We start from the raw sequence: 144,179 nt of genomic DNA, 5'->3' as shown, positions 1-144,179 counted from the left end.
GCCGGCTCCTGAGCTGTTCGCCGTGGAGGACCCGTCGGTATATACTTCCCACATGCTGGGACGTGATTTTTCTTGATAAGTGCACTCGGCCAGGAAGTCTGCAAGCGCTTGCCCCTTTATCGAAGGCCTTGGTTTGTACTGAATGCCGAAACCGGATAGCACCACTGCCCATTTGATAAGTCTGCCGGATTTTTCGAATTTTTCTAAGGCTTTTTCCAATGGCTGGTCGGTTAAGACCGTCACGGGATGTGCGTCGAAGTAGGGTTTTAACTTCCTTGCGACAACGACGACGGCGAGAGCTGCTTTTTCAATCAGTGGGTAATTTCTTTCGGCGGCCAGCAGTGTATGGCTGATAAAGTAAATTGGACATTGTTGCTTATTTTCTTCCCTGACGATTACGGCACTGACCGTGGCCGAGATAACTGCTAAGTATAGATATAGCGTCTCCCCCAGCATCGGCCTGGACAGGGTCGGCAGTGTCAGAAGGTGAGCTTTCGATTGCCGAAAGTCCGTGCTCGTTGCTCCCCCAGTGAAGTTCTTATTCCCTTTCAGCACTTTAAAGAACGGTGTGCTCTTGTCGGACGACCGAGAGATGAAGCGGGCAAGAGCCGCCATCCTCCCGGTCAGCGTCATAACCTCTTTTCGATTCCTCGGCTCCGGTAGGTCCAGTATTGCTTGGACTTTCTCCGGATTGACATCAATTCCCCTGGCACTGACAAGTACGCCGAGGAACTTGCCGGCCCGGACACCGAAGTTGCATTTCTTTGGGTTGAGCTTCATTCTATATTTCCTTAGTGAACAAAATGTCTCGCTTAAATCGGCCAAGTGCTCGCTGTCTGACTTGCTTTTTACAATAGCATCGTCGACGTAAGTCTCGATGTTTCGCCCTTTTTGATTTTGGAACACTTTGTCCACCAGCCTAGTGTATGTTGCGCCAGCGTTCTTCAAACCGAACGGCATCATTTTGTACATGTATGTGCCGTGTATGGTGATGAATGTGCACTTAGGCATGTCTTCCTCGGCCATGAATACCTGATGGTTGTGGACAGCGGGCCGCCCACGGGGGCGCTTGGTGAAGGTCGGAAAAAACAAGCGTTTGCATTTTGTAAGGAGTCGCCACCAATTTTTATGGGAAATTGGAACCGTTCGAATACCTTGTGTCATGTCAAGACACAAAGTAGTGACATGAACACTAAGCAATCGTTACCCTTAGCATTCTATGTCTAGAATGACTCTCGTGGATGCCAATGAACACGGGTGCTCACGGAGATCTGGAGTAAGGGGTGAGGGTACGTATTAGGAAGCTCTTTTGATCGAACACCTAATCCCGCCCGCCTCGATAGCTGCCTCTACTAATGATTAGGGAAGTTATTCGTACTTGATATATCGTCGGCTATATGCATGCAATGCAACATCCAAGTTTTAATCCTAACATGTGAGAATTAGACTAAGTCGGTTGACACGTAATTAGCATACAATTGGGTCGAAGTTGGAATTTAATGTTGATTTACATGTGAAAACATACAAATAATAAAAGAAATACAATAATGATAAATTACAATAATGAAAATTACAATAATTACATAGGAATAGGCGATTTATGTCGAAAATACCTCTAAAACGGATAATTTGAGAAAAATAAATAAAAGAATGAAAGAAAGAATTAAATAAACTAACGAACAGGAATTAGCGTGATAATACGGATAATAGTTAATTATACGTATGCTAATTAAACTAGGTCAAAGCAACAACGGAGTTCAGGGACAGAAATCATCCTGGAACAGGCGCAGCAGAGACTGCGCCCTCTGGAAGAGGCGCAGCAATTGCTGCGTCTGTTCCAAGGATGAGTTCTGGCTGTGAAGCCGGAACTGCAAATCGTTAATGTTAATTGTTAATTTTAAGGATTGATCAGATTGTTTAACTCGGATGGAAGTGATTAATAGGTTAATTACATGCGAATGATGGTCATGAAACAGTAAAACATGAATAAGACGGAATTAAACGGATTAATTACATGAATGAATGATAAAAATATTAATGAGTCCTCTATTGAAATCAACCAACTAGGCTAAATATGACGGATATACAACGAATATGCAAATAAGCAGATGAAAATTATATCAAAGACGAATTCCAGAAACTCAATATGAACAAATTGAATCTCTAAAATCCGGGTTTGAATTTAATGACGAAAACCCGCGAATATTGATTATTAGGGATTTAAGTCGGATTTAATGAATTAAACATGTGAATGAATGATTATAATATACATGTGATTATTAAACTATCATGTGAAAGAAGAATTAACAAACAAACGAAACAATCAAAACAAGATTGACGAATTACGAGAGGATTTAAGGAAGAAGAAAAGAAGCGAGAATCTGCGGCAGCCTCACGAAGAGGCGCAGCAGAATCTGCGCTCCTTCGAAGAGGCGCAGCGATTCTTTGCGTCTTTTCTCGATCGCTGTCGATCTTAAAAATCCGTAAAAAGGGTTTTAAAGCACGGTTTTAGAAATCGGTTTTAATCGGTATTTTCGACGTGAATCTTACAATTGATACAATAATTAAAAGTACAATAAATAAATAAGGATTATACACCCTCAGACTTACATGTTGACGAAACGAGAAGGACTAAGATATCGACTAGTGATGCTCGACGCGAATGCAAAGAGAGTGCCCTCGTAAGAGGAAAACGATTGATTAATTAAGGTTGATTGAGTGTAGTTGGTCAAATTGGTCGGTCATGCAACGGAGAGGCTGGTACCCGGAAAGATCCGAGCTTACGTGGTCGGAAGTCCAAGCACGTAGGCGCCAATTAGTAAGAACGAAGTCTAGAATGCAAAGGGAGAAGAGAAGGGCGGACACTCGCGTGAGAAATATGAGGAGCGAAGGCTCCTATTTATACTAATCACGTGAAGGAATTAGGGTTTCGGAGACTCTTTGGAAGTGAATCTCGGAAAGATATGAAAAAGATACGTAAAACATGCAAAGAAGGGCCTGGGAAGAGGCGCAGCAGCCCACAAGCGTCCCTTGGAAGAGGCGCAAAGACTGCTGCGTCTATTCCCGTGAGGTTTCCTCCGCTCAAGAAAGATTTCCGCGTTTGAGTTATGGTAGGACGGAAATAATTCGATTATCTTATGAATATTACGGGATATTATTTGCCAAAAGATAGAATTTGTGAAATATGGAATAGAAATATCCGAACATTCCGAACATTCCGACTCGGGATTTAACATTATCGAGAAAAATGGAGACGGTTTTTGACCCGGACTCCGAATGTACTCTAATTACTGCCAAAACGACCGTATCAGGACGTAGATGACAACTAAGAGGTCGACATTAATATTTGAGCAATCACTTGACGATAATCTTACGAATTGTCACAAATCGTTCCGCGAATCAAACATGCGGCCCAATCATCACCGGGTGGTTTGCGGGAGGTGCAGAAATGAGGTGTCTACAATGGTACCCTGAGAAGGCGTCTAGCAGGCTCAGCATAGTGTAGCCTGCTGTGGCGTCTATTAAACTATCTATTCGAGGCAAGGGATAGCAATCTTTAGGGCACGCTTTATTAAGATTGGTAAAATCAACACACATCCTCCACGCCCCAGATGACTTCCTCACCATTACAACATTTGCTAGCCACTCAGGGTAAGTACAAGGCATGATAAAGCCCGCCTCTAATAGTTTGTCTACTTCGGCTTTGATGGCCTCATCCTTCTCGGCCGAGGAGTTCCTCATATTTTGCTTGACAGGGCGAGCGGTGGAGAGTACGTTCAGCTTGTGAACGATCACCTCCCGGCTCACGCCTGGCATCTCGGCTGCTGAGTATGCGAAGACATCTTTGTTCTTCCTCAGCAGGTCTAGGAGATCGGCTCTGAATTTTGGCTCCAGGTCGGCACCGATAGTTACGGTGCGCTCTGGGTCAATTTCCACTTCCTCGGTCTGGGCTCCCTCGACCATGCCGACATTAGTGTCCATGAGTTCGCCCTCCTGTTGTAAGGATGGGCTCTTCCCCTTCTCTGATTTCTTCGCCACTTTGAAGGATTGCATGTTGCACCCTCTGGCAGATATCTGGATATTGACTATTTCGTCTTTCTCGTCCTTTGAGACGAGCTTATGTGCTTCCCCCCGGTCCGAGACATACATCAGTGTCAGGGCCCGGATGGACATCACTGCATCGGCCTCGCTCAAAGTGACCCGGCCTATGAGAACGTTGCGGCAGATGAACCATCAATAACCACGAACTCAGATAGAACATTCTTAGCCGCATTCCCTTCGCCGAACATCACCGGCGATCCCGATTGACCCTGTGGGTACCAGTAGGCCGCCCCCGAGAAGTCGTGACGGGTTGGTGCAGGGGCTCAGGTCTCCAATCTTCAGACCGAGATTGAGATAGCATTCCCTGAACATGATGTTCGTGTAGGCGCCTGTGTCAATTAGGCACCTCTTGTGACACCCTTAAATATAGCGTTATCTAATTACTTAAATTCTACAGAAAAACTGGTAGGATATGTTTGTAATTGGTTCAACTATATAAAAACCTGTAATTTCAAAAAAAAATTTCTAAACCAATCACAACGTTTCCACATTCCCAAGACGAGGGTGCCAAAACCTGCAATGCTAACGAACAAATTTACATGCCATAGCTAATCTATATGAAAATGTAATGATACAAACCCAAAATAGAAAAGGGAGACATATGTCCCTTCAAATTATATACAAAACCAAAAGTTAGAAAGGTTTACTATAAGAATAGCTAAAACTAGGTCCAAGGTTCCTTATGCTCACTAGCTCGTCTGTGACCCCAACAAAGCATCAACAACCTGTCAATCGCATTTTATACAAACACGAAAGCCACAATTCAGTGGGGAGTACCTTCGAGTCCTCCCAGCCACGAATCGTCAAAATTAATGTAACATGTAGTAAAACATGTAAACAAGATGATAATTAATCTAATTTCCAAGTATTATAACATATGAATACTAAATTGACTAATTTAAACTATCATGTGAATCATATAACAAATTGTAATCCAAACTCTATCAACCATAGCCGGCTTGCATCTCACCTTCTATAATTCATAGAATCATCAAACAAGAAAGGGCAATATATCAAAGACAGGCATAAGTTCTTAGTACGGTCAATAGTCACTTTGTAACTCGAGTCTATACCACGAGGTAGGGAAGGTAATCGAACCGGTATCTTGGCTCAGCGGTTAATATTAATAAAACATGGCCAAGACACAACACAACCCTAGCCTAAAATCTGCGCAGATCTAGACATGCGGATACACACCACCGCACCCAAGCCCCACAATTTTTCTAAAACAAAGTGAGTACCCTAAGGAGTCCACCAAAGGGTTGGCTAGTACTTAAGCTGACCACTTACTATCAAAATAAGTAACGAGGTCATGCCCCAACTTGGATATAAATCCACTAGTCAGGAACACAAAGGCTATCAAGCAGTGAACATATACTCGTCAAAGACTATAAAGACCTATCTATGATGAAGGCCGAAATACTCACCTAGGACTTAGTCCCAGCTAGTCCCAGCTTGAATACTTTAGCCCACACCACACAAGACTCACCACACAAGTCAAGTAAGACACCCACTTAACCATAAGAGGGCAAAGAGTCCTACTTACCAACATAAATGCTAACATTCTATCATGTGAAAGGCTATATAAATGTCTATTCAGCAAACAATCCAACAATATCCTCAATACTAATTTCCAATTCTAACAATATTAACCATGTTAAAGGCTTCAGGGAATCTAGGGCCGTTTCTACAATATAAGAAGCTACTTAAATTCAACTAACTACACATGTGAAATAGAGATATAATAAATGGCCTAAAGCAAGAAAAAGGCCGATTATCTAATTCATTCAACCGAATTTTTACCCGCAACCCCAGCCCTGCGACAGTGCACGGGTTAAATTAATTGCGGCCGACCAATCACTCAATTAACTGACATCGCATCAGTCAAAGGGACTAAGGCTCAGTTTTCGGCACAATCAACAAAACATTACAATTATCGCTATATAATTCATTCTGAGCCTAATCTTTACAATTTCATTTTCTAACCTATACTAACATGTGCAACTACCAAAATAAATATAATTTTTACCTTTAACATAATTTTTATTACTAATTTGATTTAATTCAAAAGTTTACCCATACATTACTTATTCTAATGATCTCATTAATGAACCTAAAATGACGAACAATGCATGGAAAACCGCGAAACAAGCAACGGGCCGACCCGGGCCAGCCGTGGGCAAGCCGTGGCTCCCGCCTTTTTACCCCCCCTACACCTCTTTTTTTTCCATTTTTGTTCATTATAACATCGTCTGAACACTAATTAATCGTTCCCAATTCAACTTTGTTAACTTAAACTAACAATAGGCATAAATTAAGCATGCATGCATCAAATTTTAACATGTGAAAATTTCTACTCAAACCAAAAATCACAAAACATCCAAAAACAACAAAGCATGTGACGATCTTTCGTCGAGTAACTCGAAATATGTTACCTTAAGCTAGAAAAAGAGCAATTAGCACCTTAAACCCAAACCCTAACAAGCACTAGCCGCTATTCTCGACAATATACGAGTCCCCAAACTCGTCCTCCAATTCTTCACCTAATTAAACAATAAAAACACCATAATAAGTACATAAATACCGAAATTACCGAAAATTCGTCTTAAAACAACTTCAAGAAAACTGAAATTAAAACATACTAGGTTGTAGATCTCGACGAGAGGATTCCGGAAATGTAAATTATGCAAAAATCCGATAAGAAACGCAAAAGTTATGGTGAAATTGAGCTTGATTTGATATAAAATGGTGTTTTGATGAAAAAGGGAAATGTTAGAGGATGAAGAACAAAGAAAAATCAGAAAAATGAAGGGGAGGGGGTGTGGTCCGCGGGAAAGGAGAGAAAGGAAGGAAAGAGCGGGTTTGAGTCGGGATTTTTCGAGTCGGTTTTGACTCGTTTCGATAATAATTAAAACCGTAGGTCAAATGCAAATTCCGACAAGACCAAAGTTTTTAAACACGAGATTACAAGAAAATTGAATACTCATACGACCCATTTCCAAATTCGTTTACCCAATGTTCAAAAGAATTGTCATTTTCCCCCCGATACGCCCTTATTTCGAAATAAAAAGTTTTACACGGTTTAAACTATTTTTAAACATCTCGAAACTATCAAAATAAATGCTTTACCTCAAAATGTAATAAAATTATATTTCTTTGAATTATTTTTACTTTAAATACATTAATATTAAATTTTACTTGATTAATAAATTACTTTCGCAAAATAATAACGGTCCAAAATTACGGGGTGTTACACCTCTTGACCAAGTGGTTGGCTATGTCCAAGTGGACTACAAGCGGGTCGCTGTGCGGGGCAACGACTCCTTCGTAGTCCTTCTTTCCGATGGTTATATCGGGGACGGTGGAAGCGGGGATCGCTGTGGTGGGCACAAAGTTGATGGCTTGGTAAAGCTCATTTAGGTGCCGTTTGTGCCCATTAGCTGACCCACCGTTCTCGTTTCCTCCGATGACAACCTGGATCACTCCCATCCTCTGGAATACTGATTTTCTATTCGCCCCGTCGGAGCTTGTTTCTGGGCCTCCAGCTACATACTTGCTGAGGGCCCCCTTTCGGGTCAGCTCCTCGATGGCGTTCCTCAGATGCCGACAGTTGTCGGTCTTATGGCCGGCTTGGCCGTGGTACTCGCAAAACTAGCTAAGGTCGCCGTCCCCCCTCGCCTTGGGGGCCTTGCCCATTTTTGCCCTTCATTCTTGCTTAGGGCAAAGACCTCGGCAGGTGATTTGACCAGGGGGGTGAGACTGCTGTACCGCTTCTGGGTGTATGGTCCCGAACTCCCCCCGGCGCCCGCCGAGTTCTGTTTCCTATTAAATCTTTCAGGCCGTGACCTATTCATGTCACGGCGTCCTTCATCAATGTTGTCCCGACGGCTCCTCCTCTCTGGGTGCCCAACTTCACTGTGGCCTACCCAGGTCTTGTGATAGTCCTCCACCTTTATGGCTCGATCGGCCATCTTCCTGGCGGAGTCTAGGTTGAGGTCCTCGCACTTGATGAGCTCGTTTTTGAAGTCGCCCTTCGGGAAGCCTTTCATCAGTGCGAAGGCCGCCAGTTCGGTGTTCAGCTCACGGATCTGCTGAACCTTGGCGTCGTACCTCTTCACATAGCTTCGGAGAGACTCGTCCTCCCCCTGTCGGATAGTCAGGAGATCCGATGTCTCCACGGCCCTTCTCTTGTTGCAAGAATACTGGGCTAAGAAATTGTCCCTCAGGTCGGCATAACAATATACCGAACCATTTGGTAGCCCTTTGTACCAACTCTGAGCCATCCCATGCAAGGTTGTTGGGAAGACTCGGCACCACACCTCATCAGGCTGCTCCCACACCGACATGTATGACTCGAAAGCCTCGGCATGGTCGGTTGGGTCGCTATCCCCTTTGTACGATAAGGGCGGCAGCTTCAGCTTGGTCGGCACCGAGGCCTCTAGGACAAAGGCACTGAGGGGATGTCTGACCACGTGTCGATTGACACGCGGCGATCGGCTCCTCGCATCCTTAGTCCGGCTTACCTCCCTTCAGCGGGAAGGGCTTCTTGTCCGACTTTGGTGAGTCGGACTTCTTTCATTTCTTCGAGGCGGGCCTCGCTGTTGCCGCGGCGACGCTATCCTCCCGCGAGTTGGGGAAGGACTTAGGTCTGCCACTGGCAGCGTGGGCTCCGTTTTCCCGGATCCTTGTATTGCTCCGGCCAAGTTGTTCGGGGTCACTTTATGGGCCCTGGTCACCTGTGGAAGCGCTGCCGTCACCGTCGTCGTGACAGGGGTGACCGGCGTACCACCCATCAGGTCCAGGAATAGCTTCAATTTGGCCGCATCGACCACATGTCCCCATGAAAGTGACTTGGCCGGTCGGCAGCGGTGTTTCTGGCTCTCTTGGCATCCCATATTTCACCGGCTCAATGACTCGGCCGGCGGGGGACTGCCCGATCCCAGAATTAGGGAACGTGTCATCCTGGTAGAATTCAGTTTCTACACTCACAATTTCTGGCTGTTTTGACATCTTCTTAGCTCTTTGAATGTTTTTTTTTTTGGTTGTTTTTGTTTTGTAAGGTAGGTGACTAGCTTTTAGTAAGTTTTCCCACAGACGGCGCCAATTGTTCCGAGTGTAATTTCGGAGCAGTGTTGTGACCACGTAAGCTTGTAGAATGATGTCGTTGATCGTCTCTTCCTTTCACTCTTTCCTGTTTAAGATGAACAAACTGAGGGCTCGGCTTGGGGCCGAACGAACTCACTCGGACGCTCAAGTCAGTAAACTTAAAGAGATAAGTTGTGTGTTAACTTGGCAAAATGTATTGTAGAGAGATAAGGGAGTTTATACCAGATTTAGAGGTGTTTAGATGATATTTTCGATCCTTTTCTCAATGAGAGAAGTGGAGTATTTATAAACTTTCACCTTTTGTCACGTAGTGGCCAAGTGGCCAAGTGGCATAGCAGGTGGAAAGACCGTTCTACCCTCGGCCGAGAGACCCATGGCAAGCCGGCAGGCCTGGTTGACTTCATGCCGAGGGGACTGGATGTGAGTACGCGGATATGCCTCTCGGCCGGCTAGTTGTCGTGCCGAGACCCAAGGTGACAGGCCGACAGGCTGTGTCGGTTAGGCTGTTAATATGTTGACTTGCTGTCTTTTAGCTTTGACCTTCCTCAATATGTTGACTCGGTCAGCGGGTGCAGAATATGCCCCATCAAGCTTATTTGGTCAAATAAGGTACCTGAAATGAAATGCTACCTCGGGTAGCATTTGAGAAATCAGGTACCTAAAATGACTTATTTTTCATTTTGTACCCCTTTATTCTATAATATTAAATAATTTTCATATCCTTTTACGTCATTTTAACAAAATTAGCTACCTTTTCAGCTAAATTGTCAAACACATTTTTATATAATCAGTTACCTTATCAGCTCCTAATTTTCAGCTACCTTATCAGTTACCTTTTCAGGTTTCAGTTAACTTTTCAGTTTTCAGCTACCTTTTCAGGTAATTTTGTCAAACAGAGCCTAAAAACAAGTTTTGAACGTAGTAAAGTGCAAAAATGATCATTAAAGTAAATATCAAGGCGGCCATGTTTTTAGCGACCGAAAGGAATTCAAAGGATATGAGCTGAGCTGAATTGAATTAAAGTGTTTTGATTTAAAGTGAGTGAAGTTAAGATGAACTAAACCAAACAAAATAAAATTAAGGTAAACTAACATAAGTTGAAACTAAGTCAAAAATAACTTAGGTGAAGTGCGAACGGTGCAAAAGGTTACTTTTATTTTCTCTCAATTTTCCGTATTTGCCTTATTGTTCATACAACATATCCTGAGTTATTTGTTTTCAAAGTTGTCTCAAATTTTTGGTTCATGGGTTTAAGGGAGTTAATACGGAGTAGATAAATAGGTAGGTTAATGAGTACATATTATAGGAAAATTCAATGATTTAATGAGTGGATATAGAGATAAAGTTAATATAGATAACAAGTCTAGGTCTATAAGTGTTAAATCATGTACCTCCTCTCTTTTATCAATGTGAGACACCAATATGAGACACTCACATGTGGGGGTTATATATGAGATTCTTCACACTCCCCACACACATGTGAGACGGCGGAGGACTAGATAATAAGTCTAGGTCTATAAGTGTTAAATCATGTAACGGGCGTGGATCGCACCTAAATGGAGGAGAGAGAGTCTATTTTGTAAGCCCAAGAAGGTTTCACTCTGAAAGCAATTGGCAATAGAGGGAGTAGTCTCTTGCCTTATAAAGTGGTAACTCATCCCCTCTTTTATTAATGTAGGACATATATGAGATTCTTCACAATAAAAGGATGCAAAGTTAAATCATACTCCATGGAATTATGGAAATATACTCAGAACATACCAACATTTATTTAGAGAGATTTTTGTTTACATTACATTTCGGATCACCATAATTGAATTATTCAATCCGGATCACCATGCATTCGCATTTTTATACAAAAAAAAAAAAAAACACATTTTGTGGAGGTAAAATGGCATGTGGCTATGCCTTATAGATTGTGAGGCTGTCACTCCTTAAAAAGGGTGGTTAATCTGATGTACATAATTTGCAGACTATCACTTATACCCAAAAATTTACCCAATACACAGCAAAAATAGCAAAAGTGGGTTCACTCGTCATCCAAAAAAATACATCTTCTCTCCTTTTGGTTAGTGCATTCAGAACACAGCCTATTACAACTAGAATCGGCCCAAAATTGGCAAATGTGGGCATGTCACATGTCTGATCCTATTTTTCAGCTTGTAGGATTTGGGCCTACTTACAACTATTATGATGGGCTTTCATGTGTTATGTCGTCTCACCAAATGGATGTCTACGTCTCTACGACTAGTAATGAGTAATGTTTTGAAAATCGGTCTGACCTGATTCATTGTCATCCCGAATTTTGAGTTATTTTTGTTGTTGTTTGTTGTGTGTGGTTTTTAGTGAATTTATAATGGAGGTTGGCAAGAAATTACTCTACCTGTCCCTGTCGTTTGTTGTACTATTTTATTTTGAGGTGTTTTAGTCAATTGTTATCCTTTTTATTTTAAGAATGAATTTAATGAGCAATTTGATCATTCACACCCAATTTAATGTATTTCTCATTTAGTAATTGGGGTCCTTCTTTTTCCTTGGTTTTGTGCCAAAATCAAAAGATAACAATTGACCGGGACAGATGGAGTATAGTATTGTAGCTCTATTATTGTGAATTGAGGTTTGGTTAATTTCCCTTTCTACATTAAAGTAATTTAAAGTTTACAAAATATCCTAATTTTTGTTGACTAATGTATCAACATGCTTTTACTTGGTCAAAAAATAGAACGGAAAATTCACGTGGTATCCTCGAATTTTGCCATTTGTACGTGGTACCCAACTTTTTAAGATTGTGCACATAATATCCTTGATATTTGATTTTCAAGCACAACACGCCCTTTTTATCGTTCTTAAAATTTTCAATTGAGCATAAATCATAAACCAAAAATCAGAATTGACTAATTTTTTTTTTTCAAATTGATCATCTCTTCGAGATCTATAAATTGATAAAACGAAAATGTACATTCGGAAGTTTAACATCGAAAATATGGTTGATTTGAGATTTCCGTTTAAAAAAACCCCATAAAATATCAGCCGATAATTTTTTTTTTCTCAAATCGTAGATTATGACGAGATAATCATTTTAAGAAAAAATTGACCGATTCTGGATTCCGGACTCGGAGTTATGCGCAATTGATTTTTTTTCTAGCGACAAAAAGGGCATGTTGTGCATGAAAATCAAACATAGAGGGTATCATGTACACAAACTTAAAAAGTTGGGTACCACGTGCAAAACGACAAAGTTCGAGGGTACCACGTGAATTTTCCGGAGTTATGCGCAATTGATTTTTTTTCTAGCGACAAAAAGGGCATGTTGTGCATGAAAATCAAACATAGAGGGTATCATGTACACAAACTTAAAAAGTTGGGTACCACGTGCAAAACGACAAAGTTCGAGGGTACCACGTGAATTTTCCGAAACTTTCAGTTTGGCATAATTACATTTAAACTAAACTGAAAACAATCTTTGAACGTAGTAAAGTGCAAAAATGATCATTAAAGCAAATATTAGGGCGGCTATGTTTTTTTTCGACTAAAAGGATTTAAGCTGAACTGATGTGAACTGAATAGAGTTGAATTTAGCTAATAAACCGACTTAAATAGAGCTAAGCTAAACTAACATGAGTTGCATTTAAGTTAGAAAGAACAGCCGAACAGGGCCTTAGTGCTAAAGTTGCAAAAGGTTAGTATTTCGTATTGGGTCCTGGCCGTTCTGCTATACGCCGTCGACAAATTACTAAATATCGTCGACAATCAATGTAAATTTCCAAGTTTGCCCTCCATATCATAACTCCATATCCGTCTCAGCAAAATGCAATTTCCGTCTCAAAACACAAATGCCATTTCCGTCTCACTAAAACACAAGTCACCGTCTCACTAAAATATTTCAAACAAAAAAAGAAGTCGGGTTTTGTGATTAACAACATGAACGGGAACGATATTAACAACGATTCCAACGATGAAGCTAGTAACGAGGTTAGTTTACGATTTAGTTTTGTTAAAAATTTATGTTTTATTATCGTTTCAATCCCGAATTAGGATAGATGCCATGAATGTAGACGGAATTATGATAGAATTTGTGACGGATTTATTTGAAAATGCAATTGAAAAAAAAAAAAAAAAATTAAACGAACTGGGCCTGGACGAAGAACTTTTTCGTCCAGACCTGGTCTTGGACGAAAAAATCCTTCGTCCATAATGGGCCTTGGACGAAGGAAATTTTCGTCCAAAATCAGGCCTGGACGAAAAAATCCTTCGTCCAAGGCCCATTATGGACGAAGGGTTTTTTCGTCCAGGCCTGGTTTTGGACGAAAATTTCCTTCGTCCAAGGCCCAGCCCGTGTATTTTTTTTTTTTTTTGTTTCTAACTCGTTTTGTATAAAACATTTAAAATAATTAATTTCCGTCTTTTTTTGTATAAAACATTTAAAATAATTAAATACCGTCTTTGTATTATAAAACAATTGAAATAATTAATTACCGTCTTTATATTATATTTTTATCTTTAATATTTCCGACTGGTTTTGTATAAAATAACTAATTACCGTCTTTGTATTATTTTTATATTATTTTTTATTTACTCCGACTCGTTCCGTAGCTAATAATTAATTAATAACTAATTTATCGAAATGCGTGCGCAGGTGATTAACGATGGAGACGGTATTGATTACTCAGATCATTTTAAGACTAGTTTGTTCTTTGCATCCAGTATTCAAACGTTTAATTGGGCATATGAGATCGGACTCCGACTCGGGTTTGGTATAAAAAGAGCAAGCAACAAGAAAGTTGGTCGTAACACGAATTTGAGACAACATTATTTTGTTTGTCGGATGGGTGGAAAAGGTCCCATAAATAAGGATGCCGATTCTTTAATGAGGGGTAACACGGCTACCGCGTGGTGCAATTGCAAATTTTCAATGAAAGTTGTTGAATTAGAAGAGAATAAGTGGCAGCTTGTGATGAGATCCGGGTTTCATAATCATGCTTTAACGTTGTATTGTGACGGCGACAGATACTTTGCAAAGTTTGATGACGAGGAGTTGGCTTATATCGATGCCCAAGTTAGAGCTCACGTTAGACCGGCAATTATTAGTGCGGGTTTGCATCGAAATCTGAAAAGTCAAGACCTAATCGGCGACAAATCTACAATCGTTCTCAGAAAGTAAGGGCCGGGGAAAGAGAAGGGAGAAACCCGACACAACAGATGTTAGCACTTGCGGTTCAGCATAAGTACGTTCATTATTGGGTCACTGATCAGGAGACCGATGAGCTAACCCACGTGTTCATGGCTCATCCAGAAGCCGTTAAGATGTTTCGATCATACTATTATGTGGTATTGATCGATTCCACGTACAAGACAAATTTATACCGTCTTCCGCTTGTTGAGAAGGTTGGAGTTACACCCGTCGGGAAGAGCTTTGTCATCGCGTATGCTCTTGTGACGCATGAGTCCGAGGATGGATATTTGTTGGTCCTACGGAAACTGAAGGCCCTTCTCAATGATGTCGTTCAACCTAATGCTATTGTTACTGATTGCGAGGCAGGTTTGTTGAACGCGATTCCCATTGTTTTTCCGGATTCGTCTCACTTGCTATGTCTTTGGCATATATATTCTAACGTGGATACGAAAGCACTTGATATCACGAAACAGGATAGTTGGGCTAAGCACGTAACTTTTAACTTGTTTGAAGCGGTTGTCGAGGCGGAGACCGAAGATAAGTTTAATGTTGCGTGGGACAAATTGGCAAGGGAATGGGCGGGAGTGGCGGCTTATATTCAGTGGCAATGGTTCCCGCACTTAGAAAAATGAGCCAAGTATAGAACGAACAAGATAACTCATTTTGGGAATACTTCTACATCCCGGGTTGAGTCGGCTCATGCGAATCTGAAGAGATGGTTGAATAGCGCGAAACTGGCCGTTGATAGCATTTGGACTCGGTTTCATTCTTTGATGGAAACGCAACATGTTGAGATCCGACACTCGTTGGAGTTATCTAGATCGAAGCGGTTGACGGGGATTCAGCGATTATTTTCCAGACTTTCTTTAAAAATATCAAAGAATGCCATCAGTGAATTACGTGAAGAATTCGAAAGAGGTGCCAAGATGACGGAAGATGCCTTGATTATCGATTGCGGTTGTGTAAAGGCTACTACACTTGGTTTGTTATGTGCTTCTTCACTTCATCGCATTGCTAGAAACGGATCTCGGGTCCCTGTTGATGTGTTACATGCATTTTGGAGGAAGTTGGAGTACGATGGTTCGGAGGCAATGCCGACTTGTGACGTTGATCGATTGAAGGAGTTATTCGATGAAATTTCAGAATTTAAAACCGTCATGTTTTTTGAATTAACCAAGGTTCAAATAGTTAACTAACATAATCATCCAACATAAAAAATGTCTTCAAAAACGTACAACATAAATGAAAAAAAAAAAAAAAAAAAAAAAACTAGTCTCCTGACTACTGATCATCCTCTTCCTCGCTATCAGTGTACACATCATCTGCTCTACGCTGAACACGATCACCGGGTGTTTTACGAGGTCCTCACTCACGTATGATCTCCCCAACCCTCTCAACCAATGGGTCGATGTTTTTCATCATCTTGCGGAAGAAGGAAAGTTGTTTCTTGTCATCGGTAATTCTTTTGGGCTCGACAAACCGAAACACTAAAGCACGTGCAGTCTGCAAATTGACAAAAAAAACTAAAACATTATAAACATTATCGACGAACAGTAAGAAACTTAAACAATTATTACAACAACTGTAAGTAAAATTATTACCTCAGCAGGAATATCAAAATCATCCTGTGGCGCGGGGGCATCATGGTGGTCGGGATCAATGATGAACGGGTGAGAATTCCCATTATACCAAGCCTCATAATCTGGCGTCGTCTCACCCGGGGAACTAAATGGTCTCGATCTACGAGAAATGTGAACCACGTGATCCTGCCAGCAATCCCAAAGATGATCAGTCTCCGCAACCCCAACCCTAACCTCGTACCCTATCCCCGAAGCAGGACGATGCGCTACCAATCTCATAATGGGATTGGGTATGATCTGCACATACCCAAACTATCGTAAACACCGATCAGGCTGGTACGGCTCGGCTATGTCCATGAAACGAACACAACCGGCATACAGAGTACGAGGATGATACTCCTCCTGACGCGGCCCGTACGGATCCCACCTAATGGAAGCACAAGTAAGCCCATCTAACAACCTCCGATACTCCAACAATTTCTCCGCATTTTGAGCGAAGGGACCAACGGATCTCCAAGAACACGACCGAGGCTGAGTAGAGTCAATTGCCGAAGGTGGACCGGGTCTGAACATAGGAAAATACTCATAGATCCACGATTGCAACAAAGTCAAGCAACCACCAATAGTCTTCACACCAGCACGTGAAGCCACCCTCAACTGTCGGTACATGAAGGCCAGTACACCGGCTCCCCAAGCGTAGTCGTGTACACCATCACTATCATACACTAAAGGAAACAACTGAGGACGTAACCTATCACCTGATTTGTCGACAAAAAGTGTCGACCCCAACACCGCAGCCAAAAACTCTTGAGCAAAAACAACATCACAATTAGCTCTCGCCGTTTCACAAACTGCATCTACCAATATACCCCCACTCTTGTAAATAGGGACCTTCTTACTAGAGTTTAACGGCAACCTCAACTGGTCTGATGAAATCCCAAAGAAGCCATAAACATACATAAGGGGATCCGCCAACGTCCCGTCATTACTCTCCACCTTACAACATTTACCATCAACCCGAACACCTAAGATCTGCGCAACATCGTGAAGGAGTATGGACATCTCCCCAAAAGGCATGTGAAAATTGTTGGTGTCGGGTTGCCATCTCTCAACAAAAGCAGAAATAAGGGGCATGTTATAATGCTCGGCCATGGAATCTAATAGGTGAGAAAGACCAGTACCGTCATAAATAGTCTGAACGGCCGGAGGGAGTTGCCAACATCTCAACAACCTCGTCTTACCAAATCGGTGGTAACCCGTCAAAACTGGTCGACCGACCTCATTAGGAGCCGGCCATAAGGTGTTGGCAATGTGGCCCCCAAAGCTAGGAATCACATGGGGAAACATCGGACCACCCGGAACACGATGATCGATCAACCAAGAGACATCCTTACCCGACTTCTTCTTCTTCGGAGCCACCACACTACTAGAACTACCATCCGACATCCGCTGAAAAGGCCCCTCCTCATTCCGTCTACGTGGCACCCTACGCACTCGCTCATAACCCGCCTCCTCCTCACCTATGACATCACCAGACCGAACCAGCTCCTCCTCCAACCGCTCCTCGGTCCACGAATCGCTACTACCATCTCCAACCTCAGACTCAAACTGGAGCCCCTTTCGAGCTCGAACGTGACGGTCATTTCCTCCACCGGCCATCTATTCAAAAAATAAAACAAAGAATTTGTAAATATAAGTTTAAGTAAATTAAAAATTTTTAAAAAAAAAATAACCCGGAACGGGGTTTATTAATAATAATTAATTAATATTTTACGTAAACAAAACGAGACGCAACAAAAATATATTTACAACAACTTGATTACTTAAATTAATAAAACAAAGAATTTATAAATATAAGTTTAAGTAAATTAAAAAATAAATAAAAAAACAAAATATCCCCAAAAGGGGTTTATTAATAATAATTAATTAATATTTTACGTCGACAAAACGAGACGGAAAAAATATATATTTACAACGACTTCGCCACGGACGAGAATTATTATTAATAATTTATTAGTTTATAACGATAACAAAACAAGACGGAAAAAAATTTATTTAAAAAAAAAAAGTATCGAGAAATTCTAAAACATAAAGAAAAAAAAACACGAGAAATGGGCCAGACGAAAGAATTCTTCGTCCAACTCCAAGCCCAGACGAAAGAATCCTTCGTCCAGAGCCCATAAGAGACGATGAATTCTTTCGTCTGGGCCTGGACTTGGACGAAGAAGTTCCTCGTCTGGGCCCAGAATCCGTGTTTTTTTTTTTTTTTTTTTTTCGATTAATTGTTTCGATTATTGCGTTTGATTTTCGCGTAACACGACTAAATCCGATTGAAAGCAAAGCATCTATCCTAATTTCGTCACTACTTTGGCATCTATCCTAATTCCGTCACAAATTTACAAACTAAGCAAAATACTACAAAAAAATTTTTAATACTAATCACATACCTTGTTGAATGTTTGAATTCGTGACGGAAATTATGCGGTCGATACGTTTTTTTGTTGAAATTTGAGTCGGGTTTTTTTTTTTTTTCAAAATTTCGAATGTGAAAGGTTGTTATTGAATAAAAAGGAAAATATAAGGGGGAGTGTGAGGGAGGGGCAAATTTGGAAGTTCATTAAAATTGTCGACGATATTTAGTAATTTGTCGACGACCTTTAGCCGCCAGGTTCGTATTTGCATTATCGTTTATACAACGTATCCTTGAGTTATTGGTTTTTAAAATTGTCTCAAATTTTTGGTTCATGGTTAATGCGTACACGACAAAGTAATTGACTGGTTTAATGAGTGCATTATTTGATCAACTAGTACACCAAATTAATATAGATAATCAACGTCGTCGTGTGATAAACTAGTAGATATACTACTGAGTCTAGGATTGTAGAGATGCAAAGTTGATTTTGAAAAAGCCGGAGGTAATATACATGTAAAATCGGAAAATTTAGAAATAAATCGTACTCCATAAAAATATTATGTAGAATATGCCAATATTTACGAGTATTATTTAGAGAAATTTTTGTTTACTTACATTTTGGATCATCATAAATGAATTATTTCAACCCTGGTCGCCATGCATTTGCATTTGAATACAACAAAATACGTTTTAGATCACCGCAAGGTGCAATGTAATGATTTAGGTCCTGTTATTTTGGACTGAAACTTATCTGATCTGAACTGAACTGAACTTATAGGATCTGAAATGTAATGATTTAGGTCCTGTTATTTTGGACTGAAACTTATCTCGATCTCGAATCGAATCAACTTATAGGATCTCGAATCAATCGAATCAACTTATAGGATCTCGAATCAACTTATTGGATCTCGAATCGAATCAACTTATAGGATTCGAATCGAATCAACTTATAGGATCGAATCAACTTATTGGATCTCGAATCGAACTTATAGGATCTCGAATCAACTTATAGGATCTCGAATCAATCGAATCAACTTATAGGATCTGGTGAACTTAAATTAAGTGAGGTATAGGATCTCAATCAACTTATAAGATCTCGAATCAATCAATCGAATCGAACTTATAGGATCTCGAATCAAATTATTGGATTCGAATCGAATCGAACTTATAGGATCTCGAATCGAATCAACTTATAGAATCTGAATCAACTTATAGGATTCGAATCGAATCGAATCGAACTTATAGGATCTGAAGTGAATTTATATTAAGTGACTTCAAGTCCAAAAGAACAGGGCCTTACTGCATACGTCAACTATCTTACTCGATAGAATCAGAGAAGTGTTGCTCATGACTTGAGTTTAAATCCTGTCAATATTAAAGCCGCTTTTATAGCACCCTTTACACCGAGTGTAATAATAGTCAGCTCTGTTACACTTTTGTGTTCTATTTATCTTTTCTTCATTGGGCCTTAGAAACGGAAATGCGTTCAAAACACGACCTCTTATCTCTAGAACTGGCCCAAAATTGACGAATGTGGCCGGTCTGGATCCTATTTTTCAGCCGGTTGGATTTGGGTTCATTACAAATATTATGATGGGCTTTAGTTGGTTTTGTCCAATTTCCGAAGAGATGCTTTATGTACCATCGAGATCCATCTCATGCCCCTCTTTAATGCGGAGTAGTAAACTTACCCCCTCCAAAGGTAACATGAACTCATTTTTTGTGAGGGAAAAAGTGGGTCAATGTTATCTTTGGTTTGGACAAGGGAATACACAAAAAAAAAAAAAAAAAAAAAAAAAAAAAAAACAATACTAAGTAATAAATTAATTAAATATTAAATATATAACGAAAACAACAACGAACTTATAAAATTAAACAGATTAAACGTGACAATGTCAAACAACGAATCAAAAATAATGAAGAGATACGTCACGCATTAATTCGCATTTTATCGACAAACTAAACGAGAGATAATCCGATCATCCGAATATCCAAGTATCCTGGCCTTCACAAATTCGTTTTCATGGATCAAATTCATTCAATACATTTTCAAATTCATCCTCGCATATTTAGGCAAATTTGTGAGTTTCGAAGAACGAAGTATTATTTGATGTAGCAATAAAAAAAATCATAAATTTTTGAAAAAGACGAACATATTCGTCTTGAAGTTCAAACAAGTCAAATAAAATTGATAAGACAGAAGCTTAATTCATTGAAATTAACCAAAAAAAACTTGAATTATCTATATAGATAGGTAATATGCCCATTTTAACTGTTGTATAATCTATACAGAAGCTTAATTCATTGAACATATTCGTCTTTACCTGTTTTAACTTAAAATTGTATATGCCCATTTTAAGGAAGACCTAATAAAAAAAGAAAACCTAATACGGAGTACAATTAATGTATTATACAACCGGTTGTATATACAACTTATTCAGTGTTGTGGAGCTTTGTTACAAAGTTGTCGAGCTCTATTAACAACATTATCGAGTTATGATACAAAGTTCTTGAGCTTAACAGAATAATTATTAAGCTCAGTAACTTCGCAAAATAGCTCAATAACTTGTAAAATAACTCAACAATTTTGTGTCAGAGCTCGATAACTTTAACGCGGTTGTACATAGCTATTATACAACTAATTGTAGGATAGTATTTGTGAACCTAATATGTGAGGCTACGACAAATATTCAACCGGGATTCTCTCAAATTATGCCTACCTCTAAAATCTCAATCACAAAATCTCATTATAGACGGCATATATCCGTCTATAACTAAAGACGGGCCAAATATAATACCACATTCCTAATAAGCTATTTGACCAGTCTTTAGCTATATAATACGATCCCCATATCTCAGCCAATTCCAACGGCTAGTTTGTAAATATGGCACAATGTATATTTGCCTTACTTAGATTATTTTATAGCTGTTAATATTATTGTGTAATTTCCTCTATATAAACATGTAATTGCAACAGTAGGAATACAAGTTAATCAATCATATTATTATTTCCCTAATCTCTTCCTAATTATAATATGGTATCAGGTTAATAGGTTTCCCCAATATCTCCCTTCAATCCTCCGTTCTCCATACTGTCCTCATGACAAATCCCGCACAAAACACATCTCAAAATACACCATCAGTCTCGGTTGTTCAATTCGAGAATCCGGGATCCAAAATCACGCATATTACTTTTAATGGAAACAACTATGATGAATGGTCTCGTGCTTTTCGTCTTGCCCTTCTTGCCAAAGACAAGATGGGTTCACTACTACAGATACAGGCTATAACAACGGTCAAAAACCGTTGTTATATAAAAAAGCGGACGTTGTTAAAGCGTCCGTTGTAAAAGGTTGTAACAACGGTTGGTTTTCTTAAGCAACCCGTTGTTAATAGTTTTAACAACGGTTTTAAGTATAAAAACCCGTTGTGGAAAGTGTGACTCAATTTTGGGGGGAAAGTTATAACAACGGGTTGTAATATACAAAACCGTTGTTATAACTAAAGACAACGGGTTGTTTGTAAATGACCGTTGTTGTTTGTTCTTAAAAAATAAAAAAAAAATTAAATTAAATATTACTAGATGCATGTATAATTACGGCCCGTTAGAATTCCGATGCATGCAGAATATCCCTTAAATTAATTACCAATGGTTTTGAAAAAACTTATAAATGTGACTAGCTATAAATATTAAAGCATCCTTTAGTATCTAACATTCATTAATTGAAACAAAATGGCAATGAACCCTAATTTTATCAACAACGAAGAATGACTTACACAAACGATTGAAGATGATGGGAAGGTTCTCGCCGGGCTTCCCGCCGATCAACACCCATTAATCAAAGCATCCCTTGAACATCAACGGAATTATTGGATTAAGAGGCGTGAAGCAGTCCGGCTTGTCAACAAAGCCTCATCATCATCATCATCTTCATACCCTCGTCGGCTGTTACTTTCGCAACTTGGTCGCAGCGAAACAGAGATATGTTGAGTTGTACTCTTCCAACCTTATCTCCACATGCAAGTCGTGTCCTTGCATATATTCAATCTGTTATTGCAAAATATGAAGCCAATGACCCGGAAGTTAGCGGTATACCCGAGTGGCGTGATTGGTGGCAGTTGAGAAGCGCTTTTTACGCTTAACCGGGGTTGTTCCGCTTATTATACATCTTTTGATTTCTCGATAATTCTTTGTAATGTATTTGGTTTAAAATTAAATGAAATGATCATTTTGAAAGTGTTGAGTTATGCTTGTTTGATTTGCTTCCATTTTTTCAACTCCATAGATCAGTCATCATCAAGATCCAGTTATTATTACCGCCATTCTTGTCCAATAAGATTTGAAACAGTATTGAGAGATATGATGATGCGGATTATGGCACAACTTCCTAACATATATATTAATTAAAAAATAACTCAACCCACACATTGCTTAGTATAAATACATTGCATTATCTCAACTAACATGCATTTCCATTATCTCAATATATTCTCCAAACCCTAACTGCTAAAACAAACTCCAAATAAATTAACCCTCTCCTTAATCTTTCAAAACAAACTCCAAACTCCAACAAAATGAATGATATCATCCTTAAGACTCTTACTATGCTCGATCCGTCTCAAGGACGCCAAAGAAGATGGAAATGAAATAATTAGCAGATCTTTGAACGGAACCTAATGGTCGATAAAAACACATACATGGAACTGAAATAATTAGAAAAATAAAATAATGACGATGAAACAAACCTGATAATTACAGAACGTACGTAAAGAGACGATGAAATCAACAAAGTGACGGCGAAAGATAAAGCGGCGATGAGAAAGAGAGAAAGAGACGATGAGAAAGTGTGTGTTTTGTGTTTGTGTTTGGTCGCTCTTTGGGTTTGTGTTTGTGTATGTATTAAGGTTTGTGTTTTGTGGCTGCAGCAGACTTGTGTTTGTGTGGTTTAGAGTATGGAAGGTATTGACAACGGTTATTAAACAACAACCGTTGTGAAATATGTTTTAACAACGGTTGTAAAAAAAACCCGTTGTTAAATAAGTTTTAACAACGGGTTTCAAAAATAACCGTTGTGATTACTTTTCACTAACTTTGCGCCAATTTTGCGCCAAATTATTAACAACGGTTGGTCATGTGTGACCCGTTGTTAAAACGAATAACAACGGTTTTTATAACCATACCCGTTGTAATTGATTTTAGTAAAATTCGCGCCATACATTCTACAACGTCTATTGTGATTTTCGTGAATAATCGTTGTTAAAGGGGCGTTGTAGTTGCCTGGATTTGTAGTAGTGGTTACATTGACGGAACCATAACTAAACCCGCTGAAACTGCCGATGATTTCAAATCGTGGCGATCAACCAATGCCCTTGTCACGGCTTGGATATATACTTCCATTGATACTGAGTTGGCTAAATCAATTTCCTATCGCCCCGAAGCCAAACTGCTTTGGGACAATATCCGACAACGGTTCAGTCAAGAGAATGAAGCACGCATCTATCGCTTAAAGGCCGAAATCAGCGCGTGTAGACAGGGTCCAAACGAGTCCCTGATGACATACTATGGCCGTCTCACTAGCCTGTGGGACGAACTAATGGAGCACGATGCTCTTCCCTCCTGCTCTTGTAAGGTATGTCCTTGCGATTGGGTAAGCATTTTTTATTCTCGTCGTGAAAAAGATCGTGTCCGTGATTTCTTAATGGGATTAGACGATCGTTTTGACACTGCTCGCTCACAAATCATTGGTATAACTCCCCTTCCCAACCTTAATTTAGTTTATAATCGTTTACTCCAAGAGGAAGGGGTCCGTTCTTTAACTAAAATTACATCTGACAACCGCCCCGAACCAATGGCGTTTGCAGCCAAGGCCACCCATATCTCGAAATCTGGTAAAGGGGGGAATCGGGATTACTCGTCGGATCGTTCGAATAATTCCAATACCAATCATCAGTCTAATGCTAATCGTCCGTATTGTATAGTGTGTCAAAAACATGGCCATTATTTACGCACTTGCTATAGCGTCACGGGAAATTTCCCCGACTGGTGGGGTGATCGACCCCGAGACCGAGTCTATATTGATCCCCATGCTACGGACCTCAGTCAGGCCGTCTTTGTTCCTGACCCCGGTCGCAACAAACAAGACCGCAGCAGGCCTCCTCCTTCGACCAGTACAGGACCCCGGGCTAACATGGCTTCGACTTCGGGTATGTCCGCTGGTAATACTTGTAATACTGGTAATGCCTCGTCCTCCTCCCTTAATACTTTTGACAGGATCGATTTTAATAAACTTGATGCTCGGGAACTCGAAGAAATAAGCCAAATGTGGAAGAATCGCAAAATCGATACTAGTGATCGTCTCAGTGGTAAACTTTCTAATCTTTCTTGGATTATCGACACGGGTGCCTCGCACCATATGTCGGGTTGTCTTACTCATTTTTCTAATTTACGTGCTATCGAACCCTTGTCCGTTGGACTGCCCAACGGAGATATAGCCATTGCTAATCGTAGTGGCGACATTTGCCTTTCTTCACGTTTAATACTATGTAATGTTTTGTATGCTTCCAATTTGCAATGTAATCTAATTTCTGTCTCTAGCTTATTATTAGATACATCGCTCACTATACAATTTTCTCAACAATTGTGCTTAATTCAGGACCGTACCTCGAAGATGGTGATTGGTACGGGTGAACAAAGCGAGGGGCTCTATTACCTGAAGGGTGTGCGAAATGACAAGGTACATGCTTATACCGTTGGGAATTTTGACACACTCGAGCTGTGGCATCGTCGGTTGGGCCATCCATCCTCCTCTATTTCTCGTTTTCTTCCTTTTATTAATAAAACAAAGTCATCTCATTCCTCTTTTCATAGCAAACATTGTGACATTTGTATTCGCGCTAAACAAACTCGCGCTCCTTTTTCTTTAAGCTCTAACATCGCTACAAGTATTTTTGATCTATTACATTGTGATTTATGGGGTCCGTACTCTGAAAATGCGTCATGTGGGTCAAAATATTTTCTCACTATAGTTGACGATTTTTCTCGTTCTACATGGGTTTATTTATTACGTCGTAAAAGTGACACTCGACAAACCTTATTGAATTTTTTTGCTATGGTCGATCGCCAATTTCAAAAGAAAATCAAAGTTTTTAGAAGCGACAATGGAAATGAATTCAATTGCTTTGCTCAATTTTTTCGTGAAAATGGCATTATTTTTCAAACCTCAAATGTTGACACCCCTCAACAAAATGGCCGAGTCGAACGCAAACATCGTCATATTTTAAATGTTGCTCGTGCCCTTCTCTTTCAAGCTAGTCTACCTATTCTATTTTGGGGGGAGTGTATTTTAGGGGCCGTTTATCTCCTTAATAGAACTCCATCCACAGTCCACAATGGTAAAACTCCCTACGAATGTTATTTAATGAACCACCACCAAAGGACCATATTCGCACTTTTGGATGCCTTTGCTACGCTAAAAATATAAATCGGTCTCATGACAAATTCGCTCCGCGTGGCAGAAAATGCATCTTCCTAGGCTACCCCTTTGGCAAAAAGGGATGGCTCGTTTACGACCTAGATACAGGTACCTATTTTTCCTCTCGAGATGTTGTCTTTATCGAACATGAATTTCCCTATCAGTCTCTTAATATTCACGACACCAATCCCAACAACTCGTCCTTCCTTGATGATACTTTACAGCCCATTGAAACGGTTCTTATATCCACACCCGTGTCATCCTCTGAAGGCCCAATTCCCACTACTTCTACTGCCTCGACAGAGACCTCCACTACCTCAACTCCTTCGACGGATAACACCACTCTTACCTCCACTACCTCCCCCGTCACACACGACCTCACGCCTGCCTCCACCCCCATCACGGACGCGGCCACAACTACCACACCAGAAGCTCCCGCCAGTGAGGCCATGGGAAAGGGACATCGTCCTAAAATTCCCAATTCTCGCCTCACGGGTTATATTCGTCCACCGATACGCCCCTCGACTCATCTCACCACCGCATCACAATCATCATCTTCAAGTACTCGATTTCCTATCTATAAATTTCTTTCATATGATAAATTTTCTACTAATCATAAATCTTTTCTAGCGGCCGTGACCAAAAATCACGAGCCAAGTTCTTTTAAAGAAGCAATGCAGGTACCCCAATGGCGCGAGGCAATGAAGAGTGAAATTGACGCCCTCGAACGCAATAATACATGGACTCTTGAACATCTTCCGCCACACAAAAAGGCAATTGGTTCTAAATGGGTGTACAAAATCAAATATCATGCTGATGGGACAATAGAGCGATACAAAGCTCGCCTTGTTATCATGGGAAATCGCCAAATCGAAGGTGTCGATTTTCAAGAAACTTTTGCTCCTACTATTAAAATTGTCACCGTTCGTACTCTACTTACCATTGCCGCCGCAAAGAATTGGCTCATCGACCAAATGGATGTCCACAATGCCTTTCTTCATGGCGACCTTCAAGAAGAAGTATACATGAAACCGCCACCCGGGTTCCATCCTTCATCCGATAACCGAGTATGTCGTCTTCGTAAATCTCTTTATGGGCTTCGACAAGCTCCCCGATGCTGGTAAGCAAAACTCGCTTCCGCTCTTAAACAATACGGGTTTACACAGGGTCCATATGATCACTCCCTGTTCTCTATCGTCAAACCCGCTACCGAGATACATGTTCTTGCCTATGTCGATGATTTGGTCATATGTGGAAACGACACAAAATTGATTCAACAATTCAAAACCTATTTAAGCACGTGTTTTCACATGAAAGACCTTGGACCCCTCAAATATTTCCTTGGTCTCGAAATAGCTCGAAATTCGAATGGCCTATCTATCTCACAACGAAAATACACCTTGGACATCCTCACTGAAACGGGTCTCATCGGGACAAAACCCGCGTCAGTCCCCATGGAACCGAACCATAGTCTCGCCGAGACTAACACCCCTACCCTTCACGACCCTCAACCATACCGTCGGTTAGTGGGTCGCCTTGTCTATCTCAGAATTACACGACCCGAATTAACTTACTCGGTTCATACTCTCGCTCAATTCATGCACACACCACGCACAGCGCACTGGCAGGCTGCTCTTCAAGTTGTTCGCTATCTTAAAAACAAACCGGGTCAAGGCTTACTCCTTCCCGCCAATGCCAATCTTCTCATCCATGCTTATTGCGACTCGGACTACGCCTCTTGTCCAACCAGTCGTCGCTCCCTCTCGTCCTACATTGTTTTCCTAGGGCATTCCCCCATCTCATGGAAGACAAAGAAACAATCTACTGTGTCCAAATCATCGGCCGAGGCAGAATATAGGGCTATGGCTCATACCGTCTGCGAACTCAAGTGGCTAAAAGGCCTTATTAATTTTCTCGGTATACCACATCAACCGCCTATTGCTCTCTCATGTGATAATCAATCGGCCCTTCACATTGCTCGCAATCCGGTTTTTCACGAACGCACTAAACATATCGAGGTGGATTGCCATTTTATTAGGGACGAAATTTTGAATGGCCTCATCAAACCAAGCTACGTTCCCACCAAGGTCCAACTAGCAGACATTTTAACGAAGGCCCTTGGACGCACTGCATTCGAAGACCTCTTATCCAAGTTGGGCGTCGTCGACTTACACGCACCAACTTGAGGGGGGTAATACGATCCCCATATCTCAGCCAATTCCAACGGCTAGTTTGTAAATATGGCACAATGTATATTTGCCTTACTTAGATTATTTTATAGCTGTTAATATTATTGTGTAATTTCCTCTATATAAACATGTAATTGCAACAATAGGAATACAAGTTAATCAATCATATTATTATTTCCCTAATCTCTTCCTAATTATAATACTATAGATGAATATACTGTCTATAGCAAGACTAGCTGAATCTCAATACATACAAACCCAAAGCCAGAGTTGATAAATTGGGTAGAAATTCCAAGGTTAATAGAATACTCATACTACTAATAATAAACTTTATATAAAACGGTGGATTAGATTAATAAACAAGAATTAGCAAATAAAATTGACATGTTTGTGGCTTTGTGCATTGACCAATAGATAAAAGTGAGTTGTTTGTTTTCTCTGAGTACGGTTCTTGGTGTTTGCATGCGACCAACATACTCCTTCCTTGGGACTCTCAAGAATCATTTACTTCAAAACTTTGGATTTGGGGTCTAATTGTCTATTTAAACCATGTAAAATTGATCTGATCATTCGAATAACCCGACTTGACACTCGAAATAAGGACTTGATCATGATCCATAACCCGAAATGAGCCGAATGATTATGACCCGATCTTAATGTTTATTGTTGCAAACTTGCCATTATTCATAAAGAACTTGTTACCCGAAACTGACACGAATACGAAATCCCGATTCGGCGAAATTTGACCCGAATTCAACAAACCCGAAAATGACATGTCACGAACTTACCTGACCCAAACCCAACTTGATTGACTCATTTGCCAGGTCCATGCCTATCCAATTTTAAACAATTTTCTAGTAATATCGTTTTATAGTGCAAGACTGTTTAAATAAGGGTCTTGACTAATAATAAGTGATTTTCACACACCATGAAACCATTTTCTTATATAATTTGTAATCTTGTATCACACCATCTAACGTGTGTATAGTGTATACAAACAGTTTTTGTACGAGATTTACTTTTTACCATAAGGTGAACTCGGAAAAAAATTTTGAGAATTTTAACCTGCAATTCTTTCCATTGTTGGAGGACCATCTTAAGTGTAGACGGTTTCAAAAACATAACTATTTTACTAATAAACGCGCGCTTAAATGATCGATTTCACGCTTACAAGTTACAAATCCGTGTACATTCGAATTTTTTTTGTCGAGCCCGAGAAAAATTTACAGTGAGAAATTGACAAAAAAAAATAGCCTCTCTGTAACAGCTCAAGTTGTCTCCAAGCTTCACGTGACCTTACTACACAAGACACATGAGTACACTACCCAAAATACAAGCAGAAGCCATAACAGCAAAACCAGACAAAAAATAAACAATTAAATACATCTACAATAACCTAATCTATCCTACTCCGACACGACACGACACATGCAACTGAACTGAAGTATCGGAGTAACATAGAACCTGGCTAATAATTATTTAATAGGAAAGAAATGAGAAGTAGAGATAGGAATGAGAGGACGAGAGGGATGGATGACGGAGATGAAGCGACATTGGAGTACTTGTAAAATTGGAGGGAGTCGACGGCTAAGGGCATGTTTTCTTGATCAGGACTACATTTCGACTCGTGAGGGTGAGCACTGTACATCATGGCTCGTAGGACAGCTGAAACTGTTGGTATATAGGCTGTTTTGTTTCGAGCTAGTAACCATGTTAGTCCCATTAGTTGACAGTCTTTTTTGAACATTTTTGATGCTCGGCTTCCGTCTGATTTTGTTTTGTTTTTGTCGCCGGTGTTTAGCTGCAATCAGAATTAATCGAAACGGTTAATTTTCATTTTACGAGACATATTAACATCGCATAAAAAAATGACGAATTCTAGTTTTGGTTTACTTGTTAAAATTCGAAAAACCAAAGGGTACATTGTAGAAAAAGATCTATTGCCCGCAGACATGATGATGTCGAAACTCAGCACAGTGGAGCATAATTCGATAAAATTATAACCAAACACCATAATTCGATGTAATTTGTAATTCGCGGTCTGGTTGAGCGAATTAGGCAACCCTAGTTACGAGTTACGACCACTCAAACCCTATCCAACTCTAATCCAATTTAGAAAATTTCAATAAAACAACAACAATTATATTACTACAAACTATATGAACACAAATTCTAGTTTAAGATGGCAATATCCGTTCTAAACTTAAAACGAGTCAAGTATAGTAGAACGGACAAAATGAGGATATCAGGGACTAACAAAAGGGGAGCCCAATTTCTCTCCGTTTCCTAAAAAGAAATGGAGAGGCAAGTTCCTATTAATGGTTCGGATCGTATATTGGCAACATCTAACGGTTCTAAATTTACACATAAAAATAAAGAGAAAATGGAGAGAAAGGAAATGAAGAGGAACCATTTCTAACAAAAGGGTTGTCGTGTTTATGGTAGCTAATGAGAGCGTATTTAACCCGTTTTTATTTTAATACGGATACCGAAAAGGGAGATGATATACATGAATGAATATCTTAGAGAATCTTTACAAAATAGAAGAAGCAAATTCAGAAGGAGCAGAAAATATTGGAAATGCAGAAGCTTTTACAGATCATGTGGGCAACCAAACATGTGGTATTTCTTCGAGACACACAAATTGACAAAGAAATGGAAACTGAAAGGTAAAATCAAACACTACCTAATCCCCACACACCCTCAAGTCTCAACTTATGAAAAAGATTCATCATTATTTTTTTATGTTTTCATTACTTTTTTCTCTCTTTTTCTTGCTTTTTTCTCACTTGTCTTTTCTGTTTACCCTCTTTTTTGTGTGTGTAGGTTCCACTTTTGTTTGTTCTATAGTCCCAATGCAATCTCAAGGTAATTATTGTTTTAATAAAATCAAATTTTTGGATTAAATTTGTGGGAAATGTCATGATGATGAGCTGTAAATTTGGGACTTTTGAACACAAAATATGTTTATAAAAGTACTTTAGTCAAGGTTATTAGAATTTAGAAGGTTCAAAAGGAGGGTTGACAAAGTTGTGAATTGTGTAGATGCAAGTATTGACTCATAAGAATTCAATGAACTATGTTACTTCGATCCTTCATTTTTTGAACCATACCCGGTGTGGATACAATATCCGACATTCAGACACTTATGCTAAGAGTGTTAATTTTGGTAAGTGGTTATTCTAACTTAACAAAAAGTCTCGAGTTCAAGCCACCGGAATGCTCAAAGATCTCTACCACCATAGTGGTCTTAGGGTGAGATTATCAGTAAAACTCTCCTAAGTCTTCAGACTCTGCCACATTAGCTTTTTACTAACTTTTATTATTTTTTTATTATCCAGACTCACCTCAGACTTAACGCAGACTTTATACATTATCCGTCAGAGTTACCTCATACTTTACTTTTCCACTTTACTCCTTTTTTTTTCACAAAAAGAAATAACACATGTAATTCACTCATTGGTTAATTTCCCTTCAATGTGGGGCCAAGACTCACCCAAAGTCTTAAGTTGAGTCTTTGATTTCCACGACTTAACTTAAGACTTTGCTAGATTATTGGTAGTCTCGACTCTTGAGTGAGTCTTGTCTTAAGACTTACGAAAGTCTTATCTCAAGGCTATCAATATCTTACCCTTACCCGGCTCGAATCTGGAGTAATCAAATGGTATACACCGAAATAAATTCACACAATACTACTTAAAGTCACACTGCGATAATGTTCTTTTGGACGGAAACTAAATCAATTGAACAATACCCGATAACTAAACTCAAATTAAGTAAAAACAAACAAGGCCTACCTGCACAAGTCTTTTTTTTTCTACTAAATTTTTAAAAACACAATCATTTAAACTGCTCCCTTCAATCCTCAAGCTATACAGCTGGTCAATAATTTGCTAGACTTGACATATAGACTTATAGAGTACTATCACTTTTTGGTTAAATAAATAAACACCTAATCCACACACTAATGTTAAGTCCACATTACTAAACCACTCCATCTCTCCGGAAACCATCTTACAATGTGAGACGATTATTTTATATATAAACACAAATTCTCATTACAGACGGACACTATCCGTCTATACGTATAGACGGATACCATTTTCTCTCACAAAATACCCATTTACCATAAAGTGGGAAGCACATGGGGGTGCCCCACCTTGCCGTAAATTATTGTTGAACTAATAAAATGACCGTATCACAACTTAATACTATCTTATTCAATAATTTGTGAATCTTAATCGAAGACGGAGGTATTGTTAATAATAGGACCCAATTCCCAGGTTCGAATCCCTCCTCCCCTATTATAATGTGATAAAGTGCGGGCTTTGTTAGAACAAAAATAATAATTTGTGAATCTTGGAGTACATTTTTTAGACTAAAATAGATCATGAATTTTAAAATTTCAAAATGCACAATGTAATTAAAATAATGAACTCTCATTAAAAAATGAAAAAAGCCCCGTTTTTTAGTCTAGTAGTTAAGATATAGGTATGGTGACGGTTTTGAATCCCATTTTCGCAAAAATAAATAAATAAATGCAATAAATGAAGAGAATAATATTAATTGCGAATCTAAAAAATGCAATAAATGAAGGAATGATTGAAAGAATATAAACATAAATAAATACCTTCTGAAGAGCACCAAGACATTTAGTACAACCAGCATAAGAAGAATTCCTACAATTCTTCTCCAAATTCCTCACATTCGCGGTCGGTGTCGCGTTATCGTTCCGATACCGCGACACCGACCCCGAAACCGTCACATTAAACGCTGCAGGACAACTCAATGACGCAATCTGATGAAGCCGAATTCCACAAAAACACAAAACGGTGTCGCATGTGGCATTCGGCTGAGGAAGGTGAATGTTATGTTTTAAAAGTGAGTTTTGAAGCGAGTTGACGCATTTCTGCGAGTCCGACTCGGGCATCATTGGGAGCTGGTCCGAGCCGGAGTCGGAGTCGGGTGAGACCGGAGGAGGGAGTTGGAGAGCGGACCGGGCGTGAGCTGCGTAGAGCCAAGCGGCTAGAACCGGACAACAGCGAGACCGGTCGAGGGAGTGGGAACAGGCTTCGGTTACGCCACCGAAGAGTTCGTTGGAGAGGTCTAGGTGGCATGGGGTTTGGGGTTGGGTTGGGGATGGGTCCGGTTGGACCGGGAATGCTGGGACGGTGTTTGGGGTTGTGGGTTGGTCGGGTTCAGGGACTGGTTCGGAGAGTAGACCGGCTGAGGTGGGAGGGAGGTGAGGTGAAGTTAGGAGGAGGATGGTGATTGTGATGGTGGTGAGTAAAAACAAGGTGTGGTGAAAATCCATGAGGGTAAAAAGGGTAAGTGGGGGTAAAAAGTGGAGAGATATCAAGAGGAGGAGAATGGAGGTGTGTGTTTTGATGAGGAATGAGGTGAGTGAGAGTATATATGTGGTCATGTGGATTGGTTCATATGGGGGTTGAACAAAATTACAATATTGAAACCGATTTTTCTTGAGTTTTTCGGTTTTTTATGTTGGATCCTATATTTTTGAAATTTTATGGTATACTTCTGAACTCTATACGGTAGTCTATACTATGACGTTTTTTTATTGTATTTGTTAACTTAGTTTTTTAAATGACCTATGAAATTGGTTATTTAACATTCCAATTACTCGATAACCTATTCATTTACTTATTAGTTCGCCAAATTTCTCATTAACCCACCAAATAGTATACAAAATTAACTAAAAGTTCAACAAATTTCCATTATCATGTTATGAATCATAGATCAATTAAGAAATTGATCAATTAAGAAATTAACCCACCAAATAGTATACGATATTTTATTTATAATATAGCAATACTTTAGTTAGATTTGTATACTATTTGGTGGGTTATTGAGTAATTCGGCAAATTAATAAGTAAATGAGTAAGCTATTAAGTAATTGGAATTTTAAATAAACAATTTAATAGATCAACTAAGAAACTAACACATCAACGAAAACAAATAGGGGCATGATATAGACTAATGTATAGAGTTCACGGGTACACCATAAAATTTCAAAAATATAGGGATATACTATAGAAAATCGAAAATTTTTAGGATACACTGTAAAATATCCCTAAGTGAATTGGGTTGTGAAGACGTCTTTCCTGTGATGTTTTCGTTTACAAAGTACGGTGTATATGATTTTACAATATGCATTTTACGGAGTGCTCGAGCCGAGAAAAGTTGTCTTATTTATTTACAATCATCTCAAAACAAAGGAAAAGTGCACCCCATGGCCTGTTAATTTGTTTTTTCTGGCCCGTAAACCTGTTCGGTTTTCTAGGGCTAAGACGTATTCCATGAAGCTATTTTTTACCCGTATTTAAACCAACATCTGATCCGAAACCCAAATAACCCGACTTGTAGTCGACCCGACCTTAATCCACTGTCAAGGTGTTTGATTTCTTTTAACAGGTATGGTGCTGCATAATTTGGAGCTGATCATGGGCGGGTTTGGGATAATCCTCCTATATACTAAGAGAATAAATCTATCCACAATTTTCCCTCCAAAATGCACTCATGCTTTAATAAGGATGATATGAGAGAAATATTCTCCACCATTCATATTTCTATTTTCCCGTCTTTTGTTACAAAGTTACACTACTACTCCGCTATCTCCTTTTGTAAATTCCCTAATTCTATTGTATATGTTCCGGGTTTAATTCCAGAGCAGATGTTTGTTACCACTCGTAGCTAGTAGAATGATGTCCTTGCTTGAATCCTCCTTGCGGTCTCCTGAAACGATGAACAAACTGAGGGCTCGGCTTTGGCCGAGCGTACTCACTCCGACGCTCAAGTCAGTGAACTTAGAGAGAGGTTGTTGTAACCTGGCTAAGAGTATATTGTAGAGAGATAAGGAAGATATTACCAGATGAATAGTGGTTATTAGGTCAATTTGTGGATCCTTTCCTCAATGAAGATTGAGGAGTATTTATAGGCATTCACCTTTTGTCACGTAGTGGCCAAGTGGCTATCAGGTGAAAAGACTGTTATACCCTCGGCCGATGGACCTGTGGCAGGCTCGCCGAGGGTCTTGGATATGAGTACGCAGATATGTGTCCCGGTGGCTAGTTGTGCTGCCGAGACCCGGTGACAGGCCGATGGGCTTCACCGGCTAGACTGTCTAAGTCGTTGACTTTGCTGTGAGTACCCTTGACCTTGCTCAATGTGTTGACTTGGTCAGCGGTGCAGAATATGCCCCATCAATTTGCCCCCAGCGTAGTCTATGCCGTGGTATGGGCTTCGATGTATGTGAACGTATATTCTGCGTAAGTATTTTTGCAAAATTTTTGGTATCGGCTTCTTCTGAAGCATCGGCGTGGTTCTTGTTAGGCCGTACCATATATCCCCCCTCCACATGGATGCGTAAAGGGTATCCGATGTGGGAAATAATATGACGCTGGCCGAGACCAGGGAGAGTGCTTGGTCACTTTTGATTGCCCCGGCCGTGCTTCCCGGCTTGGTCGATCATGTGGCGGCGGAGAGCAGTGCCTAGGAATTTGTTGAGGGAGATGAACAGGCGAAGAGATGTGAATGGGCGTGTTGAATACGCTTGGTAATCGTAGCATTGATTGACATTCAACTGTTGCGTCGATTGACATTCCGCGGTTGCATGTCTGACACGTGTCCGCTTGCTGATTGGTTGACGCTTCATGGGCTGTGCCCTGATTGGTCCTTCTTCATGGGCTTTTCCCTATAAATAGGGTAGTTACCCCGTGATTTTGGCCATTACTTTCATTTCCTCAAATTTTCAAAAATTCTCCCAAAATCTTCCTCTCTTTAAACTTTCAAGGGCTTTCTATTCTTCCAATCTTCGGTCTTCGATCCGTGAGTGTATTTCTTCAAGGTAATCAAACAAATTTTCTTTTATTTCGTTAGTAATTTGCGAACATGTCCTCTGTTGATGCCGGGGCTAGTACTTCTGCGCCGGGGGGTTCCCCGTCGCGCTTTGACGAGGAGGAGATATTAGAAGCCGTCCCGTTAAGGTTTGGGGGCCCTAGGTCTCCCTCTCCCGCTGTTGGTCTGCCCCTTCTGGAGGAGTTGGAGGATGAGGATGATGTCGATGATGAGGGGGCTCCCGTTGATGGTGGAAGGACGATTATCCCGGATCATGGTGAGGCTGCCGCACGACCGCCTCGACCGTGTATTTACAAATAAATTCGCAAAGCGATTCCGGAGAGACTCTTTTCGGAGATCATTTCTCCTTCGGTGAGGGGTATAAGATTGTTATCCCCGGGAGGGTCGGGCGGTCTGCTTGTCCTCCCCGGGTCATATTGGCGTGTATATTAGGCATCTGGAGTATGGGCTCCGGTTTCCTTTGAATGAGCACGTCATGGCCATTATCAAAGTTATGAACGTTGCCGTGGCCCAACTGCATCCGTTGGCCATGAGGACGATAGTCAGCTTTGTATGGATCTGTCTTTTTAGGGGGGAGGTCCCATCAGTTAACTTGTTTCGCCGCCTCCATAGTCTTCGGCCGTCAAAATCCGGCAAAGTGGGATGGTACGGCGTACGGGCGGAGCGGGCTCGTCTCCGTGAACAAACTCACTTCTTGCAAAGACGGCAAGGGCGATGGGTGTACGTCCAGTGCCGGATGACTTCCCATTGCCTCGGTCTTTCCGAGCCCGTTCACTTACGGTGTGAGACCCGGGATGAGTATGAGAAACACATCACCCGGGGTAGCAAGGTTAAGATGGACGCTTCGTTTGTCCCCCTTATCGCGGATGAGAAGCGGGCGTGCGGTGTTTGATGCTAAGGAGGGATGGGCGCCCGACTCGGTTATTATCCAGGATGAGTGCTATGCCGCGTCGGCCTCATACTGGCCCTCACCAAGGGTGAGTGGGGTCGGTGTGAGGCCCACCTTTGCTTGTTATGTTTCTTTTTCAGAGCGTTGTTTTACTTCCTTTATGTAACTCTTGTTTGATTTCTTGCAGATCGGTTTGGGCGGGATCTGTCTGAGAAGGACTTGAAGAGGCTAGGGCTTGACAAGGACGGGAAGGTTGTCGATCTGCGTCCTACGGGCCGATTCGAAAGATCGCAGGCTATCCCCCAACGAAATCATGGAAAAGGACTAGGGGTTGGATCCGGAGACGGCCCATGCACGGGTTCTTGTAGGCGTGCCGAAAAGGTCGAAGAAGCGGCGTCCAAGTCGGCGGCGGTTTCAACGCTAACTCCTCTTCACCCCCGGTGGTCCAAAAGGATCATGTGGAGGTGATCAACATTGCGAGGAGGAGGTGACCGTTGCTAAGGTCCCTTCTCCGAAGAAGAGGAAAGACCCACCGTCTGCTTCCACCGATCTGGGGAGAAGCTGCCTCTCTACCACCCTCCCAAAAAGAGGGTCCAAACTGGTACGGATCTAACTTGTGGTTCGGATTTAGCCGGTTCGTTGGGCGTTCCGATGACAGACTTTTTCGATGTGCCAATGCACGGTGACATGGATGCCCTGTGTAAATTTTTTGTAGATACATCATCGGCGGCACGGCGTTCTCACCGAACGGCAAGCGGGAAGCGACTGAAAAGACGATTGAGAAGGCGGGTGACAAGAATGTCACCGTTGACTCCTCACCCCAGAAGGCTACTCCTACCGAGCTCGTGGCGGAGGGTGAGAGAATATATAAGAGGTTGGGGAAATGGAGCCGTCTAGCCGCCTCCCTCATCATGGAGCGAGGAAAAGGCCGCGGCCCAATCTGGGCCACGATTGCAAAGCTCAAGCTTGATCTCTCTCGCCGCGAGAGGGGAAGCCGTAAGGCTAAGCGGATCTTCGTGTTGCCGAGAAGCGTGCGGAGGAGGCCGAGAAGGCTGCGAAGGCCGAGAGGGCCAAGGTTGAGGAGGCTGATGGCGCCACGGCCAAGATGATGGAGGAACTGGAGAGGTATAAGGGTGCCTACGACGCCGTGGTTGCCAAGAGGGACGAGTGGGAGGATCGGTTCCAGAAGCAGGCGGAGGTGCTCAGGGACACACAGGCTATCCTTGCTCAAAAAGAGAAGGATATTGACATGCTTCAAGATGATCTCCTCCCAAAAATGTGCGTTCAATTCCGGGACCAGGCCGAGGAGGCGGCCAAGGAGGCAATCAGAAAGCTCGATCCCGACGGCGTTTTCCCGTGGGATAAATATGACCAGCTCCTGGATGAGATGGTGAAGCTGCGAAGCAATGGCCGCCGAGAAGGCGGAGGCGGCGAAGCGCTCGGATAGCGTTGGCCAAGACGGCCTATGATGCAAAGGAGGCCGAAAAGGAGGCTGAGAGGCTAAAGGTGCCTGAAAATGTCGAGCCTTCTCTTGAGCCGGGCACCGTGGATGCTGCTGCCTCTGATGGAGGGGAGCAACAGGCATAGGGAGACGGGCGGTCGTCACCAGACTCACCCGGCATCTCGGATAGCCTTAGCTAGTAGAATGACGTCTTTATTAAATTTTTGTAGGCCAGCCGCAGCCGGCTTCTGCTCTCGTTGGGCAGCGGGTGGAGGGGACCTCTGCGCAGGCTGGTGATCAAGGCGTCACCGTTAACCCTTCATCCCAGAAGGCTTCCTCCTCCCAGCCGCAGGTTGGGGGTCAAATTGTTACCACCGTTCCTTCATCCCAGAAGGCTTCTGTCTCCCAGCTTATAGAGGAAGGCACGAAGCTAATTAGGGAGCTTGCAAGGTGGAACGTGGTTACCGCTGCTCGTCTCATGGAGCAGGAGAAGGCCGTGGCTCGAGCCGTTCATGAGCGTAATGCCGCTAAGCGGTGGGCTGCGTCGGCAAAGCTAGGTCTCCTCAATGAGCGGAAGCTTAGGGGAGATCTTTGAGAAGGCGCTCTTGGGCGAGAGAAAACTCGGGGAGGACGCCGAAAAAGAGGTCCTTCTTTGAGAAAAGCCAAGGTCGAGGCTGCGGCAGCCAGGCCGCGAAGGCTGGAGAAGTGTAACCATGTTCAAAGGGCGTGCCGACCTCTATCTCCAGCAGAGGAACGAATCCGAGGGCCTGTTTAAGGCCCAGGCGGAGGTGGTTCGGGGCAAAGAGGCCATCATCAAGCAGAAGGAGGCGGACATTGAGATGCTCCAAACTGTCATGCTCCCCAATCGTGCGCCGAATTCCAGGGACTTGGCCGGAAGGAGGCTGCTAGGGAAGTGATCGAGGAGCTTTTCCCTCTTGATGGTTCCTTTCCGTGGGGTAGATATGACAAGCTGCTTGATGACAAGCTCGAGGCTAAAGAGAACGCCATGGTGGAGAAGGCCAAGGAGGCGGTGAAGGCAAAGATTGAGAAGGAGGCGGCCGCGGAGAAAGCGACTCTTCTTTGAGAGGGCTAAGGCGGCTAAGGAGGAAGGCGAGAGAATGAGGGCGGTGATGACGCCGAGGCCAAAGCCGAGGCTGCTAGGAAAGCTGGCCGAGTTGCCTATTGAAGAAGATGCGGCTACCGCTACGATGGTAAGCGACACCGAGCGAGAGGTTGCTTGATGAGAACAAGTTTACAGACGAGATCTTGACTCCTCACACACCATCATGTCTTTGCTTGATGAGAACAAGTTTACTGACGAGATCTGCTTGATTGTTCGGGGCCGATCATTAAGCCCTTCCTCCCCGCCATCTTTTGGTGCTTCAAATGACATAATTGTAGTTTTTGCTTTTCTCCTTGTATTTTGTATCCTTTGGTAGGTTGTTCTCCATTCTTTTCGCCTGCAAACTGTTATTATAAATAAGAGTTCGTTTCTTTTGCCTTCGGCATGGCCGAGGTTTTTTCTCGTTTCTGTCTGAGTTGCCCTCTTACGTTATTAATTGTTCCGGGTTTAATTCCAGAGCAGATGTTTGTTACCACTCGTAGCTAGTAGAATGATGTCCTTGCTTGAATCCTCCTTGCGGTCTCCTGAAACGATGAACAAACTGAGGGCTCGGCTTTGGCCGAGCGTACTCACTCCGACGCTCAAGTCAGTGAACTTAGAGAGAGGTTGTTGTAACCTGGCTAAGAGTATATTGTAGAGAGATAAGGAAGATATTACCAGATGAATAGTGGTTATTAGGTCAATTTGTGGATCCTTTCCTCAATGAAGATTGAGGAGTATTTATAGGCATTCACCTTTTGTCACGTAGTGGCCAAGTGGCTATCAGGTGAAAAGATCGTTATACCCTCGGCCGATGGACTGTGGCGGGCTCGCCGAGGGTCTTGGATATGAGTCGCGAGATATGTGTCCCGGTGCTAGTTGTCCGGCCGAGACCAGTGTGAGCCGATAGATGGGCTTCACCGGCTAGACTGTCTAAGTCGTTGACTTTGCTGTGAGTACCCTTGACCTTGCTCAATGTGTTGACTTGGTCAGCGGTGCAGAATATGCCCCATCAGTATAATCAAGTCATTACTTGAGGTTATTTGGTAAATATAGTCGTATGATAATATTCTTATTAAATAATGAAGTAAATTTATATAGTTAGGTTTAGTTAAATATCAATCTTATTCGGTGTGAAAACTATCAAATTAAATCTCTTATACTCCTGGTTAAACATGTTACCAAGTTATAATTTAACGTCTTTATATATTATTATCTAAAAAACCGCGCATTTGCGCGGAATCTGGGATAATTTAATGAACGAGGAAATAAATAGAGATTTCGGGTGCAAATTAATTCTTATGGAGTTGGGCTCAAAAGAGAACAATAAAGCATTGGCCCAAGGTTGGAATTGGCCGAATAACTTAACCAAATATGGAGTGATAGGTTAATGGGCTTTGCTTTACGGGTATCCCGGGTGAGACTTACGTGAGGATACGGATTAGGAAATGGAGCAAGAGAGATTAATACAATGTCCATAAATCTTATTCTCATGGATAATCCGACACAAAGTTAAGGTAATCGACACTGTTTCCGATAGCCCGACAAATACTTAAGGCAATTGATCCGACTACTAAATCCCACTCTAACCACTCTCACTCCCGTGGATGAAAGGTCAAGGTCTATTAAACGAGTCTCTAAACAAGGGTTTGATTCTCATCAATAACCCAAGTTAAAATAGGTAATCCCTACTCTACCAGTAAGTGCAGTAACTACCAAGATAGGTCCAACTAGGGGTGTACACTGGGTTGGGGGCGGACTGGGCTGTCAATTTGTGGCCCAGGCCCGATACCAAAAAGGGGTCGGGTAAGACTGGGCCGGACTAAGACCCGCCCCATATAGTGTTTTTTTAGTGTTTAGAGCGGGCCAAATTGGGCTGAGCTGGAAATTTGGGACACTGGCCTGAACCGAAATCGGCCCACTAATGCGGGTTGGGCCAAGAAAGCCCGCACTATTGAACAACTCTAGGTCCAATCCCCCAACTTCCATTGTTATCCCAAGTGGGCCAAATAAAAATCACTCAAACAAAAATTCAACCTCATTAATCCAGTTTTTTTTTAGTATAGTGATTAAGATAAAGATATCGCGGATTACTTGCCCACGATATCTTTATAATTTATTTTGGGACATGCTAAATCCCGCACACCATTTTATTAAATCCCGCACATTTTTCCCCTTATTCCGATTATATCCCTCTCATTTTTCACACCCACAAAGATAAAAAAAAAATGAAAAATCCAAAAAAATAAACACCTCTCATTCTCCCTTTTGTCCCCCTACCAATTGCTCCATCATCAATTAAATCAATAGAGTTTGATATTTGCAGCAACCTGCAATGCATCAAGATTTCATTGGTAAATTAAGGTTTTGCCATTTCAATTAATCCACCTAATAACAATCCATCTAGTCGACATACTATTTAATCAAATTTGCCAAGTTAGAAGTGAATTTAGGTTAGCAACTTGCTACTCATTATATCACGCCCCACGGCTGCCACGAATTTGAAGACCGACCATATCTTCCGATCAATCTACTCCGGCCTGTTTGACGACGCCACAGGCCACAACCACCCCTTCAAGAACCCTACGTTAATTTTAATCCAACATCAATCCAAACCTTAATTGTAAAAAAAACCCTTTTAAAAAAACATTATTATACTGTATTAATTAAAAGACCGTACTAATAAAATTATTGATAGAAACGGAGAAATACGTGTGGTATTTGCGAATTACGATCTATAATTGTCGAGTTCTTAATGAATTGGGATAATTCTTTTTAGGTCTTTTTTTTATGATAAAGGGTAATTATGGAAAATTAGGGACAAATGTGTGGGATTAAGTAAAAGAATGTGCAGGCCTTCTTTAAGGCTTCGTTTGGCAAAACATTTCAGGTACCTGATTTGGTCAAAGTAGCTTATTTGACCAAAGTTTCAGGTACCTTATTTTTTTGTAAGCGTTTGGCAAGTAGTTTATTTAATCAAATAAGTTACCTGAAATGAAATGTTACCTAGAAAAGCATTTGAGATTTCAGGTACCTGATTTGGTTTGATTTTCCGTTTTTACCCTTTAAATCTATACTATTAAATAATTATCATATCTTTTACATCACTTCATCAAAATCAGTTACCTTTTCAGTTAGTTTGCCAAACATTTTTTTTATATAATCATTACCTTATCGATTCTAATTTTTAATTCCTTATCGATTCTTTTTCGTTTTAATTCCTTTTTCTGATAATTTTACCAAACAGAGCCTAACTTAGCTGAACCTAACTTCACCCGTGGACCGTGACCTGACTTAGCTGAACCTAACTTCACCCGTCGTTTTCACAAACCATAAACCCTTGTAGGAAACGACTCAAAAGGTACCCGCAAGAGCATCAAAAAAACGAAAGACGTGAACGCGTATGCATACATATAACACAAATTAACATACTTCACCCTTACACTTCCCAATTCCCATAATTCAACCCCATCTCACTTTTTTGTTTCTTTTATTTTACTATAAAATAAAATCTACTCCATAAATTAAACCCCCAAATTCCCAATTCAAACACCTACAATATCTTAATACTCCGTAGATTACTTCTAATTAATAAATAATTACGGAGTAATTATTTAATTCTTGACCATCTCCATACAATACTTGCAATAGTCAATACATTAATACTATTGTATACTTCGTATATAATTAAACAGTAATCTTAAGAAATTATATTCACAATTTGAATCCGCAAGGAATACTATAATCCTTTGCTTGCTGAGTTTGCTTCCATGGTGATTATTTACTGAGGTACCCACTCAATTTTACAAATATTCTATTTTATTTGCTTGATCCTTAGTTCGATTCTTGATTTCGCATTTTTTATGTTGTTTTAGTTGTGTCGTCGTAATTCCTAATTTTACTAGGTGGAGCTACAGGGATAGAAATTAATTCCGAAGTTTTTATATAAATTTTTCGAGTTTTGTTTATATTATTACTCGTTTTTTTTGTTGAGAGTTTTGGTTTGAACTTTTTCATTTTCTCAAGGATTTTCTCGTTGAGTTCAAATCGGGGCTCTATTACCGAAATCGATTATTGTATACGGGGGATTTTTAGGCGGAGGTACCAATTAATTTTGGATGAAATTGGTGAAGTCTTGTCTTTAGAATTTGACCATGTAAGAATGCCATGTCACTATGTGATGACCACCTGGATTCGAGCGATAAGGAGAGATTGTTTGTTTAATAAGCAAAAATATAGTGAGATTTTTCGTTGGAAATTATGATGACTAGCTCAATGTTTGTCAATTTTGTGAACTTCCTCCGTCTCAATCAATAGTTTACACTTCTTTATTTCTCCTTCTTAAAATGAAATAAAATAAGTGAAATTATTTTCTGGGACAAAGGAAGTACGTTTCTTGTTAGTGAATATGGTGTACGTCTTGCTTAAGACCATTTATAATCGGTCTTTTATTTTTGCCTATTCAAATTAATTATAAGTATTGTCTTAAGTCATAGGCGTCGTTACGGGGGGTGCAGTGGGTGCGCTTGCATCCCCCCTGATTTCAGAAAAAAAAAAGTGTTAAGATAGATCAAGAAACATCCATAGATCAGAAATTTATTATGGTGCAATGGTTATAAACTTGGAGTTCATTCAGCCGGTCTCGTGTTCGAACTTTTCGTAGGCATTTTTTTTTATCAAAAAGATTGAACTTCCCTAGGCTAGTACGGAGTAATAGTGGTGTGGAAGTACCCAGTAGCCGAGGAGTTGCAAACTTCAATAAATGACACTTCAAGATTATTTTACGGAGTATTTCTTCACACAATAACTCTTGTGTGACGTCTCACAGTGTTAAGACGGTCATATTATATACAAAGACAACTCATTTATTAGCACTAAATGAACAAACTTTTTATAAAAAAATGGACCGTCTCATTACAGATTGAGACCGTCTTATTCTAAAATTTGTGTTCTTTAAATTGGTCTATTTTGGTATCTTTATGTTTTTGATCATCCACTTTATATGATATAGGGAGTATAGTTTGTTCGAATTAATACAACATTTTCTCTTGAAAGAGGCTAATAATTCGAAAATTTGACAGCTGACCGTATTAAAAAGACGCCTAACATTGTAATATTCCATTAATATTTCAATTTTTTAGAAGCATATAAATTTGCACCCCCTGTAAGCAAATCCTAGATACGCCACTGTCTTAAGTCAGGACGGTCTTAACAAAGAATTTATGTAAGGTGTAAACGTGTAGCCTTTAGACTGAAACTTTTTTTTTTTTTTTTTTTTGTCAAACACAACCTTTAAAAAACCTTTTTTTACAAACACCACCTTTAAAAAAAAAAAAATTTGTGAAACACAACCTTTAATAATTTTTTTTTGGTTAAACACGACATTTTTTTTGTTAACACGGTAATGGGGGTTTACCCGTGTACGGTGTACTCCAAAGATAGGAGCGGTTTATCTATACTTTACCTGTAGCTCTCGACCTCTCGTCAATTCTTATATGAAACAGTTTTAGGATAAAATTATAATACGCGTAAAATCGACTTCCTTCCTATCAGTTTTTTCCGCGAATTAATGAATTTATAGGTGTAACCGGGTAAAATCTTTTTTAATAAACATTTTTCCCTCCAAAAGAATTAAATTACTCGTAATTGTACTAAATTACTAATTAATGATTTAGATTATGCGCATGTACAAATAAACAAAATGTACAAATGTGTGACATTTAATAGGAGTATATGTCGTTCTATTTTTAGTTAACAAGGTAAGCAATTGCAGGGACCATAACAAAGAAGTAACTGCGCGTGACAAGGTTCTTACTAGAGATGGGTAATCGCAGAGCTAATATGAGGAAATTCTTTGGCAAATGCAAAGTTGGTAACAAGGTAAACTATGCTTAATTGCTTACTCCCTTCGTCCCGATCTTTTGTTTATCTATTTTATTTTAAGGTGTTTGAATTAATTATTTACATTTCTATTTTAGGAATGTCTTTGATAGACGGTCGCCCCCGCCTGCGTCTGAAAATTTCAAAATTTTTAGTTAAAATTTTCAATTTTTTTCGAGGTCCCCTTTTAATATTAGTCTTTCGCCTTTGCTGACTTAAAATCCTGGCTCCACAATTGCTTACAGTATAGTTAACTAAAATGTTAACTATGTTATTCGATAGCCAGAGCCAAAATAAATCCACCATTTCTTATTTAAAACCGTTTTAATTAAGACGATTCATACATGATTAAAATAGAGGTGAAACCGACTAAAATAAATTACTACTACATACCAAGTATTCAGGGAAATGTCATTGTCGTAGAGTGAGCGAACCATTCCATGGAGGCATAGTCATGAAGATATTTTTTTTTCTTAAATGTGCGTGCAGTAATACATGCGTGAATCGTGATGCGTCCTATACAATTTCTCGTGGATAAGTTCATTCATTTTTAACTTGTAGTGTTTATGAGACCAAGTTTAATTTAGATGTATATACCTACTATCTAAAGTTCTAAACTATTGCTATATTCTAAATAAAATGTTCGATTACTTTTAAATCAATCAAAACGCAAGTATAAAATTTAGAGATGTATCGTGTATGGAGTATAAAATAAGTTTATTTGATACTGTTTCATTTCGAACGACTTGAGCTTGTTTAAAATTATATGAGTTCATCTTTCTGTAAACTAATTTAGGTACTTCCAATTGAAATTTGAAAGGTCATACTAAATAGATACTTTATCTGTTTTTATATACGCTATTTTCAATTTTGTAAATACTTATAGTTATTTGATTAATCTAAGCAATGTTTGTTTGAAACTTATTTTATTCAATTTGCAATGGACAAACTTAAAATAAAGTTCTTCCTTTCCATGTCATTTTTTGTCAAACTCCATAAACTTAAAATTCTGACATACAATTAGAGTTGGCCAACAGCACGGGTCGCTCCCCCCCCCCTCTCCCGGCCTGGTCCCTATTCCATTTTTCTAGCCTCGCCCACCCTAGCCCGTCTATTTTAGGACACAAAGTAATTTTAGGTTAGGCCCGTCAGCCCGTCCCGTACCCAACCCGCCTTGGGCCCAGGTCCGGGTCAAACATTTCCCAACCTGGCCTGGCCCAACCCTCTATCCTGGCCTGGCTCGGGTCTGACCAGAAGAGCTCCGCCAGCCCGGCCGGAGTACAAGTCTAAATACAATGGAATAAAGTTCTTAAGAGCATTGGTTGGGCAAATTCAAAAAAAATATATGTATTCAATGGTCATTATTTTTGTTTTTAGCACAGATTTGGTTCTTATTTTCAAACCAAGTTTGTCAAATAAAAGACAAACTTCTTTTTACAATAGACAAACTCACCAAAATAATTTTTTTGTGACAAACCCAAGAACAAAAAACTATCAATTGCAATTGCCCTCAGTTTCACAATATTTTTAATAAATATTATGAGTAGGAGATATTGGATAGTGAAATAAATGTCTCGAAATATTTAAAACTAGAACATAAATTAATGAAAAGTCTCTCTAAAATATCCATAAAGCAAGGATAAAAAAAGGAAAAAACAAAAACAAAAAAATAAGTGACGTTATAACAACGTAAGATTAGGTATCTAGATAATGATTGACTTAATAGTGTTGAAAAAAAATATTCTAAAAACTAATGACACTACTATGATGAAAGTGAATGGTATTTTGACATTCATTTTCGAGACCTTGATTGCTTGATTCCTTGCTCGCATGGATCACATGTTCAAGCTATTATCCATTTAATCAACTTTTATACTCGGTCTCGGTCATCTGCTTATTTTTGACTTTGCCGTAAAGACTAAGAAAAGAAAAGGAGATCATTTTTAGTGGTTTGTTAGTGTAGCTAGTCTTGCTTGTGACGGGCTAATCCCATCACAAGTTTGTGACTTCTCAAAAAAAAGGGAGAGGGGACAAGGTTGAACACCCCCATGTGCTTCTCACTCACCTCTTAATGAGCATTTTGTGAGAGGAAACTGTATCAAGCTTGTGACGGATATCGCCCATTTTCAATGAGATTTTGTGTTGTTAGTGAATGACAAATGAACTATCGTGTATGATCAAATCCGAACCTAACTCGATTGACCCAAGCTAACTAATCCGAACTATCGTGTATGATCAAATCCGAAACTAATTTGACCCAAGCTAACTAATCCGAACCTAATTCGATTGACCCGTTTACAAGTTTAAAGGCAATTTGGATCCTCTCCATTACTTTCTCTCCATTACCTCCCTAATACACTCTTATTCTAATATTTTTTTCTCTCCATTTATTAAAACATTACTTTTATAAAATAACTACAACCACTAGATCGTCCTAATATTGAATCCGGACCATTCAAAAATAATAAAGGTATACAGAGTATTTCTTTTCAAGTAATGGAGAGAATCCGGACCGGTTTAAAGGGGATTCCGGATTGAATATGCCTAGTGGAAAATGAGTTATCCAATAAATATAGTTGTTGACGGATTCCATTGCCGTTGGAAAAGCAATGAATTGTAAATGCAATCATAATTCATTAAGAATGGAGAGTGATGCAACAATTTTGTCCTTGCTTGTCTCCTTAAACATTAATCAATCATGCCAATATGGCATCATGGACGGACGATGATTAAGATGTACGAGTACTATTTTGAATTTATTTTCACGTTCGTCCAAGTATATTCACACATGCTTCTTCTATGAAATATCCACGTAATTTCCTTCAATCTTCTCCTTCACTTTATTCATTTTCCGTCGTTATTCTTATTAATGAAGCATGTTTATATAGAAATATTTCGATTAATAGCAAGAAGAAATATAGCAATGGTTGTTCAAATATGACGGTCTACAACGTCTATGCATTTAAAAATTTAGGTGGTACTATTTTTACGCGGTTAGAGTTAAACACTATTCTCCTCTATTTTATTTGTTATTTTCCGTTTCTTTTCCATCCAATTTCAGTTTTGTTCACTCTTTCCTCTTTTTGGACAATTTTGTGTGGTCCAAAATCAATTTGACGTGAGATCATGTGTATTGTGTGGTCCAAATTAATTCTTTTAATCCTTGTATCAAAGAGTAAAGGGAACAACAAATGAAATAGGAGGGAGTAGATTATTTAGGCTAGCTCTGGTGTTATTCAGATTATTATCTTCAACTATCAAATACTTCTATCAATTTAGAATGAATTAAATTTAGAGTATTATCGAGTCAGTTTAGCTATATTCATTTTACAACGGGATACCATAATAAAATAACTTCATTTTCCACCTATTGTGGAGTCAATTTTTTTTTTAACTAAGCTAATTAATCGAGTAAGTTTTATCTTAGTTCTTAATGAATACTAGTTTGACACCCGTGCTTTACAACGGGTTAATTAACTTAATTATAATGTTACATCCTATGTCTAATTATTGTTTACATATGATTAAAATAATTTTTTAAGTAAAATAAAAGATAAAACACTTTGTCAATGAAAAAAAGGTTGTAAAACTTAATATTTGTAATTCGACACCGTGTCGGTGTCACAATCAAGTTATGTCCTTATCGAGACAACTTACGACCCAAAGTCAAGTCGACTCAATTCGACTTGATTAGGGTCTTTCACTTATCAACTAAAGTAAACCTCAAATCGATTCCCTCAGAGATAATCTGATCAACTTCGTTCATTTTAAGTTCGGACCGTATCGAGTCAACTAACTTAGGCGGTTAGGCCTAAGCAGCCAATTGAGGATCCAAGTCATCAAATTATCAAAAGTCAATGGATCTAAATCCAGAACGTGAATACTGAATAGTCTATCTTTTTCAGTGCATCTAATCATTCCTTGTTAATCGTTAAAACTTCGTACATAATTTCGACAGCTTTATTTTCCCTCCACATTTCATCTCTCCTTTTTCCTTCCTTTCTCTCTCTTCCAAATCCTTCGCATCTTTACATTTCTCTTCATTTCTTCGTCCAAGGTATACTTCTACTTCTCTCGCTTTTCTCCTTTTTCCGTTTCTCTAATTTTGCAATTCTGGTGAATGGAGCTAGATCTTCTTCATCTAGTTCCGATCGCCGGAAAAATCAAATTGAATTTTCGCAGATTTTTTGCGTAAATTCGTTTGATTATTGCGAATTCTAGTCGCTGGAAAAATCAAATTAATTTACGCAGAATTTTTCACATTTTTTGCGTAAATTCGTTTGATTTTGTGAATTTTAGTCGCCGGAAAAATTAAATTGAATTTTCGCAGAATTTTTCAGATTTTTTTTGCGTAAATTCATTTGATTTTTGTGAATTTTATTGTGTTTGCAATGGGACGGAGATTTAATCTACGTAAATCGTTTAAGAAATGGTTTTGTGTCAGTGGTGATCACGTTGTTGATGAGCCGTATTATGAATCTTTACAATACGCGGTAATTATTTGTTTACATTTCCGTATTAGTTGCGTGATTTGTAATTATTGTTCAGTTTCATAATTCGACGAATTTAGTAACTTGTTTGTTAAGTATTTCTGTTATGAGATTTTTGGTGATATGATATGAATAGTTATGATTTTTGAATTAATTTTAATCTTGAATTGTTGTTTTTGTCAGATTTGTAGTTTCATCTACTTTTAGAAACTTGTCTGCTGTTTCTGTTATGAGATTTTTGGTGATCTTATAATGAACAGTTATGATTTATATTTTAGAAGTAAATTTTGATGTTGAATTGGTGATTTTGTTCAGTTTCGTAAATTCGACGATTTTAGGAACTTGTTTGTTGTTTCTGCTGTGAGATTTTTTGGTGATATATGGTATGAACAGATGATTTATAAGTTCATTTTGATGTTGAATTGTTGTTTTTGTTCGGTTTCGTAGTTTTGTCGAATTAAGAAACTTGTCTGTTGTGTCTGTTATGATATTTTTGGTGATCTGATCATGAACAATTATGAAGTTGAATTGTTTTTTAATCATCATTAGCTAAAGCTTGCTATATGATCTGCTTTTCCGCACATTACGGAATTTCCTAATAGTGTAACAGAGTCTCTTGTGTTTTGAAAGTCAAGTAATTATCGTTCTCTCATATTTTCGTTATGTATTGAGTTATGGATCCTTTGTGTTTAAGAAGAATTGACTTATTCTTCTGGAATAATCTATTGATGTTTGTTAGTTTAATAGTTCCGTCTCAACTTCAATCTGTTTGACTTTTGTGTATTTGTAGCTCTTTTCCCGTTGTATTCTATGTTAAACACGACATAACTGTTGGAGAAGTATGCTTGTAGAAATTTAGAGTGATCATGATTTATAAAATGGAGTACTCGGTAGATCATATAGGAAGCCTTAGGAAGTGTTATTGGCATATCGTAGATAAAGAATGCGTATTAACCTTCTCAATGATAGTAAGCTTGATGATTGTGTTCCCTCATTATTGAGCCAAGACACTTGACCCTGTAAAATGTCACCCCTCGCATATGAAGTTTACTATAGCATGCACTGTACTCGAGAATGCAATATCATGGGGATATAGAACATATGAACAGCTCAAAGCTATGATTATTGAGGTGTATAGTGAACTATTTAAGGCTAGAAGCGGTTTTGCAAGAGTGAGGTTATCATTTCCAACCTGGTTACTACGTAATACGAATGATGCTTTAAAGGTTGGAAATCAATCATTTGTGAAGGCATCATCTTGACGTATGTAGAGAGATGGTTGTTAATGTGTTCTAGGACTATTATTTATGTAGAGAGTAAATCAGAGAAACTCTCGTGTTTAAAAATTGCATACGGGTGTGTTCTTGCTGTGCATAGTAATTGCTGAATAGATTGTCCTTCCATATCGGTCGTTTTTATAGGATTCTTGATTGTCTGCTGCCAGTGTTAAACACGTCAAACAACCGATGACAGTTGCTTCAGTTCAAATTTTAGACTGCGAAATAAGTCGTTATGCAGAGGATGTTATTTTGAACTTTTTGTCCCAATAAGATACTCCCTCCGTCCCGGTCATTTGTTTAGCTTTGGTTTTGGCACAAAGACCAAGGAGGGGGGAGGGGACCATTTGTGGGTGGTGTTACAACTAGTTTTTCATTATTTAGGCATCTGACAAAGTATCTCTGACTCTCTGCAGCTAAACAACAGCATGGAAGATGCAGCGTCCGATTCAAATGCCTTTTTAAAGGAGTTCTACATTCCCAACTATATACTCAATCCTGATGCAGAACATGAGACGCTCCCAGAGGTTCCTGAATGTCCTGTAATTGTCTTCATAAACTCCAAAAGTGGCGGCCAGCTAGGTGGAAATCTGCTTGTTACATACCGTTCTCTTCTTAATGAAAATCAGGTGGCTTTTCTTTTTAAGGTTCCTTAATTGAACTGCAATACATATACTCATATAGTACGTAATGGATGAAAGTTCCTCATTTAAATCACTGGAACTTGCAAAAGCCCCGTGATATATAAAACATATTAACAGCTCGACAAACTAATGTTCAATCCCAGGTCATTGATTTGCTGGAAGAAGCTCCCGATAAGTTTTTGAGTAAACTTTATCTCAATTTGGAAAGGCTGAAACAGAAGGATGATTTGGCTTTAAGGATCCAGGAAAAACTAAGAATAATTGTGAGTGCTCCCTTTGACCATTTATTAATGCATTTTGGTAGCTAAGCTACTCCTAATTGTGATCTCAATGTCGTTTCCAATTTATTAAGTTTTTTTTTGCTTATTAGGTTGCGGGAGGTGATGGTACTGCTGGTTGGATTCTGGGAGTTCTTTGTGACCTGAAGCTGTCTCATCCTCCTCCTATTGCTACTGTGCCTCTCGGGACTGGAAATAACCTCCCATTTGCTTTTGGTTGGGTGAGAAAATGTTCTCTTTCGTAGCGGAATTCCTTTGTTTTGTTTTTGTTTTTGTTTTTGTTTTTCTCTGTGGGCGTGGGAGGGGAAGGGATGCCATGGTTTATGTTGGTTACACTATATGAAAGAACGCCTTTTCCTTCTTGCTTAGGTAAATTTAAGCAGGCTATCTATCATTATCTTTATCTTTTTTTTGTTTAATTTCAACCTTGTGCCTTGTTTTTCGTAATTTGAGTGCCCTATTTCTAGGATTTCAAGTATGGGCATTGTTAAGTATACTCCCTCTGTTTTTTTTCTATTTTGACGTTTATGTTTCCGAAATGGTTGTCTGACTACCAATTTCATTAAAGTACTATGCGAATAATTATGAAACTTATGTTATTAGATTAATAGCTAAAAATGCAGACTAGTATGTTTAATAATTCTCTCATTTATGAGAAATATTGAAGATAAAAGCGAGTGTCTCAAAGTGTTAGAACATGACATTATAAATAGATGAGTTTTAGACTAGACTCTGAGATGCTGTGCTGATATGCAGGGGAAGAAGAACCCAGGTACTGATCATCAGTCTGTGAAGTCATTCTTGCTACAAGTCATGAAAGCAAAAGAAATGAAGATTGACAAGTAATGCATTTGACAGAATTGACACTATTCCTTATAAACATGTTATGTCATTGTCAGACTTGATAACGTACATATTGAAAGATAACGTGCTCCTCAGTCCTCACCAAGAAGGATATTATACCACTACCAAAAGCAGCAGTCCATAGTCCATACGAGAAGTCGTGAGCCTATATATGTTTTATTAACAATTGGATCAAGAAGATAGTGTGTTATGCTTGTAGACCTAATAACACAAAATTGCTTGCCAATCTTGCTCATATCATTAGCAACCAAACTCAAAGGATTACTAAAACCCCACTAAGGATGTACATTACCATACCTTATTACCTTAGTGTCACCTTAATTCCTATCCCAACATGCCAATCTATGGCCGTAATAGAGGGCCTAATTGTGCACAACCTATAGCTGTACTATTGCACAACCTATAGCTGTACTATTGCAAACAAGTAATGGTTTTTCTCAGTGACCTCCGTATGGTGGTTTAACCAAACCTCCTCACAAGACTGCCATTTTGTTCCTGCTATTTATGGACTAGTTGTTTGTCATTTATGAAGAAGATAATCGATGTTTACTAGGTCGTGGACTCTTGGTTATTAGTTACCCTTTTCTATTTTCAAAATTTTTCAAACATTTCCGTATTAGGTAAATTCACATGATTTTTAACTTCCACTTCTTTTCTTATTTGGTAAACTTAATGACCATATTATGCCAGTGACAATTCTAATATTACAAGAAATGATATTAATATTCCCTTTTAACCCCACTTGCAGCACTTATATTGTTTTAATAACTCCAGTTACCTAGGTTCGTATTATCTTAATGTTAAATTTCTTTAACTATGTGCAAAACCAAAGTAGTTAGCAACCAACACTTTCTTGGAAGATAGGTTTACGTAAATGTATGATTAGCTATTTAGCTTAACTATCTAGGACTAGGAGTGTTGAAATTTGGAAGTGGGGAGGGGAAAGGTAGTTATTTTTATTTATGCTATATAATTGTTGCTTCGTTTTGTTTATCGAGGGTAAGAATGCCCCTTTTTTTTTCTTTGAGGAAGTCAAGCTTGATATGCATGGGTTTAATTAACAGAGTAAGACACATTTTAGAGGATAAGAACGATATATTTTGCCATAGTGGGATGGAGTTGGCTAATACTTCTCTTGCAAGTCTTTGCTAGACAATCCAATAGATAACCAAAAGAACATGTAGTAGAAGCATTTCTTGATAAACATTTTAATGTGGAAATTATGAAGTCAAAGTCCCATTTTCTTCTTATACAGTTGTCTTCTTATACAGTTGATACCTTATACCATGTCAGGCCACTTTTCTATGGACTAACATGGAAAGAATTGATGATTTGAATATTTTGTTTACATAAGCCATAAGGCAATAACTTATTTCAATAACTTACAGCTGGCACATTCTTATGAGGATGAGGACTCCTAAGGAAGGGAACTGTGACCCGATTGCTCCTCTTGAATTACCGCATTCATTGCATGCTTTTGAACGTGTTTCATCGTCAGATTCATCTAACTTGGTACCTTTTTTCTCTCAAATGCCTAATTTATACATCCTTACTCTCAAACAATTTTGTGAAATTCTCTATGTTAACGACTATATGTCTTGTTAGTACTAATGTGTCAGTATTTTAACGTGTTGTACTCATGTACATCCCTTAGTTGGTTTATACTCTGTATTTGTCAAGCATTTTGGTTGTTAGTTATGTTTGTGAATTGTAAATCATATGTATTTAGTGTCCTTGAATCTGAACTCTCTTTATCATCAAAATTTGGTGGAGCTCGATGAGGAGAAGCATTGGTAAAGATTGATGAAAAAAAGCAGTGTTTGAAAAACATTTAACTTAAACGAGACGTGGATTGAATTTCCGAAGCTCTGTAAACTGTATGTCTGTATGTAAAACATGAATGGTTGTTTTCCAATATGCAATCTATTTGTATTTGTGGTGATAGAATTTTTCACATCTGAACTCATTTTGAACACAAGTTATACAATGAGACCCATTTTACGATTTGAGCATAATCCAGAGATGTAAATTCATCATGGTAATAATTGCAGACATGTGCAGTTTGTGTTTGAGACCGTCAGTCTCAGAAATCACGCTTTCATGCGAATGGCCCCAACTAGTGTTTCTATACCTTTGTATGTAGCTATACAACTCTGTTTAGTGAAAGGGGTCCTCGACAATGGCAAATTATTTTCTGGACATAATTTGGGAAATGTCAGTAAAATGAAACTGACAATGTAATGAAAACAAAATCTACACACATGTTTTTATCTTAAAAATATTTCATCCATCTTTGATGCTCACCATTTTTTTGTCATGCAAAACAATTTACTCTGACAATTGCGTATATCAGAAATGCTCATGAGATCTTTTTGATACTTTGTAGGAAGGCTACCTTACGTTTCGTGGTGGATTCTGGAACTATTTCAGTATGGGTAAGATGACTACTTTTTATTTTCCACATTCATTTAATTTTTTCCATGTCCTTCACCACTAAAAAACTTGTATGCTTCTGAATCTAGGTACTTTGTCAATGTTGCTATTTGCCATATGGCTATCCAATCTTTATTACATCTGCTGTATTCTATTTTTCTGCTTACAGGAATGGACGCTCAAGTGTCGTATGCATTTCATTCTGAAAGGAAATTGAACCCTGACAAGTTTAAAAATCAGTTAGTGAATCAGGTAGCTTGAACATTTAACTTCTTTAATTCACTGCTGGTGAGCTGGAGGGGGCGCTTTACGTGCTAGAGTGTGGGAATTACAAGTTGAGTGGAGAGGATTAGAAACTTAATAGGGATCTCATGATTTAGATAGGGCTTTAGGCTTGGTTATTTTGTTCAAGTGTAACTGTTAAACACTTAAACATGATCGTCTTTTTCTTCTTGTGATTATTTTACAGAGTACATATGCTAGACTTGGATGCACACAAGGCTGGTTTATGGCTTCTCTTTTACACCCTGCGGATAAGTGAGTTTAATCTTAACTATGTAAACTCCTGATGTTCATTATCCTTGATTTAGCTTTGCCATTTTTAATGTTTATCATAGATTTCCGATAGATTTTTCTTATTTTCTTTAGTCCTATGGTAAATCAACTAAATTTTTTAAAAGTTATTCTTGATCTTCTGAACGAATTTATTCTTCTGGAAATAAATGAATTCCTTTCCGATGGAATGTTGACTCCCTAGAAAATTGACTCATTAAAGGCATTCCGGATCCTTAATTCTATTTCGGTTTTCAAAATCGTTTTAATCTCTATTCTCGATTTTAATTTTAAGTTTTTATAAAAAAAATCTGGAATTCGATTTTAGAACCCGTAAGTTTACCTTTAGTTTGTATTACATTTCGCTCTCCCTTTTGTTTTTCATTTTTCCCTTTTCTATTTGCTTTTTGAGGTGTGCGATCACCCATAGACGGTTCTAAAGGATGATTCATGTCAACCGACCCCAAATCATTTTGGGATTAAGGCTCTGATGTTGTTGTATTGGTTTTTTTTTTTTTTTTTTGTAACTTTTTCCTGTTCAAATTCTTGGTAATTATAATCATTTCGAAGAATGCTATGAATCTTATTTATAAAACATGTCAGTTGAAATGCAAGTTTGGTTACTACCTCCCCCCACCAAAAGAATCTGATTTTTTCAGAAACTGCATTTGATTTCTCTATTTCTTACTACCTCCCCCCACCGAAAGAATCTGAATTTTTTCAGAAACTGCATATGATTTTCTCTCTCTATTTCCTTATCACCCTGATATCCAAACTAATTTCATTGAAATGATGCAGTAAAATTTTATCTACTATCTATAATGCTGTCTCTTTTCATAAATCCATTCTTGGTGCTTCTTTACGCTTGCTAATAACTACAAAAATCATTGGTCCTAAAATGATTTGGTTTCGGCTAACATGAATGAATCATTGTGAGATAGAAAATAATGAGTATGCAGAAAGAAGGGAAAACACGACAAAAAATGTAATAAGATGTGTGAAAAAAAGTTGTGTGAACTGATGAAGTATATGAAGCGTTGATCAACATAACCATTCCTTAAAAGAAAATGTTCCATCTCTTCATGGAAGTTACAGATCATAATAGAATTCACAATTGAGAAAATACGAGTCGCCTTAAGGCCGGGTACTGCAGAATGATGAATTGATGATTGAAGACTCCTGCCCTTATTTAAATTGCCCGCTTGTTTCATTTCAAACAAGCCTTGTTACTATTTTTTTTTTTAAAACAGAGCTGCTATTTTCTCTCTCTTAGGAACATTGCACAGTTGGCTTCAGTGAAGGTCATGAAGAAACAAGCTACTGAATGGGAGGAGCTTAATATACCTCACAGGTAATGATAAACAATAGCTACTGTAACAATGCCTATTGGCATGTTTTCAAGTTATAACCTATAAGGCTATATTTTATGTCTCAGTTACGACACATCTAAGATTAAAGAGTACTTTTTGATGAATCGTAGATTAGTTGAAGCCTTTTAAGAAAAGAATGTTTAAGAAAAATGACTCAAACCATTTTATAATGCTTCTGCTCCATATAGTCTGCTGATGACTTTGGTGGGGTTTGAGGTTTACCCTTAGGGTGTGTTTGGATGAAAGGATTTGGAAGGAAAAGAAAGGGAGGGAGAGTAGGAAATTTGAAATTTCTTGTTTGGATAACAAACGAGGGTGAAGGGAAATGGAGGGGGAGAGATTTGGAGGGATCTAATTTCCCTCCTCCAAGCCTAATCAAAATCTCTCCACAATAGGCAAGATTTGGAGGGAAATTGTATCCAAACAACCACACTCCATTCCCCCTCCCCTTCCCTTCTCTCCCTTTCCCTTCCCTCCTTACCCCTCCCCTCTCTTTCCCTCCACTTTTGTTATCCAAACACACCCTTAGGGGTTTGGATGTTAAAGGAGGAAATGGGAGGGGAGGGAGGAATGAAACAAGGGAGTTCTCCGCCCAATTCTTTATTATGTTGGAAGGATGTTGATTTGTGTCTTGGAGTTCCATTTTTCCCCTCCCGGCCTCCCTCCATTTCCCTCCGAACCTATTTGCTAACGGAACAAGGGGATTTGTACCCCACCCCACCCTTCCCCCCTCCTTCCTGTTCCCTCCATCCAAACTAGCCCATACTGTTGATCCTTCCCCACGGCCCCACCTTTACAAGGGCAGAACCTCCGTGGTCAACAAAATGACAAATTGCATATGGAAATTATTTTTCCCCCGAAGAGGTTCTGAGTATTCATATATCAAGATGAGACAAAGTGTTGTATGATCCTGGATTTTCTTTGTCATATTCCTTTGGGTTGTACTGGCACTACCTGTATGCAATTTCTTATATTGGCCTGACTCCTGAGTCTGGTTTTTTTAAATTCTTTGGTCTGCCAACTAACAGGTTTTGTTTCTTATTAACAGTATCAGGTCGATTGTATGCCTCAACCTGCCAAGTTTTTCGGGTGGATTAAATCCCTGGGGTACACCAAACAAAAACAAAACACGAGATGTTAGTTCCTTTTAGCAATTATCTTCGTATTATAATCCTAACTCTTCCTAGACAAATTCTTATCACATTTTCATATTGGTTTATCTCAGAATAACTGATCACTTTCATAATGGTACGATTCTCATATTAACCTCAATGATAAAAAAACAAACTGAACAACATATATGTAAAATGTAGGGTGATTTACGAAAGCTGATAAAACTTTTCTTGACGGAGCTGTATTTTACATAAATTTTCTTATCCTGGTTTCTGGTTTGCAGAGAGGTTTTACCCCTCCATATGTAGACGATGGCCTTATTGAAGTTGTTGGCTTTAGAGATGCTTGGCATGGACTCGTTCTTCTGGCTCCAAATGGCCATGGAACTCGTCTTGCTCAGGTATCAAACAATAATCTCATTCTTTACTTTGCGGCATATTTGAAATGTTATGACCAGTGTTCATTTGAGGAGAATACAAGGCTAATTACATCACATTTTTTTAACACTTAATATCATACGTTTCCGTCCTATGATTCTGTTCAATTATGCAAAACCAGTGATCGGCAAACACTTCTGTTAGTTTTCATGATAAATGGAGTTTTACCCCACTTCTACGCATATAATTCTACAACCCCCTGGTACCGATATAAAGAATTAATACTTAAGCCTATAAGTCTACAAACATGCGATACATGTATGTTACTGTTTGAAATTATTGTGAGATATGAGCAACAAATATCTCGACCATGAAGGAGATGAATTTTTTTTTTTTTTTGTTTTGTTTTGTTTTTTCTAGGTTCATTGATAACCCCGAAATTGAAATCCTGACCTTATTTCTCCAATTGTGCCAAGAGAGAGCTAGTGTAAAAGAAATTAATTGGATATTTTGTGACAGGAAAGCGTATATTTTAATATTGAAAAACTCGTTACATAAAGTTCGGTAATTTGTTCTAGAACAGTAGTATTAGACTATTTATGCAATATGGCTTCAACGACATCAGAGCCTTAATCCCAAAATGATTTGGCTTATTCTGATTTTTTTTTTTTTTTTTTCGACTTTTCTTCTTGAAATGGGAACTAGTTTTATTGTCCATTTACTAATTGTATTTTATGATAAAATAAACGTGCACTCTTAGGCAAACCGAGTCCGTTTTGAGTTCCGCAAGGGTTCAACTGACCATACATTCATGAGGATTGATGGGGAGCCATGGAAGCAGCCTCTACCAGTTGACGATGATACTGTTGTGGTGGAAATCTCTCATCACGGCCAGGTCCACATGCTTGCAACTGATGGCTGCCGTTCACGAAGTATTCAAGACCCCACTTCACTTGATTACAGCGGATCCCTAGAAGATGACAAAGAAGATGAATCAGTCGCAGAAGGCGAAGAGTGGAGAAAATTTGGAGCTGCCGACACTTTCAGGCTCCCAGATGAAGTTGATATCTCTCATCTGAGTTAGCCTCGTCTTTCATACCTGGAAGACTCATCCTTATCAAATATTCTTATATGTTGCATTTTATGCCGCTCGAGTACAGAACAAAACACATTCTTATGCTTATTTCCCTTCCTCGCGAGTGAAGAAAGTCTAGAAAACTGGAAAAAAAAAAAAACTCTTTCCGTCCCATTGTAATTATTCAGTTCTGGGTTGCAGTCTTGCAGATCACCTGTTCAGAGAAATAGAAGGTTGTTTCTGCACATTGCTTAATTTTGCGATCAGTTTGTCCGAAATACTTGCAAGTTTTCTTAGATTAACACCAGGAGTTTCGGGTATATACAACCCATACCTACAAGCTTTCAATCATGGCAAAACATGATTTTCGGATTCCTTGTAGATAATGTACAGAAATATATAAACGGGTGGTGCGTCTTGCTTCAGACAGGCCTTTTTTGTCTGAAATAATAAGATGGGATTTTGTAACCATTTTACAGTTAAATGTGACCACTATTGAAAAAACCAGTTACCATAAGCTGTAACACTGCCTATACCATTGTGTTTACATTTAACTATAAAATGGTCACATATACCCGTCTGAAAAATAAGACGACAAGTGTCCGTCTGAAACAAGAATTTGTGATAAACGGGACCCTATTGACATTACAGATTCAATTAGAGAAAAAAAATGAGCGTCTCGTAAATTTACCCCAACTTTTGGATTTTTGGACTCCGTATAATCTCGATTAGAGAAATCAGGGTTCATTCCTGTGCCATAATACAGAAGCTAAAACAGGGAGTACAACATGCAAGATGCAAGTGAGAGAGTATGATCTGTAGCCTGTAGGTGCTCGGAAAATCGAGACCATGTATATATTACATCCGTTGTGCAGAAAAAGAATTTTTTTTCTCTGATATTCTGAAGAGAAGAATAAGTTGATACTTTTACATACAACTGGGAAGAAGCTTTAAATTAACAGGGTCAAATACGAATGAAGATACTATTGGCACTTCAGAAGAAACTTTTTCTGCAACATACTTTGAACAGCAAAAACTTCTCGGAGTGCTTATAGTCGTCTCCATCAAATATTAATATATTCAGTCGCGTTGCACAGCACGTCAAAATGTTCCTATGCATTGTGCCACTGCTTCATTAGCCTTTGGGGTTTCTGCCCTCTCTGCTTGTTTCTTCTTCTCTCTGCAAGGGAAGAGTTATTTCGTAAATGTCAAAATAAATAATTACGGAGTAGGCCTTAAATAAGCAACTTCTATTCTCGCATGAAACCGGCCCAAAAGAAGTGCAGTTCAATATGTTCAAATCAGGGAAGCCGCAATTTATGATTATGGAGATATTCAAGTCGAGAACTTTTAAAACATAATTGTGATTGTCATCAACGTAAAATAAGGCTGTCAAAAAAAAAAAAAAAAAACGTAAAATAAGTTTTCAAAATACATAAAACTGGGTTATATAAAACCGTTGATAAGGTCTTAATTCTTATCTATAGGTTCGAGTCAAGCTTATTGTTTATTTGATAATGGGTGAGTTAAGCACTTAAGCTTATAGTTCTCGGGACAGCCTAAGTGATTAAACTGCCCTTTACAATAAATTATGATAAAAAAATGAAACACCAAAGGGGAGAAAATCAATGTTTGTACCTTTCCACATACTCTCTCAACAGTTCTTTAGCTTGGACTAGTTTCGACAGAAGGTTGCGGTACACATCAAGATCCCGATCGACACTTCTCTTATTTACGTTCAAGGCCGTGCAAAGCTGTCACCAGAATCACAAACATAAACTTAGCTTAAATGCAGTAAATAAACATATTGATTATCCCTCATTTTGCATTATCTTCCAGTCAATGCTTGTGAATGATTTACTCACATTTGAGAGGGACTTAAAAGGGTAAGGAAATCAGACGACCAGCTACTTCAAAACGTTCAATAATAAGCACTATTCCATTACAAATTGTAAGTCTTTCTCGCGTTTCAAGACACTTTTCTTTTCAATATTACGGGCAAATATTATGAAATGTATACTCTCGTAAAAACAATTTCTGTTATAAATCTAGTCCAGTGAAAAGAGCCTTTGTAGGGGGTAGGAACCGTTTCAAGTGACTATTGATAATGTCTTCCAGGTTACGGAGCAATACATAAAAGAAAGAGTAAGGCAGTTTAGTAAGGTTGAACTTAGCATAGAGAACAAAATGAGACACAAGAGTGTATCTGAGCATTGCTATCTGTTAGAAGAACTTCGATAACAATATACTAAAAGATCTAAAATACTAACCTTCTCCAAGACTGTGGGTTCACTTGCATTTGCCAATTCAAGAATACGAAAAAGGCCAACAGCGAAAAACCGACTGTAGCTGAAATTCACATTGCCAGCAGCTCTTTCAGATATATCTTTTAAGACACCTTCAATTTCGCCTTCCCTTGATGAGAATTCCACCAATGTGGAAGCCGATTGAGTCCGGGCCCATTCCTCTAATTTTTCTGCATCTTTTCTGTTAAACAAAATCATTTACACCATCAATATCTAGATAAAACACTATTAGATACCGCCTCAAAACACAAGTCTTGATGAGGTGTGGCGCCAAGATTTGCTGTCACATATACGATAGTACGATACTAAGAGAAGAGTAAGGGAACTATTTTCCATATCCAATACAGCCAAAGATTCAATATTATTAGCTTTTGGATTACAATGGAATGAAAAAAAATGGCTCATCAAACTACATCAACATCTTTTTCACAAATTCTCACCTTAGACGGATACAATCCGTATCCGTCTAAAGCTGTAGACGGAGTCTAAAGCTGTAGACGGATAGTGTCCCTCTCACAAAATGAGAGTGGATAGTGCAAGTGGGTGGGAAATGGATACCCCCACTTGCCCTCCCACTTGCATTTTGTGAGAGGACATAGTGTCCGTCTACAATGAGACAGATTGCATCTTTTTATCGTAAAATGAAGTCATTTAATGCTACTTTCGACAATTCTCATAATGGGCCATGCGGAAATAGCCTTGCTATGTTGTCGAAACAGGAGCAAGGCTACGTAAATCAGATTCCACATATTACGGGAGCCCTTGAATCACGAGATAATGTTTCTGTGAAGAGGACTAAGACGACTAATCTTTTAATTTGCTTCATAACTTAAGGCATGACCCCAATTTAACAGCAAAAATTCTAATAACCAGAAATCTGATTCATGCTATAACCATCAAGGGGGCCGAAATTCTGCAGAAAAAAAGGGTAAAAGATCATTAGCATATAACTGACCTGTACTGCAGTGGATCCTCCTGAAGTGCGTTGATGTAAGCTTCAAAGATAGCTTTTTTATCTGAATCACTTGGATATCCGTCCATGAGCTGATCATAAACAGTAACAAATCCAAGTGCAAACACAGGATCATATCTGTATGTCTTTTTGTATTTCATTAGGTGCTGCTGAACGAGCAACTCCTGTAGCACATTGTTGTATATGCTAGGAATCGGTCGTTTATAAGCCTTTAGAAAATTCAGTTTCGTCTCAGACACTGGAGGAGCAATATCTGAAAACCAACACAAATTTACAGGTTACAAATGATTAAGAGTGAAACGAGCCAGCACAACAAAATCCTGAAAATAAACTAGTGCATCCTCAAATGGACTAAAAAGTAAAAACTGTAATCGAGTGTCAAATTCTACGTCGTTCAAATATTCAATGTTGTCTATCCTTCTTACTACTTTTTTTTTTGGTATACAGAAGGCCACTAGGGTAACTCTGATGCTGATAAGGTCTGAATCTCAGTCAGGAGTGCCATTTATGCCTTTACTAGCTAAGCCAGGCGACATGTGCATCCTGTTTATTCCGTCATACCCTCATAATAGGTAATAAGGACACACCAAAGGTCCAAAGTTTATGCCTTTTCCTCGGCAGATTTGAAGTATGTGGTGTCTTATGATAGCACAGCACAAGATAGTTACAATTTATGAATCCGGCATAATCCTACATTGAGCTACGAACTTGGGGAGCTCAAAAAGCTAAAACACCTACCATACTACATTACTACCTAGGCCAATGTTCAATATGTTCAAAGGCTTTTCGAAGGGGACCGATGTCTCTAGTTAATACGAAGTATAATTGTTCACTTACCACCTACACTCCCTAATAGAGGTGAAACTATCAAATCACACATAATAACCAAGGAATCCTCCTTGGTTCTTTTCTATTCTACACTCGGAAAAATTCTTTACACATCTCCCTCTAACACAACCTAAACTACCAAATTAGTTATTACTAGCACTAAACAATAATTATCCTTTCCAAAACCACAACATTTCGCTTTTGTTCCATCAATCTCTTCCCTTAACATCTCCACTATCCTTAACCATACCAATAAGAACTAATCAATATACACAAACCAGTTGAGTTCCATCGCAAAACCAATCGACAATATCATTTCTAATCCACATCCACTAGATTTGTAACTAGTCTCTTCAAACCACATCCATCAATTGGAGCCATTCTAATTTAAGACCGTCTTAAGCTTACAAGATAGTTAGATAGTCATTACAAATCGATAACTATCCTTAAATAAATCCTAACCATGGAAAAAGGCCCGTTAAACTCTTAAAGCTAAGCTTGACGGTCTAAAAAGTAAACAAATAATTGGGACGGAGGGACTACATCCAATTATAAACACAAAAAACACATCAAAGTTTCAACATTTCACCCGCCAACCAATAACAAAACCGTCTCACAATATAAAACCGTCTCAAAAGTAAACAAATGATTGGGAAGGAGGGACTACATCCAATTTTACACACTTAAAACACAGCTTTTCACCACCAACCAATAACAAAACCATCTCAAAAAATAAGACCGTCTTACACAATAATTATCGCAAAAAACGGAACATAACACATTGCCTAAACAATTTAAGCACCTGAATTAGTAGACATGCAGTGTACAACTAAAGGAGCACCAGAAACTGAAGCTCTAACACAGGTAGACGCATCAAACGACAAATTTGCGCGCAAACGAACACCATCAAACGACGATGCAAACAATTTGCTAGAAGAAACGGTCAATTTTCTATCAAGTGACTGAGCTAATGCTGAAAATGATAGTGACGTCACTGCTGCCATTGATGACACTAAACACAATCAAATTTAACAAAAATTAAAACCCAGAAATGAATTAGGCTGAATTGAAATGGGTTTGTTGTAGAATTGTGATTGATGTAAGTTTACGCCATGGATTTGGGAAGGAAAATTTGTGAAAAGAGGTTGAAAAGAGAGGATGATGTTTTTTTAAGGTTTTTGGAGTTTTTCTTTTTTCTTAGTTATCTGTATAAGATGGATTGGCCATTGCTAGATTGACACGTCAATTAGTTCATTGGGTTCAAATTTGAGGATGTTTTTCATTAAATGAAAGTGATAATCGTCGGCAACTGTGGGTAATTTTATCGTGAATGCATTTGGTAAACGGGTTAATTAAGACTTATTTTTTTTAGATTGAATGAAGTTGAATTAAAATGAATTAAGCTGAATTGAATGGAGTTGAACTGAACATAATTGAAATTTGCTGAGATAAATAGAGCTGAAATAAGCTGAGTTAGACTGAATTGAGCTTAGCTGAAATTAAGCCGAAAAGAGCAAGACCTGAGTATGGGTCAGCTTAAGTGGGCTTGTAAGATTTTGGTTTAGGTTTTGATAGAGTCGTGACATTTTTAGAGCATGTTTGGCCAATTAGTAGATTATACAACTGGTTGTATGTAGTTTATGTACAACCTTTTCAATGTTGTCGAGTTTTGTTATAAACTTGTCGAGCTTTACTAACAAAATTGTCGAGTTACAATACAAAGTTATTGAGCTTAAGGGGAATAATTATTAAACTCAATAACTTTTTAAATTAGCTCAATAACTTATAAAATAGCTCGACAACTTTGTGTAAAAAACTCAACAACTTTGAGACGGTTGTACAATGCTAATATACAACTGGTTGTAAGATAGTATTTGTGATGTTTGGCCCTGCTCCTCAAAAATGAGTTTTTGTTTTTCGAGCTTAATTTTCTAAAACTGTTTTTTAAAAGCAGAAACATCAAATTGTTACTTCTGTTTCTATGGGGAAAAATATAAATTTTTAGTTTTTGAGAAATTTTTGTTTAACTTTTAAAAAATGTTGTGTTTGGCCAAAAAGTGTTTTTAAGTCTAAAAACACTTTTATAAGCTAGGCCAAACGTACACTTAGTTGGTTGTTATATACTCCGTAGGAAAAATGGTTAGTATGCGACAATTAGCATTCGAGCCAAATTAGATAGGGTCGGGGGCGAGGCCAATTGAGGTTGTAGACTTGTAGGCATTCAGGTATGGCTCGGTTAATCGAGATGGGCTAGTTTTGTTGTTAGGTCTAAATGCGAGTGTCTAAAAAAGGTAAACATCCGACTAAAAATTCGCTTCATTTTTATTGGCGATAACTGAACTTTAGAGCTTTTGTAGTAAAAGGGTAAACAATCACACTAAATTCACTTAGTCAATTCAAAGCGTCTTGCTTGTGACGGGTACATTTCGTCACAAGCTGAAGACGGGGTACAATGTGACCCATTTAACACGAAAATGTAACTATTTTACCTAAAAAGTTACCAGAACAATTTTCTAAGCTATAATTTAAAATGGTCACATTTTGTCGTTAAAATGACGACATTTAGCCCGTCTTCAGCTTGTGACGAAAAATGTCCGTCTTCAATGAGAATTGGTGATCCAAGTATATCCTAAAGTCAGCAAGTCAGCCACAACCTAGACCGTGTAGGGTATATTAAACCTCCCAACACGTACTTAAACCGTTTAAAAAACATCCCAAATCCACATAAACCATTTATAATCCACTTCTCCCCATTATACAACTAATTTCATTTCTAATAATTCTTTCCCCAAAAATTATTCAACTTCACCTAAAATCCTTTTTTCCAAAGGACAATGATCAAAATCAAATAATAATAGAGGTGGACCTCCTCTCTCAATCACCCAAAATTAATCATGAAATAAAAAGCACAACCAACTAAGCAAAACCCAACCCACCCTACACCACACCATACCACTCCTCAACTAACCAACTTAAATCATTGATATTCCCTCCCATTCCTTCCTTCCTTCCTATCCATCTCCCCCCACTCTCATTAACTCCTCCCATTCCTTCATCCCACCCCTCCCTCCCCTCCCAATTACAAATTCTCGTATAAGACGGTCTTACAGAAGAATTTATATTATTTATATCATGGCGGTCACAAGCCAAAGGTCTTCATGGACCGATACCGGTGGTGATGATGATGATAAGGTTGTTAGTTTGTGTAAAATACCCTTTTGGACTCCAAGTAATAGCAACTCAAATAATGCAAGCCATACGACGTCGTCTACAACATCGACGACGTCGTCTTATCATTCTAATAATAATGGTCATCATAATGTACAACCTCAGAGGTTAGGAGGGTACCCTTATTATCAAGGGCAAAGTAATGCACATCAAAATTCTGTTATTACTGTTTCTTCCATTGCTAAGTCTTTGCTTCCTCCTCGTCGTCGTCTTCGTCTTGACCCGTCTAATAAGCTCTATTTTCCATGTAAGTGTAAAACCGTCTCACACAATATTTTTTTTTATTAAGTTTTGTTAGTGTAAAAATTTTATTTTCTTTGGATATTATATTTTCAATGTGTTAGGCTGTTATTGTCTAATAATTGTGTCATATTGGAAATTAGGTGGGAATGATAATAATGTATTATCACCAATCGATTTTAGGATGAAATTTGTGTTTGATTGATTTATGCATGTTCTTTTTGTGCTCGTGTTAGGTTGGAGTCAGGTTTAACACAAATTCTTATTTAAGCAGAATAATCGGTTTTAAACAATAAAACGGAGCAAATAAATGGATGAGACAAAAAACAGAATGTCTAGGTAATAACAATTGACAATTGGCTTGTTCAATCTAATTATGGGTAGTATTTGACCCGTTTGACACTTAAGACGGAGATGATCGTATATCACTTTAAGGTTAGGTTTAGGGGGAATTTAGAATGGGACACTTTGAAATAAATGAGCATGTCTTATGCTTTTAATATGTGAGACCGCCTCATAAATGTGTTGGTTGTTTTTGGTTAGACTCGAAATCTTATAATCAAAACTTGTAATGTCTCAACATTTTTAGAAAATATAACCGTTATCATTCTCCGTATTTGTGTAAGACTGTTTTACATAAATATTGTATATAAGAAATCAAGATGCATATTAGTGGAAAAGTAAATTAAATTAACCCGTTTTACAATGTGACTCTGTAAGACTGCATTACACAAGTATTTGTTCTGAAGTAAATTAACCCGTCTTCGTCTTGACCCGTCTAATAAGCTCTATTTTCCATGTAAGTGTAAAACCGTCTCACGCAATAATTTTTTTTATTAAGTTTTGTTAGTGTAAAAATTTTATTTTCTTTGGATATTATATTTTCAATGTGTTAGGCTGTTATTGTCTAATAATTGTTTCATATTGGACATTAGGTGGGAATGATAATAATTAAATAATTTATATAGTCGTGTTTTTTGTATTATCACCAATCGATTTTAGGATGAATTTTCTGTTTGATTGATTTATGCATGTTGTTTTTGTGCTCGTGTTAGGTTGCAATCAAGTTTAACGCAAATTCCTATTTAAAACGAATATATCAGTCTTAAACAATAAAACGGGGCAAATAAATGAATGTGACAAAAAACAGAATGTCTAGGAAATGACAACTCTTGTTCCATCCACTTATAAATTTACGTTTTACAGTTATGACGGATATGACCGTCTTAAGGAAGACCTACGGCATGTTTAATTAGGATGACATATCACTTTAAGGTTAGGTTTAGGGGGAATTTAGAATGGGACACTTTGAAATAAATGAGCATGTCTTATGCTTTTAATATGTGAGACCGCCTCATAAATGTGTTAGTTGTTTTTGGTTAGACTCGAAATCTTATAATCAAAACTTGTAAATGTCTCAACATTTTTAGAAAATATAACTATTATCATTCTCCGTATTTGTGTGAAAACGTTTTTACATAAATATTGTATAGAAGTATAAGAAATCAAGATGCATATTAGTGGAAAAGTAAATTAAATTAACTCGTTTTACAATGTGACCGTATAAGACTGGCTTACACAAGTATTTGTTCCGAAGTAATTGTTTTTGAAGTCTGGATTATATATAATGTCTCATTTAAGTGTGTTTTTGTATGAAAAGATGAACCAGGAAAACAGGTCAAAAGTGCAATTACTATCAAGAATATATGCAAAGCTCATGTTGCTTTCAAGGTCTGCTTTTTCTTTCTTAAGAACATTTACTATAAATTACCCTTTAGAAAGAATATAAAAGGTAAACAAATGATTGAGACGGTGGGAGTAATAAGTAGTTCAATCCCAAAATGAGAAATTATGATTTTACAGGTTACAGTCTCTTTTGCAGAATTGCAGTACTGTAATGATTATGTTGAGTACTCGAGTTTTTCGGAGTAATAACTTTCATAGCCTAACATTTGTAAAAAATGATTGATGTTCAGTTTCAAACGACTGCTCCGAAGAGCTGTTACATGCGACCTCCGGGAGGTATACTCGCTCCAGGCGAAAGTCTAGTAGCTGTTGGTAATGACTACATTACTTATCCTGTGAATGATATCGGCTTATTTACTCATTTCTATTGAATGAACAATCTTACTGATCGAAAGAACGTGTATATTTGTACAGTGTTCAAGTTCGTGGAGCCTCCAGACAAAAATGACAAGCAATCAGATCAGAAAAGCCGGGTGAAATTCAAGATCATGAGTTTGAAAATGCATGGTGATCAGCTTGACTATATTCCCGAGCTGGTATACTTTGCATTTCTCGTCTTACTGTCTTTTTATCTGTCTGAATGTGAATTCTGTACACTAGAATTGCACACTTTGCATTTCTCGTCTTACTTTGTTTTTCACTGTCTGAATGTGATCAGCTTGACTATATTCCGGAACTGGTATACTTTGCATTTCTCGTCTTACTGTCTTTTTCACTGTCTGAGACCTCTGAACTCTGTATACTAGAATTGCACACTTTGCATTTCTCGTCTTACTTCGTTTTTCACTGTCTGAATGTGATCAGCTTGACTATATTCCGGAGCTGGTATACTTTTCATTTCTCGTCTTACTGTCTTTTTATCTGTCTGAGACCTCTGAGTGTGAACTCTGTATACTACAATTGCATTTCAGAAGCGATTTAGTTACCATGGCAAAAAAACAGGAGCGGAAATTACAAAATACATAAACAAATGCTGTCTGGTTGTCGTAATTTTGGTAAACTGTCTGTAGGAATCAGTAATTTTCAGAACTGGCAACAGTGTTACTGCAGATGAGCTTAATGTCACATTCTGGTTGTTTATTCATCGCAGTTTGAGGAGCAAAGAGATCAAGTATCAGTAGAACAAATTTTACGGGTTGTTTTCCTTGATACAGAACGTCCTAGTCCGGTAAGGCTGTCTGATCTCTGTAACTTTATTAGTCAGTTCTTATGCATTTAGTTTTAATTACAGTTTTGAAGCGCTATCAGTTTTCAGTTATCATCCCGAAATTTTAGTGTATCAGAGAATCATTGCAGATGGGTAAAATGGTCTAACTAGGTTTAATGTAGGTACTAGAAAAGCTCAAGAGGCAGTTGGCTGAGGCAGATGCAGCAGTTGAAACACGCCGAAAACCTCAAGAGGAAGCGGCTGGCCCTCGAATTGCAGGCGAAGGCCTTGTCATTGATGAATGGGTTAGACATTCTTCTATGCTCTTATTCTTCTGTGCTTTTTTTTTTTTTTTTTTTTTTTTTTTTTTTTTTTTTTTTTTGTTTTTTTTTTTGACGGCTTTATTACAAATTCTAGGAACATAAACAAAATAGGGATATTGTCTCGTGTACCCCTAAACTTTTTCATTTTCTATGATGTACCCCTCTTTTCTTGCAAAAAAAACCTTTGATCATCAATAACTCTTGGCTACAAGTTCAGAATACGATAAACTTTTTTTTCAAATTGACCGTCTTTAAGAGGCTTTCAGTTTGAAAAAAAATTCATTGACGTCTCAATTCGTAGTCGGGAATTATGTTCAGTCAAAATTTATTCGTTAAAAAAGGTTTGACCAACCATAACTACCGGCTATGAGTTAAAAAAGCGGGGCATTTTTTTTCAAATTCAAGGCTTTGACGAAATAATTAGTTTGAAAATAAAAATTACCGTTTTCTGAACTCGTAACAGAGAATTATTGTCGGTCACAGTTTTTTTGTGAAAAAAGAGGGGTACACCATAGAAAAAGAAAAAGTTCAGGGGTACATGAAAGAATACCCCAACAAAATAAATACAATGAAAATTAGCCGCTAGATCGGTTATATTGTCGATGGTATTCCTAGTCCAAATGCTTTTACTCTTTAACTCTACATTAAGATGAAATAAAACAAAACGACTCAAAAAACTAGCTGTAATACAATTATCGACTCATTTTCCATTTTGGGTAATTCGGAAATAGTCTCTTTTGTTGTTAGCACATGGTACAATTCTCGACCCATTTTCCATTTTAGCCATATTGTTACACAGTCTCAGAGTTCTGTTTTTTTTGGAATATTGCAGAAAGAACGTAGGGAAAGATATCTAGCACAACAGCAAGGAGATGCTACTGATACGATCTGATTCGAGTTCGCTTGTCGAATCAAATGCAGTCATATCATATACAGTAATTCATTTAATTAGCATTTCCTTAGTGTAACACCATCAGTTGCTCAGGGTGAGTAATTTGCTTTAGGCTTAAGAGTTTTATTTGATACTTACAAGCCTTTCAAGTTTGAACACATATATAGTGGCATAATTGATGGTGAAAATGTAAAATACATTGTTGAATACACTAGTCCGTATATGAGACGTTTTCAGGATAATAACCCATATAATGTGGGCGACTGGTCATTTTTATTTTTTATTTTGGTATTTGGTGGGTTATTAGATAAATGCGCGAGTTTAATAGCAGAATGGTTTATTGGTACATTTCAAAAACCTATATCTTAGAGAACATATTACCTAAATATGACTTTTTATCCCTAAATTTAAAGGACCAATAAAAAGTCTTAAAAAGACTTTTTCTATAGAAAGGAGATTTCTATACAAAACTCCAATACATTACATTTTTTTTTGGTACATATAAAATATGAAATGCATACAAAATATGCGGTATACAAGTACTCTCTGTTTAATTGATATGTTTACACTTTTTTTGTGAAGGGAAAATAAAGAAAGTGTAACTGAAAGAGAGTATGATCTTTATTAGAGAGTATCTAAACTCATCCATTTGGACATTCTCTCTAATTAGTAATTACAAACTCATTTGGTGTGCACTATTATTAGTTGGTGTGCACTAAATATCCCTAACTCAAAACAAAAAAAAATCCACAATAAACATGATTTTAGTTGATAAATTGTTGATTAGCGAATCAAATGTATGTTAGCATCTAAATTATCATATATAATTGCAGAAATTTGTGTAAATTAAATTCTTGTGTGTGTGTTTGAATTCCAGAGAATTGGGATTAAGGTTTTTTTTTATTAGGGGTGTATACAAATGGAAAATACTATTGCAAATAGTACTAGGATGAGTAAAAAATGTACTGCGAAAATAAATTACGTAAAAATATGAACTTTGAATTAACTCAGAAAAAAATGCATATAAGCTCGGATTCTTGTACCTTAAATGTACAATGCTCTATATAGTAGTATATACTACTGGATATCCTATTTGTGGTTTTACCTAGGGTGCTAACGAGTCGAGTCCGAGTTTGGCCTTACTCGACTTGTGTTCAAGAACTAAAACTCGATCTCGAGCTTACCCGAGCTTGTAGAAAATATGCTTGATATCAAGCTTGCAAGCTTTAACGCGAGCTCAGCTCAAATCGAGGCTATATATGATGGTTAATTTTTTGATTTTTTTTTTCTTCCGATATTTTCAATAACAAAGCTCAAAGGTTAAATGTAAATATTTGACAAATCAGTGAGACATTTGATATATGTGATACAAAGATATAATCATGATAAATATTTTTTTTTATTAAATATGAGCAATATTTTATATAATCACACAAATTTGAGCCGCTGACAAATTTTTTGAGCCGAGCCAACATTTACTCGGCTTGACTCATTAAACTCTCGAGTCGAGTCCAAGCTCAAGCCGATCTCGCACAAACCAAGCTTTGACAAAACTTTTACTCGCAAGCTGTCCCGTCTCATTAACCTCTAGACTTTTACCCTTCCCTCCCAAAGTCCCTTCAGCTTTCTCTCCCTCTAAAGCGTCTCCTTCAACAATCAACACCACCACAAATTCAGGTAACTAATCTCTCTCTCTCTCTCTCTCTCTCTCTCTCTCTCTCTCTCTCAATAACACAGCCATGGATGATTTCTTAGACGCATCAACAAACCTCCCTGAAACCCAGATGCAAGAAGGTTACAAAGATGGCTACAAAGATGGTTTAATCAAAGGCAAACTAGATGCATACGATGTGGGTCTTAAACACGGGTTTCAATCCGGTGAAGAAATCGGGTTTTATCGCGGTTTAGTTGATGTTTGGACTTCTGTTATTCGTGTCGAACCCGGGTTTTTCTCAACTCGGGTTAAGAAGAGTGTAGAACAGCTTAATGAGCTGATTCATGAATACCCTTTTATGAATCCTGAAGATGAGAATAAAGATGTTGTGACTGATAAAATTAGGTTGAAGTTTAAGGCAATTTGTGCTACTTTGGGTGTTAAATTGGAGTATAAAGGATATCCTAAATTGGGTCATAAGCAAGATTATTGATTGGTTTTTGTTGAATTTGGGAATTAGGGTTTATATTGTGATCTTTGTTTGTATTTCTTAGTTAATTTGTGATGAATTGGAGAATGAGCAAGATTATTGATGGTTTTTTTGTTGAATTTGGGAATTAGGGTTTAAAGTTGTGATCTTTATCATTAATTCTTGGTGAATTTGTGGTGAATTGGAGACCTAAATTGGGTTATGAGCAAGATTATTGATTGTTTTTTGTTGAATTTGGCAATTAGGGTTTAAAGTTGTGATCTTTACTTGTATGACCCAAGTTTCTTAGTGAATTTGAGGTGAATTGGAGTATAAGAATTACCCTAAATTGGGGCATGGTCAGGATTGTTAATGGGTTTTTTTTTTTGTTGAATTTGGTATTAGGGTTTGAAGTTGTGATCTTTACTAGAATGCCAAATTGTTCTTAGTGAATTTGATGTTCTATATTTTGTTGTCAATACTGATAAAAGAATTTACCTTTTTAGTGGTGAGTTTTATGTTATTCGAACCGGTTTTGCTTCTTCCATTGAGGAATTGGTTGTTTGTGATGATTTGAATTGCTAAGAACATTTTATAATGGAAGTTGCTATGTTTTTCAAAGCGGGTTTTTGATTCTTTCATTGGTTCGGTTGTGGAATTTGTTATTTCTGCTGGATTGTATTGTTCAACAATATATTCAATAATGGAAGTCGCTAATTTTTGTGTGTGGTGAATTTTAAGTAATTTGAAGCGGGTTTTCGATTCTTTCATTGAGTTTGGTTGAGGAATTTGTTGTTTGTGGGTGATTTGTTCCTAAAGTATATCTGATTATTCTCTTGGTGTAAATGGGCTATCATAAACTCCTATAGTGGATAATGTTCAGGATTATTAATGGATTTTTGTTGAATTTTATGATAGGGATTTAAAGTTGTTATCTTTATCGCCTTATCGAGTTATCGGTATGCCACATATTTCGTTGTGAATTTGTGGTGTATGTGGTACCGGATCCCCTCAAATGTCAGTGACTTGCGCTCTGATTTAATGTTTCTTGGTATACGATTCTTTGTTTAAAATATCCGTATTACTATGTAGAAAGTCCGTATTGTGTATGCGTATCACATAATCGTATCAGAGCGTACTATGAATTAGGATCCATGCGTGGAATGTGGTGCTCATATCATAATTTGTGTGTGGTCCTTATTAGCCTGTAGTATGCTCTTTGGGTGAGGCTGATATTAGCCTCTATCTACAGACTGGGGATGTTCTTGGACATAAAATGCTGAAGCCAATGCTTGCTTGTTGCAAAATTTACATTTCGGAAAGCCGAAACAAGGCTGCTCTTAAAGCAATTGAGCGAGCTGCAAAACTCTGCAGTGAAGCTAGGATAGTCAATAAGTATGAAGATGAGACTTATAACCGAGTTGGGTATACACTTGTATCTAAGCTACGTCCGAGTTCATCCTTGGATTCTTGCCCGCTAAAAGATGCTGCACTTGCAATGGTCGCAACTGCGTTCAAAAACATTGATTTTGATACGCATAGTGGAACTCATCCTCGTCTTGGAGTTGTGGATCATATTTGCTTTCATCCATTAGCCAATACTTCTCTGGAACAAACAGCTAATGTTGCAAAGTCTCTGGCATCTGATGTTGGAAAGATTCTTGAAGGTATATCTATGCCTTGTTTTAACTTTTCAGAATGCATGATTTAGGACTTAGGAGCTTTAGCCTTAAGCTGTTTAAGATTCTTGTTCGGATAGAAAATATAAAATAGTCATTTCACCATTTCAGTCTTTCAGACGGGTGATTTAGGAGCTTTGAGCGATTGGGTATCTATTGGAGTGTCAAATAGACTATATCCCTTAGTTCATGCATTATGGTTCTGTGGACTGTAGATATATGATTGTGCCTTTTCATGTCCCTTCAAGTTAATCGAATCCCTGACGTGAAAATGAATAACTTACAGCAACAACAACATTACTCCAGTGCCTCAATGGCTCCCGCAAATTGCGGGGTAAGGGGGGGTCGGATGTATGCAGCCTTACCCTTGTGTTAGCAACACAAAGAGTCAAAGAGGCTGTTTCCGAATGACCCAAGATGAAAATTGCGTCGAAAACTGTATCGAAGGACCACTACTTCACAAGAGAAAGAAGCGCAACCACTTTTGTGAGCCGTTTTGCTTTATTCCATCATAATCCAGAACCAAAGAGTAATGAATCTTTGGCTCCATTGAAAATGAATAACTTAATGAGTAAATAATATAGGGAGAAGCTCCAGAGTACTGTGGACTTGTGGAGTGATGATTGGTGAACTGCATGGCATTCTTCATTACTGATACCGATCTTTGAACTAAACTGCTGCATTGTTTAAATCTGCAGTCCCCACTTACCTTTACGGTGCTGCACATGAAAATGGAAGGACACTGGATTCCATACGAAGAGAGCTTGGGTATTTCAGCCCAAATATTCAGGGAAATGTATGGGCTGGAGGGTTGAAATCGCAAGATCTACCTCTTGCTCCCGATGAAGGACCAAGTCAGGCTGACAGCTCCAAAGGCGTTATTGTGATTGGGACGACTAAGTGGGTGGATAACTACAATGTACCAGTTTTTTCGACTAATATTTCAGCTGTTCGTAGAATTGCAAAACGCGTCAGTGAAAGGGGAGGTGGACTTCCAGCGGTACAAGCCATGGCGCTTGTTCACGAGGAAGGTGTCATTGAGGTCGCCTGCAATTTATTGGACCCACAGCTGGTGGGAGGAGAGAAAGTTCAGGATGAAGTTGAGCGCCTTGCAGTGGAAGAAGGCATGGTTGCTGTAAAAGGTTATTTCACTGATTTTTCTCGAGACAAAATCATCAAAATGTTCTTGGAAGAAGGAAATTGAGATCTTTCTTCATTAACCTTGAAGGATTTTTCGACTTGTTAGGTTGTACAATATGTGCAGCCGGTATCAGGTGAGTGTCGTATATAATGTTCAAATGATGTTTCCCTAGTTCATGTCATGACTTGATCTGACTCTATAACATCACATTTTTTTGAACCACAATTACTAATTAAATTAAACTCGTTCTAGATTTGCTTATGAGTCGGAAATATAAGGAAAATATAATTAAGCGTTAGAGAAATCTCGATCATGGTGCTAAACTACCAACTAAGCTAGCTGATTAGTACCAAACGAACCCTTGTTATTGATCATAACCTGAGCGACCTCTCACGTTAAGATTGTATTATTCGGTAGTCGACATAATCAAGCACCTTCATATCCTCCAGCTTAAAAAACATCCTAAATTTAAGCTTAATAATTGTCTAATCATCAATCTAATCGGTTCAATAATGGCCAGGTTCGGCTCTGTGATTATCAGGTTGTATCGGGTCAAATGGGTCGAATTGGGCCGATTTTGGGTTTCAGGTTCTGCCGAGTAGGGTATATCAGGTCGGATCAAATTTGTCAGCTCTAAGTATGAGTAACATGTCTAAGCTAGCTCCACCATTAATGCGGGCCTAGGAAGGGCCGAAGGGGTGACCCGCAAGGCGGCCGATCCGTCTCTAGGTATTAATAGTCCAAGTTTGTCCCTTCTCCCCAATCAATATAGTATATACAAAGAAAGAAAGTCGTTAGATTGGAAATTTCAATGCTACAAAATTTTCCACATAGCACTAGGGACTAGGGACTGGGAGACCACATACTTGGACTAAAACTTGTCATCTTCCTGGAAAAATGTAATTTGGTATTCTATAAAACCATTAATGCGGGCCTAGGAAGGGCCGAAGGGGTGACCCACAAGGCGGCCGATCCGTCTCTAGGTATTAATAGTCCAAGTTTGTCCCTTCTCCCCAATCAATATAGTACTCCCTCCCCGTCATTATATTGTTCCCATTTGATATGGGCACAATACTTAAGGAAAAGTATTAAAATAGGAATAAAAGAGTTGTGTGGGGTTGATGATAGGAGAGAGGGATGAATTATTAGTAATTAAATAAAGAATTGTGGGGCCAAAACATAAAGAAAAGTAATAAAATAGGAGTAAAAGAGTTGTGTGGGGTTTGGTGATAGGAGAGAGAAATGAATAAAATAAGAGTAAAAGTTTCTAAAAATAGAAAGGGGAACATTAGTTGAATAATCCATTTCGGGAAAGAGGAAACATTGTAGTGACTGGGAGGGAGTATATACAAAGAAAGAAAGTCGTTAGATTGGAAATTTCAATGCTACAAAATTTTCCACAGAGCACTAGGGACTACTAGGGACTGGGACTTGGACTAAAACTTGTCATCTCCCTGGAAAAATGTAATTTGGTATTCTATAAAACCAAAGAGACTTAAAGCCAAATAACATCTAACTCTCACACCAAAAAAAGAAAAAAAGAAAAACAAAAACTAAGAGTATACAAATGAAACATACACACCTCAATATACATGATCTTTCAAGTTTTAGATTCCTAAATGTCTTGTTTGTGTTTATTATCTTGCAAAATATTACACCAACTAGAGTAGCCTTGGATAGATTAAGCAATGAAACCGACTACACGGCCTTGTTGGCCATCAAGAGGCAATTAGGAGATGGCCGCAAAGACGGGATTTTGAGGTCATGGAATAACTCTGTTCACCATTGTAATTGGGAGGGAATTACTTGTGGTCGGAAACATAATAGAGTGACTGAATTAGTTCTTGACTCCCAAGGCTTGTCGGGTACCATATCGCCTTTCATAGGAAATCTAAGTTTTCTTACAAATATTTCGCTTTATGGTAATACTTTGTATGGGTCGATCCCACACGAGTTGGGTGATTTATTGAGGTTACGGGAACTATGGTTAATGAACAACTCACTTGTAGGGGAAATTCCGGCTAACTTGTCTAGTTGCATTAACCTCATAGTTCTTGACCTAGGATACAATAAGCTAGAGGGAAAACTCCCACTCGAGTTAAGAGCATTGTCGAAATTAGAATTCTTTAGTGTCGGAATTAACAATCTTACAGGTCCGCTATTTGACATCATACAAAACCTTACCTCCTTGCAAACAATATTTACCGCTTTCAACACATTTACCGGAACTATCCCAAATAGCATCGGTAGGATGAAGAATCTACTGAACCTTGCAGTTGTCGGGAACCAACTCACTGGCACACTTCCTATGTCCCTTTTCAACCTCTCCACCCTTCAAGTTCTCGATCTTAATGATAACCTATTACAGGGAGAACTTCCGTCACATTTAGGATTCAGCGTTCCTGGTCTGACATGGTTGAGCTTCGCTCAAAATGACTTTTCAGGAACACTTCCGACCATATCAAACTTCACAAGCCTAACACACATCTTTTTCAACGAGAATAGCTTTACCGGCAAGGTTCCTTATGATTTTCAGCAATTTCACAATCTATTTTATTTAGCTCTCTCGTTCAACTACCTAGAAGGCGACATCAACTTTATAAATACACTAGTTAACTGTAGCCAGTTATCGACTCTGGAACTGAGCGCAAATCATTTTCTCGGAATATTACCCAAATCGGTTGCTAATCTCTCCAACAGTTTAACATTTCTCACAATCGGAGAGAATTTGATAAGCGGTACATTTCCTGAAGGTATTACCAATCTCATTAACCTTGAGACCATTGAATTTGGTAGCAATGTTTTGACAGGATCGATTCCTCCTGACATCGGAAAGCTTCAAAAACTCGAGGTTCTTGATTTATATACCAACAATCTAATAGGTATTATACCCACTTCCTTAGGAAATTTATCCTATTTGAGTAAACTTCACTTAGATGACAACCAGCTCGAGGGGAGTATACCTCCGGGCATTGGTGATTGCCAGAGCTTGTTATCCTTGATTTTATCATACAATGAGCTCAACGGAACTTTGGACAACGAACTATTCACAGGATCCGCTTCATTTCTTGAACTAAAATTGTCGCATAACCATTTGGAAGGGCCTCTACCTTTGGGTATTAGTAAACAAATCAACCTCGAGAGCTTGAGTCTGTCTCGGAACAAGTTTTCAGGAGTTCTTCCAGATGGTCTTAGTGGATGTACTGGCCTTCAGTACTTATATATGGACGGAAATTCCTTCCACGGAGACATTCCTTCATCGTACGTTTCTTTGGCTAGCCTCCAAGAAATTGATTTTTCTCAAAACAATTTTTCTGGCCCGATTCCTGCATTCTTCTCAACGATTGCTTCGATATATTACTTAAACTTATCCTACAACGATTTTCAAGGAAGAGTCCCGACAAATTCAGTATTTTCAAATGCAAGTGCAGTGTTTCTTTTCGGAAATAACAGGCTTTGTGGAGGAATTCCGGAGTTGCATTTACCCAAATGCATTGAAAAAGAAAACACTGAGAAGAAAACAACAATGTCGTCACACTCGCACCCCCTTAGGCTGATCATTTCAGTCATAGGCGCGGTTTTTGGAGGGCTGGCTGTGGTGATAGGGATATACCTGCTATGTATCAGAAAGAAAAAGACACCTCTTTCAACAGAGTCAGAAACGGGGAAAGAATTCATGAAAGTGTCATACGACATGCTACGCAATGCGACAGCTGGTTTTTCTTCCGAAAACCTGCTTGGTTCAGGCTCTTTTGGATCCGTGTTCAAAGGAATTTTAGATGGAAAAACAGTCGCTGTAAAAGTTCTCAATTTGCAACTTCGAGCTGCATCTAATAGCTTCATGGCAGAATGCAAGGCCTTGAGAAATGTCCGTCATCGGAATTTAGTTAGCATCATAACAGCTTGCTCAAGTATTGATTTTCAAAGAAACGATTTCAAAGCTTTAGTATACGAGTTCATGACCAATGGAAGCCTTGACGGATGGTTACATGGAGGTGTCGGGAGCATGAGCCTTCCTCAAAGGGTCGGTGTAGCAATTGATGTCGCTCACGCACTTAACTATCTCCACAACGAGTGCGAAATTCCTATTGTTCATTGTGATGTAAAACCAAGCAACATATTGCTCGATGATGACATGGTCGCTCATGTTGGGGATTTCGGATTAGCAAGGTTTCTAACTCAACCTCGACATCCTAATCAAAGTAGCACAATAGGAATCAAGGGCACTATCGGCTATACTGCTCCAGGTAATAATACTTCATAGTGTTACGACTCCTATTATAAAACCCGATTCATACTCATTTGGGTTTGTTTAATTTAGTTATCTATCTAAGCGTTGTCATTGGATTAATATGTCAGAGTACGGCCTAGGAAGTGAAGCGTCTATAGCCGGAGATGTCTACAGTTACGGTATATTGCTTCTTGAGCTCATGACGGGAAAGAGTCCAACAGACAGCATGTTCAAAGATAACTACAACCTTCATATATATGCAGAAGCAGCATTACCGGACCAAGTGTTACAGATAGTAGACCCAAGACTCGAAGAAGCAAATCTCACGCTAGACACTGAAGACATAAGGGCAACCCAAGTTGCACTTCAACGAAGAATGGAATGCATTATTTCCGTGGTTACTGTTGGAGTGTCTTGCTCCAACCATTTGCCACATGATCGAATGAAAATAATTGATGTCGTAAGCAGGCTTCAGTTTGCAAGAGACAACCTTTCAAATACCAAGTATACACGGAATCTACCTGCAGTAACAGGTTATATATTTTCATTATTTGACAATTTTGAACGTCAGTCTGATAATAATTTATGCTAACAGTACCCTAATATGCTACTCGTAATGTAAATGATTGCAGATTCGCGTTAGACGATCCCAACGCATTGCAGGGGCATTATATTGATTTTCATAAGGAAACAAGCGCTGCGCTCAACTATTGAAGTCTTTCGATAGGCGACTTAATTCAGTTTAGTTCAGAGAATTTCTTGTAAACTTGGATAAAGTAGTCGATACTCAGTGTGTACTTAAATTCATATTGTGTAATTTACCGAGTTTAGTTTATCTTCGGTCGCTACGCTGATATCTGTGAAGGGAACTACCATAACATACAATCAAAAACCGCCTCCTGTGTCTATGAACAATGTTCTGGCCTAAAAAGTAGCATCCGCCTCCTTCTATCATACGTCTTTGATTAAATCCTCCTTTGGCCTCTCCTGAAACAATGAACAATCTGAGGGCTCGGCTTTGCACCGAGCGAACTCACTCCGACGCTCAAGTCAGTAAACTTAAAAGGATTAAGTTATGTGTTACTTGGCGAAGTATGTATTGTAGAGAGATAAGGAAGATATTACCAGATTATGAGGTGTTTAGGTTATATTTCTGGATCCTTTCCTCAATGAGGGTTGAGGAGTATTTATAGACTTTCACCTTTTGTCACGTAGTGGCCAAGTGGCTAGCAGGTGGAAAGACTGATCTACCCTCGGCCGAGGGACCCATGGCAGGCCGGCGGGCCCTGTTGACTCGCCGCCGAGGGGTCTTGGATATGAGTACGCGGATATGTGCCCCGGCTGGCTAGTTGTCCCAGCCGAGACCCAAGTGACAGGCCGACGGGCTGCGTCGGTTAGGCTGCCCAAGTCGTTGACTTGCTGTGGATATCTTTGACCTTGCTCAATATGTTGACTCGGTCAGCGGGTGCAGAATATGCCCCATCAATTTGCCCCCAGCGTAGTCTATGCCGTGGTATGGACCTTCGATGAGTGTTGAGCGTATTCTGCGCAAGTCGATTGGCATTCTGTCAAGGAGCGTGTTGAAGAAGCTTTGTAACTGTTTGTCGATTGACATTCCATGGCTGCATGTTTGACATGTGTCTCGTTGCTGATTGGTTGACGCTTCATGGGCTTTGCCCTGATTGGTCGGATTGAGTGGGCTTTGCCCTATAAATAGGAGAGTTAGCCCCTGAATTTGGCCTTCCAAATTCATTTTCTCAAAAAAAATTTTCTTCTTCTTGCTTAACTTTGACGAAACTTCTCTCTAGTCCTCAGAATCGTTACTTCGGCGTAGCACTTTTTCTTCAAGGTAAACAAACAAATTTTCCAACTTTTAATTGTTAAGTTTTTTTGTTGTGAACATGTCTTCTGCTGATGTCGGACCTAGTTACACTGCGCCGGGAGGTTCCCCGTCGCGTCTTGACGAAGAGGAGGCACTAGCCGCCGTCCCGCTAAGGTCCGGGGGTCCTAGGTCTCCTTCTCCTGAGGTTGATCCAAACGTTTTGGAGGAATGGGAGGATGAGGATGATGATGTTAATGATGATGGTGATGATGTGGAAAGGGCTCATTCTGATGACGAGAGACCGTACGTCATGGATCACGGCGAGGCCTGTAAGATCGGCCCTGACCGTGTTTGGAACCACAAGTTTGCCAGTTGTTCTGGTCCTGACTTTTTCGAACGTCACTTCTCCTTCGGCGGGGAGTATAGTATTGTTATTCCCAAAGAGGGTCAGGCTGTCTGTTGCCCTCCTCCGGGCTGCATCGGCGTGTACATGAGACACCTGGAGTATGGGCTCCGGTTTCCTCTCAATGTATACGTTGCTAACATTATTAAAGCCATGAACGTCGCTGTGGCACAGCTGCATCCGTTGGCCGTTAGGACGATCATTGGTTTTGTGTGGCTATGCCAGTTCAAGGGGGAGATTCCGACGGTGAACCTATTCCGTCGGCTTCATCACCTTCGACTGAACGTCGCCGGTGGCAGGGGATGGTATAGCGTGCAGACGGAGCCGGGTTACGTCTCCGTTAATAAGCTTTCTTCTGTAGACACCTCGTTTCTGCACCTCCCGCAAACCACCCGGTGATGATTGGGCCGCATGTTTGATACGCGGAACGATTTGTGACAGTTCGTAAGATTATCGTCAAGTGATTGCTCAAACATTAATGTCTACCTCTTAGTTGTCATCTACGTGCCGATACGGTCTTTTTGGCAGTAATTAGAGTACATTTGGAGTCCGGGTCAGAAACCGTCTTCATTTCCTAAAACCGTCAAATCCCGAGTCAGGGCGATGTGCTTGTCTACCTAAGGTTAGGATGTCATAAATGTTGAGATTATATCTCATTTCGAGTCCCATGTCACTTCTTTAGGCTAAACTTAAAGTTTACATTACAAAATGTGCATTTCATTTAGTTAAAATGACAACCCGACCTTTAGGCCCATTTTAAGAGGTGATAACAACTTTGTTGGGTCAGGCCTATTTCACAGAAAGTTCTAGATCTTTCTTTTAGCTTTCCAACGCCACCAAAATCACCTAAATCCGAGTCTTGTAGAGAAAGTTATGCCTAAAGTACGACAGGCTGTCAAACGCGTTTTCTACGCGCAGAGGAACCTACCCGGGAAAGGACGCAGCAAGTGCTGCGCCTCTTCCAAGGGACGCAGTGCCTGCTGCGCCTTTTCCCAGGGCTTTCTTTTTGTCCAAGTTTCCGCGTTTAACCTAAGTCGGTTATTTCCGGATCTTTCTCTCATTTCCATATTTCCGTCACGTGATTAGTATAAATAGGAGCCTTCGCTCCTCATATTTCTCACGCGAGTGTCCGCCCTTCTCTTCTCCCTTTGCATTCTAGACTTTGTTCTTACTTATTGGCGCCTACGTGCTTGAACTTTCGACCACGTAAGCTCGGATCTTTCCGGGTACCAGCCTCTCCGTTGCATGACCGACCAATTTGACCAACTCCACCAATAATCAATCTAATTAATCAACTTAATTAATCAATCGTTTTCCTCTTACGAGGGCACTCTCTTTGCATTCGCGTCGAGCATCACTAATCGATATCTTAGTTCTTCTCGTTTCGTCAACATGTAAGTCTGAGGGTGTATAATCCTTATTTATTTATTTATTGTATTTATTTATCGTATCACATTTGTAAGGTTTACGTCGAAAATATCATTAAAACCGATTTCTAAAACCGTCTTTAAAACCTCTTTTTACGGATTTTCAGAAGACTGACAGTTGAGAAAAGACGCAAAGAATCTGCGCCTCTTGAAGGAGCGCGATTCTGCTGCGCCTCTTCGTGAGGCTGCCGCAGTTCCTGCTTCTTTTCTTCTTCCTTCGTCCTCTGTAATTCGTCTTTGCTTATTTGTTTTCACTTGTTTCCTTTAATTCTTCGGTACAATAGTTTAATAATCATATGTATATAATTCATCATTCATCCACACGTTTTAATCGTCATAAATCCGACCTTAAATCCCAAGTAATTCATATTTGCGGGTTTTCGTCATTAAATTCAATTCCGGGTTGAGTTTCTGGAATTCGTCTTTGATATAGTTTTCATCTGTTTATTGTTATATTCGTCATATATCATCATGTTTAGACTAGTTAATTGATTTCAATAGAGGACTCATTAATGTCTTTCACTAATTAATTGTTCACTCCTTGTATTAATCCATCTTAATTCCGTTTCACTCATATTGTACTGTTTTTATGACCCATTCACATGTTAAATAACCTGTTAATCACTTCCATCCGAGTAATTATTTTAATCCATCATTAAATTTATCAATCGACATTAACGGCTTGCAATTATGGCTTCACAGCCAGAACTGAGCCAAGAAACAGACGCAGCGTCTGCTGCGCCTATTCCAAAGGACGCTCTATTTGCTGCCAGCTTCTGGCCGAGTTACGTCTCTCGAACTCCGTTTCTGCCTTGACTTAGTTTAATTAGCTTACGTATTAACTAACTACTAATCGTATTATCACCTTCTGTTTAACTCGTTAATTTTATTCTTTTATTCTTTTCTCAAATTATCCGTTTTAAAGGTATTTTCGACATAAATCGCCTATCTCAATGTAATTATTCTAATTTTCATTATTGTAATTTTCTTTTATTGTATTTATCCTATTGCTTGAATGCTTTCACATGTAAATTAACATTAAATCCTACTTCGACATCAATTGTATGATTAAACTACATGTCCACCGACTTAGTATTAGTTCTCACATGTTAGGATTAATCTATGGATGTTGCATTGCATGCATACAATCGACGATATATCAAGTACGAATAACTTCCCTAATCATTAGTAGAGGCCGCTATCGAGGCGGGCGGGATTAGGTGTTCGATCAAAAGAGCTTCCTAATACGTACCCTCACCCCTTACTCCAGATCTCCGTGAGCACCCGTGTTCATTGGCATCCACGAGAGTCATTCTAGACATAGAATGCTAAGGGTAACGATTGCTTAGTGTTCATGTCACTACTTTATGTCTTGACATGACATGAGGTATTCGAACGGTTCCAATTTCCCATAAAAATTGGTGGCGACTCCATACAAAATGCAAACGCTTGTTTCGCTTCTCACCAAGCGCCCCCGTGGGCGGCCCGCTGTCCACATCTTCCTGCAAAGACTGGAAGGCGCGGTGGGTATACGTCGAGGTGCCGGATGATTATCCACTGCCCCGGTCCTTCCAGCACCAAGTCAATTTGCGGTGCGAGAGTAAGGGGGAGCATGACAAATGGGTCTCCCGGAGTAAGCTTAAGATGGACGCCTTGACATGGTCCCTCTTAATGCGGATGAGAAGCGGGCGATGAGGTCGTTTGAGGCGAGAAGGATGGGTCGCCGAAGGGATGGATGCCCCCGACTCAGATCATTCTTCAAGACGAGCCGCTCTGCCACGTCGGCCTCATACCGGCCCTAGCACAGGGTGAGTGGGGTCGGTGTGAGGCCTATCTCTGCCTTTAATGTTTCTGTTTCTTGAACTTTGATTTATTTCTTTTACTTAACTCTTGCTTCGTTTCCTTTGCAGACCGTTTTGGCCCAGATCTGTCTGAGAAATTCCTCTTGAAGATGGGGCTTGACAAAGGCAAGAACGTTCTTGAGAAGCATCCGAAGGCCGATAAAAGTGATCGCAGACCGGCGCCAACCGACCTTATGGACCAGAAGTTGAAGGGCCTAGATACGACGGCGGCCCAGGCGAAGGTTGCTGGTAACATACCGCGCCGAACGCGAAAAACAAAGTCTTCGGCGGCGACGGCGTCGACATCAGTTCCACCTCCACTCCCTTCAGTCCAAAAGGAGACTGTGGAGATCGTCGATATCACCGCCGAGGATGAGGTCACTGTGGCAAAGGAATCTCCTCTCTTACGCAAGAGAAAAGGGGCTGCTGCTGCCGCTGCTGCTGTTGCTACTTCTACCGAGGCCGGCAAAGAAATGGGTCCTCCGGCCAAGAAGGCCAAGCCTGGTACAGATCTATCCTATAGTTCAGACTTAGCCGGTTCATTAGGCGTTCCTGATGACAGTCTCTCTGGTATGTCCACATATGTTGACACAGATGCCTTGATTGCATTTTTTGTAGATCAACCGCCGCCGTCTACCGGACACACTGTCGAACGGCGCGCTGAGAAGCGAGCTGCGCAGACGGGTGGCAAAGATGCCACCGTCGTTTCCTCCTTTCCGAAGCCTACCCCCGCCCAGATCAGGTCGGAGGGCCTAGGTTTGTCCAGGATGGTGGCGAAGTGGGCTGAAGTGGTCGGTGCTCATATGATGGAGCAGGAAAAAGTCATGGCCGAAGTTGCCCCACAGCTTGAGCAGCTCAGGCTTGAGCTTGCTGTTGCGAAGAAGGAAGCTGAGGGGGCCAAGGCTGAGGCTGACAAGGCGGTCCTTGCGAGCGAAAACTTAGGGAGGACGCTGAAAAGGCGGTCCTTGCCGAGAGAGCCAAGGTCGAGGCTGCGGACGCTGGTGCCGCTAAGTTGCTGGAGGAGCGTGACCGGCTTCAGGCTACTGCTGACTTCACTGCCAAAAGGAGGGACGAATGGAAATCCATGTTCCAGGCCCAGGGTAAGGTGGTTCGGAATAAGGAGGCTATCATCGCCCAGAGGGAGGAGGACATTGAGACGCTCCAAAGCGTTGTCCTTTCTAAAATGTGCGCCCAGTACCGGGACCTGGCCGAAGAGGCCGCCAGGGAGGTGATAGGGGAGCTCTTTCTTGATGGCTCCTTTCCGTGGCAAAAATTTGACGAGCTGTTGGATGATAAGCTCGAAGCTAAGGAGAAGGCCGCGGAGGCGAAGGCTGCGGAGGAGGCAGCGGTGAAGAAAGAGGAAGAGGAGGCCGCGGAGAAGGCGGCCCTTGCTGAGAAGGCGAAGGCGACCAAGGAAGAAGCTGAGAGAATGAGGGCAGCTGAGGCTGCTGAGGCTGAAGCTTCCAAGACATTTTCTGGGTCGCCTACCAAACAGGCATAGGGAGACGGGCGGTTGTCACTAGGTTCACCCGGCATCTCGGATAGCTTCAGCTGTTCGGGGGCCAATTATTAAGCCTTTCCTCCCTGCCATCTTTTGGCGCTTCATATGATATGTCTGTAACCTTTTGCTCTTCTTTTCCTTGTTGTTTTGTAAAACTTTGGTAGGTTGTGTTTTGGCTTATCCCTATGGGGACGGCCGTCGTCTGTATTCTCTTTACTTGTAATCATTTTTAATAAAGTTTTTTTTTATCGGCCCTCGGCTTGGCCGGGGTTTTGATCACAATCCTTCACTTGTCTTCTTGCGTTATTAATTGAGCGCTTTTTCGTTTTTACCTTCGGCCTGGCCGAGGCAGTTAGAATGCGTATCTTAACTGTGTTTAACGTCTTTTTAAACATGTTGGCATGTTGGTCGCTTCCTCTTTCACTCTCGGTCTGGCCGAGGCGTCCGATTTGCGCTTCCCAACCGCCGCTGTGAACATGTTAGCGTATCGACCGTTGTGTCCCCTGCCAGGCCTTCGGTTGGCCGAGGCGGCTAGAATTGCGTCTTAACTGTACTTATACGTTCCTATGGCATGTTGGTCGCTTTCGCGAGTATCAATCTATGCTTGGGTAGTGATCGCTAGTGGCGTTTACTTCTTGGGGGTGATTTGCCGGCTTGGGCGTGGCGTCTACCTCGATATGACTACGGAGGGGACAAACACTTTGATGGAAAACTTGGATGATTCTTAATTAGATATAAACACGCGTTGGGGTGCCAACAACTGTTTTGGACACCTCCGCCGCTATACAAAGTATTTCCTGAGATTGTCAGTGTTCCAATGGCTCATCAAAGGCACACCCTCCATGTCCGTCAGCCGGTATGTACCCGGCCTCATTTCTTCAACCACTTTGTAGGGACCCTCCCAGTTGGCCGTCAATTTACCATGAATGTTTCCTTTGTTGGTGGCGGCCGACTTTCTTAGGACTAGATCCCCTACTTTTAAGTCCCTTTTGTGGACTCTTCGGTTGTAGGCTCTTCTCATTCGGTTTTGGTATACTGCCAAGTTGAGGCGTCTTGTATCTCGGCTTTCTTCGACCGGTCTAGGGAGATCCTCGGACCTTCCTCATTTTCACTTGGGTTAAAGGTGGCCGTTACGAATGCCTCAGACCGCCGCTTCAATCGCGGGATCGCTTGGACCGTAGACTAAGTGGAATGGATGTACCCGTTGCTTCTTTCTCCGTGGTTCGAAGGGACCACGGGACGCCGGGTAGTTCATCGGCCCATCTTCCCTTTAGGTCTTCAACTTTCTTCTTCAAACCGTTGAGGATTGTTTTATTGGTCGCCTCACTTTGCCCGTTGCTCTGTGGTGGCGGACGGAGGAGTATGCAAATTTGATACCAAGCTTTTCCAACCAGTTCATTATTGTGTCACTCCAAAACTCTCGGCCGTGGTCAAATACCATGACTTGGGGTAACCCAAAACGAGTTATGACATTCTCCTAGATTACCTTTCTTACGGCCGCCGTCGTCTTCGCAGGTACCGCTATAGCTTCAATCCATTTGGTGAAGTAGTCAATGGCGACAATCAAGTACTTTCTTCCTCCGGATGCCGTTGGAAATGGCCCTAGTAGATCCATCCCCCACTGTGCAAAAGGAAGGGGATTAAGTACCGGTATTGCGGAGTCTCGGGAAGGTGCATGTATCACCGGAGCATGCATTTGACGATTGTTGCACTTTTTGGTTTTGGCTCGGAATCCTCAAGCATGGTGGGCCAGAAGTAGCCGGCTCGGAGAGCTTTGTGGGCTAGTGTTCTTGCCCCCATGTGATGACCACGAATACCTTCGTGAATTTACGTCAAGATTAGCTCCGCGTCGGTTGGGCCGACACATTTCAAGAGTGGCCTTATCACGGACCTCCTGTACAATTCCCCTTCAAACACCAAGTACCTTGCTGCGATCCTCTTTATCTTCTGCGAGAGACTGGGATCCTCCGGTAACTCACTTGTCAGTTTGTACTTCATTATCGGAGTCATCTACGTCGTCTCGGCCTCTATGTCACCTACCATGCAGAGTGTGTCAGTGATGCTTTTAGCATTCCTGATATCCACTAGCACGGTTCGGCTGACATTCTTGATGGTTGAACTGGCAAGTTTTGAGAGAGCGTCGGCTCGGTTGTTCTCAGATATGGGAACGCATTGGATTTGGAAAGATTTCAATTTTGCTGTGTCAGCTTTTACCCTTTCCAGGTATCTTACCATCCCGTCGTCCCGAGCTTCATACTCTCCTCTGATTTGGTTAATAACCAACAGTGAGTCTGTCTTCAACACAATGTGTTCTGCTCCGGCAGCTCTAGCTAGCTCGACTCCAGTTATCACCGCCTCGTATTCGGATTCGTTGTTTGAGGCCGAGAAGGTGAATTTCAAGGCGTACTCAAACTCGTCCCCGTTTGGGCTGATGATAAGGATGCTTGGCGCTGCGTTGTTCGTCGTGGAGGACCCGTCGGTGAATACTTCCCATACTCCGGATTTGGCTCTTCTTGATATGTGCACTCGCTCGGCCAGAAGTCGCAAGTGCTGTCCCTTTATCGAGGGCCTCGGCTTGTATTGAATGCCAAAGCCGGATAGCTCTACCGCCCATTTGATGAGCCTGCCGGATTGCTCAAATTTTTCCAATGCTTTCTCTAATGGTTGGTCGGTTAAGACCGTCACGGGATGTGCGTCGAAGTAAGGTTTTAGTTTCCTTGCGGCAACGACGACAACAAAGGCTGCTTTTTCAATCAGCGGATAATTTCTTTCGGCGGGCAACAATGTATGGGTGACAAAGTAGATTGGGTGTTCTTTGTTTGTCTTCTTCTCGATGATCACGACCGACCGTGGCCGAGGTAATCGCTATGTATAGATATAGCATCTCCCCCGGATCGGCCGGACGGGGTTGGGAGAGTTTGAAGATGAGCTTTCGATTGCACGAAAGCCGTGCTCGTTCCTCCCCCACCAAGTCTTTATTCCCCTTTAACACTTTGAAGAATGGGGTGCTCTTGTCGGCTGACCGAGAGATGAAACGGGCTAGAGCCGCCATCCTCCCGGTCGGCATCATAACCTCTTTTCGATTCCGCGGCTCCCGGCAGTCCAGGATTGCTTGGACTTTCTCTGGATTGGCATCAATTCCCCTGGCGCCGACTTGTACGAGGAATTTACCCGCCGGACACCGGTTGCATTTCATTGGGTTAAGTTTCATCTTGTATTTCCTTAGTGAACAAAATGTCTCGTGTAAATCGGCTAAGTGCTCATTTGTCGGACTTGCTTTTTACAATAGCATCGTCGACGTAAGCCTCAATGTTTCGCCCTTTTTGATTTTGGAACACTTTGTCCACCACCTTGTGTAAGTTGCGCGGCGTTCTTCAAAACCCGAACGGCATCATTTTATACATGTATGTACCGTTCTGGGTGATGAATGCGCACTTAGGCATGTCTTTTTCGGCCATGAATACCGATGGTACCCGAGAAGGCGTCCAGCAGGCTTAGCATAGTGTAGCCTGCCGTGGCGTCGATTAAACTATCTATTCGAGGCAAGGGATAGCAATCTTTGGGGCACGCTTTATTAAGATTGGTAAAATCTACACACATCCTCCACGCCCCCGATGACTTCCTCACCATTACAACGTTAGCTAACCACTCAGGATAAGTACAAGGCATGATAAAGCCCGCCGCTAGTAATTTATCTACCTCGGCTTTGATGGCCTCATCCTTCTCGGTGAGGAGTTCCTCATCTTCTCGCTTGACAGGCGGCGGTGGAGAGCACGTTCAGCTTGTGAACAATTACCTCCCGGCTCACGCCTGGCATCTCGGCTGCTGAGTAAGCGAAGACGTCTTTGTTCTTCCTCAGCAGGTCTAGGAGAGCGGCCCTGAATTTTGGCTCCAGGTTGACACCGACAGTTACGGTGCGCCCTGGGTCGATTTCCACTTCTTCGGTCTCGGCTCCTTCGACCATGCCGACAGTTGCATCCATGAGGTCGCCCTCCTGTTGTAAGGATGGGCTCTTCCCCTTCTCTGACTTCTTTGCCACTTTGAGGGATTGCATGTTGCACCCTCGGCGGATATCCGGACGTTGACCACCTCGTCCTTCTCGTCCTTTGAGACGAGCTTGTGCGCTTCCCCGGTCCGAGACATACATCGGTGTCGGGCCCTGGATGGACATTACGCATCGGCCTCGCTCAGAGTGACTCGGCCTATGAGAACGTTGTAGGCGGACGAGCCGTCAATGACCACGAACTCGGCTAGGACATTCTTAGCCGCATTCCCTCGCCGAACATCACCGGCGGTCGATTGACCCTGGGGTACCAGCCGCCCCGAAAAAAAGCGTACAACGGATTGGTGCAGGGGCTCAAGTCCTCGACCTTCAAACCGAGGTTGAGAAAGCACTCTCTGAACATGATGTTCGTGTAGGCGCCTGTGTCAATCAGGCACCTCTTGACCAGGTGGTTGGCTATGTCCAAGTGGACTACAAGTGGGTCGCTGTGCAGGGCGATGACTCCCTCGTAGTCCTTCTTTCCAATAGTCATATCGGGGATGTTGGAAGCGGGCATCGCTGTTTTGGGCACAAAGTTGATGGCCTGATACAGCTCGTTCAGGTGCCGTTTGTGCCCCTGAGCGGACCCACCGTTCTCGTTGTCCCCGATGACAACATGGATTACTCCTATCCGTTCAAAGACGGATTTCTTATTTGAGCCGCCGTATCGTCTTTTGGCCTCCCGGCAACATATTTCTTGAGGCTCCCCTTCCGGATCGGCTCTTGATGGCATTCTTCGATGCCGGCGGAGTTGTCGATTAAGTGACCGGTGTGGCCGTGGTACTCACGATCTTGGCTCGTGTCACGTCCCCCTCGGCACGGGAGGCCTTTCCCACTCGACCCTCGTTCTTGCTCGGGCGAAGACCTCGGCGAGAGATACGACCAGGGGGGTGTGACCATTGTACCGTTTTTGGTAGTACGGTCCCGAACTCCCCCGCGCCCGCCAAGTTACATCTCTCTGGCGGATTTGTCGACCGTGACCTATTATTGTCACGGCGTCTTTCATCCGGGTTGTCCTCCGGCGGCTCTTACTCTCTGAGTGCCGGCCTCGGCTGGGGCCTACCCAGGTTTTGTGGTAGTCCTCCACCTTTATGGCTTGGTCGGCCGACTTCCGGCGGAGTCTAGGCTCGAGCCTCCGCACTTGATGAGCTCGTTTTTTTAAGTCCCCTCTTGGGAGGCCTTTCATCGGTCACGAAGCGCGATTCATTGTTCGGCTCACGAATCTGCCGAACCTTGGCGTCGAACCTCTTCACATAACTTCGGAGAGACTCGCCTCCCTCCCGTTTTAATAGTCGGGAGATCCGATGTCTCGACGGCCCTCCTCTTATTGCAAGAATACTTGGGCCAAAAATATGTCCCTTAGGTCGCCATAACAAGATATCGACCCATTGGGTAGCCCCTTGTACCAACTTTGTGCCATCCCATGCAGGGTCGTTGGGAAGACTTGGCACCAAACCTCATCAGGTTGCTCCCATACCGACATGTAAGACTCGAAAGCCTCGGCATGGTCGGTTGGGTCGCTTTCTCCTTTGTATGATATGGGTGGCAACTTTAGTTTAGTCGGCAGGGACTTCTAGGACGTAGGCGCGAGGGGTGTCGACCACGTGTCGAACGACACGCGGCGATCGGCTCCTCGCATCCCTAGTCCGGCTCCTCTCCCCGTGGCGGGAAGGGCTTCTTCTCCGACTACGGTGAGTCGGGCTTCTTCTCCGACTCGGTGAGTCGGACTCCTTCTCCGACTGCGGCGAGTCGGACTTCTTTCACTCCTGCGGGGCGGGCCTCGTCGGTCTTTGCGGCGGCGACGCTGTCCTCCCGCGAGTGCGGGAAGGACTCAGGTCTACCACTAGCACTCTGGGCTCCGCCGGCGTCTTGACAGGGTCAGCTTCCTCCAATGCTCCGTTCAAGTCTCTCGGAGTCACATTTTGGGCCCTGGTCTCCTTTGCGGGTGTCGCCGCTCTTGTCGGAGTGACAGTGTGAGTCGGCGTGCCACATATTAGGTCCAGGAGTAGCTTCAGTTTGGCTGCATCAACCACATGTCCCATGATAGTGACCTGGTCGGCGGGCAGCGGTGTATCTTGTTCCTTTGGCATCCCGTTCGTCGTATCAGTGATACGGTCGGTGGGGGACTGCCCGATTTCAGAGTTGTGGAATGTGTCATCTTGGTAGAATTCATTTTCCACAAGCACCCTCTCTGGTTGTTTCGACATCTTCTTAGCTTGTTGGGTGGGTTTTGTTTTTGTGTTTTTTTTTTTTTTGGGAATGAATGTGACTAGCTTCTAGTATCTTTCCCCACAGACGGCGCCAATTGTTCCGAGTGTAATTCCGAAGCAGTTATTTGCTACCACTCGTGGCTTGTAGAATGACGTCTTTGATTGAATCCTCCTTTCGGTCTCCTGAAACAATGAACAAACTGAGGGCTCGGCTTTGTACCGAGCGAACTCACTCCGACGCTCAAGTCAGTAAACTTAAAGGGATTAAGTTGTGTGTTACTTGGCGAAGTATTTATTGTAGAGAGATAAGGAAGATATTACCAGATTATGAGGTGTTTAGGTTATTTTTCGGATCCTTTCCTCAATGAGGGTTGATGAGTATTTATAGACTTTCACCTTTTGTCACGTAGTGGCCAAGTGGCCAAGTGGCTAGCAGGTGGAAAGACTGATCTACCCTCGGCCGAGGGACCCATGGCAGGCCGGCGGGCCCTGTTGACTCGCCGCCGAGGGGTCTTGGATATGAGTACGCGGATATGTGCCCCGGCTGGCTAGTTGTCCCAGCCGAGACCCAAGAGACAGGCCGACGGGCTGCGTCGGTTAGGCTGCCCAAGTCGTTGACTTGCTGTGGATATCTTTGACCTTGCTCAATATGTTGACTCGGTCAGCGGGTGCAGAATATGCCCCATCAATACGAAAACCTGATATTACTCTGTTGATAAGCTCCTAGCAGTGTACGCCTCCCACCATCGGACACCATTGCCAAGCAAAACCCGTCTGGCGGATTGCCTGTCCGAATAAACACATTCTCTGGGTTGATTACCATGTCAGCACCAAACAAATGAAAGGTAACTGTTGGGAGTTCATGTACATTATGCGGCCAACTCCTATAGCATAACTCGAGTGGAAGGTCGTGTTGGCTGATTTGGTGGTAGCGTCCGAGGGAATTAAGGTGTTCGGCTATCGCTTGTTTCAGTACATTGAAAGCTCTTGCGGTAATAACAGTTAATGGAGTGCCTGAATCAATGATAGTCCCATCATTGTTGCCATCCGTCTTCTTGAAAACATTCGGGTTTATTCTGAGTCTTCTTCCTGCAACACTAACTCCTTGAAGAATCGGGTAATAATAGTTTCTGTTGCCAAATAGTTGCAACCCTGTGTGGCTAAAACCCTGCTGTGCAGGACGTTCTGTTCCGATTTCAAAATAGCCTCGTGACCCGACTGCTGTATTGTCATAATGAGGAAAACAGTATGAAAATGTATCGTAAACCTGTCTGTTTATTTGGCTTATAAATGATCTCGGACCCCAACCTAGACCAAGTATCCCCAGGGGCGGACGCAGGAATTTATCGAAAGGGGGGCACAAATTTTTTTCCGATACATTATTTTTTATTTTAAACCGCATTTTTTTATTACGAATTTTTTTTTCTCCCAAAAAATAGAAAAATAACTAATTTTAATAATTTTTTTAGTTTAAAAATTAGTATTTTATTTTGAAATTTCTTCTAAAATATTTAAATTTGAAATAAATGTACTTTGTAAATAAAAATAAATAATATCTCGTATGATAAGATATATTATATTCTAATATTCAAATAAACACTAAACACAAGTGGTTCAATGGTAGAGAAAGTGGTATGTAACCTCGAGGTTAAGGGTTCAAACCCTTGGAGGAACATTTTTTACATATAAATTGTAGCTTACTAACGAGATGGGCCTTGAGATAATTACACAGTTTAACAAAAAAATTATTTAATAAAAACCTAGAGCACCAAGAATCGAACCTGTGACCTTTCAAAGGTCAACTAAAGAGCTTACCAACTGAACCACATAAACCTATTGATCATTTCTATTACTTATAAAAAATTTATCCCGAAACATTCATGGTGGGCACGTGCCCACCCGGCCCCCCTAGATCCGCCCATGAGTATCCCGATGTCTCCTTGGCCGCTATATGCGCCATTAAAATGTAGGGTTAGATCCGTATAAAACCCTTTCTTTATAGGATTATAACGTAAAATTTATATGTAGTTTATAGTCATAAAACAAAAACATGATGAAGACGATAAAGATGTAGAAATAACCTTCGGTCCTAGTGCAAAAGGCAATGAGAGATTAAAGCAAATCTCCTCCTAAACGATGCACCCAAGATAGTCCGAGTAATGCCCTTGTGCTAGATCAATTCCTCTAATTGCCTTTGCAATATTGAGAGGATAGTTTTTGTGAGTTGTGTTGGATGTGAGATCCGGAATTCCGGAGGCACAATTCCCAAAAACCCTAATTCTTTTTGTCAAATGAATATTAGGTTACAAAGAGGAGGGACTCCCTCTTTGTATCATTCGGCCAAACCGAGTGAGTAAGAGAGAAATGGGCTTCCATTTCCTCTTCACTTAAACTCGTGGTCCGGTCCAAAACTTGCTAAGTGTATACGACGCGGTATAATTATAAATCATTATCGGTTATCGGAAATTAAGGCATCAACTAATAATACGGGTTAGTTGAATTATTAATACATGTCCGACAAAACAATATTGTATAATTATATTCAATATACATTTAATTTAAATATAAAACGCTTATATTTAATTTTACGAATTAATCGTTAATTCGCCTTTAGCTCATGATATTTAATCCGTATTAAATATAATATCTCAACATCACATTTAGACTAATTATTAGTCAAATAACTCGAGACTAACCGGTTAGTCAAATTTGGCATCTATATGATTGTATTTTCATACCGTCACATCACTCAAGACGTATCCTATAGGTGTGACTTTTAGGGACCAGTTGATCACCGCCATCCGTATGACAATAACGTCAAACTTATCTAGCAAGCCAACCGTTATTGATAAACGTGGATCAATTGATTATGATACAAAGTATACCCTTTGATCCTTTTAGAGATTTATAAGTCCTTGCACTAAATGTTAAGGACACCAACCCCAACAAGCTCCCACTTGTCCGTACAAGTGTATGTGCAATGACGTTATCCGCACTAACTGGAGGACACTACCTCCAACAAACTCCCACTTGTCCGAACAAGTGTATGTGCGATAACCGATTCTCATATTCATTTAAAATTTCTCCCACTCAATGTAAAACAATTTGCGGATCTGGATCCACAAAGGTCGTATTTTACAATCGATCCGGATCTAGAGTGGTTTCCCAACTAGAGAGTAACTTAACCGATAAAACGAATCCGTATCCGAGCATGGCCATGCATTTCGATTCTGACTCCTCGAGTGGCCCTGAGAAATATCGAGTACCCGATAAAGGCTGAATATTTCCTTCAACTCGAACTCCTTCCGATCTAAGCACGCATGAAATGACCCGAAACAATCTACTTGGCCCCCTGTTACGGATGACCGTGAGAAAGAAACCAAAGTCACCCAAAATCCGCCTTAGTCTCAAGAGACAGTCGATAGTCAAAAGAATCGACTCTTAGGATCACCATGGAGGTCCTATCCACGACCGAGCATCGAATGTTATAAAACATTTAGGACTCCACGTCGATGTCACAATTGTGTCCTACGAAATATCCGTATAAAACGCCTCTGTGATTGGTCACAACCTTGTTGACTTATGGCTAGTTGAACCCACCATCAACCAACGTCACAAAATAATTGCCGAGTTATCAGCTCATGTGGGCAATTAAGGACTAAAAAAATATAATGTTTTTGCGATTCACTTTGTGGTGTTCAAAATTTGTCGTACAAATCCACATGAAAAACAAAATATATATATAAAATATCAAAACGATGATGTTGTATAGAGTACAAAAGCGAATGAATCTAATCCATAAAAGAGTACTACAACTTAGGAACACGTTTAATTCCCATGGAATTAACGTGCCCTTCATGCTTATCTTGTCGTAATGCTTTAGTGAGAGGATCTGCTATGTTGTCATCTGTAGCAATCTTTTCTATCACTACTGTCTTTTGCTCCACGTAATTCCGGATTAGATGAGCTTTCCGTTGTACATGTCTAGACTTGTTGCTAGACTTTGGCTCCTTAGCTTGGAAGATGGCACCACTATTGTCGCAATAGATGGTGATCGGGTCATTCGAACTAGGCACTACGGATAGCCCATGTAAGAATTGACGCATCCATATCGCTTCCTTTGTAGCTTCGGACGCGGCATAGTACTCGGACTCGGTCGTAGAATCTGCATGTGATTTGTTTCGAACTCTTCCACTGATCTGCAGCGCCATTAAGAGTAAAAACGAATCCCGACGAGATTTCGAGTCATCACGATCCGTTTGGAAGCTAGCATCTGCAGAATCGGTTGCGCACGACTTTTGTTCGCCTCCATAAGTCAATGCCCAATCTTTAGTCCTCCGTAGGTACTTAAGAATGTTCTTGACGACCAACCAATGTGATTCACCTGGATCTTTGTTGGAATCGACTTGTCATACTCAATGCATATGCCACGTCGGGACGTGTGCATATCATGGCATACATGATAGATCCTATTGCCGAGGCATAAGGTATCCGTGCCATGCGCTCTTTCTCTTCCTGTCTCTGGTGCCCGAGATTTGCTCAAATGCACCCCGGAGACATAGGAAGGAACCCCTTCTTGGAGTTAGTCATCTTTGAATCTCTCTAGGACTTTGTCTATGTAAGACTCTGATCGAGAGATAGCATCCGTCGTGATCTATCTCGATAGATACGGATGCCTAGAATTCTTTGTGCCTCTCCCAGATCTTTCATCTGGAAATGGTTTTTCAACCATACTTTCACCGAAGTTAAGAGAGGTATGTCATTCCCAATCAGGAGTATGTCGTCAACATACAATATTAGGAAGACAATCTTGCTCCCACTCGACTTGATATATAAACATGGTTCCTCGACCGATCGAGTGAATCCATTTTCTTTTATCACTTGGTCGAAGCGATGATTCCAACTCCTTGATGCTTGCTTAAGTCCATAAATGGAACGCTTAAGCTTGCACACTTTCTTAGGATGTCTTTGGATCGATAAAACCTTCGGGTTGTACCATGTACAACTCTTCCTCCAAAAAGCCGTTTAAGAAGGCGGTTTTCACGTCCATTTGCCAAATTTCATAGTCATGAAAAGCGGCAATCGCTAAGATAATCCGGATGGAACGCAACATGACTACGGGTGCAAAAATCTCATCGTAGTGCAAACCTGGCACTTGGGTGAAACCTTTAGCAACTAGTCTTGCTTTGTAGATATCTTGTTGACCTTCCACAGAATGCTTTATCTTGTAAAGCCATTTGCATTGAAGGGGACGAACCTTAGCAGGTAAGTCAACAAGATCCCATACGTTGTTCTCATACATAGAGTCCATCTCGGATTGCATGGCCTCAAGCCATAGCTTTGAGTCGAAACTAGTCATGGCACCTTTATAGGTTGCGGGTTCACTACTCGTCAAGAGTAGAACGTCATCTATATCATGTTCCTCGACCATACCAATGTATCTCATGCGGAGGAATAGAGACTCTTCCCGACCTCCTAGGTTCCTCAGGGATATTTACCGCAGCCGGGATTGAAGGAATAGGTTCCTCCAATGGTTGCTCGGTGTTTGGTTCTGGAATCTCCGACAGGTCGAAGGTTCTATCACTCTTTGCATTCTCGAGAAATTCCTTCTCTAAGAATGTCGCACTAGCCGCAACAAAAACACGTTGTTCGGTTGGCGAATAGAAGTAATGACCACGTGATCCTTTAGGATAACCTATAAAGTATGTCTTGACCGATCGCGGGCCGAGCTTATCTTCCGGTCTCCACTTGACATAAGCCTCGCAGCCCCAAACCCGTATAAAGGACAAGTTAGGGACCGTTCCCTTCCATAGTTCATATGGAGTTTTGTCAACAGACTTTAGACGGACTTGGTTAAGTATTAGAGCGGTGACAAAGAGCATAACCCCATAATGAATCGGGTAAAACCGTGTGACTCATCATGGATCGAACCATATCAAGTAGTGTTCGATTTCTCCGTTCGGACACACCATTCAAATGAGGTGTTCCGGTGGAGTTAATCGTAGGGCGATCCCACGTCTTTAAGGTGTTGATCAAACTCGTGAGAAAGATACTCGCCACCACGATCTGAACGTAGTGTTTTAATCTTTCTACCAAGTAGGTTCTGTGCCCTATTTTGGTATTCTTTGAATTTCTCAAAGGATTCACTTTTGTGCTTCATTAAGTAGACATAACCATATCTACTTAAATCATCCGTGAAAGTGATGAAATACCTATAGCCTTCTCGTGCGGTGATTGACATAGGTCCACATACATCCGTGTGTATGAGCCCTAATAGGTCAGCAGCGCGCATTCCAACACCTTTGAAGGAAATACGAGTCATCTTACCGATGAGACATGATTCACACGTGCCAAATGATTGAAAATCAAAGGCCGAGATAGCTCCATTTTTAATGAGCTGTTTTACGCGTTCTCATTAATGTGTCCCATGCGGCGATGCCATAGATATGTTTGATCTTTATCACCTACCTTTAACTTTTTATTCATTACGTGTAATATATCGGTCGTCTGATCTAAAACATAAATTCCGTTCAAGGAGACTGCCTTGCCATAAATCATATTGTGTAAAGAGAAAATGCAAGCATTATTTTCTATTACAAATGAAAAACCCGGTTTGTCAAGTGCGAAACCGAAATAATGTTTTTCGAAAGACTAGGAACATAATAGCAATCATATAATGATAACTCAAATCCGCTAGGAAGTTGGATCACATATGTCCCCTTTGAGATGGCAGCCACTCTTGCTCCATTCCCAACACGCAGGTCAACCTCACCCTTTACGAGAGGCTCGAGATTTCGGAGGCCCCGCACATGATTACACAGATGAGAACCACAACCAATATCTAGTACCCAAGTTCCGTAACTTGCATGGTTAATCTCAATCATATGAATAAAAGTAGAAGGAGAAGACATACCAACAGGTTTAACGCGACCCGCTTTTATGTCCTCATGATAAACAGGACATGTCCGCCTCCAATGCCCAGTCTTGTGGCAGTGATGGCATTCCATGTTTTCGGTTTTGCTCTTTGTCGCGCCTGATGAGTTGCTCGACTCACCAGGCCCACTCTTACCTGGACCCGACTTCTTAAACTTCGGTTTACCTACTGCTAGGTTTGCATGAGCTTTGCCCTTACCTTTCCCTTTGTTTGACACAACGAGAACATCTGTTTCATGCTCCCACCGAGCTTCATGTCCTTCTCGGTGCATGTACGAGAAGGGAGTGCAATTCATGGGGAGTTTTCTTCAAATCATTCATATAGTAATTCGCTCTAAATTGCGAATAACCATCGTGGAGTGAATGAAGAATACGGTCGATAACAATATTCTCGCGATGTTACGATTAAAGGTCTCCGGTTTCTCGACATTCTCAATCATGCTTTGAGAATGTGTGGGCTAACCGGTTGGCCCTTACGAGTCTCGCATCAAAGAAGCGAGTGGTATGCTCATAGGTCACGATTCTCGGTGCTTTCGAGAATTCCTTAGTGAGCGTGGTGAAAATCTTGTTTGCACCATGGGCTATGAAGCGTTTCCGCAAATTGGATTCCATTGCAAAAATGAGTACGTTTTTAATCGCACCCGCTTCCATACAGAAATCATTAAACTTGGTGATTTCAAAGCAGCTCTAGCCGTGGGACCTGGGTTTGCCGGAGTGGCTCTAATAGATATTTGAGCTTCCCGTCGGCAGCGGCGGCATTCCGTAATGCCGCCTCCCGGTCCGCGAAGTTGGATCCATCATTCTTCGATCGAGTAGACGATTCATCCGATTCATGAAGATCCGAAGCCAGGACTCACGGTCCAATGTGGCACTTGGCATTGGGTTATCACTTGAACCAGACCATTTGTTGTTTAGCGATTTAAAATCGTGATCTACACTTTGAAAAAGAAAGAAAAACAAAACGAAATAAGCAACTCATCGAGGTGATTTAAGTCTATTTTAAAATTCATTTTAAAACATGTAGACTCTCGCACTTGCATAATTGATCTCCCTCAAGAAAGATACAAGTGATCCCAAGACTCAATTTATGTAAATTGATAAGCCAACTGTTTAGCTAATTCTTTCGGAAGAACTCTTGGTCGATAGATTTATGTAAATCCTATCTATTAGTCCACCATAGTCACAGGATCGTACGAGTGACCATAGTGTTGAGATAAAATAAGTCAATCGGTTCCAATTTACCCGACGTAGAAGGGGTCATAGTATGCCTACCGACGAAGAAGGGAGTCCTTGGAGTTTGACCTATAAAGACCGTTCTCAATTTTGGTTTATACGAGGAAGATCCCATCAACTTAATTATAATTCATTTTAAGTGAACGAAAAACTAGCGTCTGCGTGAATGAATCAATTTAGGTGATGGCTTAGCATGATCGTGTGACATACGAATGTCAATGAAAACTAACTCGTGACCTCTATATGTGTCAGTTTTCATGCAATAATTAGGTGGTTTGGTTTTAGGCGGAAAATGATGCAAGCTATCGTTACAATAAAATAAATAAATGAATGCGATACGTAAATAAAAATTCCTAGTGTGGCCTATCCTAGTAAAAAGAACAAAATACAACTTTGGAATCCACCGTTGGACCCGAAAAGCTTGTCTTGATGTTCCATCTTCATCCAAGTAGCGGGAGTGAGCATCCGGTCTCCATCTTTAGTCTTCTCAAGAATTACAATTTAAAATTTACAAATATAAACCTATTTACATTCTAAATAAAAACTGTAATTAAAAGAAATAAAAATGGAGATACGAGATCTCAAAATACAACCAAGACCGTGTTCCATCATTACGGTAACACGTTCTACTAAGGCCACACTAAGTTACAACCGTTTGTAAAATAATTAAATACGTAATTAAAAGGCATTCAAAACATTCAAAATATATATAATAAAACGATAAATATAATGCATCAACTAAATTAAATTAATTCGTGACATAATTCCGTAATTATGTTTAATTTATCCAAACCACCAAAGATAATTAAAATTATGTGACAAAACCGCTTCATCAACTTAATTTTAATTCGATATAATCCGTTACTTTAAATTTTTAAAGTAACTTTAATTTACGTGGCTGAACCGTTTCACTAACAAGCGAGAGCATAAAAACGTTTTATGCATAAAAAGGGGCCGGAAAAAAAACAGAAAATTTTTTTTTTTTTTTTTTCTTCTGTACTGTTGACGTGAACAGTACCAGGGGCCAAAAAAAATTTTTTTTTTTTAAAAACGGCAGAAATGCCGAGAGCCTCTAAAGGCCAAAAAAAAATTTTACACGGCTCAATTTGTGAGCAAAGAAAGATCAAAACAAAACGGTTTGATTAAAACACAATTGCAATTTACTCTAATCCGGATTAAAATAAAAATACAATTGACATGTTCTTCACATTTTGTTGTAATTATCGATTAAAACAACAAATCGCTAAGAACAACACGAAAACAAGAGATCAAACGATCTAACAAAATCTTGTGGCACGCAAATCAATGCAATAAAAACAGAAAACAGGCCGTGTACAGTAAAGGCCACACGGTTTTCATAAAAAAAACAGATTTGCCGAAATAAAAATTGCCACACGAAATTTTATGCAATGATTTTAACCGATCTTTAACATATAGCGATGAATATCGATTACATAGACAATATGCAAAGATCAAAATTAAAACAAGACAATCAACACCGTGTAAACTAGACACGGTTTCCAACAATCACAAAAAAAACGCAGCAAATTTTTTTTTTTTTAAAAAAAATGCCGAGACCAAAAATTAGGCAGCCGAGACCATTTTTTGAACAAAATTTATCGTTTCAACAATCGTTTGATGAAAAACACATATAAAAATTTACGTGGCCTCGCTCTGATACCACTTGTAGGGTTAGATCCGTATAAAACCCTTTCTTTATAGGATTATAACGTAAAATTTATATGTAGTTTATAGTCATAAAACAAAAACATGATGAAGACGATAAAGATGTAGAAATAACCTTCGGTCCTAGTGCAAAAGGCAATGAGAGATTAAAGCAAATCTCCTCCTAAACGATGCACCCAAGATAGTCCGAGTAATGCCCTTGTGCTAGATCAATTCCTCTAATTGCCTTTGCAATATTGAGAGGATAGTTTTTGTGAGTTGTGTTGGATGTGAGATCCGGAATTCCGGAGGCACAATTCCCAAAAACCCTAATTCTTTTTGTCAAATGAATATTAGGTTACAAAGAGGAGGGACTCCCTCTTTGTATCATTCGGCCAAACCGAGTGAGTAAGAGAGAAATGGGCTTCCATTTCCTCTTCACTTAAACTCGTGGTCCGGTCCAAAACTTGCTAAGTGTATACGACGCGTATAATTATAAATCATTATCGGTTATCGGAAATTAAGGCATCAACTAATAATACGGGTTAGTTGAATTATTAATACATGTCCGACAAAACAATATTGTATAATTATATTCAATATACATTTAATTTAAATATAAAACGCTTATATTTAATTTTACGAATTAATCAGTTAATTCGCCTTTAGCTCATGATATTTAATCCGTATTAAATATAATATCTCAACATCACATTTAGACTAATTATTAGTCAAATAACTCGAACTAACTGGTTAGTCAAATTTGGCATCTACATGACCGTATTTTCATACCGTCACATCACTCAAGACGTATCCTATAGGTGTGACTTTTAGGGACCATTGATCACCGCTGCCATCCGTATGACAATAACGTCAAACTTATCTAGCAAGCCAACCGTTATTGATAAACGTGGATCAACTGATTATGATACAAAGTATACCCTTTGATCCTTTTAGAGATTTATAAGTCCTTGCACTAACTGTTAAGGACACCAACCCCAACATAAAATGCGCGTTGCAACCAAAAGCCAAGTTGAATTCAGCGCCTCCTGTAACCAAGGTAAATTTCTCGAAAGCAATGAACCCTTGGACAGTGGTTCCATCACCATACTCTCTTACATACGAACATAAGCCATGTTTACATACGTTTGGATAACAAAGCGCGTTAGTGTTACAGGGAATTTCGTGATATGAACTAGAATGTGAATTCGGAAAATATATTGGAGGATTTCCGAAACACTGATTAGTAGTGATTACCATCCTGTAGGCAGTATTCGCGTTGTAACCATGTCAATTCACTACCCGAATCTAAATGCAAGTAATATGGTCTGTAAGATACAGGATTTCGGAATGTACCAACTCCTAGCTTTACGATGACATATGAGCCTAGTTTGACGCGAGTTTCTTGGTACGACACCCATTCAAGTTGTGTGGAGTTCCGAGTGCTCCCTGAAGTTGTACTACAAGAGCGATCCAATGTAAGTCGAACAAGTTGTTCTATCAATTGGTCTCGGGTTTGATTTTTGATGTATAGGGGTGACTCCGGTGAATTCGGAAATATGAGAGGTATTGTTATTGCACTTGAGTTTCTAATAACATTTTGAGCAAACAAAGGAGTCAATGAAAGAAACATATAAACTAGTACTATTATTGATGGGGCATATTCTGCACCCGCTGACCGAGTCAACATATTGAGCAAGGTCAAAGATATCCACAGCAAGTCAACGACTTGGACAGCCTAGCCGACGCAGCCTGTCGGCCTGTCACTTGGGTCTCGGCTGGGACAACTAGTCAGCCGGGGCACATATCCGCGTACTCATATCCAAGACCCCTCGGCGGCGAGTCATCAGGGCCCGCCGGCCTGCCATGGGTCCCTCGGCCGAGGGTAGATCAGTCTTTCCACCTGCTAGCCACTTGGCCACTTGGCCACTACGTGACAAAAGGTGAAAGTCTATAAATACTCCTCAAACCTTATTGAGGAAAGGATCCGGAAAAATAACCTAAACACCTCAGAATCTGGTAATATCTTCCTTATCTCTCTACAATATATACTTAGCCAAGTAACACATAACTTATCTCTTTAAGTTCACTGACTTGGGCGTCGGAGTGAGTACGCTCGGCCAAAGCCGAGCCCTCAGTTTGTTCATCGTTTCAGGAGACCGAAAGGAGGATTCAGTCAAAGACATCATTCTACAAGCCACGAGTGGTAACAATACCTGCTTCGGATTTACACCCGGAACAATTGGTAAGATCGGCCCTGACCGTGCTTGGACCCACAAGTTTGCCAGTTGTTCTGGTCCTAACTTCTTCGAACATCATCATCATCCTCCCAATCCTCCAGAGCTTTTGGATCAACTTCAGGAGAAGGAGACCTAGGGCCCCCAGACCTTATCGGGATGGCGGCCAATGCCTCATCCTCATCAAGGCGCGACAGGGAACCCCCCGGCGCAGGGTTACTAGGTCCCATCGATCGCGAAGACATGTTCACAACAAAAACTTAACAATTAAAAGTTGGAAAATTTGTTTGTTTACCTTGAAGAAAAAGTGCTACGCCGAAGTAACAATTCTGAAGACTGGAGAGAAGTTTCGTCAAAGTTAAGCAAGAAGAAGAAAATTTTTTGAGAAAATGAATTTGGAAGGCCAAATTCAGGGGCTAACTCTCCTATTTATAGGGCAAAGCCCACTCAATCCGACCAATCAGGGCAAAGCCCATGAAGCGTCAACCAATCAGCAACGAGACACATGTCAAACATGCAGCCATGGAATGTCAATCGACAAACAGTTACAAAGCTTCTTCAACACGCTCCTTGACAGAATGCCAATCGACGTATCTTCTTCAACACGCTCCTTGGTATCTACTTGCCCAACGGCCCGCTGATTCAACCAAGCTTGGCAGCACCGGCTGGGGGCAATCAAAAGCACACGGCACTCACAACCTCGGTCTCGGCCAGCGTCACTTACTTCTCCACATTTGATGCCCTTTACACATCCATGTGGAGGGGGGATACGGTACGGCCTAAGCAGAACCAAGCCGAGGTAGAAGAAGCCGGGGCAGAAAATTTTTCAAAACTTGCGCAGAATACGCTCAACACTCATCGAAGGTCCATACCACGGCATAGACTACGCTGGGGGCAAATTGATGGGGCATATTCTGCACCCGCTGACCGAGTCAACATATTGAGCAAGGTCAAAGATATCCACAGCAAGTCAACGACTTGGACAGCCTAGCCGACGCAGCCTGTCGGCCTGTCACTTGGGTCTCGGCTGGGACAACTAGTCAGCCGGGGCACATATCCGCGTACTCATATCCAAGACCCCTCGGCGGCGAGTCATCAGGGCCCGCCGGCCTGCCATGGGTCCCTTGGCCGAGGGTAGATCAGTCTTTCCACCTGCTAGCCACTTGGCCACTTGGCCACTACGTGACAAAAGGTGAAAGTCTATAAATACTCCTCAAACCTTATTGAGGAAAGGATCCGGAAAAATAACCTAAACACCTCAGAATCTGGTAATATCTTCCTTATCTCTCTACAATATATACTTAGCCAAGTAACACATAACTTATCTCTTTAAGTTCACTGACTTGGGCGTCAGAGTGAGTACGCTCGGCCAAAGCCGAGCCCTCAGTTTGTTCATCGTTTCAGGAGACCGAAAGGAGGATTCAGTCAAAGACATCATTCTACAAGCCACGAGTGGTAACAATACCTGCTTCGGAATTACACCCGGAACAATTATAACCAGTGGCGGATCCATGGTTTGGAAAGGGCAAGATCGTTGCGCATAAAGAAATTACTTATTCATATAGACAACCTTCCGTGTGTTAATCTTATTAATGAAGATCAGCTTGTCAGCATTAATTTAAAGTTTATAGTCAGACGATACAAGGATTTAATCAAGAACACTCAATGGACCGTAAAGCTTGAGCACACGTATAGAGAAGCAAACAGGGTAGCGGACTTATTAGCTAATCGAGGAATTACCCCGAGTATTCTTCCTTTTCATTTAGATTTTCCGTTTTTTGAGTTGAGTCCTATCCTTAGGGAGGACATTTTTGGGTAACTATTTCCCGTGTAAATAGCTAACAATTAAGTATTTGGGGCTTTGCCCCTCTTTTGCAAAAAAAAAAAACTACCTAAACTGAGCTAAACAATAATAAAATTAAATTGAACTTAACAAAAAACCGAATTTAAAGGACACCTAGATTTTAAACCTACTATAGGTTCAATCATAATAACTTTACCTTGACGTACATAATAACTTTACCAGATAAAATAACTGATACGTATTACATACAAAGTATAAATTGACGAATTTATTTCATATATTGATAATTATTTGATATAATCAAGCACCTTGATTACAATCCTCCGGCTTAAACAACAACAACATCCTGTTTCTATCATATATAAACCTAAAATTACTTTGTTGATATGCTCCTATAATTGTCCATTTATTATTACTAGGCTTTATTGCCACACAAAACGCATTTGGTGGATCGTCTAACCAAAAGAAAACATTTTCAGACTTAAGTATTAGGTTAGCACCTCCTACAAAATGTAAAGTAATTGATGGAAATTCTATTTCTTCATTTCTCAATCTCTTGTAACATAAATTAGTTTTAAAGTCCTTTTTTTTAGGTTTAAATTTCACATAATTATTTGCATGAGATTTAAAATATTCTTCTAACACTCTTTGGAGTTCCTTGTATGCCGGTAATACCAAAGATCCGAAAGAAGAACCCGAATCGATGACCGTTCCCCCTTTATCATTTTCTCGAACGAAAACCCGTGGGTTAATTGTGAGTCTTTGTTGATCAACACTAATCCCTTCCAAATTTAAGTAATAATGACGATAATCGCCATAACGTCGAATTGCCGTGGAACTAAAACCGTCATATGAATCACCTTCATTTCCTAATTTTAAATAACCTTGAGACCCTAATGCAGTTTTGTCATAATGAGGAAAACAATATGAGAAAGTGTCATGTACTTGTGTGCTTATTTGGCTTATAAATGATCTAGGACCGAAACCAAAACCAAGTATTCCGATATCGTCTAGACCGGTCGTTACGCCATGATAGAAGGTGTTACATCCGAAAACTAGGTCGAAGACGACATTTCCAAATGTGAAGGTCTCAATTGCTAGAATCCCTCTAGCAACGGACCCCTCGCCATAATTTAACGTGTACGAGCAGAAGTCTCCAGTTCTTTGACCCTTGATACATAATTCATGAGTATTATAAGGAATTGGACGATAAGAACTCGATTTACTATTCTCATAATAAATTGGAGGTTTTCCGAAACATTTGTTATAGCCCTTTCGACAATCTTCACATTGTAACCATGTTATTTCACTACCGGGATCAAAATATAAGTAATATGATTTATAAGGAGGCGTAACCAACGTACCAATTCCAAGTTTTAATAAGATTGCTGAATCGGGTCCGATTCGAAGATTTTGTTGTGATGTCCATTCAAGTTGTGTGAAATTATTGACGGTTTTACGTGAAGTTCGACTAGCAAATAGACTATTAGCTCGATTTGTCGAGTGTTGAAGGAGTCTCTCTATAGTTTGTAATCGGGTTTGATTTTTTACGTATAGGGGTGACTCCGGCGAATTTGGAAAAATAAGTGGTATCGTCGTCGTCAATGCATTCGAATTTAGTACAAAATATTGTGAAAATAAAAGGGCTAATGAAAGAAACATGTAAAATAGTAATGTCGTAAAATTTTGTTGCTTCATCATTAAAATTGTGTGTAAATTATCGGAAAATACACTTCTTTTATAACATTGGAGAAGTGTAAATATGAGATGCATATTTTAGGACGTAAATCGACCGTAATTGGAATGTGATTGTTATGAAAATATGTACCAAATAAATGAGATATTTTGAGTCACAATTATTATTAAAAGAGGTTGCGAAAAATAGATAATAGATAAAGAGGTATGATAAAGTGGTCTTTTAATTTTAGTGAGAGACGTCTCTTTAAAGTTTTAGTACTCAATGGATTCAAATCATTTTATTAAAATAGTACTCGCATTGGTCGCATATATTCAACATGAATTAAGTAAGTGTTTTGATTTTTAATTATACATTTTGTACCAAATAAATATTTAAAATGTTACTAATCTATCTCTAAAATATATATTATTGGTAACAAACATTTGAAGATCTTATCTCTTAATTCTTCTAAAATTGTTAAAGAAATATAAAAATGAATCATTTAGAATTAATTGAGACATTAGACTACAATCCACAATTATATTCCATTTTTAAAGATAAATCCTCTGAATTATCGAGTTTAGATTTACTCTATTCCTCTATTATCGAGTTTAGATCAATTTAATTGTCGTTTAATTTAGATTTACTCTATTCCTGAGGACCAGTTTAGTCATCAAGGTTGCCCTTGATGGCTGGTACCGCAACACTCCCGTGTAGCTAGAGAGTCGAAATCGGGACCTCTCAATTCGTTGCAATGTCAACGCTTTGAGGCACTCCCACGCTCCAACACACTCAAGCCACTTTGGTTAAATTTTATAAAAGTTATAAGGTTATAAAAGTTAAATTTTGCATTTGATTAATTGGATTATAATTAAAAATGTTTTTTTTTTTGGAATTTCATGAAAAATTAGACAATGGGGTTTAATTTGACTTTTGACTAAAGTTAAGGGCCTTGATTGCTACAATTGAAATTTAAGGGGTCTAATTTCAGTATTGGACAAATTTTAAAGGACTAATTGTCACTTTCGCGATAAGACTACGAATAAAAGTAATCGAAACGAAAGAAGTATTTAATGATCTAACATCTCAAGAGATTACCCTCCTAATAAACTCAAAATGACAACAATTCAAGACTTTGTTAACATACCAAATTATGATAGATTATCCATTATGATCATCAAATCTTGAAGAGCACATACCATAAAATAAAATTAATGATATATAGTATTACTATCACAATTACTTTTTACTTTCTTTTGATATATAGATTATCCATTATGATCATCAAATTTTGATATAAAATTAATGATATAATAAAATTAATGATAAGGTGGGTTCTCTTAAACCATGCTTACCAATTATAAACTCTAATTCGGAAATTTTCTTTCGAGGGTTCCACTGAAAATATAAAGGTTATTTTTGCAAAAGAAAAAAAGTGTAAATTTTATTTATTTTGGCCTAAATATTTAAAAAAAAAAATACACAAAGATATTTTGGTTTCTGGTGTCTTGGGACCCCCTATCCATACACATGGACCCGCCACTGTTTTTTTTTTTTTTTTTTTTTTTTTTTTTTTTTTTTTGACAGTGAGTACGGCCTTGCTCATAACATTGCATTTTTGGCAATGAAATGGGCAATCCTATTAAGTGTTCGAGGACAATGACTAATAGAAAAACAGTGACATTGAAAAACCAAATTCGAAACTAAGGACATACTACTAGTTTACATTTCTCTTTCATTATGCTCTTTGTTTGCTCAAAATGTTATTAGAAACTCAAGTGCAATAACAATACCTCTCATATTTAAACATGGCTTATGTTCGTATGTAAGAGAGTACTGTGATGGAACCACTGTCCAAGGGTTCATCGCTTGACCATTATGGTTATGGTCTTAACATTGTCATATGAGCATGTAGGCTTGACCATTGGTTCATTGTATTTATTGAACATCTATAATGTTAAGCTAACACTTGGGTTTTAAATGTCTATGGTGAACCATATGTTGATTTCCGCCCATATGGGGAGCAGTGTTGATAGGTTAGCATGCTTTGACTCGAGGGCTTCGGAGCGGTCTTCCTTAGATGTCATCACTTGCACTTACCTTAGTTTTTGACATTTAAACTCCACTTCTTTCAATTTGGTTGTATTAATGGGATGGTATTTGCATCCCCCAAACTTGTAACTATTTAACTAACTACAACTTATCTATTTAAGTTTATGTTAAGTACTTCTTTACTCGTTTGTTCGTACTACAAGCTTGGGAAACCAAGTCTTGTAATGCCTCCATGTGTTGGGAATGCCTAGAGGAAGGGTCCCGACTTATGAGGGTGTTACAGTTTTTCTTATTTATCGTCTCACTTACGTTTTATCGACTTTTAATTATTTGTAATGACCAAACTACCTTATTATTTTCACTAACATAGTCCTAAAACATCTACATATTAGACTCCCCAACCTCCATTCTTACTGAAGGCGTCAATTTTAGAATTTAGGGTTCATCATTTCTATATCAACATCAGACAAGTTCTTCCACTTTGTTCTTTTCCATTCCGCTTTGAATTTCTGGGAACAATTGGATTTGTTTGATAGTTGTTCATCTTTAATTTTTTATCTTTCTTCTCAATTCCTGAGTTCAAACTTTGTGTTTTTTATGTTTGAACTCAACAATTTCTGGGCTAATAAAGTGAATTTGTTGGTTACTTATCTACTTAATTCAACAACTTCTGTGTTATTTGTCTAATTTCTTAGTTAGTTGCCTTCTTAATTCAACAAATTATGGGTTATTTTAAATGGGGAGAATTGGAGGAATTTGAACCCTAGAAATCCCGCGAGTGTGGAGTGAATTTTTGACGTTGTGTGACGGTGTGAGGTTTTGTCAAATTGCTGTGTTATTTTCTTCCTTGTTGAGTCACCCGCGAAACAGTTTCACGATGGTTCGATTTGGCATTGGCGATTTGTGTGCAGGGAAGAAGGCTAATCTGCGGTGACCCGGTGATGGCCAGAAAATGGTGAATAAGGCGGGCCAACGGAGCGAGTATCTCAATCGAGTGAAAATAATAAGGGTAATTTGGTCATTACAAATAATTAAAAGTCAATAAAACGTAAGTGAGACGATAAATAAGAAAAATCGTCAATATAATGCCATGTAAGCTTCCATGTTGGCACCCATGCGTGCCATGTTGGCACTTAACGGCCAAAAGTGATGGTTTTGGCTACTTTAGTCACGGATAGGAATAACTAATAAAGTTCAAGGGCACAATTAGTATTATGCCATACACAGGGGTACAATTGGAAAAAGTGAAAATTTCAGGGGCACAGATGGAAAAAACCCAAATATTTATTCATTCATATTTCACTCTACAAATCGAGACATATTAATATACTTTTGAACAAAAAAAAAATTGTTTTAAATTCACTTACGATTTTTTTTTTTGAAAAACAGTTTTGTGAGGCCAAACACCTGCAATTTTATTAAGAAGTAGCTTATTAAAAAAAAACTCATTTTAAGAAATAGATAGAAAAACTTTTCTGAGTGAGGCTACACATGCTCTTAATAAATTTAGAAGAATTAAGAGAATACAATCTTGGGTTGTTTGTTACCAATAATATACATTTAAGAGATGATTAGTAACACTTTTAGATGTTTATTTGGTAAAAATATATATATTTGAAGATTAAAATACTAACTGGATTCATGTTAAATATGTGTGAATAGGGTAAGTCCTATGTAAGACAGTTTTACTCTAACATTATTGTAAAATGAATTCAAACATAACTCTATAAGTGGGTAAAAATGGTTACTATTAAATCCTATTTTACGATAAATTTGAGTAAAACAGACTTGCACAACTATTTTTGATGTGACCACTAGTTGAATAAAACGATTTGAATCCAGTAAACGGGATAGAGTAATACTTTTGATATCATTATATGAACTTTGTTTTACATTAAAACATAATTTGGGTTTTACAAGTAGAATCAGGTCCTAAGATTGTAAACTCGTATTATGATCTTATCTCTAAAAATTTCAAATAAATAGGATCGTCAATTTTACAACCATGAATAAAATTGTTAGATCAGAAACCATCAAGCTTTTTATTCTTTTGGATAGCAAAATTGTTGAACCATAAAATCGAGTTGAGATTCTTATGACGTAGCCTATACAATGTATACTTCAAGATCTTATCCATTATCACTAAAATTTTAGAGAGATGACCTTTCACTAAATTGAGAGACCACTTTATCGTACCACTTTATCTATTTTTTGCACGTGTTCTACTAATGACTGCGAGCCAAAATATCTTATTTATTTGGTACATATAATTTTCATAACAATCGAACTTATTTTATCATATATTGTAACCATTTTTATTAGTACCACATTTTGTAGTATACATACTTGTTTTATTACTTACGGAATACCATTTTTCTATCAATTTGTATTTGGTACTCATTTCAGTAAGTTTATTGAGAGGTTGTCTCTCAGAAAACCTACTGATCCATTAGAGCAAGTCTAATGACAAGCTGGTTGGTACTAGCTTAGATTTACCACATTATATTTTGAGCAACCGAAATACTCCAATGGTTTAGCTAACTTTTATACTAACGTAATTTTACCCAGCTAATTTCTTATAAATTATTTTCTTATTATGTGTCCATTTAAACTTCTAGTTTAATTAAGTTACAAGCTATCCTACATGAACAACTACAATGATTTAACTATTAGCTTGTAATTTCTTAAAATTGCAAACTAATATGTAAACTAATCCATTGGATTTGCTTTTATGATCCATTATAATCAAGTTCCTATTACGTTCGATTTACGTCCTAAAATATGCATCTCATATACACTACTCCAATGTTATAAAAGAAGTGTATTTCCCAATAATTTACGCACAATCTCAAGGATGGAGCACCAAAAATTTACGACATTATTATTTTACATGTTTCTTTCATTAGCCCTTTTATTTTCACAATATTTTGTAAGAAATTCGAGTGCATTGACGATACCACTTATTTTTCCAAATTCGCCGGAGTCACCCTTATACGTAAAAAATCAAACCCGATTACAAACTATAGAGAGACTCCTTCAACACTCGACAAATCGAGCTAATAGTCTATTTGCTAGTCGAACTTCACATAAAACCGTCAATTTCACACAACTTGAATGTACATCGCAACAAGATCTTCGAATCGAAGAAGGTTCACTAATCTTTTTAAAACTCGGAATTGGTATGTTGGTTACACCTCCTTATAAATTATATTACTTACATTTCGATACCGGTAGTGAATTAATATGGTTACAATGTGAAGATTGTCGAAAGCGTGGTAATAAATGTTTCGGAAAACCTCCAATTTTTTATGAGAATAGTAAGTCGAGTTCATATCGCCCAATTCCTTATAATACACACGAATTATGCTTCAAGGGTCAACAAATCGGAGAATTTTGCTCGTACACAAAACGTTATGACGGATTGACCGTGGTTCGAGGAATTCTAGCAATTGAGACATTCACTTTTGGAACTAGTCCTAGACTAAATGACATAACTCGAGATGTCGTCTTCGACCTAGTTTTCGGATGTAACATCTTTTATCATGGCCAATCGACCGGCCTAGACGACATCGGAGTACTTGGTTTCGGATGGGGTCCTAGATCTTTTATAAGCCAAATAAGCACACAAGTACATGGCACTTTCTCATATTGTATTCCTCATTATGACAAAACTGCATTAGGGTCTCAAGGTTATTTAAAATTAGGAATTGAAGGTGATTCATATGATGGTTTTAGCTCTACGTCGATACGACGTTTTGGTCATTTTCAACATTATTACTTGAATTTGGAAGGGATTAGTGTTGATCAACAAAGACTTACAATTAATCCTCGGGTTTTCATTCGAGATAATGATCAAGAAGGAACGATCATCGATTCGGGTTCTTCTTTCACCTATTTGGTATTAGAGGCATACAAGGAACTCAAAAAGGTGTTAGAAACATATTTCAAAGCCCATGCAAATAATTATGTGAAAATTAAACCTAGAAGAGGGGAATTTAGACTTGATTTATGTTATAAGAGATTAAGACTAGAAGTATTAGAGTTTCCATCAATTACTCTACATTTTGTAGGAGGTGCTAACCTAATACTTAAGTCTGAAAATGTATTTATATGGTTAGACAATCCACCAAATGGGTTTTGCTTGGCAATGAAGCCTAGTGATGATAAAGGGACAATTATAGGAGCATATCAACAAAGTAATTTTAGGTTTATATATGATAGAAACAGGATGTTGTTGTTGTTTAAGCCGGAGGATTGTCATCAAGGTGCTTGATTATATTAAATTATCAATATATGAAATAAAATTCGTCAATTTATACTTCGTTGACAATAATTAAACACCCTTTCACGCGAGTCTAGTACCCGTAGAACCTTCTCAATCCAGCCTCTCAAATCCATCTTCCTCGCCCAACTCACCCACAATCTTCCATTGCCACATAATAATATTCCAGATACCCTTCTTTGGGGGTTGTCTCTGGATGGAAATTTATCGACCAAAACAGCGACATGGTTAGTACAAGGCTTTTTCGATAGAAATATTGACAAATGTGAATTTTACTGGATTTGGAAACTAAATGTTCTTCCAAAATTGAAATTTTTTTCTTTGGAAAACTTGTGTAGATGGTCTCCCTACGAAAAGTAGGCTTGTAAGAAATCATATCATTGTCCCACCTGAACACGAGAATCATGGAACATACTCTTTGTGTAACAGTGCAGCGAACTGATACATGGAGACATTTCAGCACTTTTGAAAACAATTGAAGACTTTAAAACTTAAAAACGTTTTTGCAAATACTTAAATAAAAAAAAAGTTTTTGACTCTGAAATGCTTTGCAAAGATTACTCAATAAAATGCTCTTAAATGTCTTGGTTTTGAATAAGGTAGAGAGTTCCTTATATAGGCAAGGAACAAGCACCCTAAGGGGCTGTTTGGTTGAGGGTCTAAAAGAAAGGGAAAGGGAATTAAAGTCAATGATTCCCTTTGTTAGTGTTTGTTTGAGACAATCAAAGAGAATGAGACTACCTCCATTACCTTCCAACTCCTCTAACCCCTTACCCCTCACCCCCCAAGGGAATAAGATTTCCTTTCCCCTCTAACTCACTTGCCTACCCACCATCGTCACTCATCACCAAGTCACCACCGCCACACCCACGACCACCATCATGATAGTCTCTCCATCCCTACTGCCACCTCTCACACCCACCACCACGATAACCTCTCTATCTTCACCTCCCACCACCACCGAATCCGTAATCACTACCAACACCTATCAATGGCTACTACTACCACCGTCGACTACTGCCAATCATACTAGTGTTGCCAAATCTAAGGCTTAGATTATTGTTGTCGGTGGAACAAAGGCATAAAAAATTTCATTTTTCTGATGGGTATGAAGGTGTGCACGTTGGGTGGGGCAGGGAGTGCATCGGTGACGGTGGCTGGGATTTTGCCGGCATTGATGGTGACAGTTGAGGGTAGCGGTTGAGGTCGTCTTAGATGCTTATGGTGTGGGTGGTTGGTGGTGATGGTGAATAAATAAGTGGTTTATTGGGGTTAATTTTATTCCCTTTGATAAGATAACCAAACAACAAAGTAATTTTGGGGTAATTCCATTTTTTTCCCCTTCTTACCCTTTCTTGATTTCATTCTCTTACCCTTTGATGAACCAAACGCCCCCTAAGAGTAGAAAAATTATTATAAAAATCTAAGCTTTGAAAATGATGAAAACTTTTCATTATTTTAAAATGATTTTAGAGTAGTGTAATGTGTAACTGATTTATATCTACACAAGGCTCAATGAAAAGATTTCAGCAACTCTCAAAAGATTTGATAATAAAGCAAAAGACGCGGATTCTTAAATTAAGGAGGACAAAATTCCCCTTTTTAAGGTAAAGTATATGTACTTCTTTGAATCCAAAAGCTTAGATATGGAGATTTACGTTCAAAGCTACTCCGCTTCAAGACTTAAGTTCTATCTCAACGGTTTACAAAGTCAGAATCTCAGTGGTTCACTTAAGAACATAAAGATTACAATTAAGACCTAAACACGAGAATCATGGAACATACTCTTTATGTAACAGTGCAACGGACTGATACATGGAGACATTTCAGCACTTTTGAAAACAATTCAAGACTTTAAGACTTAAAACGTTTTTGCAAATACTTAAAGAAAAACAAAAGTTTTTGACTCTGAAATACTTTGCAAAGATTACTCAATAAAATGCTCTTAAAAGTCTTGGTTTTGAATAAGGTAGAGAGCTCCTTATATAGGCAAAGAACAAGCACTCTAAGAGTAGAAAAATTATTATAAAAATCTAAGCTTTGGAAATGATGAAAACTTTTCATTATTTTAAAATTGATTTTAGAGTAATGTAACTGATTTATATCTACACAAGGCTCAATAAAAAGATTTCAGCAACTCTCAAAAGAGATAATAATGCAAAAGACATAGTTCCTTAAGTTAAGGAGAACAAAGTTCCCCTTTTTAAGGTAAAGTATACGTACTTCTTTGAATCCAAAAGCTTAGATATTTTTCATATGATAAAGCATGTTACTCTTATAATTTTGCTTAAAAGATTTCTGAAATGAAAATTGTAAACATTTGTAAGCTTGAAATTTTTCTTTGAAAAATTATCTCCACCGTTGTATCAGAAGCAACAGTGCATTGCACTGATGCATGGTTCGACTGTCATTTGACAAGTTGAGTATGTTACACGACCTCGTTTACAACATTTGACTTAGACTAGGGATATTCTTTGTCTTGAACATTCTTGCACCATCTTGATGAGTAATTGTAAACTTCAAATGCTATTAAAAATAACTAAGAAGCAAACCATTAAATGACAATCAAACTTGGCATCATCAACCAAGTGTGGTCTAACAATATTTATAATAGAAAACGACTCCGTATGAAATACTGGTAAACCTTGCAAAATTAAATGAAGTTACCTGGTTTTCATTAAGAAGAGAACGGTATGTAAGAAGCATATTTCCAGCAAGCTGATCATGGCCACTTTTGGAGTTTATGAAGACAATTACAGGACATTCAGGAAGATTTGAGAGCGTCTCATGTTCCGCGTCAGTATTGAGAAATATGTAATTGGGAATGTAGAACTCCTTTAAAAAGGAATTTGATTTGGAAGCTGCATCTCCCATGCTAGTACTGTTGTTCAGCTGCAGATATGACAAACTAGTTTTTTAGCGAATGGTTGATAATGACATTCCTCCTCCCAAAGCATCATTTATATTAGCTGATGATGATAGAGGCCGAGGAGGACTGTCCGTAAAAGAGTCCCTGATCAACGGAGCCCTCCCATAGTTACTCAGGATATCCGCCGGGCCAATCTCTATTCTATTAAGCCCTACTTTTTTCCTACGCTTCACTTTTTTGCCAATGGCATTGGCGATGCAGGTTGGGCAGGACTATTATTGACCTCCTCATTATCCCCCATCGGAGAGCGGTCGTGATCGTGACTAATAGGGAGAAATTTCTAGATACAAATATAAAATGGCTGGGAGAGACAAGTATGATTGAAGGTGAAAACTGAAATTCATAGTACTTTGGTTGAAATACAATGTTTGAAAAGAGAAAAAACGCGTCCATCGTCCTGAAATGAAAACTCTTTTGATTGATTAATTCAATACGACTCTCCAATGTCCACTCATAATTTATTTACCAACATTATTAATATTAATTTTCTTTTTCTTTTATTGGAAATAAACATCGATTTATTAATTAAACGTCAAATGACACCTTACAAAAATACGTAAAAACGAAAATAATTCTCATAAAAGCCAATGGAAACTCGAATGATAATAATAATATTAAACTAGGTTGAAAGCTTGTGCATTGCACAGGGTAATTAACTTAGTTATAATGAAAACAAATATTAAGGCTTTAATTTTTACATATAATTATTTGTTTACATATGATTACAATATTTTATTTAATGAAAATGGAAAATAAATACATACACACCTATCATTTATTATTTATGTGAGAAAAAAACAATTAATAAATAAATTCCGCTCTTGTAGAGATAATAATATAAACTCTAATAAGATACGGAATTTATACTCTAATGATAGCATTTTTTTTACCACGAATCTAATTATATTATTTTCATAATTTTATAAATAATGTTTTTTGTCAAATGAAATGTAAGAGTTTTCATGTAAAAAATAGAAACATGACTTGAGCATAAATTAGGAAATATATACTATATATTATATATACTATATACTATATACTATATTATAATAATTAAAAGATTCTCCACTTTATTCTTTACATCAAAAATTATTATTTATGGAACTTTTCTAAACTGATTTTTGATGATGTGGACAACTTAGAATCGCTCGAAAAAAGTTTTTTTTATATATATATATATATATAGAGAGAGAGAGAGAGAGAGAGATAGATATAGATTATTTACTAAACGAATACATTGACCCAAACTACAAACTCCGTATGTGACCCTAAACTCGAATTGACCCGAGACCCTACTTGAACATAACCTGAACTTTGTTGACCAGGAATTGACCCAACAAAAAATGACCCGGTCCGAAACCAAACTACCGACTTAAAAATGATCCGACAAAATACATTGACAAAAAAAACTTAATATAACTAATTTAAAAGCACACTAATATTATTTACGTTAAAACTAAATAATCAATTATCAAAAGTAAACTAAACGCGTCAAATGACACCTTACAAAAATATACCACGGCTGGGAGAGACAAGTATGATTGAAGGTGAAAACTGAATTTCATAGTACAATGGTTGAAATAGAATGTTTGAGAAGAGAGAAAACGCGTCCATCGTCCTCAAATGGAAACTTTTGATTGATTAATTCAATACGACTCTCCAGTCTCCATTATTAATTAAAATTTGGGATTTTTTTTGTTATAATAAATTTTACGAACAAAATCATCATTTATTTTTCCAGCGTTTATAGTTCTCACGATATTCTTTCAAAATAATGTTAACAATTCAATCTACCTTGAATTATAGTTCGCAATCAAAAATATAGAAATTTCTATTTTGAAAATTTTCTTTTAAGTTGAATTAGTTACATAGATCGATTGTTTTTAATGAAATAACAATAGAAGGTAGAAAAATGACCGAGACGGAAGAAACATAATAATAAAAAAAGGAAAAAAAAAATAAAAAACAATAGTAACAATAATCGATGCAAAACACTAACAAACGTAGCAATATTCGTGACAAAATAATAATAAACTGTGGCAAAATTTAGTTAATTATGATCATATCCATAACAATAAATATATTTTGATGATATATTATGACAATATACATATTGGTTAATATTTTTTTTCTTACGAGTCCGTTTTGTCCGTAGGGCCTAGTGTTATCGCAAATCCGGCCTTGTATAATACCACCACCGCCTTTTCAGGCAAAGCCTGCTTCACCAAGAACCTCAACAAAACCCTATTTCCCTACCTAACTCTTGGTGGCAGATATTTGAGAAATCTCTACCAGAGTTTGTTCGAAAATGGTATCGTTTCGGCCTAGATTCGAAAACAAGTTATCATAGACAACTTACACCGAGGGTAACCAAACTACAAGAGTCGGGAGTAAAGTTGGGGAGAAGAAGCAGTCACCAATTTTGGGACATCAAATTCAACAAAGGGGTTCTCGAAATCCCGTCCCTGTGGATTCAAGACAGTACGAAGTCGATTCTGCTCAACCTAGCTGCTTTCGAACAGTGTCACCTGGACATTAATGAAGCTGCGATTGCATCCTACCTAGTCTTCATGGAATGCTTGATCAAGTCCCCAGAAGACGTCAGCTACCTCAATCGGCATGGAATAGTTCAGCATCTCCTTGGCGATGATACAAAAGTTGTCGACATGTTCAAAAGTGTCGCCAACGAAATGTTAACGGATGCGCATAGTAACCGTTATGCAAAGCTAGGGGATGAATTGAACACATATTTTTGTCAAAGAAAAAACAGATGTAGAGCGAGTCTTTTACGGAACTATTTCAATAATCCATGGGTTATCATCTCTCTTGTAGCTGCTTTCTTTCTGTTGTTGCTTACAGTCACACAGACTGTCTATACAGTCTGGCCCTTTTACAGGTCGGCTCCTTGAGAAAATGGAAACTAATTGTAGACTTGTTGTAATCGGAATAACAACATATGTAAGACTGTATTAGTATTTGAATCAATCTAACGCCCCTGCAATAAAAAGCTTTGGGATTGTCTAACGTGAATCTGCAATCATCAATGTTACGAGTAACAAATTAGGATGTTGTTAGCATAAATTATAATCAGACTGCCTTTCAAAAATTGTCGAATAACCTGCAATAATTAGATTCCGCATATACTTGGTATTCGGAAGGTTGTCTCTTGCCAGTTGAAGCCTGCTTATGACATCAGTTATTGTATCCTATGTCAAGAACTCTGAGGTCGACGCAACTAGACAAGTTAGCCGGAATTTCCCCTACAAGTGAGTTGTTCATTAACCTTAGTTCCTGTAACCTCAATAAATCACCCAACTCGTGGGGGATCGACCCATACAAAGTATTACTATAAAGCGGAATATTTGTAAGAAAACTTAGATTTCCTAGGAAAGGCGATATGGTACCTGACAAGCCTTGGGAGTTAAGATCTAATACTGTCACTCTATTATGTTTCCGGCCACAAGTAACTCCCTCCCAATTACAATGGTGAACAGAGTTATTCCATGACCTCAAAATCCCTTCTTCGCGATCATCTCCTAGTTGCCTCTTCATGGCCAACAACACTGTGTGGTCGGTTTCATTGCCCGAATTATGCAAGGCTAATCGAGTTGGTATAATATTTTGCAGGATAATAAACACAAACAAGACTAGAAAATTGAAGTATGTAGGTTTCATTTGTAAAAAAAAATGGTCTCTTTAGCTTCCAATCTCTTTGTTTTTAAGAACATCAAATTATTCATTAGGCCTTGCTTAAGACGGAAATGAATCCAAATACTAGTATACTACTATAAGTTGATAGCAAGGCAAAATATTTGGCATTTATTAGCTGATTTGTCATGTCATTTGGTATCGATTTGACCAGTTTCATGTTTAAGACGGGCAAATCATGTTCCGGAGACCGGGCGTGTCCCAATCTCAATTGTGGAGAAGGGCCAAACTTGGACTGTACCTAGAGACCCGCCGGCTGCCTTGCAGTCCACCCCTTCGGCCCTTCCTAGACCCGCATTAATGTTGGAGCTAGATTAGACATGTAACTCATATGTAGAGCTGATAAATTTGAACCAGCCGGAGAAACCGTACTTGACAGAACCCGAAAGCCAAAATCAGCCCAATTCGACCTATTTATGACCCGATACAACCTGATAGTCATAGAGCCGAACCTGGCCATTATTGAACCGATTATATTGAGAATCGGACAATTATCAAGCTTAACTTTTGGATGTTTTTGAAGCCATGAAGGTGCTTGATTATGTCGACTACCGAATAATGCAATCTTAACGTGTGAAGTCGCTCCGGTTATGATCAATAACAAGGATTATATTTTCCTTATACTTCCTACTCATAGGCAAATCTCGAACGAGTTTAATTTAATTAGTAATTGTGGTTCAAAAATGTGATGTTATAGAGTCAGATCAAGTCATGACATGAACTAGGGAAACATCATTTGAACATTATATACGACACTCGCCTGATACCGGCTGCACATATTGCACAACCTAACAAGTCGAAAAATCCTTCAAGGTTAATGAAGAAAGATCTCAATTTCCTTCTTCCAAGAACATTTTGATGACTTCGTCTCGAGAAAAATCAGTGAAATAACCCTTTCCAGCAACCATACCTTCTTCCACTGCAAGGCGCTCAACTTCATCCTGAACTTTCTCTCCTCCCACCTGTTGTGGGTCCAACAAATTGCAGGCAACCTCAATGACACCTTCCTCGTGAACAAGCGCCATGGCTTGTACCGCTGGAAGTCCACCTCCCCTTTCACTGACGTGTTTTGCAATTCCACGAACAGCTGAAATATTAGTCGAAAAAACTGGTACATTGTAGTTGTCCACCCACTTAGTCGTCCCAATCACAACAACGCCTTTGGAGCTGTCAGCCTGACTTGGTCCTTCATCAGGAGCAAGAGGTAAACGCTGTGATTTGGACCCTCCAGCCCATACATTTCCCTGAGTATTTGGGCTGAAATACCCAAGCTCTCTTCGTATAGAATCCAGTGTCCTTCCTTTTTCATGTGCAGCTCCGTAAAGATAAGTGGGGACTGCAGATTTAACACGCAGCAGTTTAGTTCAAAATTCGGTATCAGTAATGAAGAATGCCATATTGCCATGCAGTTCATCAATCACCACTACACAGTACTCTGAAGCTTCTCCCTATTATTTACTCGTTAAGTTTTAAGTTATTCATTTTCACGTCAGGGACTCGATTAACTTGAAGGGACGTGAAAAAGGCTCAATCATATATCTACAGTCCACAGAACCATAATGCACGAACTACAGCACCACAAAAGATATATCAACCGCTCAAAGCTCCTAAATCACCCGTCTGAAAGACTGAAATGGTGAAAAGACTATTTTATATTTTCTATCCGAACAAGAATCTTAAACAGCTGAAGCTCCTAAGTCCTAAATCATGCATTCTGAAAAGTTAAAACAAGGCATAGATATACCTTCCACAATATTTCCAACATCAGATGCCAGAGACTTTGCAACATTAGCTGTTTGTTCCAGAGAAGTATTGGCTAATGGATGAAAGCAAATATGATCCACAACTCCAAGCCGAGGATGAGTTCCACTATGCGTATCAAAATCAATGTTTTTGAACGCAGATGTGACCATTGCAAGTGCAGCATCTTTTAGCGGGCAAGAATCCAAGGATGAACTCGGACGTAGTTTAGATACAAGTGTATACCCAACTCGGTTATAAGTCTCATCTTCAAACTTATTGACTATCCTAGCTTCACTGCAGAGTTTTGCAGCTCGCTCAATTGCTTCTAGAGCAGCCTTGTTTCGGCTTTCCGAAATGTAAATCTTGCAACAAGCAAGCATTAGCTTCAGCATTTTATGTCCAAGAACATCCCCAGTCTGTAGATAGAGGCCAATATCAGCCTCACCCCCATCATGTAAAGAGCATAACTACAGGGTAATAAGGACCACACACTCTGGATGTTACATCATTGATATGAGCCGCTTTCTTGGATATCCACACATTTCTTACACTTAATACTACAATGCAATATACAAAGCACCACATTCCACACATCGATGCCTATTTAGTACGCTCTGATACGATTATGTGATACACACTTTCTACACAGTAATACGGATATTTCAAACCAAAAATCATAATACGTTGTAAACTCGCAATACATATATGAAAAAGACATGGAAATCAATTATCGTTGGCAATAGCTGGCATTCGAGGTAATCCAGATACCCATATTGCACATACACCACAAATTCACTATGGCATACTAATAAAGATAACAACAAACAGCCCATCATAAAATTCACCATAACAAACAAGCAACTTCAATTATAATTATGGTTTAAACAATACAAAGTATCACATTCCATAAGAAATTTTTGGCCTAATTGTAAAGCTAACAGCCTTGAATCCCTACTACTCGAATACTCCCTCCGTCCTAAATCCTAATCATTTATCTATCATTGATCAAATACTCTTTGCAAAACGCAAAGTATATTAGTAAACAAATGACCAAGACAGCGGAAGTATCAAGTTCAATAAAATCCAATTAGTTCACACTGCTAATTTTTTGGCATGATGATAAAGATCACAACTTTAAACCCTAATTGCCAAATTCAACAAAAACCCATCAATAATCTTGCTCATAACCCAATTTAGGATAATCCTTATATCCCAATTCACCACAAATTCACTAAGAATTAATGATAAAAGATCAAAACTTTAAACCCTAATTCCCAAATTCAACAAAAAACCATCAATAATCTTGCTCATTCTCCAATTCAGCACAAATTCACCAAGCAATACTAACAGAGATCACAACTTTAAACCCCAATTTCAAAATCAACAAAATCTCATTAAAAATCTTTTCCATGATCCAATTTAGGATATCCTTTATACTCCAATTTAACACCCAAAGTAGCACAAATTGCCTTAAACTTCAACCTAATTTTATCAGTCACAACATCTTTATTCTCATCTTCAGGATTCATAAAAGGGTATTCATGAATCAGCTCATTAAGCTGTTCTACACTCTTCTTAACCCGAGTTGAGAAAAACCCGGGTTCGACACGAATAACAGAAGTCCAAACATCAACTAAACCGCGATAAAACCCGATTTCTTCACCGGATTGAAACCCGTGTTTAAGACCCACATCGTATGCATCTAGTTTGCCTTTGATTAAACCATCTTTGTAGCCATCTTTGTAACCTTCTTGCATCTGGGTTTCAGGGAGGTTTGTTGATGCGTCTAAGAAATCATCCATGGCTGTGTTATTGAGAGAGAGAGAGAGAGAGAGAGAGAGAAAGAGAGAGAGATTAGTTACCTGAATTTGTGGTGGTGTTGATTGTTGTTGGAGACGCTAGATGGACAGAAAGCTGAATGGACTAGCGAGTATGTGGGAGTTTGGGAGGAGGGGGTCTCTGTCCCACTTTTGTAGCAGGCCACTTATATTTCGACACATCATAATATATATTAATTTGTTGAGAGGTTAAATTATAGACATGACAAAAATGGGTTAATGGACCGGGTTCGGATCAGGCTAATTTGGGTTGTGTCAGTTTGAGTCTCTCATTGATTTCGGGTTAATTCGGGTCGGGACGGGTCATTTTGGGTTTTGGGTTTATTGGTTGGGTCTGTTTCTGGTCAAGAGGGTCGGGTTGTTTTAGGTCGGTCATTTTCGGGTCAATGAATAATAGAGAAATAGTCATTTCAAGTATTTTAGGTTCAATTAGAGTTATATTTTATCTGGTCATTTTCGGATTTGGTGGTTTCGAATCGGGTCATTTTCGGGTTGGGTCAGTTACGGGTCAAGAAAACTGGGTCATGTTCGGGTCAGATCGGGTCAATTTGGGTTTTCGGGTCACATTCTTGTAATGCAGTTCGGGTTACTTCGGGTATCAGGTCAGTCTTTTTGGGTCGGGTCAATCGGGTCGGGTTGCTTTTATCAGGTCTAATTAGAAGTTAAGTCATGTAACACACACAATGGGACACCAAATGAAACAGAAGATACTAACTGGAGCAGGAGGGGTAATAAACTAATAATCCAACTCGAATATACTAACTCTCATCCAAATCAAAAGTAACATACTCCCTCATATGCACTCATTTCTTCCCCTTCCTTTTTACACAAGAAATAACAAAATGATTTTGAACCACACAAAACACTCTACCCCACATACAATTGATTTTGGACCACACAAAACCTTCCAGAAAAGGAAAGAGTGAAGAAAATCTGACTATCATGAAAACGGAAAGAGGGAGGAAATGAGTGAATAAGAGGGAGTGTAAGATATACAGTAGTAAAATGATGTGTTGTAAATAGCAAGTCCCAAAAGAAAATACTCCCTCCTATTCATTATAATTCTCCCCTTTCAAAAGGACACGCAAATTAAGAGAAGAGTTATTTTATTGTAAAATATTGTGGTGTGGTGTAAGGTAATTGGAGAGAGGGAAGGTTTATTGTTGGGTAAGATGATTAAAATAAGTATTGTTGTGGGATAAAACGATTAAAATAAGATAAAATTTTACTAAATAAGAAAAGAGAGAGAGTTATATAAATAGATGACAAAGAAAATGGGGAGAGTTATAATGAATAGGACTATAGGAAGGAGTATGTCTTTTTTAACTATTTACGCAAGTTTGGAATAAGTGATAACTCGCACATCCAACTCATCCTTTCTATAATTGTTGTTAATTACTCGGCGGTATATATTAGCTACTCACAATTGCATATGTACGTGTAATTTGTCATTATTTCATTTATTAAAATTTATACCCTTTTATTTTTAGGGAAATTCTCACTCGTACCTTTTTAGTATAGGTCAAAAACCACTTGTACCCCTACTTTTCAAAAAAGCATATTTGTACCCTCCAATTTACTGGTTATTCTCACTTGTACCCCTCAAATATAGGTTATTCTCATTTGTACCCCTACATTTAAGGAAAGCCCATACTCCAACATCATAGTTACATAGGAATCTGTGACAATAATACTAAGCACCAGGCCAACATTATTAGTGAACTCCCCACTTTATCTTCGACATTCATCATTTACTATAATTTTTTTCTTTTTGTTTTTTTTTTACAGCTGTGAAAATAGAGTTTTACATTATAGTGGTACGGCTAACTAAACCATACCTAAAAACTACAACATAAAACATTAGAGGCCTAATAACATAAACTAGAACACGGTAAAAATTGCATCGGTTAATAACACAGTGCTGATGGCGTAAGACGGAAGTCTGAACACGCTCTTCGAAATCAACATCTACCCTAATCGCTAATGGATGAGCAACGCCGGCTAAAGGAAAATATCCATCATTGTTTGTCATGATTGATGTAGCTTCAGAAAAATACCTGCAACAAAACCAAAGAAAGGGTCTCGGAGATTCATCTCCTTGGCTGTGAAAATCTTCCTCAAAAAGCCAACTAGCCTCCACAAACTCATTGTTACTCGTCTTTATCGATACAACTTCGGAGAAATACCTGCAACAAGACCTAAGAGAGCGTCTCGGAGATTCATCTCCTTGGTTGTGATACACCTCATCTGGAAACCAACGAGCCCCTTGACCCAACGAGAAAGAACAAAGTGCACTTACACCCTAAGGACGTAGAAAGAAAAGGCGGAAAACAGACCACAAAGATCTGTCTCTAGAGGAGAGCAAACTCCTACACTTTAGGACACAATCCCCGCTGACCAGAACCTCGTAGCCAAGAAAATCGAGTAAAAAGGTATAAAACAAAGGGGGAAACCATTTAAACATTCCCCTAATCAAAACCAACTCTGGAGACCGCAGTGAGTTGGGTTCAACACTGACCCGATGCAAAGTACCATTCATCCTAATTACCCCGGGGATTACCATTCATCCTAATTACCCCGGGGATAAGGGGACAGGACACCCCAAACCATCCACCAGAGCTTATTATTTGAATTAACAAAAAACAGAAAAAGACGGAAAAACACATAAATCAGTGGTGATACCACCGCATCCGACCCCCAACGGCACAACCAAAGAACCTGACTCCACCCTACCAAACCCGCCTCCACAGACAGACAAACGACCCATTCGCGATGGCTTTACTCCTACCAAAAAAGAAACAGGCCCCACAAGTCATCCACGACGGTCACGGCGGACCCAACAACCACCAAACCCAAAATGAGACTCCAAATTCCACAACAAACCCCCCAAGGACCATCGGCTACATGCTACAAAAACCAACCTAGACAACAACCCAGCCCGACACGCCAAAGCGGGAACGATCTGAGGGGAGAGGGGCGAGGGGAAGGAGGAAACTCCGAAAACATTCCAAACCCACCACCACAAACAAAAGGCCCCCAAAAAAAAAACACCCGAAGACCAGACCAACGACCCTTAAGCAAAACAGGAACAAACCAGATCGGGGAAAGTGGCGAGGGAGAGGGGAAAACAACCCTGATTGGCCAGCAAGTCCTTCGATGACAGGACAGGCGAACGGAGGAACGGAACGACCTCAGAGCCTTGACACCAAACCAAACCAGTCGACCGGACGACCGAGACGAAACCACAATCAGATTTCAACAAGAGGAGTGAAAGCCGGCGAAAGAAGAACGGAGTCAGGGGAGACGTGACTAATCGCCGGAGATAGGTTAAAGGGAGAACCCATCTCCGACGATAGGGAAAGGGAAGCAGGAGAGGAGGTGTGTTGAAGGGTGTGGTGGCGGCTCAATCAAAATTAGGGTTGTTTTGATTTGTTTAGAGAGAAGTGGGAGGATTTTTCTTAGAGAAAGAAGTTTCCTTGATTGTCAATAATTAAGACTGAATAACGATAGGGCAAGGGAATAACTAGGAAGTTGGACGGTACAAGTTGACTGTTTTTATTCATATTGTCATTTTGGTAAATAATGTGATGAATTAACTATTTGGAAAATAGTTCGATTAAAATGGCTATATATTAGCAAAATATCTCATAATACGGCTTGTCTAGATATAAATTAACACGGTTGTCATTTAACTTTATCACTACCCTCGATTTTTCTCTAAACGAAATTACGACCTTTAATTAGTATCGCATGCATAGAGGATGGAAGAGAGTAAATCTAAATCAAACGACCCCTAAATTGATTTAAACTTGATAATAGAGGAATAAAGTAAATCTAAACTCGATAATTCAGAGGATTTATCCTTTAAAAATGGAATATAATTGTGGATTGTAGTCTAATGTCTCAATTAATTCTAAATGATTCATTTCTATATTTGTTCAACAATTTTAGAAGAATTAAGAAAATAAGATCTTCAAATGTTTGTTACCAATAATATACATTTAAAATATAGACTAATAACATTTTAAATATTTATTTGGTGCAAATGAATAATTAAAAATCAAAACACTTACTGAATTCATGTTGAATATTTGAGATTAATGTGAGTACTATTTTAATAAAATGATTTGAATCCATTAAGTGGAAGGGAGTAATACTTTTACTATCATTATATGAACTTTGTTTTACACTTACACACAATTTGGGTTATATGATAGAATCGGATCGTAGTATTATAAACTCGTATTATGATCTTAACTTTAGAAACTTCAAATGAATAACATAGTAATATTCAAGCATGATTAGAATTGTTAGACCAGAATCGATCTACCTTTTCTTTTTAAAATGAGTTTATTCACAAGTTACTTTTCGGAAAAATTTCAGTTGTTTGGCCAAACTTTTGTAAAAACGTTTTTTTTTTAATAAATATTTATGTTTGGCCTAACTAGTTTTTTTGGGCTTTTTAGGCACTAAAGTGAAAAATAAAAGTACAAGTAACAATTTCCTACTTCTACTTTTAAGGGTTAGTTATCAACTTTTGACTTTTTAAAAACAATTTTTATCCTTCCTAATTTATAGTCGGGGAAGTGGTGATTTAGCCCCATAACTCTTTACAATTGTGAAATTTGGTCCCAATTCAAATTGTATCTAATATCTCCCTTGAAATCAATTTCTCCTCAATTTCTCCTTAAAATAACAAGAAAAAAAAAACTTGTACTCTCCATATACATATTACAATTTCACATTTTTCGTACATAGTTGTTTCTTCATAAACGATATACATTTTTCAAACTTTTGTAACAAAAAAAAAAAATCAAAGCAGTAGCAGCCATAAGCAAACACTCCCATGTCTGACATGACTATATATTGAACAACCATATAATACACCAACACAAATTCTCACTTTAGACGGACACTTTCCGTCTAAAGCTGTAGACATATAGTATCCCACTTGTCCTCTCACTTGCATTTTGTGTCCGTCTACAATGAGACGGATTGATATACCAACTAATGAACATAAATATTTCTCTAATTAATCTAATTTAGTAACAAAATAAGACGATTTAAATGATAATAACAAGAATATATTACCTTTTGAGTAAGGTAAGATTAGATTGGGGTAGAAATTGAGGTTTAACTATTGAGATTTTGAGGAGAATTTGGTGAAAATTTGAATTGGGGCCAAATTGCACTTTTTGTATAAGTAATGGGGCTAAATTACTCCAATTGAGAGTTATGGGGCTTAATTTCACAATTATAAAGAGTTATGGGGCTAAATCACCACTTCCCCGATTTTATAGTGTTTGACCTAGTTTCTACTTTTTCAATTGCAAAAGCACTTTTAAAGTTAGGCCAAACACCATCTCAGTTTTTTGGATTGTAAAGTCATTGAATCGTAGAATCCAATCGAGATTGTGATAACATATTCTCCCTCCATTCAACTCCACAATACCACTTTCTATTTTATACACTATTAAGCATCCAATTTCAATTTTCTATCAATACATAAGTGAAAATATATTCACGTGGGATCTTGTTTGATTCGTCTTTACGAGTACATTAAAAATATCTAACTTTTATATTTTTTGCAAATACGTAGTTAACGATAATTAATGCGTAAAACGCATTGACAAACGTGAAAAAGGAAAGTGGTAGTGTGGAGTTGAATGAACGGAGTATAGCCTATACAATATTTAGTGTATACTTCAACATCTTATCTATTATTACTAAAATTTAAAAGAGACCGTCTCTCACTAAATTGAGAGACCACTTTACCGTACCTCTTTATCTATTTTCCACACCCCTTCTACTAATAATTGTGACTCAAAATATCTCATTTATTTGGCACAATATTTTCATAACAATCACGTTCCTATTACGTCCAAAAATATGCATTTGGCACAATATTTTCATAACAATCACGTTCCTATTACGTCCAAACATATGCATTTGTGCTCATGTATACCCCTTCTCCAATGTTATAAAAGAAGTGTATTTCCCAATAATTTACACACAATTTTAATGATGAAGCAACAAAAATTTACGACATTACAATTTTACATGTTTCTTTCATTAGCCCTTTTATTTTCACAATATTTTGTAAGAAATTCGAGTGCATTGACGACGATACCACTTATTTTTCCAAATTCGCCGGAGTCGCCCTTATACGTAAAAAATCAAACGCGATTACAAACTATAGAGAGACTCCTTCAACACTCGACAAATCGAGCTAATAGTCTATTCGCTAGTCGAACTTCACGTAAAACCGTCAATAATTTCACACAACTTTAATGGACATCACAACAAAATCTTCGAATCGGACCCGATTCAGTAATCTTATTAAAACTTGGAATTGGTACGTTGGTTACGCCCCCTTATAAATTATATTACTTACATTTTGATACCGGTAGTGACCTAACATGGTTACAATGTGAAGATTGTCGAAAGCGCTATAATAAGTGTTTTGGAAAACCTCCAATTTTCTATGAGAATAGTAAATCGAGTTCTTATCGTCCAATTCCTTATAATACTCATGAATTATGTATCAAGGATCAAAGAATTGGAGATTTTTGCTCGTACACGTTACATTATGGCGAGGGGTCCGTTGCTAGAGGGATTCTAGCAATTGAGACCTTCACATTTGGAGATGTCGTCTTCGACCTAGTTTTCGGATGTAACATATTTTATCTTGGCCCACCGATCGACCTAGACGACATTGGAGTACTTGGTTTCGGATGGAGTTCTAGATCTTTTATAAGCCAAATAAGCACACAAGTACATGGCACTTTCTCATATTGTTTTCCTCATTATGACAAAACTGCATTAGGGTTTCAAGGCTACTTAAAACTAGGAATTGAAGGTGATTCATATGATGGTTTTAGCTCCACGTCGATACGACGTTATGGTGCTCTTGATCATTATTACTTAAATTTGGAAGGGATTAGTGTTGATCAACAAAGACTCTCAATTAACCCTCGGGTTTTCGTTCGAGATAATGATCAAGGGGGAACGCTCATCGATTCGGGTTCTTCTTTCACCTCTTTGGTATCAAAGGCATACAAGGAACTAAAAAAAGTGTTAGAAGAATATTTCAAATCTCATGCAAATAACTATGTGAAATTTAAACCTAAAAAAGGGGAGTTTAGACTTGGTTTATGTTACAAGAGATTGAGAAATGAAGAATTAGAATTTCCATCAATTACTCTACATTTTATAGGAGGTGCTAACCTAGTACTTAAGTCTGAAAATGTGTTCATTTGGTTAGACAATCCACGAAATGCGTTTTGCTTGGCAATGAAGCCTAGTGATGATGATAATAAATGGACAATTATAGGAGCATATCAACAAAGTAATTTTAGGTTTATATATGATAGAAATAGGATGTTGTTGTTGTTTAAGCCAGAAGATTGTAATCAAGGTGCTTGATTATATCAAATTATCAATATATGAAATAAAAGTCGTCAATTTATACTTTGTATGTAATACGTATCAGTTATTTTATCTGGTAAAGTTATTATGTGCGTCACGGTAAAATTATTATGATGGAATCTATAGTAGGTTTTAAATCTAGAGGTCCTTTAAATTCGATTTTTTTGTTAAGTTCAATAATTTTATTTTATTATTGTTTAGCTCTGTTCTGGTAGTTGTGTTAGGAACATATTTGATGTTGGAAAATTATGCTTAAGACAAATTATTCTCATTGTTTATCTAATCGTGCGTCTCTTAATTTTAATCATGTAGCTTGAAAGCTCTAATCGTCAATCAAGGTTGCTCAAGAATGATCAAAGATGAAGATAGTCATTGCTAGAGCCATATGGTGTTGTATAAAGATCATTCAAAGTCGAATAAGTGTTAAGTGCTTCCAAACAACTGTACCTGACACTGTGATTTCTGACTTGTCTTTGAAAGAAACATTTTGAAAATATTAAAATTCTTAAAATCGTTTTCAAACTTTAAATGACTTATGTTCTAAGAAACCTCGCTGATATTTCAAATGTGGAAAACTTTTAGTGTCTTGCAAAATAAGTCTACTTGCACAAGAAGTCACTTTCTAAAAATGATGCCGAGCAAGTGACCAAGTTCCGAATTACTCCAAGTGTAGTCCAAATACGAACCGTCAAACTGCACATCATAGGCTTCTGACATAACTTGACGGTAGGCCTTATCAGGTCATGCCATGGGGGTCGGAATGATCCGCATGTACCCAAATTATATTGTCGAAGATAATGATTTGGCGGGTATGGTTCAACAATGTATATAAATCTCAACAACTTAGGGAAAAGACTGCGAGGATGCTCGGTCTCAGGAGGGTTAGGGTACGGTCTCCAAGCTACCGACTCAATCGGCATCATATCTAGCTGCTCTCTATAGGAGACAAGAGCTCTGTGCGACTCAGCCTTAGGTATCCCACTAGTAGACTAAATCGTCGCCCTAGGATCCCCGGGTGTGCTCGCCAACATAGCCATCAGCCTAAATGGGGGGAAGTACTCAAAGATACAAGTCTGCAACAAGGTCAAACAACCGCACAAATCCTTACAATCAGTCCTTGTCGTAATCCTCAACTACTTGTATAAATAAGCCAATGCTCTGACACCCAAAGCGTACCCACTAATACTACCAACATCCCTCAGCATCGGGAATGTGTTTTCCCGGACCCTATCACTCGATTTATCAACAAACAACATTGAAGTCAGCAAAATCATCAAGTAACCCTGAGCCTCGGACCTCACCCCGCGCCTATATCCCTGCACCAACTCCTTCCATGCTTTGTTTAAGATCACATTACCCTTTTAGATCTTAATTTGCATCCTTTTCTGGTCCCCACTGCTCTCCCAACTCCGCCTCCGTCATACCCACAACTCCAACACGCCAAGCACAGGATGAGCCAAGGATGAGCCATATCTGGTTTAGGAATACTACAAGGATCTCCGTCAATCTGAATCCTAAGGATCTTCTGAACATCGTGAAGCAATATCGTCATCTCACCCCAAGACATGTGAAAAGTGTGTTGGTGTCCGGCTGTCACCTCTCAACAAAAGCACAAATCAAAGGCATGTTCAACTGTTTATGTATGATGTCGGGCAAGTGACCAAGTTCCGAATCCTACCTCAAATATCTGTCGGACCGCTTCCGACATATTCCAGTTACGAAGCTCGGCTAATGACCGCTCTCTAGTATAGTTAGTCAGCAAGTTAAGATCCGCTTCAGGCTGACTCCACAAAACATGAGTTACATGTCCAGCAAAACTCGGAATCACATCCGGTACTAATGGACCTCCCGATGCTAGACATGTCAAAATCCAACTAGTATCTTTCCCCCTTGCCCTTACCTTCCTCCGCGGCTCCGGAATAGAACTACTAGAACCCTCGGCATAAACCTCAAACCTACCTTTCTGACCCAGCCTGACACGTGAAGTAGAACTCACCTCCACATTACCGACCTCCTCATTACCCGCATCCTCACTTACCGACCCCTCATTTTACGAGCCCTGATAATTCTGTTCCTCATCCTCAAGTTCCCTCTGGTACTCCTGATACTCCCTAGCATAGAAATCTTCCGACTCATCAGGCATCGATATCGCTCTCGATCTAATAGTAGTAGACCCCACCTTCATCATTAACGTTTTTCGACGATTGGAAGCATGTAGTTTATTTCAACGTTCATCGGCATCAGACATCTGCAAAATATCCAACAATTGTATTAGTAATTAATAATTAATAATTAACTAACTACGAAAATAATTTAACAAAATGAATATATTTATACAAAATACGTAAAACTAATTCAATAAATACGTAAATTAATGACTATCAAACTAATTCAATTAAAACATATTAAACTAATCCAAGCACAATACATTTATTATCGTAATTATATACAATTATCGTATGCATTACACGTTTTTTTTTTTTTTTTAAAAAAAGGCGGAAACGTGTGAGAAACACGAAACAGGCCAAGCCCAAACATGTGAGAAACACGATTCAGTCAGGCCGAAACATGTAACCCACACGAAAAGACTAAGGCCTAATTGTGTAACCCACACGAAAAGACCAGGCCCATTTCACGCTAATTACACGCCCCAGCCCACGCCAAATCGTGTAAATCACACGATTTGGCCCACCCCATTTCGTGAATTCCACACGTTGGAGTAGGGATGACAATTATGGCACAAATCGAACCGAACCGAAGGAGAAAATTCGATCCAAACCCACCTTTTAAAAATCCATAACCCATCCACTACTTAAAAACCCATATCCAAATCCATTATTGAAAATCCCGAACCATATCCAAACCTGGTCCATTCATACCCGAACCCGATCCAATCAAATATTTTTCAAAATTTAGGTTGTATTAAGCTCGAAATTTCAATTTTTTTTCATAAAAGACAAATGTTTTATATAGTAAATCAAGTTTCGAATTGGATTTTGGATTATATGGTGGATCGGGTATGGATTATGGGTGGGTATATTTATCGATTTGAAAAAAGTATAATGGATCGGGTATGGATTTTAAAATTTTGGATATGGATCGGGTTTGGATATGAATCGGTGATCCAATAAGTAAGTGGATCGGGTTTGGATCTTGCAAAACTCGATCCAACCCGACCCATTGCCATCCCTACGTTGGAGCCAATTTTCCATTTTTTTTCGTGTTCAATTCATCTATAAATTAGTAGATCTATACAAATTTGGCTCTAATCTCGTCATATATTACCTATCCTAAGTCCCCTATAAACTAATCTATACTAATTTAACAAATTTAAAAAGATTGCAAAAAAAAAAAAAAAAAAAATTAGCAAACACACATTGTTGTTGATGAATTGGTTGTTGTTGTTCTTGTTCTTCACCCGGTTTTGTTGTTGTTGTTCTTGTGTTTTTTTTTTTCGAATTTTTTTGTTATTTTTGAAGCGAATTTCAATTTGTTAATTTTTTGAAGCGGGTTTTTAATTTTTTGAGCGGAATTAGTTTGAATACGAAAATGAAAAAAAAAACAAGATGGTAGTGAATAAAGGAGCAAGGGGCAAAATAGTAATTTGTTAGGGGAGGAATTAGGAAAACTAGAGGCGACATTTAGCAAACCCCTTCCTAAAACACGCCACACAAGAATAACATGTTTCTTCCGAATTTCAATTCGCCAAATAGTTCAATCCACTCCCATTTTGATGATTAAGAGTAGGCTTGGAAACGGGTCGACCGTGTCCACTTTTGGTCAAGTAAGTTTGGACCGGTTCATATTCGTGTTTGCAAGAATTCGGGTCGAATCCGGTTATTTCAAATTCAAAGGTAATTTTCGAGTGTGTTATCATTAAGTTATTTAGAGAATACAGGAGTTTGAAACAATAAATATTTGCTTGGGTCATTATTAAGTTACACTAACTACAAAACAAATACGAATCAAACTCACTTACATAAATTCTCGAAAGATTTAAAACTGAATTGAAAAGCAAACAAAACTGAACTTCTAGGACCTAGATTTAAACGTAAGATATTTCCATAAATCAATTAAGTATTATACTAATATTTAATTAAGTTATTTTATGGAAATTAAGTTGGTCCATTGTATGGTGAATTTACCTAAGATTTTGTTTCCACTATTGTCTCCCATAAGTTACCACTCACAATTTAGGAAACTGTTCAGTTGACTCTTTGATGGCAAGAGTCTATATAAGGGGAACATATTTATTCTGATTAAGGTTCACCAAGTCCTCATTAAGAAAATACACACCATCTAAATTGTGAGGCCGAGGGTTTGGAAACCAAGTTAGATTTGGGGCATAAGAAATTGGGTTATTTATTAAGACGGATCAATTATTTCAAGCAATGGCTGGAGGTAAGTAATCAATCTCTTTTATCGTTTCCGCATTCAGTTTATACATGTTCATTATGAGACTAGAACATGTTAATTTTAGATTATAAAACTTACATTAAAACCTACCATTAGTTCCATCATAATAACTTTATCAGATAAAATACTTGATTTACATATGAAGTATAAATTGAAGACTTTTATTTCATATATTTACAATACGATATAATCAAGCACCTTGATGACAATAATCCTCTTGCTTGAACAACAACAACATCCTGTTTCTATCATATATAAACCTAAAATTACTCTGTTGATATGCTCCTATAATTGTCCTTTTATCATTAGCGGGATCCATTGCCAAGCAAAACACATTTGGTGGATTGTCTAACCAAATGAATACATTTTCAGACTTAACTACTAGATTAGCACCTCCTATAAAATGTAGGGTAATTGATGGAAATTCTAATACTTCTTGTCTTAATCTCTTGTAACATAAATCTAACTCAAAGTCCCTTTTTTTAGGTTTAATTTTAACATAATTATTTGCATGAGATTTGAAATATTCTTCTAACACTTTTTTGAGTTCCTTGTATGCTTCTAATACCAAAGAGGTGAAAGAAGAACCCGAATCGATTATTGTTCCCCCTTGATCATTATTTCGAATGAAAACCCGAGGATTAATTGCAAGTCTTTGTTGATCGACACTAATCCCTTCCAAATTCAAGTAATAATGTTGTAATTTTCCATAACGTCGTATCGACGTGGAGCTAAAACCATCATATGAATCACCTTCAATTCCTAGTTTTAAGTAGCCTTGAAACCCTAATGCAACTTTGTCATAATGAGGAAAACAATATGAAAAAGTGCCATGTACTTGTGTACTTATTTGGCTTATAAAAGATCTAGGACCCCATCCGAAACCAAGTATTCCAATGTCGTCTTGGTCGGTCAAGTAGCCTTGATAAAAGATGTTACATCCGAAAACTAGGTCGAAGACGACATCTTGAGTTCCAAATGTGAATGTCTCAATTGCTAGAATCCCTCTAGCAATGGACGACCCCTCACTACCATAACGTTTCGTGTACGAGCAAAATTCTCCGATTTGTTGATCCTTGAAGCATAATTCATGAGAGTTATAAGGAATTGGGCGATATGAACTCGATTTACTATTCTCATAAAAAATTGGAGGTTTTCCGAAACACTTGTTATTACCCTTTCGACAATCTTCACATTGTAACCATGTTAGTTCACTACCGGTATCAAAATCTAAGTAATATGATTTATAAGGGGGCGTAACCAACGTACCGATTCCAAGTTTTACAAGGATTTGTGAACCCTTTTCGATTCGAAGATCTTGTTGTGACGTCCATTCATCTAGATTGACGGTTTTACGTGAAGTTCGACTAGCGAATAGACTATTAGCTCGATTTCTAGAGTGTTGAAGGAGTCTCTCTATAGTTTGTAATCGGGTTTGATTTTTTACGTATAGGGGTGACTCCGGTGAATTTGGAAAAATGAGTGGTATCGTCGTTGCACTTGAATTTCTTACAAAATATTGTGAAAATAAAAGGGCTAATGAAAGAAACATGTAAAATAGTAATGTCGTAAATTCTGATTGCTCCATCCTTAAGCTAGTCTGTAAATTATTGAGAAATACACTTCTTTTATAACATCGGAGAAGTGAATATATGAGATGAATATTTTAGTTAGTAAATCGATCGTAATAGGAATCTAATGGTTTAACCTAGGGGCTACCTTATAATTTTAAGAAATTACAAACTAGTTGCTAAATTAGTGGAGTTATCCGATTAAATGATATTAAAAGTATTATTCCCTCGCATTGAATGACTTCAAATCATTTTATTAAAATATATAGTAGTCGCATATATTCAACATGAATTATTCAGTTAGTATTTTGATTTTCAAATATGTTTTTACCAAATAAAAATCTAAGTGTAGAATACTAAACTTATTAAACAAATAGAGAAATGAATCATTTAAAATTAATTGAGACATTAAACTACAATCCACAATTATATTCCAATTTTTGAAATAAATCATCTGAATTATGAGTTTAGATTTACTCTATTCCTCTATGATCGAGTTATTCCATCCAGAAGCGGATCTTAATAGAGCTGGTCCAGGGCCCAGCCCGGCCCCGGCCCCCCTAACTCTTAGCCCAAACAAACGCTGGCCCCGACTGATTCTTGCAACTACTAAAACTCTATTTGGCCCTCTTCTATCCTAGGTTGCACGGACACTCCTCCTAATCAGCGTTCCCGTGTCGGACACCCGTGTCGGATACGACACTCGTCGGACACACATTAAAACGTGTCGGACACTTGTAAAGCCGTGTCTAACTTTCATCTTTTATTTGGGCACGTGTCCGACACGTGTCCATGGTATTTTGAGCCGTGTCCATGGTATTTGGACACACCTCCAAACAGAATCAAGTTGAATTTAAGGTAAATGGCGAGAATTGTTATATGGTTGAATTTGGTGGGGGAAATAAGTTAAATTGGAGACAAATGATGTTCTTTAGACTAGTAATGAGATGTCGAAATAGATTGCTTATAAGTTGGTTTTCGGTTTTGGAAATGAGAATGAGTTATAATTAACGTAAGTTTTACTTTCACTTATTTAAATTTAATATTCAATACTTTTTCAAAATAAATTCACACATATATAACTATAAAATATATATTTATTAAATTTAAATGACGTGTCCCGTGTCTAAATTTCATAGGATGTCGTGTCACGTGTCCGTGTCGTGTCCGTATCCGTGTCCGTTTTGGTGCAACCTAGCTTCTATCTACTGTTTGATGTAAATGCGCGCACTGCTTTGGCTCACGTGTGCTTACTTTCTTTCGACCTTCCAATTTCATAGTCAACTAGATTTAATGTCCGAACGATTTTCAGGCCAATTTGTAATAACGTATAGTTATGATGTAATAATACTCTAAGTCACTGTTATTTCGTACTTAATTTTGCTGAAATGAACCTATAGCAACTGAACTAAATTCAATTTATAAGATCTTAACTCCGCTAAACAGAATTGTCTCTGCTTTTTTGTACTTTATTTTGCTGAACTAAAGCTATAGAAGCTAAACTGAAAGAGTGTAACTGTACTAAAGTGAATTCTTATAGGAACTGAATTGAACTTATAGCTTAACTTATAAAAAAATGTTTATAAACTGAAGTTAATTTTTCTCAACTGAACTTATAATAGTTGAACTTATAAATTGAGGTTAAAATTTTACCATTATCGTTACTTGGCTCAATAATTCTATAGGATTTGTTTGATTGCCCTTAGAAAAACATGAGAAATGGAAGTTCCCATTAATTAGAAAAAGTGGAGGTATTTTATGTGTAACTTTTAAAATTATACACTATTATATTTTTTAGCTTCGTTTTTTTATCTCTTGTTGAAATCTCACTATAACTTAGTGAATAATTACAAGGTCATTCGAAAATCCAATTTCAGTGAACGGTTTAAAATCCAAATTTATTATAATGATATTGCTAAAAAAAAAGGCTTGCTTGATGCACGAGTCGATCCAACTATTATCCCCCAACAAATCAACAATCAATATTGTGTATACTTTAGTTATTATGTATATAAAAATATAACATTGATTAAGTTTCTCTCGAAAGAATTTCTCAGAACACGGCATCAGACACGAATACGTTGGTTAAGAGGAGTGCCCATACCTTAAATATATTAATATTGAAAATGTTCTCCTAAATCTAATCAACTTAACACTACGCCAAATCTGGCCTTCAATAACGGACGTATCACAACGGTTTAATACATATAATAACGGCACTTAAAACACCGTTGCCCTAATATTGGCGGAAACCTAAGAGGAGGAGAAGGTGAATTAGGTGTACCTTTTTAAAATTTGTTCTTAATTTAGTTAATTGATGACTTAAGTAAAGAACCTTGAAGTACAAACCTTGAGAAACTTAATGGAATGTAAGTTCACAAGATGATACAACAGTTTTATGTCACAGTATAGTTGACTATGACATAGAACTTAAATAAGTATGAACGAGAAGGAGCAAAGTAAGAGAACGTAAAAGTAAATGAACAAACAAACGACATTTTAAAAATTGGTTCATCATCTACTCTGAGGCCTATGTCCAACCATTATTTTATTGTTTGTTTAGAAATTTACTCAAACAACTAAACCCTTACAATGAAAATAACTCGCCAATCTACCCTGATTACACTCAAACTTAAAGCAAATCCGCTTCAAGAGTTTATATGTTCTATCTCACATATTTACAGAGTCTTTGAATCTCAAGGGTTCACTTGTTGTGTTGTTGTTGTTGTTGTTGTTGTTGTTGTGTTTGTTGTTGTTGTTGTTCTTCATTCAGATTTGTTGTTGTTGTTCTTGTGTTTTTTTTTTCGAATTCTTTTGTTATTTTAGAAGCAGATTTCAATTTGTTAATTTTTTGAAGCGGGTTTTTAAATTTTTGAAGCGGAATTAGTTTGAATACGAAAATGAAAAAAAAAACAAGATGGTAGTGAATAAAGGAGCAAGGGGCAAAATAGTATTTTGTTAGGGGCGGAATGGATAAAACTAGGGGCAACATTTAGCAAACCTCTTCCTAAAACGCGCTACACAAGAATAACACGTTTCTTCCGAATTTCAATTTGCCAAATAGTTCAATCCACTCCCATTTTGATGATTAAGAGTAGGCTTGGAAACGGGTCGACCGTGTCCGCTTTTGGTCAAGTAAGTTTGGACCGGTTCATATTCATGTTTGCAAGAATTCGGGTCAAATCCGGTTATTTCAAGTTCAAAGGTAATTTTCGAGCGTGTTATCATTAAGTTATTTAGAGAATACGGAGAGTTTGAAACAATAAATATTCGCTGGGGTCATTATTAAGTTACACTAACTACAAAACAAATACGAATCAAACTCGCTTACACAAATTCTCATTTAAAACGGGCACTATCCGTCTTAAGCTTAAGACGGTCAGACAAAACTGTTACGAGTTGTATTTTGTGTAGAATGTATTGTGTTGCTTTCCTATTAGACAGATAATATATAAATACAATCGTTACTCGGTCAAAGCCCGAGAGCACATAAGCTAAGATAAGCCGGCCCTAATACCCCCCCCCCCCCCCTCAAACTGGAGTATGAAGATCAAGAATGCCCAGTTTGCGGAGAAGAAACATAAACTGAGAAGCAGCTAATGGCTTTGTAAAAATATCAGCTAACTGTTGTTGAGTGGAAACATGAATTGGCTTGATAAGCTTGGCGCTAATAGCGTCACGAATGAAGTGACAGTCGATCTCAATGTGCTTCGTGCGCTCGTGAAAGACTGGGTTCTGGGCAAGCTGAATTGCGGACTTACTGTCGGAATAAACATTTATAGGACAAGAAAAAGAAACTCCAAGACTTGCTAACAGTCCCTGTACCCATTTCAATTCACATAAAATAGTGGCCATAGCATGATACTCGGCTTCCGCAGAGGACAAGGAGACCGTGTGCTGCTGCTTTGTTTTCCAAGAAATAGGGGAATGCCCGAGGAAAACAGCCCAGCCAGACACGGACTTGCGCGTAGTAAGGCAACTGCCCCAATCCGAGTCACACCACCCACTAACTGTAATACTCCGTATTTATGAGTCTTGGGGTACTCTATCGAGTAGGCCTTACTCTGTCGAGTAAGGGAGTTTTGCGAAATGAAATAGTTTCTGACCTGTTGGGTACTCGATCGAGTAACTGCGATACTCGATCGAGTAGGGGGGTACTCGATCGAGTACCTGGGCTACTCGATCGAGTAGCCAGTTTACGGGAGTTGTTTTCTCGGGTTTTGTTAATTATGCGATTAAGTATATAATCTTTTCCTCATTCATTCTAATTACTTTTCTAAAACCTAAATCACTGTGAGAAGAGAAACAAACTACGTTCATCACCTTAATCGCATTCTTAACAAATCCCGGAGCTTGGAAGGTCGGATTTCACTTGTCTTTACACCGTTGTAATCCTTGCGTCGAGGGTAAGACCTTTATACCATTTTTATTGTATTTCGTCAAAGTTAGTTAAACCCTAATATTGGGAATTGGGGGTTTTGTTGTGTTATGTGAATAGTAGTAATTATGTGCTTGTATAATTAGGAGGAGGATTCGTAGAGGAAGCTTTTTGACTTCAGCTGTGAGATCGTCTGACAATTGTGCTTTCCAAGTAGGGTTTTCCTACTCGATTACTTACATGTGGTGTGGTGTTGTCTTGTAATTAGTATAATTGGTTGATTCGACGATGTAGTTATTATATTGTGATTGTTTGTCCGTGGTTCTCGAGATGCGTTCTCGAGTGCAAATCACTTGCGGGAGTGGCTTCACGCCCTAGTTTCGCCCTTCGTGGAACCCGCCACGGAAGGGGATGTGCACATTAATGGGACAGGGTTATCGCTCGGTATGATGAGCGGGGCTTAGGTGGGAACGGCTGCGGTCCCCCA

The 144,179-nt window shown here is 39.0% G+C and overlaps 11 protein-coding genes across 15 annotated transcripts; 6 read left to right on the top strand and 5 right to left on the bottom strand.

The window, feature by feature from the left end:
• Positions 1 to 29,137: 29,137 nt before the first annotated feature.
• LOC141610644 (putative GPI-anchored protein At4g28100) lies at positions 29,138 to 33,444 on the bottom strand. Its single transcript, XM_074428840.1, has 2 exons — positions 32,665 to 33,444; positions 29,138 to 29,835 (listed from the first exon to the last, which is right to left on the bottom strand). The coding sequence occupies exons 1-2, from the start codon at positions 33,346 to 33,348 to the stop codon at positions 29,503 to 29,505; spliced, it is 1,017 nt and encodes a 338-aa protein (XP_074284941.1). The 5' UTR covers positions 33,349 to 33,444; the 3' UTR covers positions 29,138 to 29,502.
• A 9,308-nt stretch (positions 33,445 to 42,752) lies between these two features.
• Positions 42,753 to 59,972, top strand: LOC141610643 (diacylglycerol kinase 5). 2 transcript variants are annotated; one of them, XM_074428838.1, is made up of 14 exons: positions 42,753 to 43,130; positions 45,115 to 45,221; positions 51,405 to 51,617; positions 51,776 to 51,895; positions 52,003 to 52,131; positions 52,667 to 52,752; positions 54,163 to 54,286; positions 55,161 to 55,209; positions 55,377 to 55,459; positions 55,677 to 55,744; positions 57,033 to 57,110; positions 58,178 to 58,265; positions 58,526 to 58,642; positions 59,380 to 59,972. In XM_074428838.1, exons 2-14 carry the CDS (start codon positions 45,162 to 45,164, stop codon positions 59,701 to 59,703), a joined length of 1,539 nt encoding a protein of 512 aa, XP_074284939.1. In that variant the 5' UTR covers positions 42,753 to 43,130; positions 45,115 to 45,161; the 3' UTR covers positions 59,704 to 59,972. The 2 variants fall into 2 exon arrangements, with proteins under 2 accessions (XP_074284939.1, XP_074284940.1); XM_074428839.1 differs by lacking the exons at positions 42,753 to 43,130; positions 45,115 to 45,221 and adding an exon at positions 49,100 to 49,278.
• A 539-nt stretch (positions 59,973 to 60,511) lies between these two features.
• On the bottom strand, positions 60,512 to 65,055 carry LOC141610642 (protein THYLAKOID FORMATION1, chloroplastic). Of its 2 annotated transcripts, none has more exons than XR_012528365.1 (5): positions 64,604 to 65,055; positions 62,956 to 63,226; positions 61,879 to 62,181; positions 61,333 to 61,761; positions 60,512 to 60,874 (listed from the first exon to the last, which is right to left on the bottom strand). XR_012528365.1 is itself a non-coding variant. In XM_074428837.1 (5 exons), exons 1-5 carry the CDS (start codon positions 64,803 to 64,805, stop codon positions 60,796 to 60,798), a joined length of 885 nt encoding a protein of 294 aa, XP_074284938.1. In that variant the 5' UTR covers positions 64,806 to 65,055; the 3' UTR covers positions 60,512 to 60,795. The 2 variants fall into 2 exon arrangements, 1 of the variants encoding a protein (XP_074284938.1); XM_074428837.1 differs by having other exon boundaries at positions 61,333 to 61,448; positions 61,965 to 62,181.
• Positions 65,056 to 66,714: 1,659 nt separating this feature from the next.
• Positions 66,715 to 71,660, top strand: LOC141610638 (vesicle-associated protein 4-1-like). The gene is made up of 7 exons (XM_074428831.1): positions 66,715 to 67,276; positions 68,930 to 69,000; positions 69,246 to 69,327; positions 69,430 to 69,551; positions 70,106 to 70,183; positions 70,345 to 70,467; positions 71,318 to 71,660. Exons 1-7 carry the CDS (start codon positions 66,934 to 66,936, stop codon positions 71,375 to 71,377), a joined length of 879 nt encoding a protein of 292 aa, XP_074284932.1. The 5' UTR covers positions 66,715 to 66,933; the 3' UTR covers positions 71,378 to 71,660.
• Positions 71,661 to 72,819: 1,159 nt separating this feature from the next.
• On the top strand, positions 72,820 to 76,581 carry LOC141610641 (formiminotransferase cyclodeaminase-like protein). The gene is made up of 3 exons (XM_074428836.1): positions 72,820 to 73,054; positions 74,753 to 75,167; positions 75,878 to 76,581. The coding sequence occupies exons 2-3, from the start codon at positions 74,777 to 74,779 to the stop codon at positions 76,381 to 76,383; spliced, it is 897 nt and encodes a 298-aa protein (XP_074284937.1). The 5' UTR covers positions 72,820 to 73,054; positions 74,753 to 74,776; the 3' UTR covers positions 76,384 to 76,581.
• LOC141612597 (uncharacterized) lies at positions 73,117 to 73,524 on the top strand. The gene has a single exon (XM_074431408.1). The coding sequence runs from the start codon at positions 73,117 to 73,119 to the stop codon at positions 73,522 to 73,524; it is 408 nt and encodes a 135-aa protein (XP_074287509.1).
• An 87-nt stretch (positions 76,582 to 76,668) lies between the features above and the next one.
• Positions 76,669 to 81,516, top strand: LOC141610640 (uncharacterized). The gene is made up of 3 exons (XM_074428835.1): positions 76,669 to 80,567; positions 80,680 to 81,084; positions 81,184 to 81,516. The coding sequence occupies exons 1-3, from the start codon at positions 77,888 to 77,890 to the stop codon at positions 81,192 to 81,194; spliced, it is 3,096 nt and encodes a 1,031-aa protein (XP_074284936.1). The 5' UTR covers positions 76,669 to 77,887; the 3' UTR covers positions 81,195 to 81,516.
• A 12,966-nt stretch (positions 81,517 to 94,482) lies between these two features.
• LOC141612596 (aspartic proteinase nepenthesin-1-like) lies at positions 94,483 to 118,555 on the bottom strand. The gene is made up of 2 exons (XM_074431407.1): positions 118,318 to 118,555; positions 94,483 to 95,018 (listed from the first exon to the last, which is right to left on the bottom strand). The coding sequence occupies exons 1-2, from the start codon at positions 118,553 to 118,555 to the stop codon at positions 94,483 to 94,485; spliced, it is 774 nt and encodes a 257-aa protein (XP_074287508.1).
• A 238-nt stretch (positions 118,556 to 118,793) lies between these two features.
• On the top strand, positions 118,794 to 121,519 carry LOC141612595 (UPF0481 protein At3g47200-like). The gene is made up of 2 exons (XM_074431406.1): positions 118,794 to 118,811; positions 120,884 to 121,519. Exons 1-2 carry the CDS (start codon positions 118,794 to 118,796, stop codon positions 121,517 to 121,519), a joined length of 654 nt encoding a protein of 217 aa, XP_074287507.1.
• A 1,439-nt stretch (positions 121,520 to 122,958) lies between these two features.
• On the bottom strand, positions 122,959 to 126,029 carry LOC141610639 (formiminotransferase cyclodeaminase-like protein). Of its 3 annotated transcripts, none has more exons than XM_074428832.1 (3): positions 125,924 to 126,029; positions 124,063 to 124,702; positions 122,959 to 123,654 (listed from the first exon to the last, which is right to left on the bottom strand). In XM_074428832.1, the coding sequence occupies exons 2-3, from the start codon at positions 124,451 to 124,453 to the stop codon at positions 123,149 to 123,151; spliced, it is 897 nt and encodes a 298-aa protein (XP_074284933.1). In that variant the 5' UTR covers positions 124,454 to 124,702; positions 125,924 to 126,029; the 3' UTR covers positions 122,959 to 123,148. The 3 variants fall into 3 exon arrangements, with proteins under 3 accessions (XP_074284933.1, XP_074284934.1, XP_074284935.1); XM_074428833.1 differs by having other exon boundaries at positions 124,063 to 124,528; XM_074428834.1 differs by having other exon boundaries at positions 124,063 to 124,477.
• LOC141612594 (uncharacterized) lies at positions 125,456 to 125,863 on the bottom strand. The gene has a single exon (XM_074431404.1). It carries the CDS (start codon positions 125,861 to 125,863, stop codon positions 125,456 to 125,458), a length of 408 nt encoding a protein of 135 aa, XP_074287505.1.
• Positions 126,030 to 144,179: the final 18,150 nt, after the last annotated feature.

This window comes from Silene latifolia, chromosome 11 (assembly GCF_048544455.1).
Source record: "Silene latifolia isolate original U9 population chromosome 11, ASM4854445v1, whole genome shotgun sequence".
NCBI classification, from domain to species: domain Eukaryota; kingdom Viridiplantae; phylum Streptophyta; class Magnoliopsida; order Caryophyllales; family Caryophyllaceae; genus Silene; species Silene latifolia.
The sequence above is the reverse complement of the archived record's forward strand: the minus strand, read 5'-3'. Positions and strand labels throughout refer to the sequence as shown.

What these genes read in the sequence shown, in the direction of transcription:
- LOC141610641 (XM_074428836.1), top strand. Translation starts at nt 74,777, where the DNA reads ATGCTGAAGCCAATGCTTGCTTGTTGCAAAATTTACATTTCGGAAAGC. An exon ending in TGTTGGAAAGATTCTTGAAG is followed by an intron (nt 75,168 to 75,877) that starts GTATATCTATGC and finishes TTAAATCTGCAG; the next exon opens with TCCCCACTTACCTTTACGGT.
- LOC141612594 (XM_074431404.1), bottom strand. Translation starts at nt 125,863, where the DNA reads ATGGATGATTTCTTAGACGCATCAACAAACCTCCCTGAAACCCAGATG.
- LOC141610639 (XM_074428832.1), bottom strand. Translation starts at nt 124,453, where the DNA reads ATGCTGAAGCTAATGCTTGCTTGTTGCAAGATTTACATTTCGGAAAGC. An exon ending in TGTTGGAAATATTGTGGAAG is followed by an intron (nt 123,655 to 124,062) that starts GTATATCTATGC and finishes TTAAATCTGCAG; the next exon opens with TCCCCACTTATCTTTACGGA.
- LOC141610638 (XM_074428831.1), top strand. Translation starts at nt 66,934, where the DNA reads ATGGCGGTCACAAGCCAAAGGTCTTCATGGACCGATACCGGTGGTGAT. An exon ending in TAATAAGCTCTATTTTCCAT is followed by an intron (nt 67,277 to 68,929) that starts GTAAGTGTAAAA and finishes TTGTATGAAAAG; the next exon opens with ATGAACCAGGAAAACAGGTC. An exon ending in AAGCTCATGTTGCTTTCAAG is followed by an intron (nt 69,001 to 69,245) that starts GTCTGCTTTTTC and finishes ATTGATGTTCAG; the next exon opens with TTTCAAACGACTGCTCCGAA.
- LOC141610642 (XM_074428837.1), bottom strand. Translation starts at nt 64,805, where the DNA reads ATGGCAGCAGTGACGTCACTATCATTTTCAGCATTAGCTCAGTCACTT. An exon ending in CTGCATGTCTACTAATTCAG is followed by an intron (nt 63,227 to 64,603) that starts GTGCTTAAATTG and finishes GTTGGTTTTCAG; the next exon opens with ATATTGCTCCTCCAGTGTCT. An exon ending in AACCCACAGTCTTGGAGAAG is followed by an intron (nt 61,449 to 61,964) that starts GTTAGTATTTTA and finishes TTCTGGTGACAG; the next exon opens with CTTTGCACGGCCTTGAACGT.
- LOC141612597 (XM_074431408.1), top strand. Translation starts at nt 73,117, where the DNA reads ATGGATGATTTCTTAGACGCATCAACAAACCTCCCTGAAACCCAGATG.
- LOC141610644 (XM_074428840.1), bottom strand. Translation starts at nt 33,348, where the DNA reads ATGGATTTTCACCACACCTTGTTTTTACTCACCACCATCACAATCACC. An exon ending in GTCTTGGTGCTCTTCAGAAG is followed by an intron (nt 29,836 to 32,664) that starts GTATTTATTTAT and finishes TTCTGATTGCAG; the next exon opens with CTAAACACCGGCGACAAAAA.
- LOC141612596 (XM_074431407.1), bottom strand. Translation starts at nt 118,555, where the DNA reads ATGGGAGATGCAGCTTCCAAATCAAATTCCTTTTTAAAGGAGTTCTAC. An exon ending in TAATTTTGCAAGGTTTACCA is followed by an intron (nt 95,019 to 118,317) that starts GTATTTCATACG and finishes ATGACAATACAG; the next exon opens with CAGTCGGGTCACGAGGCTAT.
- LOC141610643 (XM_074428838.1), top strand. Translation starts at nt 45,162, where the DNA reads ATGGGTAATCGCAGAGCTAATATGAGGAAATTCTTTGGCAAATGCAAA. An exon ending in AATGCAAAGTTGGTAACAAG is followed by an intron (nt 45,222 to 51,404) that starts GTAAACTATGCT and finishes GACTCTCTGCAG; the next exon opens with CTAAACAACAGCATGGAAGA. An exon ending in CTGGAACTATTTCAGTATGG is followed by an intron (nt 55,210 to 55,376) that starts GTAAGATGACTA and finishes TTCTGCTTACAG; the next exon opens with GAATGGACGCTCAAGTGTCG.
- LOC141610640 (XM_074428835.1), top strand. Translation starts at nt 77,888, where the DNA reads ATGAAACATACACACCTCAATATACATGATCTTTCAAGTTTTAGATTC. An exon ending in TATCGGCTATACTGCTCCAG is followed by an intron (nt 80,568 to 80,679) that starts GTAATAATACTT and finishes TTAATATGTCAG; the next exon opens with AGTACGGCCTAGGAAGTGAA.